Source organism: Gossypium raimondii, chromosome 12 (genome assembly GCF_025698545.1).
Source record: "Gossypium raimondii isolate GPD5lz chromosome 12, ASM2569854v1, whole genome shotgun sequence".
Classification (NCBI taxonomy): domain Eukaryota; kingdom Viridiplantae; phylum Streptophyta; class Magnoliopsida; order Malvales; family Malvaceae; genus Gossypium; species Gossypium raimondii.
Window position 1 is genome coordinate 57,097,152 of NC_068576.1, and position 119,954 is coordinate 57,217,105.

Sequence of the window (119,954 nt, forward strand, 5' to 3'; positions counted from 1 at the left end):
CATTTAATTTTTTACCTCTTTTAGCCTTGAACTTACGTTATTTGTCAAATTACCCCAAAATGGATGAAAAATTAATCTTTGTTAATTTTGTTGATGTGGTATATCGTAGATAATGTCACATCAATAATTAATTAATTTTAAATTTTTTAAAAAATATTTTATATAATTTTATACATTTTTAAAAATGTTAAATTTTTAAGATATTTTTAAATTAAAAATAATTAATTGTTGACAGGGTTTAGAGTGATTGACACGAGTTTAAAAATAAAAAGGGACGAAAAATTATAAATCATTATGCTTAAGAATAGCTCTCGTTCCGCAGCTATTTATTTGTAGAGTATAAAGCTTGAAAATACTACGCCGATCAACGTTGCATCAAAGTAAAATGGTAGCTTTCTAAATTTCTTAATTATATTTTTATTTATTAATTGTTTTATTTTTATACTATTTATTTTTAGAATTTATAAATGTTGGGATAAATTCGATTTAACAACGAACAAATAAAATATTAAAGAAATTGAAAAAATCAAACACAAATAATTTACGTGAAAAAATTCTTCCGAAGAGGATAAAAAACCACAGATAAAGATTATTTTACTATAATGGCAAAAACGAATGGTACAAAGATGGAAACAAAACTAAACCCTGAAACTCGAAAAAAGAACCCTTAAAATGTAAACACAAAATTCTCTGAAAGCTTGTGAAAGCTAATACCTAAATATGTTATGGGCTATTTTTGTAGACTAATCAGAGTTTAAGTGTGAAACTAAAAAATAAAGTTTAACTAGGAGAAGAAAAATCGAAAAATACGAGGCCACATTTCAATGAGTTTTTTTAACGGCAGTGAACTGAACCGATTAACATGATGAATAAACTAGTGACCCAACAAACCTTCTGAAATATTATATAAGAGTCAGACATTTGAAATTATTAAAAAAAATGACCAAACATTTTCGAATGTGCTAAAATAAGAGTTTTTTTTTTTTTTTTCACATTTCATCCTAATTTATTGTACAGAGCAAGTGAAAACAACATGTTTAAAATAGAACACATCACAATTAAGTTAGATATTACTTGAAATGACTTATTTGAGCACCTTCTTAAATGTTCAACACTTATTTGACTATTTTGAAAGATTTGACCATTATGCGAGCGACTTCTAAAAGGTTCAGCCCTAATTTGAGCATTTAATACAAATTAAAATATAAAGACTTGTGAGGGGAAGTCAGACTCGAACCCTCGAATACTGGAAGTATAGTGCTCAGGATGTCCATGATTAGTTTTATCCCCAGGTCTCCTAACTCATAGGAAAGCCTAATCTGGTTAATAGAGTTTAGGAAACGCATAGCCATCAAGGGCATGGGTTGAAATCTCAAATGATACAATAGAGGGACCAGAACCATAATTTAACCAAAAGACAAAACTTATAAGAAAAAGGAAAAGAGAGGCAAAAAGGTGGGTGGAGGAGAGAGGGCATAGGGGCAAGAGGTGAGAAACCCACGAAGCATTGTCGGAGAAACGGCCGACCCAACACCTGTTAGTGGGAAACAATACATCTATCAGTCCCATTTCATTACAATATACCCACCAACAATATCACCAATCAATTTTATTTTATTAATTTTAATTTTAATTTAATATTATATGGAGGTGATAAAGACAACACTTACGTTGCTTTTTCCTTTTCATTTTATTGTCCTAAATTTTTAGTGCTTTGTTTTCTTTCTCATATTTTATTATACTGTGATCATAATACTTCCTAACTCCTTTTCTGTTTTCCCACTAACTTTTCGTTTAATTCATTAATCATCGTTACAAAATCTTAGACATTTGTGTGTTATATCTTCCATTTAACGCCTCCTTTTTATTTTTTATTATTAATTACTTAATTAGCGGTAGATTTAGGGTTTAATTAAAAATTTTAAAACACTATAATTGTATAATTAAAATTTTTAAAAATTTAAGGGACCAAAAGTGCCTCTAAGGCTCAACCACTGCTTGAATCTTCAAACATAGAAATTCAACGCTCTTCTTTTTACAAACCCATGTTATTGAATGCCGACTCAATAGACCACAACTTGTTTTTTTCATATCTTTTATTGAAAAATTAAATTAAATAGGCTTCAATATTTATTGTTAAACACATTTAAAAATTGAAATAATATTTTTTAAAATTTTTAATGAAATGAACTTTTCAAACAAGCACTTAATTAGCTTCTATTTCATTTCCTTATGCTTATATTTTCATTTAACATATAGGAAAATATTCAATTTTTTTGGTATTTTTTTAATTAAATCAACTTAATCGACCATCGTCTATAAAGATTGACCTGAACGAATTAGAATTCAAAAATCGACATAATCGAACCGGTTTTAGATTGATCTATTAATTGAATTAGTTTGCTTCGTTTATTGAACTTGAATAATATATATTTATTTTATAAATTACAAATATAATTTAAATATTTTTTTTCAAACGATTCGGTTTGAAAGTTTAAAAACCAATAATCGATTGGAATAGTCAACCGGACCAAACTTAAAACCGAAAAATCACCCAAACTAAAATTGATTGGGTCAATTTAGTTAGTTTTCTCGATTTTAATCGAAAATTGCTTTTCTCTAATTCCACATGTTAATGAGACGTTAATTTAACGGTAGAATTGAAGTTTTGATTATATTTGAGTATTCAACCCAAAAAGATAAATAAGGATAAGGAAACTTTAGGTTTTGTCAAAATTTTGTGCGGGAATCATGAAAAAGCAGCTTAATTTATTCAAAACAACACCACCAATTTTCTCTAAAATATATTTTTTATGAGATAAATTAGATTAATTAATTGACTAAATGGAGTTCAATTTATTATATATACCACCATTTTTCATGGCTTTATTAACATTTTATGCCAAATTTAACCTGAATTTGCGGTCACGTTTGGCATTTGATGTGCCACACAATCATGCACCTATCATCACAAATGTGTAACTCATATATAATATACATAAAAATATTACAAAATAATACAAGTTGGCATGCAATTTTCAAAGGTTTAAATGAGAAAGTGATACTGTAAGTTATTTGAGTTTGATTGAAAAAATTAAAGAGTCGAGCTTGAGCTATTAAACAAATTGAATTTAAGCACAATAATATTTGGTTTTTCATTTTATTTTATATTATAACTACATTTTACCTTTATTATACTGGAAGATCTTACAAATGAATATGAACGAGTTTAATTGAGCTTGAGTAATTTAAATTTGGCAGCAATGAAATTCCACTCTACTCAATAACAACCTAGTTGAAAAGATCTATTAACGCAAACATAAACATGGGTATATATATTATAAAATAATAGGCATGCAAAAGGTAAAGTAATGACCAAAGAATATTCATGATGCATACATAAGTTAACGTGAATCTTATATTTAAGATGCCAATCATATATCATGCCACCCAACAAAGAATATTCATTATATGATAAGTCAAGTTGTGTTCACCAAAATACATACAATAACAGTAACAATTAATATATAATGTACATAAAATTTCACAATCTCCTGTCCTTTCCCATTCACTTAATATTGTTAAGTTGCTAAGAGCCAAACTAGATATGACCCAAAAGTTGGTAACAATGGATGAGCTTATTCATATATATATATTTCAACTCTAAAATCATTAAATAACTACTCTAAATGCAATATATTTTGTGTTGAGATAAAGTTGGCTTCCATGTAACCAAGCATTTGCTGTATATTTTCTCTTCTTTTTGTTGGAGAATTATTGTAAAGATGCCAAACACTTCATTATGAAAATGAAGAAAAGATCGTTTTTTTCTTGCTTGTCAGAATCTGATGGGTGTCTTCCAATAACCACATGCATGTTTATGTTATGGGTTTTATATAGTGATGTCATGTGAGTAAGGATTTGGTTAATGGGGAAATTTAAGGTAAAAATATTATAGTGATATTATTTTTTTGACATAATATTTAATTTATCTTCAAAAAGATGATGTATTTGTCTACACTCGAACTCCTGTCCTCTTATATTGACAATAATACTCATACCAATTAAAATAAAACTCGATCCGTAACCTATTTACGAATTCCTAAAATGTTACGTAATGTGTTTTATATCTTATCAGTAAATCATAAAATATAATGTATAAAGTAAAGATAAAGTTTGATGTGGTATCGTGGATCACTGGATTGCTTTATATTAGAAAACAACAAGCATATAATAAAAAGTTAGGGCTGCAATTGGGTGGATAAGAATGTCAAAATTGTTGATTAAATTCTTTTGACAAGGGAGTCTTGGATTGTAGTGCCTAGAATTTAGGGTATTAATTTCATAAGCCCCACTAGACTACCTTATTAAACCAGAAATTAATAGCGGTCAAATTTCATTATTAGTCCCCATACTGTGTAAGTTACAGATTTAGTAATTATACTCTAATTTGGTCAATTTAAGTCCTTGTACCTTTCGGATTTATCAAATTTAGTCTTTCTACTTTTCGAATTTTGAAATTCTAGTCATGAATCAAATGGTAGCAATTAAATCCATATGGTCAAGTTATGTTGTTAGTCCAGTACTATATGTAACGTTGTAGATTTAGTCTACGTTCTTCAATTTTGATCATTTTTATTACGTATATTTTTCAGATTTTAAAATTTTAGTCTTGACGCAAAAGATAACTACTAAGTTCATTAATTGTATTTTGTTGTGGGTGCATAATATGTGAGTAAGCTGACTTTGCATTACATATATGATAGTATGTTTGTTGCGTAAGATTTTGGAAATAGTAGAGTTTAATAATTTTAATAGCTACTGTCTGGTCAAGACTAGAATTTCAAAATTCAAAAAGTATAAGGACTAGAAATGACCAAATTTAAATACAGATATAAGCTAAACCCACAACTTATACATAATACATAATGTTATTTTCATCTATTTATCGTATGTGAATATCATGTAGTCCTCTTTAGGTGTTATTAATAATATACATTATGTAGCCATTTTGTCTAATCGAAATGTAGATGCATACTCGTATCAAATACATACTTATAATTAGAGGTGGATCGTAATGGAGGTTAATTAGGGGGCTTGGCCTCCCAGAATTTTTGAAAATTTTCATTTTCTTTTTAAAATTTATTGAAAATTTTATCATGCCTTTTAATGTTTTTGAAAATTTTAATTACGTTCTTCTGATTTTAAAAAAAATAATTAGAACCCCATTTTTAAAAAAAAAAATCTCGTTAAACTCTTAAAATTTTTAAAAATTTTAATTATGCCCCCAAAACTTAATCCCAAAAATCACCACAGCTTATAATCAACTCTCATTTCGAATTTGTGTAACTTACTCACCGGCTAATCATAAAATATTAATCGTTGGGAGAATTTTGCCTTCAACAATGAAGATGAAGTTCATGGATGCTGACAAGGATGCAATCGAAGAAGAAAAAAAATACTACATATGAATTTTCATTAACTCAATGATCACATTTTAAATTATTTTCATTTTTTTTTACTAGTTTCTGCCACAACAATGAAGATGAAGCTTGACCCATATTCAATCAAATACTACATATTCTATAGGGCAAACATTTTCATGCTGTCTGAAATTTTAGCAATGTCATTGGCAGAGTAATGTACTGACAAATTACGTGTCTTATTTACTTGCTGGGATATGTCCCCATTATAAAAAAATAGTCAATATTCGACAAATTCCTGCTTCTTTGTTCCTTTGCTTGGTCCGACATAATGTGAAAATTTGCCATTCTTTCGATTGCGTTTTCAAACTTTATTCAAACCTTAAATTCAATATGAAGATTTAAAACCCTAATCCTTTTCAACGTGATATAAACATTAAACGTTAAATCTAATATAATCCTTTACTTTGTCTAATGTAATACAACAAGTTTTTGACCCGATAATGTGAGATGTCATTTATTGATGGCTGCATAAAATTTATACACGGATGATGAATTGAATATTATTTTTTTTATCAGTAAAAGTACTGTGGAATCAAGTAAGATTGCATTTTGTCTCATTTACTCAACAAATGGGTAAATTAATCTTTATACATTAGATCAATGAGCAAATTCGTCATTTCTATTAAAAATTTCATCCATTTCTACTATTAAAAACTGACATGGTTGACAAAATAACCAGACAGTTTTGTCACGTGTACCTCATGCTAATGTATATGGACTAGTTTTTAGCAGTAAAAATGGATATAATTTTTAATAGAATGGCTAGTTTCTCTTTGATCTAATGCACAAAGATTAACTACTATGAAGAAGATAATGCGCTTCAACTTACTTAAACACACGTCCTCCTGTATTGACAATAATACTCATGTCAATCGACACTTATGATCTTTTTCTTGCATTACATGTGTATAATGAGTCAATTTGTGGGTCTACTAAATTTATTTTATTTTTAAATTTAGCTAGAAATCTATTAGCTTAATTTAGTAAATAACCCCATTGCATAATTACGTGATTCTAATTAAACTCAAAGTATTTGGTAATCAAAATTAAGGATTTAGAACCTAGAAACAGAATTTCTTAAGCTAATTAATGTTATTGACAGGAGAGATGTAGTTGGTTAGAATTTGACACTCACTAATATATTTAATATAGTCATAATATATAATTTTATAAAATTTTATAAATGTACTGTAATGGAATTATAAATTTTGAAAAGTTAAAAATATAAAACTATTATGTATTAATTTATAATTTTATTATTTTTAAGGGACTAAACATATATTTTTATTTTAAATATTTCATTCCAAAAAGTTATATGGAAATAAGAATGGCACACAAAGCACCAAAGATAAAAAGGAAAAAGTGTAAAAGATTAGAAAAGAAGAAGCAATGTATAAGAATATAAATAAATGTGTAATTAAAAGAGAAACTATAAAGAAGAAAAAGATGAGGAAACTATGGATGCGACTGATGTCTCCCAATATTCCAAAGGACTCACATAATATTATATATTATATATATACACCCTTCATCCTAGATTTATAACATCAACATAATCTTCATGGGTAAGATTTGATAATTTATATATACGCCTATTTGAAAAGGAAAAACATAGACAATATATAGTGTTAAGAGTTTAGGGAATATTATCTTTTTATACTTTAAATTAGTATATTAAGAGTTTAATTACATTTTGCTCACTTTACTAAAAAAATAGGTAAATTAATCCATATATGTTAGATTAAAGAGCAAACTAACCTTTCCCTTAATTAAAATTGTCATCAATTTCTACGGTTAAAAACTGGTATGGCTGACAAAATAGCCAAACTATTACACATGGTGCACTATGTGCATCTTATGCTGATGTATAGAGACTATGTTTGCTTTTTGATCTAATATTCAGAGACTAATTTCTCCATTTTTTGAGTAGAGGGGGTAAAACACAATCCAACTCTTAGTAAAATGGCCTCCATGGTACTTTTACCTAAATTTAAGCTATGTACAAACATAATAGATGCACGTGACATGCCACATTTAATTATCTGGTTATTCCAATAGTGTGAAAAGATTAATTTACTTAATTTTTTAAATAAAATACAACCCAATTGGTAATACAAATAACACCACAATACATTTACCAATTAATGCTTTCCTCATGTACCCATCATTTTCAACTGATATTTTCTCATTTATTTTGGGTGACTTTTCAAAGAAGAGCATAAATTCGAATAACAACTCTAAATAAAGATTAAGTAGAAAGAAAAAAGAAAAAGAGAGAGGAGAAATTGTTTTCTTATAAAATTGACTACAAATAAGATTTTACAAATTTTACTACCAAAAAAAAAGGAAAAGAAAACATTTGCAATGATACCCTCGATTTTCTTTTCTTTTTTGTGGCTTTGAATTTTCAACGAGGGGTTTTAATTTCTTCGCATCTTTGACCCTAAAAAAAGGGCCTTTCTTTGGTTGGCTTTAATTTTGAGGTGATGCCATAAATTCTTTGATACCGGTCATGCCCCCACTTCATATACCCAATAAAATGTAGTACACTAGCGTTATGGGCAAAGCTATTAGCATCCCAAAAATAACACTGCAATTAAATTAATTTAAAATAATTAATAATAATACTAAAAGAATAAAAAAAAGAATAAAATATTTAAAACACTTACGCTGTGCTGAGAATATCAGGGTGTACGTTGTATTCCTTGGCAAAGACAAAGGGGACAATTCCTTGTGGGAGAGCTGCCTGTTATTTATTTATTTTTAATAATAATAATAATAGTAATTTTTTTAAGAAAAATAGATGCAAAGCCAAAAAAAAAAAGAAAAAAAAAAGACAAGTTAAAATTTGTATAAATGTAAAATACCATTTATATCGAATTTTAGTTTTGCTTATATTTTAATTTGACATGAATTAATTATTTTAGTTTATATAATCGTTAGTTAGATGGACTAATTAAGGATATTATAAAAAATCAAATTATGTCTAATGAAAATATTGAGACTAAATTATAAAATTGAACATAGTAAAAGTACCAAAATTGAAATTTAACTTTTTTCAGAGGCAAGTACTGTGTCTAATTCAGATTTTAATTTATGAGATAGAACAATATCTAGCCCGACAACTATTTTTATCCTTTGAAAATTTTAAAATTGTATATAAAATTAAAAATTAAAAAATTAAAATTTTAGATTCTTTTAGAAACAAAAACAATCTCAGTGTGGCATATCAAATTAGGACCAAATTAAAAAAACTGTTTAAGGGATCAAGATGAGAAAAATTACTAAGTTTAGTGACTAAATATTAATTTACCCTTATTTATTTAGGCAAAGTGAAAGGAAAAAGAAAAACGAAAAAAGGAAAAAGAAAAAGGAAGTGACCTGGACAATGGCAACGTGTAAGAGAACGCCTTTAAGACCAACAGCAATGGAAGCAGCAGCCATGACAGCTGGTCCTGTAAGGAATCTCACGGCCATTGCAAAAGCTGCAACCGAATTCCCACATGCTATGATCTTTGGTTGCAATGCCATAAACAGACCTGTCATTCACATCAAACCGTGCCATGCACCCCCCAACATTAGATTTTAAAACATTTAAATGAAAAAAAACACCTTTCATCATTATTTCAACATATATATTATCATTACCAAACACTGTTTTTTCTTTGTTTTCTTTAAAAAATGATTTGTTGTTTGTAATAAGAGACACTGACCAAGACTGAACATAGCCATGCCGAGACCTGCATCTGACAGTATAGATATCGACTTTGCTATTATTGCAGGCATTTCCACATTCCACCTTCAAAAACAAAAAAGACCAGTAACAACAAAGCTTCATTACGAATGATGCACAATGAGGGAGGTGGATCTCGTAACCTCAAATAGTAAAAGTATGTTGGATTTTACATTTTGGGTTTTTATTTTTTAATTTTGAGAAGAGTTTAATGAGTTCATGGAGTGTGGAAAAATTTTGGTGAGATTTAAATGATATTAGTGAGGAAAAATACTATCAACTCGTTAAAATTTTCTCCAAGTTGAAAGATAAAAAATCGAAAATAAAATTGACCTCTACTATTTAAAGATCATTTGAGTATTCATGTAATAAAGAAGGTTTCTAGTGTCATACCTGAATGAGATTAATGACCAAGTGAGACCAATTAAGCTTGAATAAGTATTGGGGTTTCTAATAAGTTTTCTCCAAACCATAATCAATATCAGCCTTGTCATTACACTCGTTGGTGGCATGGTTTTAGGGTTAGCAATGGCAATGGCTTCCCCAACTTTGTTGTTTTCACCACTTTCTTGGACATTGTTCATTTCTCTTCTGTTCCCAAAACTGAACTCATCTCTTTCCATAAACTCCTCTTGATTATCTCTATGTCCTTCCACTGTCAACAAAACAAGCAATCATACATATATATGTTTAAAAAACCAGTTAAATGCAGTAAAAATTGTCTTTAAATTATGAATTAAATTATATTTTGTTTCACTTATTTAAAAAATAAGTAAATTAATTTTACACAATTAATATTCTCTATTAAATTTTTTATTTATTTTACTAATAAAAATTATCTAAAATTTTTAATTTACTCTTCAATCTAATAATCTCCATCTAATTTTACCATTCATGTGTAGGTATTAAAAAACCAGGTCAAAAGCTTGTACCTTTGCCAGGGGAGACAGCTAACCGAACTTCTTTCTGGTCGGTAACACCATATTCATGGCCGCCGCCGAACACATCTGATACCGGAGAAGCACTTGAACTCCAAACAAACATATGAAGATCCTTACCACCACCATCTTCAACCTTTTGATGAGCTTGTCCATTAGGTTTCTTAACACCTTTAGACCCAGTTGGTGAAAACATACCCGGATTAGGAGCCGGGTAGTGTCCCGTTACACCACTTTGTCCATGGTAATGAAACCTCGGCTTACCAGAACCATCCTCCTCGTAATTTGATGGTCTGGGTGTCGGTCCACGTGAAGCAGACATACCATAAACATCACCGGAACCAAAGTTCGAGTTCCGACCACCGGCCATCATAGAATAAAAATCAGTATGGTTAAAACTCGAACCTCTAGGTGTTGGATTCCTCGATGATTGTAAAGAGTAAATCTCAGCATTAGTTAAATTCGATGGCCGGGGGGTAGTCGAAGACAAACCTTGTGACCTTCTCGAAAAAATATCAGACCTCGAAGCATTAGATTTTCGAACCGTAACATGCAACTTACCGTCGTCTTTAATCTCAGCTTCGGTTTCTAACGGCTGCCGACCGTCGAGCGACATGATGTCGGAATCGACATGGATAGACACAATAGAACCAGCAGTGTCGGGGAATTGTTCAGAGATTAGCATCTTAGCACCACGATATTCAAACATAAATAGCATTAAAGTATACCAAATGATACATTGAAGTACAACGATTTGTACCATTAAACTCCCTGAAAATTCACCATACATACCTTTAAGTAAAGGTATACCCATAACTAAAGTATTGGGTAATGTTGAAAGTGAAAATAATGTTATGGTCCATTCTAAACAACCCCTTTTACTTACTTTGGACCAAATGGCTAACACAACTAAAACTATAATCTTTTGTAGTGTATCAGCTGCTATGAACCGGAAGTTCATGGTGTACGGATTGTTTGAAGCTATGAAATGAAATGAAAGTAATGGAACGGCGAAAAGAGCAACGAACCGGTTGATGCCGGAACATTGGTCGGGTGTGAAGATTTTCCACCATTTCACTGAACCGTAAGCTAAAATCATGGCCACGTAAAGTGGTACCATTGCGGTCATAACATGGTAAAAATCTGTTAAAGTGATCATCTTTGAAACACCCTGCTTACAAGCTTACTAATAAAAGAGACCCAAAATTTTACAAGAAGAAGAGGGTTGGTGGCGATGATGAGGGAAGAAGAGCATGTGTTTTTGGGGTTTAGAGAGGAAAGTGAGAACAAGAGAGGGGAGGGGGGGGGGGATTTTTTATACACTAAAACAGCTCTTGAGAGATGTGAGCAAGCTTTGCACTTCCAGTCCCCAATGCTTTTGAAAGGAATAAGGGAATGGGGGGTTGCTTTTTTATGGTAGATTTTGGAGTTTTTGGCTTTTGGTTTTTGTTTTGGTTAAATTTTACTTTAAGTAGTTGTATTTTTTTATAAATTTGGAATTTAGTTTTGTATTTTTATTTTTTAAAATTTAGTTTTTTATTTTAGATTTTAAAATTCAGGTCTAATCATTAATGTTGTTCAAATTATTTTGTTAAATTCAGATTTATTATAATGCTATTTTTTAGTCACATTATTTCTAAGCAATGACAAATTTAAAAAATTGCTTTAGGGCAAAGATAACTCGTAAATTTTGGGTAGAGATGAATCATTAATTTTGGCTGGTCAACGATAAATTTATCATTATACTAACTTAAAATTTTTAAATTTTGAAAAAGCAATACTGAAAATTTTACTATTTTTGAGAGTTGAAAGCCACCTCTTCCTTTTTGTCTACGACTTTACTATTAAGTAATTTTTTTCCCTCTAAATATCACATCAACAAATTTAATATAAAAAATTTAATAAGGTTAACTATTCAACTTAAATTTATATATTTTAATATTTTAATAATATTGGATTTGATAAATCTTGGTATATTTGTATTGATGAAGTATACTATCGGTGGCTCTGTCTTCAATGAACTCTCATGTCCAAACTTTAGTAGAAAATACGAAAAAAGAAAAGGCATTTTGGTTGGGAGAGGTGAGTGGGATGTGTCTCCAAGTATTTGTTTGGGGTACACAACACTTTATTTTTTATTTTCAAGCATTAAAAAGAGGACCCTCAACTTTTCCTCTGTTCTTCTTGGATTCGCTTTTCTGCTCATGGATTCTAGATGGCTTAAGGCTCTCCCCACCCCTTTTTTTATGGGTAAATACAATTTAATGTCATTAAATTATTAATAAATTTATGTTTTAATCACTCAACTTTAAAACGTTACAAAATAGTCATTGAATTATTCAAAAGTCTTCATTTTAAGTCATTAGACTATTAAAGTCGATGATGTATGGCATTCTTTATTTGCACTATCTGCATTAATCGGAAATTTTTCTTTTACTTTTCCTTTACAGTTCTTTTTTTTCATGAAACAATTTTGAACGTCATGAATCTATGAACCAAAATCTAGACAACTTTCTTCTCTGATCTCCAACATTGACTATTTGATCGATTTGGATCTAAGGTATTTTATTTTGGGTTAATTAGCCGAAAATGTTGAATTTAAAAGATAATGAAGGAATTAGGTCACTTTTTCACAAATTTAGGGAAATAGGCCAATTTTGTAGAGAAAAACAGAAAATGCTTCCACCAAGAAACATTTTAGTCGTTCCAAAAAAATTTTTTTGTTGGGTGTTGGAAATTTAGGGAGAAATGTTTATTTGTGTTTGTGTTTTAAGGAGAAATTGTGATAATTTTAAGTTATGTTTGAGTTCACGATGATGCGGTGGCGTTTGGAGACCCATACATTTCATTTCTCATGTGGGAAGTGCACCATCACCTTAGAAGATGTCGCATTGCAACTTGGGCTCCCAGTTTGCGATGGTTATACGGTTACGAGTTCAAGTATAACTCGGGTCCCCAGTTGACGATGGTTATGCGACCACGGGTTCAAGTTTCATGCCACCATAAGAGGATACTTTATAAACCCCATACATAAGTTTGAGATCATAATCATAGGAAAAAAGAGCTTACCAATATAATCAACTTATTATTTTTCTCCATCAAAGTAGTATTCTCAATCTCATTGTCTAAAACCTGTGTCAAAGGTGGGGGCAAGAAGACTTTCAGGGGGGAAGTGATAGTGACAGTGGAGAAAAGCCGAAATGTAACTTTGGGCGATTGCTGTGATTAAAGAACTACAACCACTATCGGCTCGAGTCGCATTTCAGTTTTTCTCCATTGTCACTCCCCCCTGAAAGTCTTCTTACCTTACCTCTAACATAGGTTTTGGACAATGAGGTTAATGATATTACTTTGATGGAGAAAAAGAATAAATTGATTATACTGGTGAGCCCCTTTTTTTCCTATGGTTATGATCTCAAACTTATGTATGAGGTTTATAAAGCATCCTCTTTTAATGGCATGAAACTTGAACCTGTGCGCATAACCACTGTCAATTAGGAGCTCGAGTTATACTTAAACTCGTGATCGTTAGGGGCATTTAATAGGGGATGTAAAAATGGTAGGTGGTACCATGCCTATGACTAAAGAAGAAGTATGCAACTATTGATTTTAATTTTTTATGCTTCCGTTGCTCGGCATATCTCTCGATACAATGTCACCAACATAACTAATCCCCACCTAAGTCTTCCCACTTCTTTTAAGTCGACTACTTGTAGGAGTCACCTTAGATTTCGAGTTCTATCTGGCATTAGAAGACCTCTGATCCTCGGTATGAATGCCCGCGCGTATTGTTGTCTTTCAATGGCACTAGCGGAGTTGTCAATATATGAGAAATTATCTTCTAACCATTTCATCTCTATCCGACTACCACTAAACTTGTCTGACACCTTACCTAATAATTGGTTGCAAATTGCGCTTCAATTGCCAACGTCTATTATCCCTTCACCCGACCTGATCGTCAGGTCTGAGTTACAGGTTGCTACATTTGTTGCCGGAGCAACCATAGTTAGATTCACAATAAACCTTTTAACATGAATCAACCTTTCACTTAAAGTAATGTTTGATTTGGGTTCAATATAGAAGGATAAAGCTTTTATTTAGGTATGAAAAGGAATAGGGGCTTTTTAAATAAAGTGATAAAGTTAGGGGCTTTTTAAGTATTTTAGATTAAAATATTTATTTAATGTTTAAAAATTTTTTATAGGGCTGGCATTTCATATTTTACTTAAAAAGTTTAACGTTTTAAAAAAGAAATTTTAAATATAAAAATGAATGATAAATATTCAAAAATAAAAGATGACAATTATGAATTAAATAAAATGAGACAGACATTTCTTCTTCTTCTTATTGTAGGATTTAAGAAAGAAAAAGAACAATCTTAGTTTTTTTTAAAGGAATTTGTTAAGGGATTTTTGCCTAGTTTGGCACTTGTTTGTGAAGTGTAATTTGCTTGGAGTCGATCAAATTTGTTACTGGAGTTCAAATAAAGTTTTAAAAATTTGACGGGTTAAAGTGAAAATATTTGTTTTAAGCGAATTTATATTTTGGTCACTCAACTTAGAAAAAGTTACAAAACGACTATTGAATTATTTGAAAGATTTAATGGATAGTTTATTTTTTTCATAAAACAACTTCCAACCTCACAAATTTATAAATATTTCAACAATTTAAATGAAAATTTTTAAATAATTTATTAATTATTTTATAATTCTTTAAAAATGAGTAACTCAAAATTTATTAATAGTTTAATTATTTGAGAATAGTATACCCTTCATTTTATTCTCTTTTTAACAAATTATGCTTTGTTGTATTATTATCAGAGAAGTAAATACCGATACCGGCCGCTAAAACGAAACCTTGGGTTGTACTTTCCGTTCCAGTAAATTTTCCGGCCGTACTGGCGAGTTTCGTTCGATTTCGGCTGTACCGCCCGAAATGCTGAAACTTGAATATTTTGTCGGTGGTTTGATGGTTTCTCGTATGGCTTTAAAAAAGAAATAATAAAGATGAAGTTTTGGGTTCTGAATGGAAGCAATAAGCTGAATGAAATGGGAACCTGTTTGCTGGTTTTTGTTCGCTAATCTATGAGGTAATATAATATGAGAAAAGGGAATGGTGGTAGAGGGCCAGGTTGAAGGAGCGAGAAGCTGGTTGTGATGCCTCATTTTTTGGGGTTATATGGAGGAGAAGTACTTAGCAGGTAGTAACTGGTCTTTTTGGAACAAGGATGAGGAGAAAGTCTTGTGGTTATCAACAACATACCACATAGCTGGATTTTATTCTCTTTTTACTAATTTCTATTGCTTTTATGTTGATATGATTTCTCTTAAAATACTGATGGTTGTTATGCTGGGATCTAGGTTTAGAGAAGTTAGTACTGTGATTCAAGCGAATGAAAATGAATAACTTTTTTTAGTTGTAGAGTGTGCCATCAAAGACCTTCTCAAACCTTCATGGATGATCTACATTAAAATCTTTTAATATCGATATATAGTAATACGTACATCATTACTGAGCAAGATATTTTGATAATAATTTGAAAAAGAAAAAATATATATTTGAAAATCATTTTTGGGAGAAGTGAATGAATCCACGCGCTTAAATATGCGGCGGCGGCTAAATTTGGAGCGGTGCATCACAAAAGTAAGAAGAGTATTCACGTGGACCCTAATTTGTCCTAATCCAACAATTAATATATAATATAATCCAAGTTATAAAAAAATAGTAGATTTTGTATTTTATGAATGAAAAAGAAAAGCATTAATCTTAAATTTGATGGTGGTCGTAGGGGCCACGTCAAGGGACTTAGTAGGGGTTTGTCCCTAAAATGAAAATTTTAAGTTTTAGTTAAGGGCCACGTTTAGAATTTTCTTTTTAGAAATCCAAATTAACTTGAAATTTTATAAATTTTAGAATCACTAAATCACATTTTTATATTTTTAGGCAAGTCAAAACTTTAAATTTTAGAGGGATTAAAATATAAACTATCCATTTGATGGTGTCAAAGCCCCTGTTTGCCCCCTCTAGTGTTTGCTATTGTTTTTGGTCCTTTAAAATTTATAAAGTTTTAAGTTAATATATAGTAAAATTATACTTTGACCCCACGAAATGATATCACTTTGATTTAGCTCAAAAAGTATAAGGACATAAATTATTAAAATGATAAAATTACATTTTATCTCAAAAAATGATAGAACTTAATTTCAACCCTTTTTTTTTTAGCTTCACCTCAACACAGTCCAATGTAATTATCAAATATCGAAAAGGCCTCGAATAGAAGAACATAATATAATAACAAATTAACATAACATAATTATATTATGGCATAATTTTTTTCATACCGAATCAAGTTATTTATTCGGAAAGAATGATTACATCAATAGGATTTGAATCTTGATTATTGGTGTGCAGACAAATGGCTTTAATCACTACTCCCTAGCACATAATAAGTTTAGGCTTTTTAGCAAATTGGCCCCTAAAGTATAGTTAATTCCCAAAATAATCCTCAAAGTTCTTTTAGTCAAAAGTGGACCTTAAACTATCAATTCTATCCTACCTTACACAAAAAACGATATAAACTAATAAGAACATGACATATGGCACTTTTCTATCGGATGCCACACATTTTTTGATAAAAAATTTAAGGACCACTTCTAATGAAAAGAAAACTTTTAAGAAAAAAATTTGAACATTGGGTATAATTTAGAGGTCAATTTACTAATAACGCCAAAAAATTATCACTACATCTTTCTTGCCATTCCCAATCCTTTCAATTCAATTTCCCCTTGGCTTTTTTTTATGGGATAGAGCAACCTTTAGTCTTTGAATTTGGTAAATTTTCTCAATTTGATCCTTGAGCTTTTTTTTTGTTTAAATTAGTCCCTAAATTTGGAATTTATCAAACAATCTTTTTGGGTAAAAATTGACTAAATTGTCACAATTTAACAAGTCGAGAATGACATGAACCAAGAATGGCCAAATCCACAACTTATAATATAAAAATTAATAGTAGTATTTAAGGTAAAAGTACCATGGAAACCTCTATATTGTGAGCCAGATTGTATTTTACCCCATGTACTCAAAAAATGGGCAAAATTATATTTATACATTAAATCAAATAGCAAACCTATCCTTTCTGTTAAAAACTTTCATTCATTTCTACTATAAAAACCGATGTGGCTAATGGATAAGGACCAGTTTTTAACAGTAAAAATAGATGATATTTTTAACAAATGAACCAATTTACTCTTTGATCTAACATACAGGGACTAGTTTGACCATTTTTCATGTAGATGGAACAAATACAATCTGACTCCTAATATCATAATTATGATACTTTTATCTAGTGTTGATACAGTGTACAACAATAAAGGAGTAATGAGGAGAGGAGAGTGATTGCTACGGAGGCCGATTCATCCAGTCGAGTGGAGAGCTGGAGGTTATGAAGGGTGGTGGTAAAGAGAATGTAAAGGTTGAGAGCTAAGAGTGTGTTGACGTAGTGTAGATTTAGTATTCTTGAAGGGTCGATCCTTTCTTCATCATTCCTGGAGTATCTTAAATCCGTGTGATGTTTGGTAACCCAAAGACTTTATGCTTCCAATGAAGATTAGGCCATCTGTTGTCTGGGCAATCATCTCAGGAAAGTGAGTTCACAAGTGACCTCTCGACTTGTTGATAGTAAATTTACTGTTCAAATGTCTTTTAAACTTGTCAAGTGTCCTAACACGGATAAGTTTAAAACATCTAACATTTAAACATTTAATTTTAATGAATTGCTAGATTTTCCTCCTCATTCGAGATGATATGCTCGCTTTTCATTCTTCCCATCAACATAGGAAATTAAAATCGGATTATCGATTTATTAGAGATTAGGGTTTATTGGAATTGGGATAACGTGGCTTGTTGGCTATCTCTTAAAAGAAGAAGACCATTTCTTGGTTTAAATTATTAAGTATATTTTGACCCTAATATTGATAGTAAATGGATTAAAAAATGTGGTTTTTGTTTATCAAACAAAACAATGTGCAAGAAAATTATTGAAAATAGGAATTTCTAAATCCCATCAATCATAATTAAATATGTCACATTTCCCCCAACAAAAGAAATATTTATTATATGATAATGACCTCAAATAATACCAATCTTCCTAAGTTTCAATACTTTCAACCCAGCTTCAGAATGATGGAGTGAAGAGCTTTAGCCTTTGTGGCTAAGGGAGCAAATATTAGTTGTCACCTATTTTCAACAGGATTCCAGAAATTTAGAATTACATTGTATACTTTTGCGATAATAAAAGTGAAATTTTATCATTTTAATAGTCTATATCTTTATAATTTTTAAAAGATTAAATTAATTTCTTTTCTCAATTTAAAAGAGTTAAAAGTATAATTTTACCATATACTAATTTAAAATTATAAAAAACTAAAAGTGAAATTTTTATTTTAGGGAAATTGGAGCCCCTACTAACTCTCCTTAACTCCGCTCCTTATGACTTGCTAATTATGTCTAAATACAGGTATAAAATATCTATTTTTAAAATTTTTATACTATTATACTTTACCATCTAAATATAAAATTTTAATTTAATCCTTAAAATTTAAAAAAAATATAAAATAATATTTTAACTCTAATAAGATATACATAATTTAATTTCCATCCCTTTGAAATTCTTTTTTACTTTGCTCGTCTCTAAGCCGCCACGTATGGACACCTAGCAATGGATATGTAGACCATGAAGATTAGAATCTCTGAGAAACTTTAAAAAAAAAACACTAAAATATTAAGACTCCATTTCCTAGAAACCCAGAATCTCCCAAAACTGCTAAAAACCTCTTGACGACTCCTTACACAACCACCATCCATGGCCGTAAGAATGAAGAGTAGCAAGCCAGGTTGAGAATGATAGAGCTAAGAGCTTTACCCTTTGTTGCTCACTCAGAGTCGGCCAAGAGAACAAATATTGGTTATCATCTATATAGCACAAGAGTCAACCGCCATGCAAACAAGAAGACCCTGAAAAGACTTGTTCAAGCTCACGACGCCCATCATAACTCAGTCTCTAAACCTCTATATATGGATACCTGGCTATGAACAACATTAGAATCTCTCAGAAATTAGAAAAAAAAACACTAAAATTATTGAGACTCACTTCCCCAAGAACCAGAACCTCACAAAACCTCTTAACGACTTTCCGCACTTAAATGCAATTCCCACTTGCCAAGTAAGAGGTATTCAAGGAATAAAATGTACCATTGTTTTGGTGTTACATCTCTTTGCCAACACCACTTCAATGGAAAACCTCAATTTTTTGTTGGAATCCATTTGCAGAAATTAGTGAAATGAAAGCAGAATCTTTGAAATGGTGTTTTTCCACAAAGTCATGTGAACTTTTTGGTGAAAACCAAAAAGAGGTCATTTTCAAACAACAAATGAGATATCTTTCATGTTCTTACACCTTTAGGATATATAACTTTACAACCTATGATCAACAAATTGAAGTCTCAATGATATTCCACTGCCGGCAATTTGATAAGGGGGACAAGTGGTTCCGTTTCTTCTTCTTCTTTAATGAATTCAACCTTACCATTCCTCTAAATCAAGTGCAAATCCAAATATTCTTTTAGAAAGGTCAAAATTAAATTATAAATTTATATTTTCATCATTTTTAAAAAAAATCAAATTAATTTTACTATATATATTAATTGTAATTTTCCTATTATCGAAACCACCGTCTACTCTAACAATAGAGAACTTAGGAGAATTAGCATTTATGATCATTTTGATGCCACGCCATATTAGATTTGTTGATGTCTTTTGAGGGCTACGCCTGAAAGTGGCTGGTCGGAAATGGTGATCTAGACCCGGAACCTAGGTGTCGCCCCCACAAAAGTATACATAAGTTTTAAATGTGTTCCAAGAAAAAGAGTAGAAAGGATAACCGGCATAAGAGCGGTAGCATTTGACCTATTGATGAACTCTTCAGCACATGATCATTGATTGTTTGTCTAAGTGCACTAACTTATCTAGTCAAAAATATCATGAAAACTCTTGTAATAGGAATCATATTGCATTTTACCCTTCTACACAAAATGTGGACAAACTGATCCTTACATGTTAGAATAAGGAACAAATTAATCATTCTGTTAAAAATTTCATTCATTTTTTCTGTTAAAAATCAATCATTGTACATCAATATGAGATACATATGACACATCACATATCACTGCCTGGTTATTTTATCAACTACGCCAATTTTTAACACTACAAATGGATAAAAGTTAAACAAAAAAGGACCTCTTTGTCCATTTCTTGAATAAAAGGGACAAAATACATCTTGGCTCAGTACAAGACTTCCATTATACTTTTACCTACCTATCTGACCTGCTTAGTGATCAATTTGTTATCTCTACGTCTTCGAATTAGACAATTTTTTATCCTCAATTAGTATATAAAAACAAGTAAGAAGTATAATTTCATAATCCAATATTTACAGAATCATAAAATAAGTATTGAAGAATGTTCAAAAAGGAAAAGCTTCTGACAAAGACCTTAAGCTCAGAAAATTAAATTGTACAAAAGGCAATTACTTCACTTAGGGGCGTATCGGTTGTGAAATAATTACCAATATTTTTGTTCAATCCTACATACGAGCCAAGTTCAACTGCTACTATTAGATATATTTTAACTACATATTCAAACCGTTTCAAAAAGAACAAAACCAACCTCGGCAGAAAACTCAAACGGTGCCCGGTATTAGAAGCTCCCCAAACCTGCAACAAAAAACATAACAATATGGAACGAAACAGCATTTTTATGAACACACACTTCATAATAAACCTTTAGACCCGGGAAGTTCAATCCATTGAAGTTGGATTTCCACTTCACCGCACTCCACGTTTCTCAATCGGAGGCAAATGTCTTGCACAACCTTCCCGTCGACCAAAGTGATGGCACTCTCCTCGGACAGGCAGTTGGTCCTGCAAGGTTGCACTCTGGCTATCGTGGTTCCATTCGGGATACCATCCACATCCACTTTCAAGGCTTCTATGTACGGCCTGATGTCAACCTCTGCATTTCCCATTTTGTCATCCTTGCTAAAAGTGTCATGGTCATAAACTGTCTGGAGTCGTGCAGAACAGAAAATTACTGTGAATGACACTAATGGCAGAAATGGCCTTGTACATTAAAATGACAAAAGAACAAAACATGATCATAGCACTAATAGAGAGAGCAAGAAGATTCAAGGGTAGATATAAGCCTACAAATTCACAATACTTCAAAAATAATTACAAATAAGAAATTTCTAAGCATTCCATTGGCTTTATTTGATTTTCTTGCCAGCACGAATATTAGTATCAGTAGGAAATTAGAAGTAAATGAAAAACAAGCAAATAAAAAAAAACCGGGCTAGAAGCACATTGATTTACGCTTGTTCTTTCTTGTTTTGTTTACTTTTGTTCATTAAAACCGATGCTATATGAACCGATCATGCATGCAGGCAAATATTCTATTTTTTAAGCCAATTTTGCCATCTATCATCAATGTGAAAATTGGCAGAAGGGCAACTACACAAGAAACGACTAAAACAGCAAAATGCTCATATAGTTCCTCGATGGTTAAACAACTAGAAAAATAAATTTGGTATCAGCATATGTTGACATTAATTACTGTTTTGGCAGTTTTCACTAATAACACCTCTGCAAAGAACAGACATTAACCCCCTCAAGGAAATAATAATAATGAAATAGCATTAGCATCATTAAGAAGGAAAACAGCAATTTAAGCGTATAAACAATGAGTCGATCAAAAACTTATATTAAAGATTAATAGAGAATCAGCAACTGAGATGAACCAAAAATGAGTTCCATATTTTAATGAAGTAATAGAATCAAAATCAACAGAACATGAGCTATCTTGCAATATAAAGATCAAGGTTTAACATATCTAATAGTGGAAAATGAAATACATATACACGCATTGTGCAAATTCCTAATTACTAGTTGAAACCATAAATGTTTTGCTAATATATATAGGTAACAAGCATCGTTCTGCATCGGTAAAAAATTGGTTCCAATGAAAATCTAGAAGCTATAGAACATTGGGAATGGTTATCTAGGAAAAGATGCAGCTTCAGAATCTAAGCACAGAATGTTCTCCTATATGATCCGAGTGTTGGTTTATCAAACCAGATTTCTGTTATGCACTCCATCGATATAGTAACTAGTAGTTGAAAACTTACCAGTCTTATTGGAGTACTAGGATCTGTTATGGAAAGAGTTAAATCCTCATTCCACTCAGGATTAACATCCCTCTTTATTACACGAGTCTTCAATTTCTGCAAGCAATAGTTACACACGAAAAAAATTAGAACTGAGCAAGTTGCTTGAAAATGACTCTAAAAACAAAAAACCGTGAAAAATGGGAATTACGATATCATGTTCAGGCTGCACAGTCCAAGTAAGACTAAAGGGAATTACGGTATAAAAGAAAATGAGGGCTTCTCGATTCAAGATTGTTCGATGAAAGGAATGAATACTGTGGATGATCTTCATACAATCCATAATTTTAAATGGTTAAAAAAATTATAAATTGTTACCTTCAATCTAATGAGTAACATCGAATTTTCCAAGATTATTGCTGATTTTACAGTGAGATTCAATTTGAAAGTCAACTTGGATGAACTAGGACTTTTCCAATTTTTTTTTAAATCTTTGAGATTCATCAATCAAAAGAACCCTATTTTCACCTTATTAATTTCCATACATTCAATAATCAAATTCAGCCAAAGAAGAAAAGAATCTAAACCATATAAAAACACTAAAATTCCTTTTTATTATTATTTAAATTTAAATATCTAGTTGCTTTTGAGTTCTGAATTTTGATAAAAACACAAAATTCTAAAGCTCTTAGGAGGCAATTCGTAGCAACAAAGTGATTTTCATCATAAAATAACATATAGCTTCACCCCCAAAAAAACGAATTTCCCTGCATTACGAATAAATAAAAACGGACCTGTTTATCCAATTTAACAACAACGTAAGGATCGCTGCTTCGAACATCACGAACGGCGAGGTTAACGCCCCGTTTGATCCGAACCCGAAGAAGGCCCAATAAGTTATCCATCAACGATGAGCTCTTCGTTTTTTCTGAGCCTGGAGAATCTGCCATTTGTTTTTTTCGGTCTCCACTTTGTATTTATACCCAAAAGAAAGAAGAGCTTTTTCCCCTAGTTTTAACTTTACCAAACCAAAATTCAAAATAAATAAAATATTAAATTTACATTTAAGTTGGTTTTATTATTAAAATTTAAGGGTAAACTATTTAGTTAGTCATCAAATTTCCATAGGTTTTCATTTTAGGTACTGAAAATAAAAAAGTTAAGTTTTAAGCACTGCCGTTAAAAACTATTTTTCATTTTGGTCGCCATCGTTAATTTGGGGTTAGACAATGTTATTTTATACTCATTTTAGTCACCTAAGTTTTTCCTTATAAAAATCGAGGTAATTTTATGTAAAACACGAGTTTTCCCTTTTAAATAGAAAAAACAAAAATTACTTCACAAAATAAAATAAAGGAAGTTAAAAATATAAAATGAGTGACTAAAATAAAAATTTACTAAAGTTGGGAGATTAAAATGAACATTGAATTACCAGTGGGTGACCAAAATGAAAATATTTGTTAACGATAGTGCCTAAAATATATTTTTTTTTAACTTTTGGTGCCTAAAATGAAAACTTATGAAAATTGAATGACCAAATATGGAATTTACTCTCATTTAATTTGAGTTAATTTCACGAGAAGCCAAACTTTAAATTGATTTCCAACTTCCAAATATTTCAATTGGGTTCTCAAAATATTAGTATCAAATCAATCTGGTTATTCCATTAGCTTAGTTATCATCTATGATGATAAACACCAACTCAAACCTGATGTGAATCAATTTGTAAATACGTGTAAGCCTATTGAAAAAAAATTGGGATCTCAAAGGTAAAAATTTTGTTTTAAAAGGGGCTTAAATTGAATATCTTGTAACTAAAAGAGACTAAAGTTGATAATATACCATTTAGTTAAGGGGAAAGGTCCCTTCCTGCCACTTCAACTAAAGTATATATGTATTTACAATTTAATTCACATGTTTTAAATATCTTCACATTAAATCCAAACCATTATTTAGCACATAAATTGACAACTAGGTTAATTGAAAGACCCAAATTAATACAATAACAATACTTTGAGAACTCAATTAAAATGTTTTAAAAGTTAGGGACTAATTATAAATATAAGCAAAAGTTTGGGACTAATTGAAAAAGAGAAGGTACCTGATCTGTCTTGGCTGAAAAGAAACTTTCTTAAGTTATAAGAAAAGTGTAGGACGGAAACGGGGAGAGATGCTGTGGGACCCAGCGATGGGGGTAATATCCTAGGATAGTGACCGGGAGAATCGGTAACCAGTACGGGAAATAACTGGACGTGAATTGGTCGTCGTTATAATTAGTGGAGGGTTTGACTAAGAAATTAGGGCATGAATGACGCTTTGTTTGTCGAGAAATATTGCAATTCTATTCTATTTATAAAAAAGTAAACTATATCATGTAATAAAATCATTAATTAATTAGATTAAATCATTATTTGGATTCTGAATTTCACAATTCTTTTTTATATTGGGATTTAAATATTTTTATTTAAATTAGTCCCACGAATATTTTTATATTAAAGCATGAATTTTAGAATTTTTAAAGAAAATGAAGGAAAATTTATTAGTAAACTAAGAAATATGCCGTGAATGACGCTTTGTTTGTCGAGAAATTCTGCAATTCTATATATAAAAAAGTTAACCATATCATGTAATAAAATCATTAATTAATCAGTAATTAGCAAATTAATGTTTTAATAGTTTAATTTTAAAAATTATAAAATAGTCATTAAATTATTTTAAAATTTTTATTTAAATGATTAAATTGTTAAATTTGATGCTGCATGACATCATCAAAATTATATTTGCAATTTATACGAGCTACAGACTAGGTCCAATTTAATCAAATCTTTTGTTTATACTTAATAGTTCATAATTCATTATTTGATAATAATAAAAGTATATAAAAAGAATTCAAGCTTAAACCCAAACTCGAGTATATAAATTATTTAAACGAACTTAATTGAACTAAACTCAAAAAATTCAATATCATTTCGAGTCGAGCTGGAGCTCAAATAATAGTATACATCAATGAATTTTGAGTTGAGCTACTAGATTGCATTACGTATATTTCAAACATATTTAATGGTTAAAGTACTCGGGAGGTTCTTGTGTTATAAGGACTTGGAACAAATTAGTCTCTATAATTAAATGGATTAATTTAGCACCTATATTATTAAAAATAATCAAATAAGTCCAAATTGTAACAAAATTAATATTTACCGTATAAAATTGTCTTGAAAATTATTTCTTTTTCAATTGGAGTTCAAATCTAAACAAAATATTTCATTTACAGAACCATAAAACTTTTAAAATATTAACTTTGTTAAATAATAAATGGGTAAAAAGACCTTTCCAATCCTTTTCAATTTTGAAATTGAGCAAATTGGTCTCTCTAAAAAAAATCGAAACAATTTACTCCATGTCAAATTTGAATATGAGCAACTAAGGACAATTATCTCGGCGCATATTTTGATTAGTATAATAACAATTTTAGCCCTTGGTATTTACATATCTTGTCAATTTGGCATTGGTTCTAAAAAACCAACAAATTTAACCTCAATTTTTATACATTTACACAAATGTTGCAAGTTAAATTTATTAAATCAAGACTAAATTAATAGAATGTGTAAATTTTGAGGGCTAAATTTACTATTATATCAGTCAAATTTATGCATAATTGACTAAAAACATTAACGTCGTGATAAATTGTCCTTAGTTGCTTACTTTCAAATTTGATAGGGACCATTTTGCTCAATATTGAAATTGAGAAGCACTGGACAAGTCTTTTGACCCAGTAAATGATATTTTTTAAACAGCCAATGTTAGTGTTATTCCAATTTGGGTTTATTTGATTATTTTTAATAGTACAATAGTAAATTAATCCATATAATATAATAATAGAGGGACTAATTTGATCAGTTCTCTGTAATAGAGCGCCTCTCAGCTACATTCACCCATATTTATTATTCATGCAGTTATTTATTGCATCTTCATCGATGCACTGATGCTTGCTACGCTCTTCTTCTCCGGTGATCTCCAATAAGCCTATTTCTAACATTGTCAAGCTCTCTCAGCACATCTCCGATTTTCATTCGCTCAATCGGTGAATCAGCAGAGCATGCGACTCCGATGCCAAGGACTGAGCCCAACCATTTCCCAGCGTTGCCGGTGCCACCGCCGCTGCTTTGGCCATTTTGATCGAAGGCTTCATTTTCAAAATTGAACCAAGGATCGGCTATCTCGCCCTCACGATCAGGCAGCGCCGCCTTAACGTAATCACGTAGGCTAAGCTCTCCCGTAAACATGCTGTCAGTGGGTCTTTTGCCAGTAAAAAGCTCCATTAAAACGATGCCGTAGCTGTACACATCACCGAATGTGGATACTTCCTTTCCCAGTCCATATTCTGCAATTCCAAACATCATTCACATGAATATCAAATACAAAAGGTCTAATTCTGATATTAGTTCCTCTGTTATGCTGAAATTAAGTTTTAATCTATATATATTTTAATTTAGTATAACTTAATCCTTTACAATGTCATAGTAAGTTTAAATTGATATTAAAGTGAAGTCCATTAATTTTTATTGTTATTTGATTACTTAATCAGGGTATGTAAAATTATAGTAAATCATATTTAACTAATAATATATTTTTACAAGTTCCTAATTGAATAAAATACTATTTTTATTTAGTTTATAATTAATTTTAAATTTTATGGCATTAAACTAAATGTTTTATATTTAAAATATAAAATGATTTCTCAATCATTTATTCTAACTTAATTTTTTTATAAATATTTATGGAAAAATTTTAAAATTTACCTAATAATATTCAAAATCCATAAACTACAATATATTTTATGAAAATAAAATCTAAAAATTTAAAAACCAAAATTAGTAACTGAAATAAATTATTATGAAGAACTCAAAAAAACTGACCGAATCAAACTCAGCCCTGAATCAGTTTAGGGTCAAATTAGAGTAAAAAGATTAAAATTTCAGCTTTTTACCTGGAGGAATATATCCCATGGTTCCTCTTATTCCAATGGAACTGCTTTGCTCACCAATGGAGTACTCAGCTGTCATTGTAAGAAACTTCGTTAGTCCGAAATCACTAACATAAGCAGTTAAGTCACCGTCAAGAAGAACGTTGCTCGGCTTTAAATCACAATGGACCACCGGTTTGCCGAATTGGGAATGAAGATAATCCAATGCTAAAGCAACATCAATGGCGATGTTGAGTCTCTGAGTTAGATTTAGCCTCATTGAATGGTTTAACTCAGTTGAACTCGGATGTAACCAGGTTTCTAAGCTCCCATTTGGCATGAACTCCAACACCAAAGCTTTAAAATCGTTGCCTTGAAAATCGATGCTTGAGCAAGAAGTAATGACCTTGACAAGATTACGATGTTTAAGGTTCTTAAGGACTTGGCATTCGGACTTGAAAGTCCGCTCGGCACCGCGTTGTTGGAGATCGAGTACTTTCACAGCGATGGGTTTTTGACTGTCGGAAGTTAGAGTACCTTTATAGACCGAACCATATCTTCCTTTGCCGATTAAGTTGGCTGAAGAGAAACCATCGGTCGCATGAAGGAGTTCAGCGTAGGAAAGTTTCGGGTGTTTCTTATCCAACGGGGAGGCAATGCCCTCTTTCTTTCGTGACGAGTTAGCCCGTTGTTTGATCACGAAGAGACATATCGAGAACCAAACAACAAAGAGTACGACAGCGATTGCAATTATCACCTTATGTGGGAAGTTCTTCCCTTTCGTTTCGGTTTCCCTAGGACAAACAGGCAACCGAAGCGGCTTAATTCCTCCGCATAACTTGTTGTTCCCAATAACCGAGAATGCACTTATGTTGCCAAACACTCCATTCATGGCCACTTCACCTTCGAACATATTGAAAGACAGATTAAGATCAGTGACAAGAGGGAGTTCGGTAGAAACTTCGGTATTCGCCCTGAAAAATCATTATTCGAAAGATCAAGAACTTGTATGCTTCTTAATCTTTTGAATGAAGAAGGAATGGTTCCATTAAAAGAGTTTCCTTGCAGGGAAAGCAACTCGAGCATCAAACAATTCTCGAGCGAGCTAGGAATTTCCCCATAAAGATTATTGTTTGATACATCCAACAAGATGAGATTTTTGCAGTTTCCAACCTCTGATGGTAAAGTCCCTGTTAAACCATTTGAAGCAAAGCTAACGCCTATTATGGACGAACAGAGACCAATAACTTCCTTTGGTATCGTGCCGTTTAGACGATTCTGAGATAGATCCAATTGTTCCAAGTGAATGAAGTTACCCATTGTTACAGGTATGTTTTCTTGTAACAAATTATCCTCAATGCTAAGAGCAATTAGTTGGGTCATGTTCCCTAAAGATAAAGGAATTTCCCCTGTAATTCTATTTGTGTATGCGTATAAAAATTTCAACTTGGAAATTTTTCCTATAGAATCAGGGATGGTGCTTGTGAACATGTTTTCAAACAATCCAAGGTATTCCAAGCCTACAAGGTTTCCTATCCCTTTCGGTATAGTACCAGATATGAAGTTGGTTTCGATCCGGAATTGGTTGAGATTTGTAGAGAGGTTTCCGATCGAGTCTGGCAAAACACCGGTCAGGTTATTTTTGTATAACCATAAGAGACTAAGATTGGTACAATTAGTCAATGAACTGAGGAAACTCAAATCACTGGAGCTATCAAGGAAGTTGTCGCCGAAATTCAATGCTTGTAGATTCTGAAGGCTTCCCAAGTTCGGTATCGGTCCAGACAACTCGTTTGAACCCATATCGAGTTGTATGAGCCCAGTGGCATTGGCTATTGATGTTGGAATTGGCCCTGAAAACTTGTTTTTCCCAAGGTAAATGAACCTAAGGTTAGGAAGGCTCAAGCTTATATAAGGAGGGACCTGGCCTTGTAACTGGTTATCAGCTAAACCGAAGAAAAAAATGGATGAGATATTGTATAGTTCTTTAGGAACTGTACCAGAGAACTTATTTGAAGCCAATTGAAGAAATCGCAAGTTTGACAGATGACCGAGCTCAATCGGTATGTGTCCTTCAAGCTGGTTCTGCATTAACGAAAGATATTGAAGGGAAGAGATGTTCCCTATTGAAGGTGGAATTGTCCCTGTGAAGTTATTCATGGCTAGTTGAAGCATACGGAGCTTGGACAAAGAACCGAGCTCAGCGTGTATTTCCCCTACTAGAGCGTTTTGGTTTAAGTTGACAAATTTTAGGTTTGAACAAAGAGCAAGTTGCCTTGGAAGTTCACCATGGAAAGAGTTGTTGGCAAGAACCAATTCCTCTAAACGATGCAAATTAGTAACTTCTCGAGGGATCGGACCACGGAACCTATTGTTCCCGACGTTGATCACTTTAAGGAATGTAAGATTAGCTATGTAAGGAGATAGATCGCCTACCAAATTGAGTGACGGTAGACGCAAGGCAGTCACACGTCTATGCCGTCTACCACAAGTTACTCCTGGCCAGTCGCAAAAATGTCGAGAACCATTCCAAGAAACAAAGACCTCGTAGGGATCAATGAGTATTCGTGCCTTGATTGCAAGCAACGCTTGTGTTTCGGTCTCGTTTATGGACCGAGAAGTGGCTGCACTCAGAATGGAAAAGAGGAAAAGAGAAAAACATAACAGGTTTGACATAATGGAGACTTGTTTGATCAAAAGGCAAATTTGAAGTCCCCACTTGAATTTGCTTCTTCTTTTAAAGGCTACATAATACTGTACCTCCGAATATTTCAAGGTTGGCTAAACTCATAAGTGCCAAGTCTCATCATCTACCACTTGATGTCCCCACAATGGACTGTTGTCCCATAGCTTTTATATTTGGACGTTGATTTTATAAACTATAATTATAGGTTGTTTTTTTTTTTGGGTCAATAGAATTATAATTATAGTTAGTTTCAATCTCTTTTCTTTTTCATATGAGTATTAGAGGAAGAAAATAGAGAAAATTTTATCTATTGTTGCTGTTAAAAAACGGGTTTCTATACGTCAATATGAAATATACATAGCATGTCATATGTTACTATTTGGTTATTCTGTCAGTCACATTAGTTTTAACAATACAAATGAATGAAACTTTTAATAAAAAGAACCAATTTAGTTTTTAATAAAATATAATCCGACTTTTGTGGGATTTTTATAATTTCAAGATAAACTAAAATCATAAATAATGGGAATTTTTGTCCCATAGCTTTTAGATTTGGAGGAGACGAAAATAGAACAAGTCAAGGAAAAGACAACATATCATAAAGTTGGTCTGCATTCTAATCACTAAGGTCTTTGGTCTTCCTGGAAAATAATGGGGACTAACTTGTAATAAGTTCTTAGTCTCTTGCAAGAAAGTCTGGGAGAGTTTACCCAATAAATTACTTTTATATTTTTTTTTTCTTTAACGAAATACTTTGAGTAGGTAGGGTAAAGATGTCATTGATGAAAGTGTGAACTAGGGAAATTTGAATAAGATATTTTTATATTTCATGGATGGGTCAAAGACGTCATTGGTGAAAGTGTGAACTAGGGAAGTTTGAAGAAAATTCATGAGATTTTCCAAGTAGCAAACATATATCGATTTAATGTGTAAATATATACATAAATTCTAATTGTGGTTCAAATTTTAATTTTGATTTAATCATATATATTTAAAGAAATAAATATATCAATTTATTTCTATATTCATACATGTAATATATAAACATAAAATGATGTTATATCAATAATTATGTTAATAATTTATATGAATTAGATCAAATCAAAATTTCATGTATAAAATTGCACAAAATCAAAGTTGATGTATACAATTACACATTAAACCATAGTTCATGTATAATTTTAGGATGTGTACCTTTAAAAAAAAAGTTTTTGAGCAGATCAGATTTAGAAGAAAAACTATCCTCCTTGTCTTGAGATAATTGTGAAATTGGGTATATGTTGCAACTTCTTGCAACCAAACCCATAACATGAGTATAAAGATAAACACCATTAATCAATGAACCGATAATTTAGATTTTCAATTATATTTACCTAAAAATATAAGAGATACTCAAAACTAGAGGGGTTGAACTTGTTTTATTATTTAAAAATAATAAAATAACTCAGACGAAATCGACCAGCCCATCTGAACTACCGGCCCATTAATATCTCTACTTAAAACTCAGTTAAGCAAACTCAAGAAAAAGGGGCCAGCCCAGTTTAATTCTGCTAAAATACGCGGTGGGGTGACACTGGCACTCCCACACTCCGTCTTGCAGCCCAAGGATATTAGTTTGCCTTTTTAACCATTAGAAAGAAACTCTCAAGTTCGGCGGCTCAACCCACCACCACCGCTTTGATTCGCTTGAGATTTTTTTTCTCAGTATTCTTCTGCAGAGTTGGAGTTCTTTTAAAAATGGCGGCGCCCAACTCTGAAAAAGAGTTAAAAACCGAAGTTCCAAGCTCACATGAAGCAGAACAGCCTCAAATTCAAGCTATTCGAATGCCAAGCATGGAGGAAATCCGTGCCCAAGAAGTTTGGAATAACTGTGCCGTTCGTAGTGTCGCCAGTGGAGTAATGGGTAAAGTCCCAATTCGGCTTTCATTTATTTATTTTCAATAGTTTTTGTTTTAAATAAATTCTTTTTGAATGATAATCTGTTTGGCAATAAAGAAAAAAAATGTAAATCCCAATTTGATGTCAAGTTGTTTTTATTTGGAATTATTTGAAAAAAAAAAGCAATAAAGATTTAACCTCTGCGTTATACTGCCTTCGATTTATTGTAGGGTTTAAGTGAGGTTTTAGGGTTTTAATATATATGATTATATTTGCAGGTGGCGGGCTTGGATTCATGATGGGTATGTTTTTGGGTGCATTGGATAATCCTATAATGCAAGATCAAATGAGTGGAAAGCAACAATTACTTTATAATTTGAAGCAAATGGGTTCAAGAAGCTGGAGTTCTGCAAAAACATTTGCAGTTATGGGTGTAGTGTTTTCTGCTGTTGAATGTGTTGTTGAGAAGGTAATATATAGAAACTAGAAATCAAAATCACATCACACATAGACATTGAAATCGAATTCGAAACTGAACTTCATATTCCGTTGTTTGCTTTTTAAAGGCTCGGGCGAAACATGACACCACGAATACCGTTGTTGCCGGTTGTGTAACAGGGGGAACTATGTCGGCAAAAGGTATCTACTTTCTCTTACTCTTCTTGTTATTACTTGTGATGGTCTCTATGATCTTAGTAAGGAGCTTTCTAATGTAGATTTCGTGTTGACATTATTCTATAAATTGATTGATGTGAGTGGAAATGCTGTACCTTGTTTGCTAACAAACCCGTTAATGCTAAGGCTAATATATCAGAAATGTTGAATATGAACAAGCCGACATTCTTTTATAAAGTAAATTAACATGACTAAAGAAAACTCGATTCGGATATGTTGTTTATGAATAGTATAACAGAAATGCTATTGAGACACTGTTTTATTGATTCTTTCGAGCATCTTATACCTGTCGACCTTTTTCTTCTTTTAATATCAGTATGAAATGTCTTGATAAAATAATGTTGATGTGTTCATATTTCACGTTTCTTAGTCGATCGATTTTGGCATTTTCATTAATGGTTTCATTGGTTACCAATTGATTTACCACATTCCCTTAATTTGCATTTGAAACAAATATGAACATATTACTGAATATTTGCCCTTGCATTATTCGTTATTATCATATCCTCCCTATGATTTACTACACATTGGCTAGAGCAATTTACTTCAAGCCTAATGAACTGAATTGTGTTGTTTTCTGATATGTTTTCCTGTCGGAGAATTAGTATGCCATTTCTCTCTCTTAGGCTTATGGATTCCAAGTTTAATATAGAATCATTAGTCTCTTTTCATTCGAGTGATATGCCATTGAAACTCATTTAAGTGAAACCAATAAAGGCCTTACGGAGAGCTTTCTCACTTTGCCTTTTCTTTGTGTACTTTTCACATACTTTAGAACCCTCTAAACTGGCACTTAAAAACCTTAGCGCCCTGCCCTCGGCGTTTCACATGATATTAGGCTACTAAATATGCCCTGCATTTATGAGGAAACCTTAATGCAGCTTCAATGATAGCTATTTGATGTAATGAAATTTTGAGAATGATTTTATCAAATACAATTGCTACAATTGAACATAAGAGAAAGAAAAAGAAAAACCAAAACTAGCGGGAGAAGTGTCGTTCTTCCAATAGTATCCTTGGTTAGGCAAAATTTTAGTTTAAGTAAGCTTTTTGCTCATATGAATGTTGGTTCCAACAAATACTTATTCATGTCTCATCTTCACATTGTTTTCGGTAAAATTACCGTAGAAGCCCTTGTACTAGGAGTCAAATTGTATTTTGCCCCCTCTACTCAAAAGATAGGCAAACTAGTCATTGTACTTTAAACCAAAGAGCAAATTGGTCATTTCTGTTAAAAATTTCATCCATTTGTACTATTAAAAATTAGCGTGGCTGATGGAATAACCAGACGTGTACCTTATGTATAGGGACCAGTTTTTAATAGTAGAAACGGATGGAATTTTTAACAGAATGACCAATTTGTACTTTCATCTAACATATTGGGACTAATTTGCCCATTTTCTGAGTAGATGGGGCGAAATGCAATCCGGCTCCTGGTACAGGGCCTATGCAGTTCCACTGTCAAGTGTTAATCTCCCACATTTGCACAGCTTATATGATTTTGTTCTGTTTCGGGTTTCCCCTATTTATCTTACATCGCATTTCTCTCGTGCATTGTTGATAGCTGGTCCGAAAGCTGCATGCGTCGGTTGTGTGGGTTTTGCTGCATTCTCAGTTGCGATCGAGAAGTTTTTCGATAGACACACTTGATGGTAGAATTATCCTTTTGGTCCAATTTTGCATTCATAGCTGACCTGCTGAATTTTTATCAGAAAATATTTTTGTGCAATTTTAATTGATTCAGAATAACAATTTAAAAGGTGTTGTTATGTTTTGATATTTGATTCACACTATACGTCTCTGAATCAGAGAATGCACACCCCTAATATAATGAATTGGATATTGTCTATCCTTCAACTTTATTTGGTTGGTTTTCAATTTTTAAAAGATTTTGTTGATGCAATTATCTTCATTCTTTACTGTATGTAACTTGAAACATTTCAGATATTCGGAATCGAATAATGTTTGTAATTTTAATTTAGTCATGCACATTGATTTATTTTATATATAAAATGATGTTATTTACAAGAATTAGATTGATGTTATCCCTTTTAATACTACTTAACATTCAACCCCAGAAAGTTAACCTACCCAACCTGTAGACTTACATCATCTTTTGTCGGATCCATATATTTCAAATATTTTTCAGATGGTTTCCAATTAATTTTAAATCAGAAAAACATTTTATTTATTCTACAAAACCGTGACAGATCTCAATAGAACCACCATTCGATGAATTTTAAATCCAAATATAATAACAAATTCAACCCAAAATGTTTACTTTTTATCATTTTGATCCTAATTCTCTTCTTTTATCAATCTGTCTTCAATCTTCAAATTTTAGTTAAAATGTTTCTTCTTAATTAGCAGAATTGAGTAGACTGTAAAATTTTAATAACAATTACATGGAAACTTGGCATTTCACAAAAAAATTAAAAATTTATATATATATATATATATTTAAAAAACTGTTGACATTAACAATGAAGTGTATGTAGAATATTACGCAGGTATTCACTTCAATTTCGTTAAAATTTTATTAATTTAATTACATTTTACATTAAAAAAAAAGTAATCCGACTAAAATGTAAAAGTGAAGTCAAAATGATGCAAAAAAATTAAGACCAAAGTGGCAAAGGAAGTAAATATTAGGGACTAAATTTCGTATTTTGCGCAAAGAAAAAGGGATGGAAAAAAGGCATAAGATAGGTGGACAAAGGCAAGGCAACGATAATGATGTCATTCACAATCCAAAAGCTAAAAGAAAACAACACTTTATCTATCAGTATCAGCTTCAATTAGGCCCTTCAATCACCAATCCATGTCTTTTTCTCTTATAATCCCTTAAATTCCCGTAAAAAACCCATTTTATATACCATCAGAAAATGCTAGATCCAGCCTCCGATATGCTTCCGCCGCCGTCTTCCCCCACCATCTCTTCCGTTTCCTCTTCTGATCTCGACACTGAGGTAAATTTCTTTATTACTCTTGTTTTTCATTTTTTTTTAATTGAATCCTTTGTTCATGCAATTTTTGGGGGTAAATGAAGTCGACAGGTTCATTTTTCCATGATAGAAGCACTACATTGGGTACTCTAATGGGTGTGAGTTTTCCGGCCATTACTTTCCGAGCACCGTCACGGCACAACCACCGCGAGACGCAACCCGCGAGCCCCGGTTCTTCCACGGCGAAACCCAAGAAGAGGAGGGCGTTGACGGCGGCTTTCGGGTCGGAGCGTTCAGGTAGACGGCGGAGGAAGTGGTGGCAGATTTGCCGGGATGGGGATTCAAAGCCGGCTTCTCTGGGTGAGTTTCTGGAGGTTGAGCGGAGGTTCGGCGACGGAGCGTTTTACGGTGCGACGGCGGAACTGGAAGGAGTGATGGGGACGGGTCACGATGAGAATCACGAGGCGAGGAATGGACGGTCGTTGTTTGCTGATGGAAGGGTGTTGCCTCCTCCTTCGGCGGCGGCAGCTCCTCCGGCAGGTGATGACGACGACGAGAAATCGACGGCTCTTTGTAGATTCCCGGTGTCGCTCACGGGGATATGTAGCGGAGGCGTTGGATAAAGTGTACTTTTTTGACTTTTCCACTCCTTTACCCTTTCATTTTTTATTTGTTTAATTATAATCTAATCCACCGCATTTAATTTTTATCTTTCTTTAAAAAAGACAATTTAATTTGGCTTTATTTATTCCAATCATTTATATTTTCTTCTTAACTCTGTTTTATTTTTATACGATTATTAAAAAATAGCTTAGCTAATAATCATTTAATCAAAACTATATATTTCATTTGAATTTAGGTCCCCACTTTTTATATTCATTATTTTCAATTTTAATCATTTTACTTTTAATTTCAATAATTAAAGTCTAATTCACTTATTAAAATTTTTAGTCTTTTTCTTAATAATTTCATCCATTTTACTAGTAAGAGATGATCCCTTACAGACATTGGCTTTTATTTTTATTTTTGAAAAGTTATTTACTTTTTCTTTATATGATTTTAAATTTTCCTTTTCTAAATTAGGGGAAATGATTATAATTTATAGGAATAAAAATTTAAAGTGTAAACTACAAAAATATCATTAAATTATTGCTTTAATTCTATTTTAGTTACTGAATTATTAAACTTTTCAAGTAAGATATTTTGGTTACTTACGTTAATTTTTAATAGAAATGATTAGTTTACTATTATACAGATATTATTTTATTTATTTTTGAATGAGGAGAATAAAATGTAATTAAACTACAATAAATCTAAATTTTATCTGTCAGTGTAATCATTGAGGACTAGATTCTTTACAGACATTGGCTTTTATTTTTATTTTTGAAAAGTTATTTACTTTTTCTTTATATGATTTTAAATTTTCCTTTTCTAAATTAGGGAAATGATTATAATTTATAGGAATAAAAATTTAAAGTGTAAACTACAAAATATCATTAAATTATTGCTTTAATTCTATTTTAGTTACTGAATTATTAAACTTTTCAAGTAAGATATTTTGGTTACTTAAAATGATTTGGGTTTTTATTGATCTAATAATAAATTTAGCCCTTCAATCTTTATATATTATATTAATTTTATTCAAAATATAAAATATTAAAAAATTAGCCACTAATGTTTATAAAATTTATCATTTTAGTCTGAATTTTAAAATTCAATAAATTTTAGTCCTCAATTTTACAAAATTGTCAATTTAGTATAATTCAAAAACTCAATAAAATAATTTTTGGTCCTTTACAAAATTAATAATTTAAGCTTCTTAACTGAGAAATCTTAGCTTTTAAGTTTCAAAATTTTATAATTTTATCCTACTCCAATATAAAGTTTCTAACATCGTTTTCGGCATAGACGGTCTTATACACTTATTTACCAACCCAACACATGGAAAAGAGAAAAAATGAATGAAAAGAACACCATGCAGTAACGATATTTAAAACGTTACAATTGATGAAGTAAAGTTGATTACAATTTTGTAAAGCAACCACCTTATAATAAAAACCATCACAAAACAACAAAATTCAATACTCGAAATAGAAAAAAAAGTGAGCTCAAGTTGTCATCTCCAGCTTCAAAACAGAAGATAAAATTACGATAAATGGATTGTTTAGTTATAGATAAAGTAATGTGAATTTTTAGAATTTGAACTAAAATAACAAATTTTGTAAACATTGAGGACTAAATTTGTTGAACATTGTATCTTTAGGATTAAATTGATATAATGTGTAAACATTGGAGGATAAAAAATTATTAGACCAAATAAAAGAAAACCCAAACCAATTTTGAGTCACCAAAATATATAATTTCTAAAAATTAATGACTAAACCGAAAAAATTAATAGTTTAGTAATACCCAAATTTAAAATTCCCAAAATAGAGGTATTATTTTAAATGGGACATTTTTTTTTTTTTGCATATGAAAGCCTTAAGTTCAAATTTGTATTTTCTTCTATAAAATGAACTAGCAGAACAATTTAATTGACTTTTGTTTTGTTTTTTCTTCTCATTATTTTTAAAGAGATTAAACACGTTTATTTTATTTTAGGGTCAATGTATAATTTTACCATATGTTCGAGATTTTGAGAGGACTAAAACATAAATTTTTGGAAGGCTTAGTGCTTACCCTTATTTATATTTATTAAAAGTAATTCAAACATTCACAAATCGGGTTTAAGATAATAATAAAACTACCATTGAATTATAATATTTTATATGAAAAGTTTTCTAAAATGTTAGAATATAAATATAAAATTTTCTTATCCACTTGCCACCTACTCCACACTGTACCACCTTCCACCAAATCCATGCAACATCAATGGTTGAATCCAATCCAATATGTAAAGTGTACATCATTAAATTGACTAATGAACATTGGAACGCCAAAAACAATTTTCTTCAGCTGAAACATAGTATTATATATTATCAAAATAATTAATGTGCTCAATAATGGACCATGAAGCTTGAGTGGTAGGAAAGTGAATGGGACATCCCAAGTAATCACTACACTATTTCTCGGATTTTTAGCATTTCAGAAATGTAAGGTGAAAATCAGAAATTTTATTTAATAAAATTATAAATTTTTAAGGGAGTTGAAATTAAAAAGGATTAAATTGTATTATTATTATTTCTAGAGAGGCGAGAAATGGAATTTTTCCCATTCAATTAAGGACTAAAGAAACTAAATAGCATGATTTTTTTTGCGAGCGGCCCAAGGGAAATTTCCCCTATTTAACGTTGGGGCCTTGGTCAAAACAAATAAAATTTGAGGAGCCTTGAGTAAAATTTCCAAAAAGTTTGAAAGGCATATTTAGAATTTTAAATTTATTTTAAAAGTCTAACTAAAATTTTCAAAAAATTTGGACATAGTTACAGATAATCGAGTTAATTTCATAAGAAATTATCAAATTATACTCCAAATTTAAAATCAATACTTAAACTTCAAAATGTTTTAATATATAATCAAGATTGTATCAATTAGATTTTCCATCAATCTAACAGGTAAATTAGTGGAAAGATCTTAATAATAAAATATTAGTAGTTTAAGGACTTAATCCTTATTATTATTACTAAAAAATTGTAGAGGGCATTTTCAATATAAAATCTAAATGGTAGTTCCAAATTTCTTATTCTTAAAATTTTAATTGAAAATGTTTAACTAATACACCAAGAAAATAGCAACTTCACCATCCCATAATCTGCCAACAACTCCATGCATATAACATAATGATACTATATGGTCTCTCTATTTAAAGACCATGTTTCACATAATGATGGCATGGTAATCCAAAAAAAAACCCTAACACACCAGCCATTGATATAGCACCATTCGACCCCCCAAAAAAAAAAAAAAGACACACTACAAAAATATGGTGATGAAACAATCTCCACTTTTCATTACATTACTAATTGCTACCGTCTACATGGTGAGTTGCATGGCTGCTGTAAACCCAGCAACGGCAACAGGTGAAGAACCCATTCTTGAGTTCTACATGCATGATATTTTAGGTGGTGGTAGCCCCACAGCTAGGCCAATCACTGGTTTACTTGGCAACATTTATGGTGGTCAAGTCCCTTTTGCTAAGCCAGTTGGGTTCTTACCACCCAACGGTGCCGTCCCGATCCCCAACGCAAATGGTGCTATCCCAACCGTTAATGGTGTCACTGGTCTTCCGTTGGGGACCGGTTTAGCCGGGACGGCTTTTGCGGGAAACCCTAACCAGAATGGTCAGCCTCAGTTCCCTGTAGGACCGGATGGATTGGGATTAGGGTTCGGGACGATTACCGTCATCGACGATGTGTTAACCGTTAGCCCTGACTTGGGGTCTCAAGTAATAGGGAAAGCTCAAGGGGTTTATGTGGCAAGCTCGGCTGATGGGACAACACAAATGATGGCGTTCGCGGCGATGATCGAAGGTGGTGAATATAACGATAACCTTAACTTTTACGGTGTGTACAAGATCGGGAGCACCGTGTCTCAAGTGTCGGTGATCGGCGGCACCGGGAAGTTTAAGAATGCTTGTGGTATTGCTGAGGTCCGACCACTTATACCACCTGGGCAACATGTTACTGATGGTGCTGAAACATTGTTGAGGGTCACTGTCCATCTTAAATACTAGGGTTTGCATTATTACATATACTTGTTTTGAAAATTTTATGTGTGTGATTGTGTGAAAAAAAAGTTAACATATATGGGTCTCGTTTGTGAGTTGCATTAATCTTTCAGTATGTAACTTTTACTACTAGGGTTCAAAATATTTCTTCTTTAAATTTCTCACAATTCCCCTTGTTACATTTGGTATTTGAGGTTTGTTTCAATATTCAATTTAATATCTGAATTTTTATCTCGATTTGGTACTTCAAGAAAAGAAATTATAGGTACTTATTTTGAATTAAAAACACTTAATTTTCAAATTCAACATTAAACTACTATATATGGGACATAAACAAATGGTGCTAGTCAAAGAAAAGTTAGGAGTAGCCCTCCAAAAATAAAAATGTACTTACCCAAAATTATAATTTACCCCTCTCAAAATTTTTTAAAAAAAATTGTTTAATCTCTTTAAAAATGATAAAATTATAAGCTAATACATAGAAATTTTACACTTGACCTCCCAAAATTTAAAATTTCATTCTACCCCTAAATGGATTGCCAATTTCGCCTCTCCCACTTAGACCTGTCCATGGGTCGAGCTAACCGTCTAAACCTAAAGGCTTGCTTAAAATTTGAGAGAGGTTGGGCAAAAATATTAGGCCCGAAAAATAGACTTGGGTAAAAAAATAGGCTCATTTAAAATATAGATCGGGCTTGGACTTGAGCATTCAAGGTTCGAGCCCTGCTCGACCCGTTTTAAGTTTATAATACTTTGTATTATGTTATTTTTATATATTATGTAATTTAGAACACGTTAAAAACATAAATATATACTAAATATATAATATTACTCTAATGTAAACATTAAAATAATGTTAAGATGACAATATAAAAAATGTATAAAATTATTAAATATTAATATAATATAATATATATTTTAAAATTTAAAAATAATATGGATGAGCCTAAAATGGACTTGGGTTAGTCTTTTGTAAATTTGGGTGGGTTTGGGTAAAATTTTAGGCCCAAATTTGAGCCGAGCCTGACTAAATTTGGACAAACATAAAATACAATAATATCATGCTTAAGCCCAACCCGAACCCGGCCCATGAGCACCTGTACCGCCACCTCTAGGAACAAGAGAAGAAGATGGATATACGATTCAGGTTCACAGCCTTCATTACCAATTCGAAACAGCCTATGAAATTGGTTATACGACTTAAGAGAGATGTTTGTCCATTGGTTTTGCAAGTTTTTTAAAATACAAGACATAATGTTTACCCCAAGGGCAGTGTTAGAGATGGCAGGTCGGGTCCCTTTAAAATAAAAAAATTAACTTTTTGCTTTTACAATTTATATAATTTTAAGTTAGTATATAATAAAATTACACCTTGACCTTTTAAAAATAATAAAATTTTAATTTAATTTTTAAAATTATAAAAATATATATTATTAAAATAATAAAATTAAATTTTAACTCTCATAAAAATATAAAATTTAATATATAGATTCATCGCGTCTTAAAAATTTATCTGAGGGACAACCTGTTTGAACCCATCATCAACATCATCGTAATTGGAATCATCGTCAACAAAGGTAGGATCTTAATGGCAAGGTGGAGGGCTAAAGTCGCAGTGCCATGGCCATAGGTGAAGGCTGGTTGGGTACTTCTATTCGTGTCGAGTGTGCAAGGATAGTATTAAAAAAGCTACTGTATTAATGCTTTTTTTTATACATAGTAGACAATTAGTTGGAATATGTTTTTTAAGACCAAGACTAGTTTGGTCCTAAGAAACACAAGTTGTCAAATGATAAAATCCTTAAACCATAGCTGGAAGTGGCAAATTATCAAACAGGTTAAGTGCACACCGTGAAAGCTGCTCTTTATTTGTATATAATAATATGTTAATCATGGAACCAGTGAGGCCGGGGGCTATCATACAGTCTGTCATTTCTTCCACTTTTTTGTCCATTCCAATACTTTTCGAGGACTAATTTTAAGCTAATATAAACGTAAACGATTTTTTTGGTGAGAAGTGGAATCAATAATTTTTTTAAGTGATTCTTATTGTTTCCTGTTCAAATTTTATCTTTTAACTCTGACGAGACTAGGAGAGAGTACTTGTTATTTTTAGGTAGATTCAACCGGTTTTTTATTAAATCTGACTTAATCAATCATAATCTACAAACATTGGTCTAGTTGAATTAAAGCTCAAGAGATATATAAACGAACTAACTTTAGATTGGTCGGTCCAGTCGGTTAATTGACTTTAATTATTGAGTTTGAATAATATATTTATTTTATAAATTATAAATTATAAATAATTAAAAAAATATTAAATTAAGTCAATCTTTTAGTCGGGTTGGTTTGAAAACCGATAACCGACCAAAATAACCTCTTACCCCGAACCTATAACAAAAAAAACCACCCAAACTGACTAAATCAATTCAATCGGTTTAGTCTGTCTTTACCAAAATTTGCTTTGCGATAGATGAGAGCCTAAATGCTTTAAGCATTTAAAGGGTAAATATTTGATTAACATTTTAATCAACATTTAAGGGTTTAGAAATTGTAGATTAGTACATCTAAGTAAAAAAATAGCAATTTTAAATTGGAGTTTAGCTTAGTTGATTACAAAGATAGATATTGTTATTTGATACAGTATCAGTAAAATAGATTAAAATCGTATTTATTTTTTATATTTTCAAATATCAAATAAAGACGCATATTAACTTATTAATTCGAAAAAGAAAAAAAACTCCACCGTTGGATGTATGGATGTACAAAACTAGTTGGTCTAACATTGCCTACAAGGGGGTTTCAACTTTCAACAATGGTCTCCAACGCCGGTTTCCACGATCTCTGCTTCGAAAATCTCACCACGACGGAATCTTTCGCACCGTCGTTCACGGCGTTTTGCGGCGGGGACTTAGCTTCAAACGGGAAAATGCAAAGCTCATTAAAAACAGGTAAAATCTTCCCAATATTAAAGCTCGCATGTTTCAACGCCTTATCTGCCTTACAACTGAGGCAACTCATTTCCTCTTCCGTCAGCACCGAGTAAAGCAATTCCATGGGAAGAAGGAAATAAAGTCGCCGCCGTTCCAACTCTTCATCTGCCGTCAACCCATGAACCCGAAAACCCACTTTTAAACCGCCGGAATCGCACACGAACTGACCCGGATTCTCCACCATTAGATCCGCCGCTTTGACTGATTTCGTATACATCTGAATGTTCCCATTTGGAAACACCACTTTCACTGCTCCACCGCCGGAGATGATCGACGGCGCACAAGAAACTGCATTCCCCATTTATCAATAATATATAAAAGAGAATTATAGGAATAGAGGAAGTTGCTAGGAAAATGAGAGACCCTTATGAAATTAATGATGAAGAGATGGATGATATATGTGCATGCAAAGATGGTGGTTGAGCGATAAAGGGGAGGGTACTTATTTATTTATTGGATTATGGGTTAATATTGTTTTTAGTCCTTCAATTTTGTAATTAAGCCCATTTTGGTATCTGTATTTTTTTAACTTGCAAATGTAAAATTTTGGGTTTTTTTTCTAAATAAAAATGTACAAGAAAACGCATAAAAAAAAGGGTTCAAAATTGAAAAAAAAAATCTCTAACAAGAACAATTTGTCTATTGGAGCTTCACCTCCAATTCGATTAAAAGACTCTAAACCGTCCAACATTGAAAAAAAAACGCTTAAACCAAGATTGTTTTAATTGAATCGAATCAATTAGATCGAGAACCATTCGAATTAGAAAGATTAGTCGAATTAGTGGTTTGATCAATTTGACCACCAATCTGGTTCTAAAAACTTTGGCTTAGGTACCTAAAGTTTTATTTTTGGTCAAGACTGATAGCTAAGCTATTAATTCTATCTCATTTTATCCAAAAAGTGTTCGATATCTCGTAAGAACATGTCATGTCTCATGGTATTATTGGCTCATACAAATTTCTAAGGTAAAATGAGATAAAATTAATAGCTTAAATATCACTTTTGACTAAAAAACTTTAGGAACCTAAATAAAAAATAGTACGGTTTAAGGACCAACTTTGTATTTAAACCTTTATTTGGTATACTTTTAGAGCTTCACATATCGCTATCAGACAACCAAGATGTAGGCAGATTTTCATGAATTGAGGACCTGATGGGACACTTGTCATCAACACAGTTTACTGCTTTTTGGTATATTTCTCTTTCTTTCAGGTCAAATTATAAATTTGGTCCCTATATTATACTCAAGTTTGAAATTTAATCTTGTATACTATTATTAACTAGTCCAAATAATTAACACTATTAACTAATTATGTTGAAATCTCGACATAGATTTTTGTAAAACACTCCTTCCAACAAAAAATAATGAGTTAGAACGAGTGTTAAGAAAAGAAATTTACATCAATACTTTAACCATTTAGAATAACTAATGACATTATAAAAGTAAATGGATCAAATTATGCTAAATTGAAGTATAAGAAACTTAAATTTAAGTTTAAGCAATAGTAGAAGGACCAAAACAAAATTTGACTTTTCTTTTGTTATGATTACTATTATTATTAAAGAAATCAAAGTTAAGTATAATGATTTAACTGACACAAATATATTAGAATTATCCATTAACCATACAACTTACAATGATATGATAATTAATTTCATTAGAGGAATTTTAGGTAAATCACACCCAAGTTCACTAAACTATTAGTAAGTTTACTTTTGGTCACTCAACTTCAAAAAGTTACAAAATAGTCATTGAACTATTCAAAAGTTTTCATTTAAGTGACTAAACTATTTGAATGTTTTATTTAAGTCACTAAACTAATTGAATATTTTTATTTAAGTCAATGGACTGTTAAGTTACTTTTTAAAGCCCGACTAGTAAGATCCAAGCGGCTATTTTTCCGATGGATCAATATTCATCAGCGGGTAGAAGAACATATCTTAAATTTAAGTTGATCTGACAATCAACATCGAAAATTGGTGTAGGAGGTGCGAATAGAGAATGCCACACAATAGTAAATTTAACAACCCAATGACTTAAATGAAAACTTTCGAATAGTTAAGCGATCATTTTGTAACATTTTAAAGTTGAGTGACCAGAACAAAAAGTTACTAAAAGTTCAATGATGTTGGGTGTAATTTACCCATTTTCGGGGGGTTAAATATGACAAATAAAATAGTATAAATAAAATGAAGCACATGTAGAGGGATGGAGCAAAATGCTAAATACCCAAATGTAATGGGTATTTGGGAAAACGACACTAACAACCCTTATGATTAGATATGGTAAGAAGCAATTTTTTTGGATTGCATACTCTGCGGCTCATCACCTATAATTTACTTTTAAATCATTAATCATTACAAACTAATTTGTTGGGGGGGGGGGGTTTATAAGATGACAAAAGTTCAAGAATATTTAGACAGCAAATTGATTTTCATGTCAAATCTTTTCTATTCTTTTTGCTAGCTTGCAAAATCCCTTTTATATATATATTTTTTATTTGAGATGAGGCAGTGATGGGTGTTGTTTAACATCAGATTTGAGGGATGGATAATGTTTAGGGATTGGCTCTAACACTTAATGTCAATCAAAGTCTTTTGTCATTACACCATGAGCTCAATTGACAATGGTACATAAAAATTTGGATGCGCCATTCCAACATTATATAAATCTAATACTTAAGTTCAATTCATTCATATAATCGAAGAATTGCATCAGGTGCAATAGTGGAGTCAGAAAATTTCTTTTGGGGGTCGAAATTAAATTGTATATTTTTTTCGATAGTAAAAATTTAATTTCACTATCTTTATAATTTTTAAAGGATTAAATCAAAATTTTATTATTTTTGAAGGGTTAAAATACAATTTTATTATTACTAATTTAAAATTTTATAAATTATAAAGAGCTTAAATAAAAAAAAATCAATTTTAAGAGGACAGGCTCTGCCAACCCCACCATTGATTAGGTGGGTGTAGGAAGACAATAAGACCCAATTCTATATTAAAAGCCTCCGCTAGCACCATTTTCATCTTTGGCTGTCTAGCACCGTCTGTGTTCGAGGAACAGATATCAAAACTCATATAACTATTTTTAGTGATTAATTCATTTGGTCTCAAAACTCATTACTTTTTTGTGTGTGTTTATTTTAATCTGTGACTTCATTTGGGAAAAGATGAAGAGGAAAACTTCAGTTCTTTATATGTCATATATAGATATATATATATTTCATAGTATAATATGAATCTAAACAATAGATATCCAAAAATATTTACATCCTTTTAGATATAATGATTTCCATGCATGTATTTATATTATAATTTATCTTTCCTTTATTTATACCATACTTTAAATTATAATTAAAAAGAAAAGTCTATAGCTTTCCTGCTCTATAACATATCACTCAGTTTCTTTTTCTTTCTTTTTTTTTTTATAAATTATCTTATATTTTACTTTTACCATCCATAAACTACAAAACATATTCTTTATTTTTCTTTTGCAATAATCAGTACAACCCACGAGTTCGAAAAGGTAAACCGTCGATCATGAAATGCGTTCCATTCTCATGAGCAAGAATTAAACTTCCGACCACCCAACCACATGCAATGAGATGAGCAAAGCTGAAGAGTTTGTCTATTTTGCCAAAAAAAAAAAAGGATTAACTCAAGAAACTGAAAATTTGCAACTCAAAAATCATGTCCACAAAGACAGGGCCTAATAAGAGAGGGAAATAATACGTAGTCAATCCTCACGCCACATCTTTTCGCATTTCAAGCACTGATAGAATGTTGTTGCCGGCTCATCAGCTGACCGGATCTGCACCTGTGAGAAAAGCGCCCTCCCATGGCTACAAGAAGGGCATGTTGCTGCAAGACAATAAAGAAAGAATGTTTACGAGGCAGCAACAGCAAGGGACGGCACTTAAAGTTGACTTTCTCAAACAGCAATCAACCACGAGAGTAAGAACACATAAAAGATGATTGTGGCTCAGCCTTGCAACTCTCAACTGCCAATTTTTACATAAGATTTCTCTCCCAACAAGAATGGATAATTATACGACAGTCGAAAAGAAGTTGAAGAAGTAGACGAGATCAATCCTCGTGTCCAGCACAGTGATATAGGGATATCCTCCAAACACATAGAAAATTCAAACTATCTCGAGAATCCCCCATGAGAAAAGATCATCGTAAGAATCATAACTACTACAACCAAACGTTCAATACATCAACAACATGGTTTTGACTTCAATTCAGCATGATCATGTATCTCATAGAACCAAACAAACACCGAAAATTTCACACTTCACAATTTGTAACCACAAAAGGCAATGAAGAATAAGAAGCAACATTCAGTAATAAAAATATTATATTACCATCAGTCTCAGACCCGCCCATTTTCATATCTTCTTTGTTGAAAACGGGTTCTATTTCTTTCTTAACAAGATGCTGCCTTCTCTTTATTTTAACCTATTACAAAAATCAAAATCAATCCACAAAATAAAAAATTTGACAACATTCGCGAAAATAAACTCGCATTAATTCAAAATAAATAAATAAAAAACCTTGTTCTCAAGGTGACAAACGTAAGGACAAGTCGGGCAAAAGAACCTCGAAGGCCGACCCATATGCGGCAACTCATACTGTAACATGTTCCCACAACTTGGGCAAAACTCCATTTTTTTTACCACAGTCGGAAAACCTAAGAACTTGTGTTTTTTTTTTCTCGATTCCTCTGTTTTTGGAAGTTTCAACCAATGTTCTGTTCTTCACTTCTCTCAACTGAAGGTGACCCTTTGTTTCTGTCGGCCGCCGTCTCAAGTTGGTATCGCCACCGGATAAAAGTGCAAGATGGGAGAACGACAAATCAAAGTGATGAGGGAGAGAATAGAACAAGAAGTAAAGAATAAAATTGATCAATTTATATTGGGCCATATTATATTAGGTTAAGAAGCATCATCAGGTTCAATTGGTTAGAAATGGCCTCATAATTTTTATTTTTCAAATTATATTATATTATATTATATTATATTTTTCATTTATTTTTATTTTTATTTTTAATATTGAACTGGTGGTTCGGATTGGAAATTGATAGTTTGACCGGTTCAAACATCATTCCAGTTATAAAAACATTAGTTTGCACTATAATTTATATATAAACATAATTTTGAAAAGACTTTTGAATTAATAAGAGTACCCTTTATTATTAATTATATTACTAAATTGATATTTGTATAATAATTTATTAATATTATTACGTGATAATCATAACAATGATATTATGTTATATTACAAAACTTTAGATAATAAAGTTAAAATAAACAAGATTTACAAGCTAGATGGAATTTGAAAATATATTTATTAATATTATTTTGATACGAGGATAGATAATTTTAGGGATGAAATCTAAACCCTAAACTAAGATTTCATTTTAATGATTATCTTTTATCACTACACCACAGACTCAATTGACAATATTAATTAAATATGTACAAGTCATTTGCTATTCAATCATTATATAAATCTAATACATACTTCAATTTGTTCATATAATCAATTTTAGGAAAATGATATTTAATTTATGTGAACTTAAATCTCGAATTTTGTTGTTTGTTTTCGTGATTTTATCTTTAATCTAAGACTTCATTTAGGGAAAAGATTGAAGGAAAACTTCAATTCCCTTTTGTATATTTACATATAAAAATTTATTCCATACACAGTTAACGAATGCTTTTAAACTTCACAAGCGAGCGAGTTAAGGATTTAACAAATATATTATAAAATGAAATAAAAATTAAAAATTAGTTATATAAATAAATATAACACTTGTTATCCTCTCAATCAGTCTAAAAAGACTCCACTGATTATATCAAATAATTATCCTATATATATATATATATAAATAATTCATAATATGAATATAATAAAATGTCCACTCATGTATATATATTATAGTTGTACTTTTCTCTATCCATACCACACTCTAAAGTGAAAAAGCTGAAGCATTGATTCAGTGCTTGTAAGGAAGGATGCTATTATAAGTAATATAAATTTAAGAAAAGAAAACTCAACCACCACCTTACACTATAATAGTTATGTTTTATTGTAAACTATAAAATACACTATCTGGTAATATATTATACTTATTTAACTTGATATGATCTAAATTCTACCCAAAGCACGATCTAAATCTCAATATATAACACCATATCTTTGGATATAAAAAAGTATCAACTTCTTCCAAATAATATCACATTGAGTACCCAAAAAATGTCAAATTCTATTAAAACGCTCTAAATCCCACTAAATATCACTGTAATCTTTAGGTATCAAAATGTATTGATCTCTACCAAATACAGGTATCATATTGGACCAATAAACACTCGGGTACCAAATTATAAAGGAAACCAAATTAGAAGAAGAAATGTCAAATTCAGGTACCAAATGATATATTTAATCTTTACAATACCATTAGAAAGAACCTTCCAAGCAAATACTTGTACATCTTGGGCAAACATCCAAGAGAACATACTCTTAATCAAAATATGCAGAAATTTGGCTAAACTAAATATGATGCGACTAAAAAAGTCTCAACATCCATAAATTTGATTTGCTAAATCTACACACTGTACTATACCTGTACATTTGAAATTTTTTTCACTTCTAAAAAGAATACAAATCAAAGAATACTAACACAAAGTCATGAACTTTGGCGCACACAAACACACCATGACCAACCACAAACAAAAATCCCACACAAATGAAAGCACCCAATCAAAAGAATGAAATGAATATGGAACATGAAAGAAAAAAAAACAAACACTAAAAAGACACTCATGATTTATATCTTACAAGCAATGGAGATAATGTCATCCCTAGATGGATTGCCTTCACCAATGCCACAAATTGGGATAGACTTTCTTGAGAGAACCACTTCAGTTTCCACTTCTTACTACTCATACCAGCCCTTTTTTGCGTTTTGGTCGAGGAACCGGCTTTCGATGTGCTGGACTTAATGGGTAATGTTATACAACACGTCTCTCCTTGCTTGATGACCTAAAAAGTACAAACCGGATTAACAATTACCTTCCCTAGACTCGACATCAATAGTAAGTAAAACGAAAAGGAAAATTGTGTATGTCATGGTAGATATAATCCCACTTTCTACATGGATTTTAGAAACAACAGAAAAGGAGATTTTGGGTAAAAATACCATGGAAGCCCTTGTACTAGGTATCAGATTGCATTTTGCCCCCTCTACTCAAAAAATAGGCAAATTACTCTCTGTACATTAAATCAATGAGCAAGCTGGTCCTTTCTGTTAAAAGTTCCATCCATTTCTATTATTAAATACTAGAATGGCTAACAGAAGAACCAAACAGTGACTTGTAGCGTCACGTGTACGTCAGCGGGACCAATTATTAATAGTAGAAATAGATGGAATTTTTAATAGAAGGATAGTTTCTTTTTCATCTAATGTATACGGACTAAATTGCTATTTTTTAGTAGAGGGGACAAAATGCAATCCGACTCCTAATATAAGAGCCTCTATTGGTACTTTTACCGGAGATGTTGCTGTCTATTTTGAATGTATCAAGTATAAACCAAAAAATATGGTCATCTTCTACATGCAATTTTAACCATTGGTTGCAGAATGCAAGACAAAAATACTAGAAAGGTTACCATCTCTGATATGTCTGCGATGTCACAGCTTGAATCAAGGGAGAAATATGGACTGGAACATGCATTGTTTAGGAGAGAACTAAACTGAAAGATGTCTTCAACGCAAACAAGCACATGTCCTCCGATAACAAACAATGATCTTGAAAACCACGGTTCCTCTGTCCAGTTTTCACATAAAATAAGATTAAGCATTATCAAGTCCAAGGTTTATGTGTATATGCCTTTGCATTCGCATGCAAGTGGGAGCTTAAGAATGCTAGATGAATAGTTGATAATCAAGTGTTGTCATATAATCCAAAGAATATAAACTGCTAAATATAATCATACAACTGGTAGAAGTACCATGGAGGCCCTTGTACTAGGAGTCGGATTGCATTTTGCCTCCTCTACTAAAAAAATGGGCAAATTAGTCCCTCTACATTAGATCAAAGAGTAAATTGGTCTTTATGTTAAAAATTCCATCATTTCTACTGTAAAAAATTGGTTCTAGTATGTCAAAATGAGGTATACATAGCACACCACATATAATTGTCAAGTTATTCTAATAGCAATGCCAATTTTTAATAGTAAAAATGGATGAAATTTTTAACAGAAATGATCAATTCGCTTTTTGATCTAATGTACAAGGAATAATTTGCCATTAAAGGAGGGAAAATGCAATATGACTCCTAATACAGGGGCCTCCATGGTACTTTTTAGCCCTCAGAGAAGGAAACATATGAGGCATCCTACAAATTAGTCAAGGGTTCTGGACAAACAAACACACAAACACAGACTCTGCAATATAATCTATCGGCAAATACAACCTGTTGACATCTTCCTATTGACATTTTCAAACAAACACCAAGTCAAGTCAACCAATCCCATTCATCTAAAGTTTCATCTAAAGAGCAACCAAAAGTTCATCAGGATTTGAAAGAACAGAACTTTTCAATCCTTCCCGTTCCACACAAAATTATTGGTAACATTCTAGAGATGACAAGTAAATTAAATAAAACAAATCATAACAGGATAAAATTCATTGAACATACCTTCATGGCCACCTTGCCAGAAAAGCACCATGGAATATTGGAAAATGCTTAATTTTAAACCTCCACATATTTGTTTCTCAAACAACTCAGCCTGAACCTGCTCCAAACTGCCATTTAAATTTCCAAACCTCAATCTATCATGACAAAGAAAATGTATGTTGTATGGCAGTTATTGAAGTCAAAACTAATCATTATTATAATCCACGTCCCATTTGTTGTAAGATTGTTGATCTAGAGTGGTTTTTGGAGCAGTGCATGCAACTTATCCACATCCATTGAGACATAGGTAAGGAAAAATATTTGAACACAGAGATAAATAAACCGACACTAATATGAAATCTAGGAAACACAGATATGGACACATAATATGGGTAGAACATGAGTTCTATAAAATACAAGGTTCCACTCAATGTTGATTCCATTTGAGAGGGAAAAGAAAAACTTTATCATGCAGCTAGGCATTTTATGTGCCATCACATGGCCAACATATTTTGCCACATTGGAGTGGTGTTCATGTCGGACACATGTCCGACACTTGAATACTCCTACCAGAAGTGTCGCTGCTTCATAGTATGAAATTCATTTTAGGATGGATGTCCAGAAAAGTATTTATGTCACATAAACACACAGAGACACATACAGCTGGTATTTTAAGCATTAAGTTTCATGGTTAAGTAAAAGAGTATTGAAATCACCTTCTTAAAGAACATTTATCATTTGGTGTGGATGAATCAGAAGCTTTCAACATGAAAAGTAATTGACTTGATTTCTCGATGCTCCTTGTTACGAACAAGTATGCTACACTCCCTTTGACATACACCCTATTCAACAATAGAAAATATACAATTATAGAGGAATGATTAGTTTCTTAACTTCCATTGAAGTTATAAATCACTAACCTCACAACCTGAAGACTCAGACCAACTAAAACCTCTCTTATATCTTCAACCCTATGGGAACCTAATAAATCCAAGATACTCTCTGCAACGAGATCAAAGTGCACACCATAATGAAATTTGGCAATCCGCACAAGAAATTTTGTCAACAAACACTGAAAAGACTATCAACAAATGACTACTTCATAATCCAACCTGATCCATCAAATGTGACGCCAACAAGCAGCACATATAACTTCTCCTCACTGCTCAATACTAGAGCTACTTCTCTGCAGAAACAAGGAAAGCAAGGAATTATTTAGAATTCCAAGACCTCAATTTACAAGAAAGACCTGGTTGGTGTGGGTTTATGACAAATCATAGCTAATATAGAAACACTCAAAAACCATAACAAGCAAATAAGATCAATGATTTGCACAAGTACCCAATGTAAACATTTCTATTTTACTACAGGCATACAAGAAATGACCTAGAAAAATCTAGCCTAAAACACATTAGAAAACCACGAAGATTAGCACCAAAAAGAGAGAAAATTTCCTCAGAGAAATAGGTTCACTAAAATACATGAAGGGCAAATACAAATGCAAAAAGAATATAAAATGGTAATTGATTGACACAACTTCACAAAAAATTCCTTCGTAAGACAATAATATTAGATGCTATTGTGCATTGAAACTCATTATCAAAGTAGTGTCAATCTATCGCCACTAATATGATTTTGAATTCCCTAGCAGGAGACTGGAAAGGCCTCATCACAACAAATTAAAACCCTTTTTCCTTTCTTTGGCAGCACTTACCTTTCTCCACAAAAAGGTTGGTCAACCATGCAATTGCAACGCATGTATGACCTACAAGCCTCATGAACCGTCAAATCAGCAACATTTTTATTGAAATAGTCCTCAATAAAATCGTTCTTCCCCTGAGAAGAGCACTCAGCACCAGAATATCTCACAGCATTATCAACTTGTGGTATTGAAATAGCTTTTTTAATCTGGTTTTTATCAAAACCTTTTTTATGATCACTACCATTTAAAGAGCGCTTCCCTTTCATATCTTCAATATCAACCCTACTAACCTCCAAGGTGCCATTTGATTCTTGTGGTACCTGTTGACAGCTATTCTCTTCCAACAGTGAAATCACTCTTCTTTTTGGTTTCCTTCCGCTTTTTCTCTTTTCAAACCAATCAGCCTCTTGGTTCACAAAAGAAGATATCTCTGGATAATTAGAACCTGTATCTAACTTACTGTATGGTTGCAGGGATTGGTTCATACTTACAATTTTGTTGATCCTGAGGGTTTGTTCAGTGCATGAATCAATTATGCCGATGCCATTTTGACTCCCATGTGAAGTGTTATTTCCTTTTTCATAATAAGTATGTGCAAAAGAATGCAATGGAGAATGCCCTTTAGTGCTCCCATTGGGATATTCCTGGACAGGTATCCCAGCTTCAGAGTAATCATCTTCACTGCAGCTTGTATCACTGTCAGATGATGCTGCTGAATAGGACTCTGCTGATAACTGCAGAATTTCTTCCACCAAATTATGGCGACGATGCAGAAGGTCCTTCTGATAATGAGGTGGCGATCCAGGGTTAGCAGATGAGGAATTAGACTCGGTCATAATACCAATAGTATTCAAATGTGATACTACGGCATTTTGAACCATTCTATTACTTTCATCAAGGGCAAAAATATTACGTTGAGAACTCTCAGCTAAAACGGATCCGCTACTACCCTCATCGTGCAAGTAAGATTTCTGATACTCGTGTTTTACATCCATTGTTCTCAAGCCTGGTAAAGTGAACCCACCAGTAATACCTGACGAAAAAATATGGTCAAAATATCTGTTGGCATTCACACTGCCAGACGTGTCTGCAAAAGAATTATCAGATTCCAAAATGTTCATGCTACTTTCATCTCCTGAAGCTTGAACAGAATCTGAAACATATCTAGAACTTTCACTAAGATGCCTCTCGCTTTTCCCACCTTTCTTATAATTTTCTTTCCCAGGATGTAACATAGCCGCATTAAAATTACCATCATCAGCAAAATCCTCAGAAGCATGATCCATCCAGTCCTTGAACTCTCGCAACCAAAGAATAGAACGCTCTTTCTTCAATTGTTCTACTCTTTGCATCAAATCAACTATTTCAGCCTCATCCTCAGATATGATGTTCTCTTCTCCGCTTCGCATTTCATTACCGCATGACAAAGAATCTTGATCAGAACAAATGTAAGAACTATCTTGTTCATTCTCAATCAAAGCAAGTCGAGACGCCTTTCTCTGCAAGAAATTAAAAAGATTACCACCTATTAACAATCATAAACAAGGTATAATAAATTATGAAGTACGTGAACAACCAATATTGCATCAAATGCATCCAAAAGACTAATCAGGGTGCCAAAATTTCACCACAAGGAGAGGGAGGATGGATGACTGCAAAGTTAAAAAAACATACAAATTTGAGAATTAGTAAAGCTTTACGCACCCTCTTTTTGTTGATACCCTCCTCTCCTTCTGCACCTTTTGCAGGAGAGTAGAATCCAAAGCTGGAAGGTCGCTTCTGTCTGCTGGCAACAATAATCTTCCTCTTCCAATACTCTCTGGTGCTGATTGCTTTGTCATCTAATTTCAACTAGTCAACCGTATAATAGAACAATGAATAACGGTATGATTAGACGGAAAACAAGATAGAAAATAAAAATATAAAATGTTTTACCAAAGAAGCACAGAAGTTCAACAACCAAAACATCCATCTCCAAATAGATACCTGTAAAACTTACATTTTCAGGACAACTGAAGTAGCTGAATACTTGTGCGCGATACCATCGGGCACAACATAGTGGATTCCCTTCAAGCCATAAGCTTCGAAGAGATGGGAGCCCTCCAAGGAACTCCAACTCTAAAAAATTGGAAATAATATTGTAGGAAACATCAAGCCCTTCAAGAGACTTCAAATTTTCAATCCCACGCAACGTCGTTAGAGAATTGTTCCTCAAAACAAGTTTAACAACATGACAGGAGACCTGCATTTTTCATCAACAATGATGTGTAGGTCCAAATAGAATTCCTATATCAAAATATTTGGTCAAAACATCAAGGCATACACCTTGTAATAAAAAAAAAGTTTAAGAAAGTTTTCCATACACAATTAAATGAATGTCAGACCACTGAATCTTTAAACAGACATATAATCTAAAATTGTGTATGTTTAATTACAAGGTTTCCATACACAATATTTGGTCAAAACATCAAGGCATAGACCTTGTAACCCCTTCTTTCCTTTCCTTTCCCTACCCTCCCAATAATCTAAAATTGGTGTTAAAGTAGAACTCATAATTTCCTTAATGAGTTCTTTTATGAATAATACCTAACAAGCTTCTTTCGTCAATAGCTCCACAATCTTTCAAAAATGATTAAACCAAAACAGGAAGTACTAAAATGAAACTCTGACAAAATGGATGCCATATGGGCAATTGCACAAGTAAAAACACAGCAAAAAGCAGTCTATTTAACAAAAGTACTATGTGAAAGAAACCTAGAGTCAAGGCAGTTGATAATGCCTTACCAAATACATACATCCATTTATCAATTTTTGAGCATCAAGTCAAAACCAAAGTCACAATTTCATTAGTAAATAATCCAAGTAACTTACCTCACTAAATGATGAGATGGATCGCAGTTGATTGAATCCAAGGTCCAAGTGCTTCAACTTCACACATTTCCGAAGATTATCCACCTTTGCAAACTTGTTTCGACTTAAATCAAGCGTTTCAACAGCAGGAAGAAGGTTCAAAGACTCATCCATCAGTAACAAGCCATTGCATGCACAAGAAACAAAGGACAACCGGTTCCACTGTGGAGAGCCCTTTATCTCAGCAATTCTACTAGCAAACACATGTCGCAGAGCATCCTACATAATTTTGAAAAACAAACATAACCCATGAATTGTTCTGAAATTCTAGCAGTAATTCACCTACTAATAATATTACTAAGTTGTCATTAAGAGACCAAAAGAAGGAATAGTATATTACAGTTCATAATACTATAAACTAAAATAAGGGTAATTGATTCTTAGTTCGTTGGTTTAATAAATGCAAAACATCCCAAATAAACTCACAGTTGAATTATGACAAACAATCTTTTCCAAAGTATGCCTCAATTCAAGCAACCCTTTAGCTGCTGAAGTAGACAAATCACAGCCTCTAAGTTCCAAAACCTTCAATCTCCCAAACGGCAACAAAGAGAGAGGAGTGGGATCACGCGCAGGCGGTGGCAAAGCAGACACCACCTTAAGAGTCGTCAACAGCCGCAGAATCCGACGAAGTTGTTCAAGCGCCCGGTGGTCCCCAAGGTCCGACACGTAAGCCCGTAGATAGTCAACTGGAGCTCCGGCTAAAAGCCTCTCGAGTTCCTGCAGCGCCTCGAGCCGTGACTGTACGTAGTGAAGCCCTGCCGGGTTAAGCTTCAATACCTTGGTCCCTTCGATCAAAGCCCCAGCCTGGTCATCGACAAATTTAACCAGCTTCTCAAGGTAGCGATCCCCTGTGACGATCGCCATTGGGTAAAGTAGTAGAATTAGGGTTTAGAAACAGAAGGAAATCATCCGTTGGCTCGCATCAAAGCTCACACATTCAACTCCCACACTACACAAACATGTATACATATACATGTATATATATCAGAACTCTTAAACGAATTCAAAATAAGAGATCAAAGGGAAAGAGAAATGGATTCAAAAGAGTGATGAGGTTTTTGCTTTTGTTATTAAAATCATAACATAATTATAGGAGAAGAGGTTCAAAGGAAAATTTGGGACTGGGGAGATAGACACACGGCCTTGAGATGGACAGAGATTTTCTTTTTTGGGGTTTTCTCTATTTTCAAAGGGGATTTTGAGGATGAAGATGATGATTAATTGGGTCAAATGATTGAGTTAAACTTTAAAAGACTTTGGCATTTGTGAAGAACTGGATTTTTTTTTCCTTCGAATTTCCAAAGGGATTGAAAGGAAGTTTCTTTACTGTGTAAATAAGATATTTTATGTTTGTACATTATTGGAAATAATTTTGAATGCTTCAATGTTAAGTTAAATGTAAAGGGATAAACTAATAATTAGTCCTTCAATTTAGTAACCTTTTCACTTTAGTCTTTGAACTTTTTATTCATATTAGTCCTTGATTCGTAAACTTGAATTCCATACTACGTGTGACATTATAAAATTAATTTGAATTTAGTAATTTTCTATTTTAGTCTTTAAACTTTTTTTATTCGTATTAATCTTTAAATAGCACGTGTTTTTGTGACATTATAATATTGTGCTGCCATCACCTAAAAGTTTCGAATTTTTTTATTTTTATTTTTAATTTTAAATTCATTTTAGTCCTTCAACTTTTTATCTATGAACACAACAAGTTTTTCTAACTTGATTCATAACCTTAATGATATAACAGTATAAGATTATACCGAATTTAATAATTTTTTCATTTTCATTTTTAATTTTTTATATTAATCCTTGAACACAATAAATTTTTGTATCTTAATTCATAAATTTGGATTTCATTAAAAGTATGATATGATATTGAAATTAAAATTAAATATAAAATTCTAAATTTGTTTTTATTAACTAAATAAGCCTATATAATTTTATATTTATATTGAATTAAAATCTAATCGAATTTTTAAAATAAAACTCAATCAAGCTTGAATTGAGTTTCGAGCCCCAAAATTTAAGTTAAAGTTAACTAAACTCAGTTGCATTTTTTATCGCTACTCTGTTAAAATATCTCTAGTCAGCGTTCACTTCATTTTTCTTAAACTCTTCATTAACTCAAGTTTCAGAAAACATCATATAATAGAAGTTCTAATGTCGCGTAACTTTTTTTTTACAAAGCCTCCAATGATCTTAGCGCAAACAACTTACTCTCAATCCAACATTTTACTAAAAAATATAAATAATATGTACCATTTGTGAGGACTTAATTCGAATCTATCTCAGTCTTGATAAAAACACAATCCACACCTTTGTAGTGTTATGAGGAGAGGGGGGATCCCACTTAATCAACTAAAATTATATTCTGAACTTGCTAAGCAATTGTTCTCATATTGAGGCTTATTTTCTTTTTCTTTGTCTGAGTTAATTATTGAAAACCCTATAATTCAAGTCTCAATGTGGAAACAATTGCCAACTTTAAGGCTTAACTTGAATAAAAAAAATTTATACCCCAATATAAAAAAAATTACCAAATTCAAACCCAAAAATAATTTAACCCTATAGAAAATGTCACCTTCCTTCAAAGAGGAGGGTTTTTTTTTTAAAGAACAAAACTTTTGGTGCATTATGACTATCCTTTTGTAAACATTTTATAAACTTTGTTACTAATAAATTCATTAAATTCATTTTGTGTTGGAATTTGGTAATTATTTTATAATTTTTTGTCCAAGTTAAGTAGTAAATTTGACAATTGTTCTCACATTTGGACCTAAACTAGGCAATTATTCATACATTGTGACTTGAACTTTTTTATTCAAATTAATCATTGAACTTGGTAATTGTTCCCATATATTGAAGTTTGAACTTGACATTTGTTCCCACGTTGAGCTCTTAACTTTAGGGTTTTAAAGGAAATATCATGGATAAATTTGGACAAAAAAAATTTTAAGTCCCAATATGAAAATAATTGAAGTTTAGGGTCTGGCTTATACAAAAGAAAAAATTCAAGCTCCAATACGGAAATAATTGCGAAATTTAGAGATTAACTTGAAAAAAAAAACAATTCAACCCCAATAATTACCAAAATTAAACCTAAAAAGTGATTCTACATCTTAATAAATTGAGCAATATATTTAAAAAATTTGAGATATCTTTTACCAATCTATTACCCAAATATATCTCAATTTAATATTTGATGTTACAATCACAAGAAATCACTATAAACAAAATAATTAGCTTGACACAAATTACACATTGTATGCTTAAAATTCTTAAGATTTTCTCTAGCATTAAGTCAATGCACTCATTGGTGGTTTTCAACTACTAAATGTTAAAAGGAATCAAGTTTAAAATTTTGAAGAAGTACGAGAAACTGATTTTCTTTTTGTTTGTAATGATATCTACTAATCATATTTTAATTAAATTGTCGATATTTTTCGATTTCTTCACATTTATATATATATTTCCAATATTTCATTAAAACAAACATGAAAACAATAGGTCAAAATTAAAAAGATTGATCAATAAAATTAAAATATTATTTTTTTAAAAAATAAAAAGATAAGGCCTAAATCTCAATATTACAGAAAGTTGACTCACCATAAAGGTCATTAAACTATTAATAATTTCACATGTGGATCATTCAACTTCAAAATATTGTAAAATGATTACTAAATTATTTTAAAAAATTCATTTAAATCATTACATTATTCAAAAGTTTTTATTTAAATCACTGGAATGTTAAGTTTTTTTTTATCTAAAAAAAGTCCTGTTAGTAAGCTCCAAGTAATAATTCGATGAATAGTATGGTGGATCAATACTTATTGAAAAGCAGAAGAATATATACCTTAGATCCAAGTCGGTCCAATAGCCAATGTCAAAGATCAAAGAAGAAAGTTGTTTGGATTTTGGTTCGCAAATTCAGGACATTCAAAGTTGTTCTATGAAAAAAAATGAACTATAGAAGAAAAAGAGAATGAGAGTTTTCGATTGGTGTAGATGGTGCAAATAGAGAAGACCATACAACAACGGTCTTAACAGCTTAGTAATTTAAATAAAAACTTTCGAATGGTTCAGAGACCATTTTATAACTTTTTAAAAGTGAGTGACCAAAAGTAAACTTACTAATACTAGTGACCTTGGGTGTAATTTACCCCATTATATAAGTTTTTTTTTTCTTTCAATTACTATTAAAGCATTGACGTGCACGTAATGTGATTTTAACATAAAATGATATTTAATGTGCGTACAAGATTATATATAACACAACAACAAAAGAAAAATATACAATATATATACATACATATAAACCATAAAATTAAAAGAAATTATATTACTATTGATTATTTTAGTTTTTAACAATAAATTATAAATAAACATATTTTTATTAAATAATATAAAAATAAAAACAATCATTTAATATAATCATTTAAAAGTAATTAATCGGCACATGTGAGATGACACAAAATTTAAGTATTACCTAAATAGCATAAAAAATATAAATATAAAAAATAAAACTAAAATGTATCTGATTTTATATAATAAATGTTATTTAGGTGCAAGTTTGTATTTATAATACTTTAAATGTGGTTATAGGAATACATGTGTTCATAATTTTAATTATATAACTAGTTTAAAATATATTATTTTAGTAAAAGAATCTTTTGTACTTATAGCATCGAGGGATTGAAAGAATATTCGTGTTATAGAAATTTGAGAATAACAAAATAAATGTACGGATAATTAAAATTGAGTGTGTTGAAACACATTATATTTATATTTATGGATTAAAAAAGAGTATTAAATAGTTGTAAGTATGGTGTCAAAACTGAAAGATATCAGTTAGACGATAGTGACAAAAATTTTGCTCCAACAAGAAAAGGCAGGTGTAAATTGTCGTTTTCGATTAGATGAAAATAAATAATAAGAATATAATAAAAAGTAGAAAAGCCGGGTCATGGGTTCGAGTTCAGTAACCTCTCTTACAGTGTTATCAAGAAACAAAATAAAGATGGTGAGTGGATCAAGAAAGAAGCTTATCTTCTTAATGATATATCAGGTCAAGCCATGAGAGGTGAAGTGATGGCTATTATGGGACCTAGTGGTGCTGGGAAGTCCACGTTCCTTGATGCTTTGGCTGGTCGGATTGCTAGAGGGAGTCTCCAAGGTTCTATCAGAATCGATGGCAAACCGGTTAGCACATACATACATACATATATATAGATGATATAATTATATACCCTTTTTCAAAGCATGTTACTGTATAACCTCCATTTCAGTAATTGTCCTTTTAAGACCGAGCAATGAACGTCTTGGATAGGGGTGGAGGGAGTAGCAGACAGTAGTTTTCTCCCTTCAAAAATGAAAAATTGCTATATAATATGTTTAGTAAGTTTATATAATGATAAATTTGCATTTTTTTTCAAAAAAATTTATTCCATTTTTCCCTTAAGATAATTTTCTAGTTTTGCACACTCCTCAAAGGTATCCCTAAGGAGCCCCTCAAAGGTATCCCTAAGGAGCCCCCTTGCCTCAACACTCATAAAGACCCCACCTATTAACCGTCATTTGAAATAATCATTACATCTCATTCGATATGATTGATGAAATGTCAATTTACTACCCTACCTAAGCTTATAGTGGTCAACCATTTGAGTACTTACCTCTGACCCTTCTATAGGATCTCGACACGTGGCATCTCAAAATCAGGCTAAGAGTAAATAAAATTTAAAACTGCTCAAAACCCAGAGTCTCGTATGTCCTTTCTCAACTTTTATTGCTTTTCCTTATCTCAACCACCTTGCACTAAGCGAGACGAACTGTCGATCCTCGACACCATCTTTGCATAGTTCGACCAACACATCAACAATACACAATTGATTATGGGATATATTGCTTATATTGCTTTTGGTTCAGGTAACTACAAGCTACATGAAGATGATTTTATCCTACGTAATGCAAGAGGACCAACTTTTTCCAATGCTGAAGGTTCAAGAAACCTTCATGTTTGCGGCTGAAGTGCGGTTGCCACCTTCTATTTCTAGGGCAGAGAAGAAAAAACGAGTCAATGAGCTACTCAGTCAATTAGGCTTAGAGGTAAAGTCCCCCACTCAGCCTTTTACTACACACAATGGGATAGATAATATTTACCATATTATGTAGACTGCAGCACATACATATATCGGGGATGAAGGAAGAAGAGGAGTATCAGGAGGAGAGAGGCGAAGGGTCTCGATTGGCATCGACATCATTCATAAACCACCATTGTTATTCCTCGACGAACCGACATCTGGTCTCGACTCTATGAGTGCTTATAGTGTGGTGGAAAAGATGAAGGGCATAGCTCGAGGTGGTAGCATCGTTCTCATGACCATACATCAACCTTCTTTTAGGATTCCATTGCTATTGGACCGTATCACTGTTCTAGCAAGGTACAATGCTTTAAATCATCAATCTCTTTTCATGCTAGAAAGTTTTAGAATATGATTGGTGATGAATCTATTAGATTTTACCAAGTGACAGTGACTTATAAATATACAAAATTGACTTCAAATATATTTTAAATACGTAAACATGTCGGTAAAAGTAATATGGAGGTCCTTATATTAGGAATCTGATTGCATTTTGTCCCTTCTACTAAAAAAATTGACAAATTAGACCTTATATGTTATATAAAAGAGCAAATTGGTCATTTCTTTTAAAAATTTCATCAATTTGTACTGTTAAAAATTGGGCATGGTTGGTTGAATAACCAAACACGGCACATGTACCTCAGGCTAATGTACAGGGACATGTTTTAAACAGTAGAAATGGATGGAAGTTTTAATAGAATGATTAATTTGCTCTTTAATCTAATGTACATGGACCGATTTGCCATTTTTTTAGTAGAGTGAGCAAAATGCAATCCAACTCCTAGTATAAAGACTTCCATATGGTACTTTTATTGTAAACATGTTTGTATCAAGAGGTGTGGATCTTTACAAGAGTTAGGACTTTAGACCTCCAAAATTTTGAAAAATTATCATTAAGCCCTTCAAAATTTTGAATTTTTTCTGAAATCTTTTAAAATTTTAATTGAACCCTCCATGTGTATTTAAATTGTCATATAGATACACGTATTTAAAAGTTCATCAACATGCTTTATACTATTTGAGCTCTAATGGCTAGGCTAATGAAAGCACTTATGAAACATTTTGAGGTTTAAGACCAATTTAAAATTTTGACCATAGTTTAAGGGCATCTTATGAGATTAACCCAAAATTAAAACATATATAAAGGTACTATCACTGACATTAGGTTTGAAACAAGATTAGAACCCATGAAAATGTTAACAATATAATGGATGGTAGTACCTTATTATGTACATATACACATTGTTACTAATGAACTAAGCTATCTGTATATATTTACAAAATGTTACAGGGGTAGACTAATGTATATGGGAAGCCCAGCCTCTCTCCCGGCTCACCTTTCCGGTTTTAGAAGACCAGTTCCCAACGGTGAGAACAACCTTGAATATCTCATCGACGTAATCAAAGAATACGATGAATCAACCGCCGGACTGGACACTCTCGTAGTGTACCAACTTGATAGTATCAAACCAGACCAAGTTGCACGAACATCGGTTCCAAAAACACCCAAAACACCTAAAACACCGAAGAACATGAAAACACCTGGTTCCAAACATGCTATTAGCCTACGCAGCAATACTTTCTCCGTTACAAATCAATCACAGTCCGACCGATTTGATTACAATGAAGATGAAGATGAAGAAGAAGACTTTGATTACTCTTTGGAACGGAAATCATCCCGGTGGCAACCTCAGACTCCAATGAGTACTTCACACAGTGGTGCTTACCCATGTTTGGCTTCTCAATTCTATAAAGATTTCTTCGTTTGGGTTTACCGTAGTGTCACCGGAGCTCCTCGTCGTGCACCGTCGTGGACACCGGCGATAACTCCTAGTGTAACACCGGCTACAACTCTTAGTGTATGAAGCTATGTTTCCGGCCGATAACATGCAATGGCTCAGCCCAAACACCTTCACACTGCTAGAAGACCCCGGTTGCTTACAGTCCGTCGTACGAAGAATTCGACATAGAATAAGTGTTGGACGAGCCGGAACACGGCCCCAAGTTCGCTAACCCATGGCTGAGAGAAGTTGTAGTGCTGTCGTGGAGGACGACGCTTAACGTGGTTCGTACACCGGAGCTCTTCCTTTCCCGATAAATCGTATTGACGGTCATGGTGGTGATTTTATCTTCCCTATTCCGAAACTTAAGCCATCACGATTTTCAGACGATCAACCGGCTGTTAAATTTTTACATATTCGCCATTTGTTTAGTCTTTTTCTCTTCCAACGATGCTGTCTTGACTTTCATCCAAGAACGGTTCATCTTCATCAGAGAGACCTCTCATAACGCTTATCGTGCGTCATCTTACGTCATCTCTTCCCTCATCGTCTACCTCCCGTTTTTCGCTATCCAAAGCTTTACCTTCTCCACCATTACCAAATATTGGCTTCGCCTACAAAGCAACGTCTTAAACTTCTGGTTAATCCTGTATGTAACAGCTCGATTTTGGGTCTAGTCGGAACAGTGGTTTTGGGACCACAAATCCGACGAGGAAAAAAATGTAATGGCCTAAATTTTCAGAGGTGTCGGAACGGTGATTCGAGATCACTAAATTCGACAAATGGGTAGAAAATATTATTAATTTAGTGAGTATAAGTTAAATCTAAAGTTAGGAAAATTTTTGAAATAGTGAATAGTACACTAGAAATAAATATTAAAATAATTAGAATCGAAAATGAGGTATCGAGACCTCGTGGATTTTAAACCAAGCCATAAACATTTTTATAAATATTTATGTAGTGTTAAAAAGTTAGTATTAAAGTTTCGTTAAGAAATTTAAAGTTCCGATAATTAATTGAACAAAAAGGACTAAATTGTAACAAATGCAAAATTATGGGAAATGATTAAATAACTTAAATGATAAAGGAAGAGGGCTTAAAAGGCAAATAGACCCAATGTCTATTTGGGCTGGGCGGCAAAGGCATGAAATCAGCAACAAAGTAAGGAGAATTAAGGGCAAAATTGGAATATTGCAAAATTTACTTAATAAAGTTAGGACCAATGTGGAATTATCTAGATTTCTCTTTATTTTTCTGCATTCTCATCAGAAAAAAACACCATAGAAGGGTTTCCTTAAGCTGGTTCTTCCCATTTTTACTGCAGGTAAGTTCAATTCTTGATTATTTCTTGAAAATTTTATGTTTTTGTGACTTTTACAACTAGGCCCACTTGTTGAATTCATTAGTTTTTGATCCTATGAAAGAAGTTGAAAGTTGCTATGAATATGTGCTGGAAGTATATGATGATTTAGCATGGAATTAGAGTTTTAAATTATTCATATGTTGATTTTATTGAAAGAATTGAATAGAAAGTGAATGTTTGGGACCTAATAGTAAAAGAGTTTGAAGATAGAGTTATATGTGGAAATTCTGAATTTCAATAGTTTTGTAACAACTTATAATGTCTAGGTAAAGTATTAATTGAGAAAATTAGATTAATTTAGGGGTTAATTGAAAAAGGACCGAATTGTATAAACTGTGAAATTTGGGGCAAAATGGAAACCAACATTTTGCACTAAAGCAGTTTTGGACAGCAGCAGTAGTCTAACTTTGAAAAATCACCAAAAATTGTGGGAATTGAATTAGAGGATGAATAAAATATGAAATTAAAGCTTGTTGAGTCTAGTTTCTCATAGAAAAAATAGTGTAAGTAATGAAATTGTAAATTTTGAGATATTTGAAGTTTAGTTAGACCGAGTCAGAATGAGTTTGGAATCCCCTGTTCTGACTTTGGAAAATTTTTAAAAATTGAAAAAAATAATTATGAGTTATAGTTTATATTCTTAGAACCCTTAATGAGGCCATTTTCAAAATAAAAAAAATGGAAACATCATCCGAATTCTGTATAGTGAGATAATTAATTTTTAGTGAAGAGAGGTCAGAACTGTCAGACAGCGAAATAGGGGAAACTTTAAAGAATAAAATGTACTATTTGGCTAAACCAAAAATTCTGAAATTTTTGTGATAAGAAGATATGTGAATCTAGTTTTGGGGAAAATTTACGGATCTTAATTTGGAGTTCTGTAGCTCCAGGGAAAAATAATTTGGTGACTCTAACTCAGACGGACAGCTTGAATTTTACATACAAGAAAATAGTGAAAATACGAATAATGTTATTTAAATGTGTTATACACATTAAGGATGATGAATGGAGAGGAGGTGGAGGAAAATTGGGAAATATATGAATGATGTGTGTATAATTGGTCATATGTTTGATTATAACTGATAAACGATGAAATATGAATGATGTTTATATTTGTATATTATTGGTCATGGTTTAAGCTCATGTGTGAAAATGAAGTTTCATAGTATGTGTGTATGGTATATTCGGTATATGATTTGGCATGAAATAATGTCATGAATGGTTTATCATGTGGTTAGTTCCAAAAAGAGTTATGTTTAAATACACTAGCTTGCAACTATGGTTGAATGATATGTTTATATCTTGTGTGATGTGCATAGGAACAAGTGTGGAAAGATAATGAAATAGTAAGTTCGTATGACTGAAATTTAATGATTAAATGTTAATTTCATGAATTATATAATGTATGATGAAATATATATTTATTGTTGAAATGAGAATAAAATAAAAATGAGAAAATTGAATAAATGATCAAATTGAGCGGATCGCTGGATTTGAGTACTTCTGATCAAATGACAAAGTGATAAGTGGTAGCTTAGCTACACTTATCTGATCAAGTGACAAAGTGATAAGTGGTAGCTTTAGCTACACTTATCTGATCAAGTGAAAAATTGATAAGTGGTAGTCTAGCTACACTTATCTGATCAAGTGACAAAGTGATAAGTGGTAGCTTTAGCTACATTTATCTGATCAAGTGACAAAGTGATAAGTGGTAGCCTAGCTACACTTATCTGATCAGGGACAAGTGATAAGTGATCATACGTAAGACCATAGTTATACTATGGCCAAGAGGAAGTGAAGTACTCAATTTTTCGTAACGTTCCCTAATTTGATTAAGGATGGTAAGTGACAAATGGGCCTAAAAGAATTAAAGCAAATGGATAAGTGGTTGTGTATTTATAACATGATGATGTTGTTATTTAAGCTAAAGTGATATTTTCATTGCAAAATTGAGAATTTCATAAATGTGTTATTGAATGGTATAATTGATAAACATTGAGATAAATGGTAAATACGTATTAGTGTTGAACTTAATGTCATTGAATTGTACGTGAATTAAATGGAAATTGCTAGTGATATGATTTAAATTGTGAGCATGAGAAATTGCGAATTGAATGAAATAGAAATGAAGCATTGAATTGCATGAGTATGTATCGGGTCTCGTAGGCCCTAATTATTATGATTATAATATTTTGAGGATATATTGTGAAAAGTTATAGAAGCATGTTAATTATTTTGAAAGTTTTAATTTAGATGAAATTTTATAACTCGGTTTAATACGTTTACAAGTGTATGTGTTTTGGTAATGCCTCGTACCCTATTCCGGTGTTGGATACGGGTAATGGGTGTTACACTGTACGCTTCTCTAATCACCATCAATGCTTACGTCATGCTGGTGAGTGCACTCGCCTCGAGTTACATCACTGGTTACGCCGTCGTAATCGCTACCACAGCTCTTTTCTTCCTCACCTGTGGGTTCTTTATTAAAGGTGACAAAATACCCATTTATTGGAGATGGTTACACTACATTTCCGCCATTAAATACCCTTTTGAAGCTTTGTTGGTGAATGAGTTTAAAGATAAAGAAATTTGTATTTCCGGTAACCCATCGGATCTTTCGCCGGGACCTTTAGGAGAGTTGAAACCTAGTGATTTGCACCTTAAAAATAAAGCACTTGTTGATTGCACCATGATCAGAGAAGACGTGATATCATCCATGGGGATTAAATTGGAGAATCTTTGGTATGATATCCTTATATTGCTAGCTTGGGGTGTACTTTATCGCCTGTTTTTCTACGTGGTTCTTAGATTTTATTCTAAGAACGAGAGAAAATAAAAAACAGTGTAAAAGCGTGTTTCATCTTTCTGGGATTTTTATCTCATGTTTATAACTATGAAGGCTTCAAGTTCATTGCTAATGCATGAACATATCATTGTCATTGAATTAAAGTATACTTTTTTGAGACACCATTTAGTTGGATTACTATGATTAGAGAAATTAATTATACAATAATTAATTGAATCATATGTTTGTGTCATTGTCTTTATGACAAGGAAGTCTTCTTTCCTTAACAAAAAATGGTATGCAATGTTAATTTGCATTATTATTATTATTATTATTATTATTATTATTATTATTATTATTTTACGATACTTAATCTCATCATTATCTTAACTGAAGTCATCACCTCTAGGAAAACTAATCCCATTGCATTGCATATAGTAGTGGAGGTACTTAATTATACTAGAAATCAAATTACATCTTATTCAATTTATTTAAAAATATGTAAATTAATCGATAAATTAAAATAAACTAATTATTACTATTAAAAATTGAACAATTATCTGAAAAATAATAATAAATCCAAAACATCTACTTACTTTTACCGAATCTACATATCCCTTAACGAGTTGAAGGGAATATATAAATTTGAGCGTGGCGAAATCTTATTGGGCCTTTAAGATTTAGCTGATCGTTTATCGTCACTTTACCTGAAGCCCGCGAATCTTAATATTAAAACCTTATTTTCGCTCGTGAATATATGAACATATAATTTTTTGTTTGTTCGAAATTTTCGCTCGTGAATTGTTGTTTACTCACTCAACAAATCTCATTTTACGAGATAATATATAGTAAGACATCGTGGCTTTTTAATTAACAATAATGGATTTTTAATTAATTTAAGGAGTTGAAAACAAAGTTTATACCTTATATATTTAATTATTATTATTTTTAAAACTCACATGGCTTCTACGTCTAATCTGTTAGTGTTTTTCTTTTATCTTTTTACTTCATGATTGTTTAAAATTTATGATTATTATATTATTTTATATTTAAGTTTAATTTGAATATTCAATTTTATACATATTAATTTTTTTGAAAATTTAATCATTTATATATTTATGTTGATATTTTTCTCATATTATATTACATTTTAATTATTTTTATGAAATAAAGTAATATTTATTCTCTCAATTAGATAAAATTTTCTTTTTCTTTTGAATTTTTTCGAGGTTTGATAAAATGAGAATTATCACTGCAAAGTTTCAAATTTTTTAGATTTTTATAAAAATTTTAAAATATATAAATCAGAAACTAAATTTAAAAAGTTACTGACAGATTAAAAAGTTAAATACTAATTTGAAAAGAATTACAAAATTCAAGGAAAGAAAAAAATCATGATCTTTAAAAATATTATAAAATAATAATAGTTCAGTCCACACTCCACCATGTGATTTTCATTAAAGTTAAAAAGTCAGACTCTCTCTCTCTCTTTCTCCTTCCAAGCCCTTTAATTTAATTTAATTATAATACAAAAACATATATAATATATTTATATAGTGCTTCCTCTTCTCTTTTGTTCCTTTGCTTCCCTTCTCTTCCATTCCTTTTTTTTTTCCTGCTCCAAGAAGCTAAGCATTGTCTTTTTTAAGAGAAAATTTTCCATTCGATTTTTGTTTTTATTTTTGGTAGATTTTAAATATTTTAAGCCCTTTTCTTTTGGAGATTATGGAGAGAGATTTTCTCGGTTTGAGGTCCAAAAATGCTGCAATTACAATCAAAGTAGAGCCCTCCGATGCTCAGCCTAATGATTCAGGTAATTAATTTTATTTCGGAATTTTTTAAATATTTTTTGCTGTTGAAATAGTGACGGTGTTGAATTAGGCTACGTATATTTAGTTTTTGTATTCGTTTTTCTTCTTCGTGTAATTTAATGCATTTTCTCGGGAACCAAACAAGTGGTAAGGTAGGGTAGGAAAAGTTTTGCGCCAACAAGAAAACCCACGAGTCAAATGTCCTTTTCGTTTAAATGAAAATAAATAATAACAATATAATAAACATTTTTTTAAAAAAAGCGCGTTGGGTACAACCCTTGCATTTACACAAGGTACAATTACTTTAATGCAGTCCTAGGTACTTTTAATAAAGCTTGACAATATGTCAGTGGCTGTATGTTGCTTTGAGCGTTAGATTCTTAGTTTTGGTTAGGTGTTACTCGGTATACCCTACCATTAAATATTTTTTAAAAATATATTATTTAATATATGGTATTTTTTTATATCCGCTGTCCATATTATTTAATAGATTAAAGGTAAAATTTATTAATTCTAAAAATGAAAATTAAAAATGGTTATGTGTTTTATTTATCATTTTAAATTTTAAACATTAATTATTTTATTTACCTGTTAAAATATTTAAGGATATATGTATCAAATAATTATTTAAAAAATAAGATAAATATCAAAACTGTTTTATTTTATGTAATTTTATGAATAAAATTTCAATTTGATCTAATTTTTAAAAATTATTAACACAATTATTAATATAACATCATTTTTATGTTTATATATTACGTGTACAAATAATTATATTTATCTAATATAAAAATAACTTGATGTATTTATTTTTAAATATATATAATTATACTAATCAAATTTTATGTATCAAATTACAAATTAAATAAAAATTCATATATAATTTTAAAATTTATCCTTAAAAATTTGAGAATAATGTAAGAGTAATTGTAGGAGTTTTAAACTATTAGAAAAATAAAATCGTATCTAGAAAAATCTAAAATTCTTTTGAAATTTTTGCATAATATATGTAATAATAATCTTAATTTATTTTTGTCGAAAATAATGCTATGTATGTTTAATAAAATAATAAAAATATTATTCAAGTGATGATTGATAATTGAAAATATAATTATAAATTAATATTTTATTTGCGACAAATGCTAATGTGAGCAGTCGGCGGATGGTAAACAATAACCCGGAATCATTTTTGTCTCTGTAAGCAAAAGCTTGTCCCTTTTCTTTTTACTCGATTTAAAAACGAATAAAAAGAAAGATGCGAAAAATATTTTAAATCAATTTTTAAATTTAGTTGTTGAGTACATATTAAAATGTGGCATATTGAGTTGTCGAGACTAGGGATTGTAGTGGCATATTTATTGTTTCTTAAAATATCTGAATCCATTAATAAGGGAATTCAAATAACGTAATTGACATATTTGATAGTGATACTATTTAATCTAAAGCCAATCTTCGAATTATGATGTACAATTTTTTATTAAATTAGTTTATTTTATTTTATTTATATATGAAAAAAAACAAATTTTAGTTAAGATTTTATTTTAATAAAATATTTAAATTTTATATTTAATAGTGTTATTAATATATTATAATTTTAACTTAAAATTTTTAAAAATCGATATGATTTAAAATTTAAATGTTATTATAATGATCTCAAATGCTGGTATTATAGTTTTGTACAAATTTCCTCTTTGAGTTGTGAATATTAAATATTTTAAATTATTAAATTATGTTATCATTAATTGTGCTTGGATTGGTACAAGATCATTTGAGATAAAATAAAATATAAGGCTATAAAAAGACAATTTTATTATAAAATATAACGGATAACATGGTTGCGTGTTAATAAAAATAAATAAAAATAACATGGGTGGGGTACAACATGATTAAATAATGCTCTTATCAATGACTTAAATTGTTAAGCTTTTTTTTTTTTCATAAATGTGGCATTTAGAGAGGTAATGGCATGTGATATGAACATATTTTTTATGGAAATACTCATTAAATAAATTATTTTATTTACAATGTGATGAATAATATATTTTATTCCAATGCCATAGATGATCTGACCAATGGGTTCCTTTTTCTTTTTTTTTTTTAATTTCTTTTCCAGTACTTGGCAAGGTGTTGTACTTTCTTTTTTCTATCCATCTATTAAATAAACAACATGAATTGGATTCTTCATGATATGATGTATGGTAGTTTTGGCTTCATATATATATTTTTCATATTTTTAATTTAGTCTTATTTTTTTAAATGTCAATAAATGCTTTATTTACAATTCTAATAATTGTAATAAGCAAGCTCTTTTGACCTTATTCTATTAAGTTCTATAAGGTCCCCAATCAAGAACATAAGCATTTATATATTTTTCATCTTCTTGAACCAAATAAGATTAGCTGTGTTTATGTAATAGAAAAATCATATTTTGGTTTCTGCAGTTTTGTTGAGGGGTTCAGGGATGCAGTTGTCTTTCTCAAACAAGGTATCTACAGTTCCTCAGTTCTTGTCGTTCGATGGTGCTCGAGACGATAAACTAAGAAAAGCCACGCATGACACGCTGTTGTCATCCGGTTTTATGACTATTCCAACTACTGATTCTAACAAGAAACCGCATCCTGGCTTGACTCAGGTTTGTCGATTCACATCATGAACTTCTTGGTTCAACGATTTCTTTATGCATATACCCGGTTGGCTTTTAGTTTCATTGCCAGTTTACTGATTTTTCGTCCTATGACTGGCAGAAACAAGGGGGAAACCACTATGCGGCTACCACCTATGGTCTCCAACAACTCGATGTACACCAATCCCGCCTTTCCCACGAAGCAAGGATATTTCCAAGTTCAAGTCAGCTGAATCACACGATTACGGTTTCTATGAACACTCCTCTTCTCCAAACCCACCTTGCTTCCCCCGGACAGAACATAATCGGTCATACTATAAACCCGCAACCTTTTACCGGAGTTCCAATCATGGCTGCACCTGTATCTGTTGTTCCTCCATCAAGTCCTATCATCGGTACCACTGATCTTAGGTATCTAAACTTCCATTGCAAGTTATTTATTGAATCTGAATAACAGTATGATAAATATTTAGCTTAAACTTGCAACCTTTTGTAGGAATGCTGCCAAATCTTCTAAGGCACCAGCTCAATTGACTATCTTTTATGCTGGATCTGTATGTGTGTACGATGATGTATCTCCCGACAAGGTAACCATATTGCTTCTTCGTATTTTGTTGAACTGTTGGACACAGTTAATATTTAGTTCTTTGCTTCCATTTCTAGGCCAAAGCTATTATGTTACTTGCTGGAAACGGTTCTTCTGCGACTCAAAGTAAAACGGCACCTGTGACTCAACCGCAGACACATATTCCACGACCTTGTACTTTGTCCCCTTTCTCGGGTCTTCCAAATCACCTTTCTGCAACCTCCCATGTCAGTTTACAGCCTGTTGCAGGATCTAGTGGCACCAATGAACTAACAGCTGCAACAAGGATAGGAGCTTTAGCATCCACTAATAACCAACCAGATCCTCCCAAATTGGTTAATCCTGCAGGTACTAACCTTCTTTTCAGGTAGGATTCTCCGCTACTCTGCTTTCGTTTTCTGAGATTCTCATGTTATCTTTTCTTGCAGTTGCTGTGCCTCAGGCTCGTAAAGCATCCTTGGCTCGGTTTTTAGAGAAGCGTAAAGAAAGGTATTTGCTTGTTTTATCAATTTGATGACAATCATTTGAATGTTCATTGAAACGGTACATATTAGATGCCTGTGAAAATATGTTACCATAATGTATTTCAAAAGAACTTATCTTACGTCACTTAGATATGCCTCTTGACAGCCACAATGAGGGTAAAAGTATTATGGAGACTGTTGTACTAGGAGTTAGATTGCATTTTGCCCCTTTTACTCAAAAAATGAATAAATTAGTCCTCATATATTAAATTAAAGAGGAAACCAGTCCTTTCTGTTAAAATTTTCATTTATTTTTTACTGTTAAAAACTAGCATGGTTGATGGAATAACCAGATAGTTACACATGACGTGCCATGTGTAACTCATGACAACGTACAGAGACTAGTTTTTAACTGTAAAAATGAATAAAAATTTTAATAGGACCAATTTGCTCTTTGATCTAATATAGATAAAATAATTTGCTCATTTTTTAATAGAGGGGGCAAAATGCAATCTGACTCCTAGTACAAGGACCTCCATGGTACTTTTACCCCATAATGACTTATTAGGTGAGTAAGAACTAATAGAAAGAAATGCCTCGTGTGCATGAGAACTAAGCCCGATGTACAAGAATATGGCGAAGCCTTGCTTTTGCTTTTGTTCTTCCTGTTCCTTTTGAAATGTGGTGTTCTATATGCCTCAAGCATTATTTCCAGTTTCCATCACCTTGATCCATTATTTTTACGACCACCCTTGCAGTACGGATTTTGGTGGTACCGAGAATACACACACTCACACACATCTACATATACAGTTAGAAAATGAGAATTGAACATTTATGCTGCATTGCAAATCTGAGTTTCCAAGACTTTACACGATTCCGGTTTACGTTTCAGGGTATCAAACACCTCACCGTACAACATCTGCAAAAGATCTCCTGAATCTGGCCCCTTTGCATCTGATGGCATAAGTTTTCCTGTGACTTCTGCTGGATCTAGTCCTTTACAAGCCATCAATTAAGGATCGAGCCTCGAGACTTTTTCAGACCGTGGGTCTAATAGATAATGTAAGAGCTCATTGCAGACATTTGTTTTTGTTGGTAATCAAATGAACTCGATTATTTTGATGTCAAATTTTAGGTCGAGTTATATACATACATATATATATATATGGTGGTCATATGTTTTTGGTTTTCTTGTTCTGAAATGCTTCGATTCGGAGTTTTTTTTTTGTATCAGTTTTCTTTTGGGATGACTTTTTAGAACATCATGTAACTCATATTGTTGTATGTTCTACACGTTGATTGTAGAAAGCATAATTTTGTATCCATCTGTGCTAATAATATGTTGTCGGATTTTGATATTCCAGTTGAGAATATGGGTGCTCATTTCTTGCATATCTTTGTGTTACATGTTGTATAAATATCACTGAAGCCGCGCAACTTACGGAAGTTTCTTTCCTTTGGATATTATACGTAAAGCTATGTAGAAAATAAATAGGTTAAATAAACTATTTGGAATTTCACTTGTCCAAGTTAGTCCCTAAATTTCACAATTGTTTCCACATTGGAACCTGAACTTTAGAGTTTTAAGGAAATAAGTTTGGATAAAAAAAGTTCAAGCTCCAATGTAAGAACAATTACTAAGTTCACGTACTAATTTAGACAAAAAGAAAACTTTAAAACTCAGTGTAGGGACAATTGTCAAGTTCAAGAATTAATTAGGATAAAAAAGAAATTCAAATTTCAATGTAAAAGTAGTTTACCTAATTCAACCTTAAAAAGTTGGTGAATGGACTATCGTTCATAAAAAGTCCAATAAAGGGAAAGCAGCAACAAATTCCAAACAATGAATTGTACATGCTCAAATACCATTCTATCCTAACCAATGATATTATGTATCTTATCCAATGGTAAAACAACCAGTTGGAACAAATGTTTTATCATACCCAATGGTAAACCAACCAGTTGGAACTTCTTTTCCATTGACCCAAAAAAAGTGAGTCAATCACAATGGTCCCAAGATCCAAATTCGGCATTTCAAGCCAGTTATGCTGAACTATCATAGGAGCAAAGAATTTTTTGAAATAACAACAAATTCAAGATATAAAAGATCTTTTAAAAATAAAAGATTTTTATAATCCTGGTTTATCACCAGATTTATATAATTTTATTAATGAAATATGAAAAAAAACCATCTTTCTGATCAAAGAGCAAATTTCAGAAGAGCTCTTACCAGATTTTCACAATTTTTAGTTGAAAAAACAACTAAGGAAAGTGAATTTGAAGATTTACTATTAAAATCAATTTTATACAGAGATTGGGATGAATTCCAAATGGAATTTATGGATATAAAGGAGATAAACAATCTTCTTGATAATCATATTTATGGAGAAATAATATCATAGTATTCATTGTAAGTTTTTATCTTTAATTTATAGTTATGTTTGTTTCACTGTTATTCGACTCAAAACTTATATCTGTTAGTCTGTTTTCTTGTTGCCGTTGAGTCCAGGGAGGACATTAGGTTTGAGTGAAGACGTTAAGATAACAGGCTGGTCTTAGGTACCAGAGACGAGTAAAATGGAGCAAATTGAGTGTTTATATAAAGATAAAACTTGTAATCATACTATGCATATAGATTCTAAGAATGAAAACAACGTTTCATCTCTGAGTAAGGGTATAAATAGTTTAGTAGATATGACTTCTTTTTATTTTGGTAAATTATATAATAAGGTTAGTAACATAGAACAAAAAGTAAATAATCTAGGAGAAGTTAAAATTTAGATTTGAATAGCGAATCTAAAGAAATATTATCTAGTGTTAATAATAAATTAGATCAAGTTATAAATAATAATATAAATCGGAAGTAGATTTAGGTCCTTTATATTATGGTAATGGTAATATTATATTAGCTTTATCGATGAGGATGACGATTAATCTCAAGAATCAACTTCATCTAAAAAATATAAAAATCATAAAAAGGGAAAAATTATGATTTCAAGTCTTATAAAAATTTTATAGAACATTGGAAAGATAAATTTATTAATAGTACTGATAAATTAGAAAAGGTAGAATATTTAAAGTTAATAGAAGAACTTCATGAAAAACATAAAGATCTATTTACTTTGTTTAAGTATCATTATATGCTAAATTATGATACTTTAAATAGTAGTGGTTCTAATAATTTTGAAAATATAGAACACTTAGAAGCTACTAGTTATCAATCTGATGAAGAAAAAACTTCAATAGATCAGGATGAAAACATAAAAGTCACTAGTCATAATTCTGACGAAGAAAACACTTCATCTGAAGATGAAAAAATAGATATTCCAAAACCTATGGATACTGAACCAACAAATCCTTATGAAAAAAGGAAAATAGAATCGAATATTCAAACAAATGACTATCTGATATCTTTTAATATAGAGAAAGTTCAAAATACAACCAGTATTTTGTCTAGTAAAATAAAAAATTTTACGATTAATAAAAATTCAACAAATTATTAGGATATAAAATAATACGTCCTAATACTTATTGTAAGACCCAATTTATGCCCAGCCCAAAATTACAACCCAAATTCCAAACCCAAAAAAAGAACAAGGCCCAAATGGCCCAAAATTAAAACAATTTCAACAAAAGTCAGAAACCTAGAAACCCTAGTGCGCCGCATCTTGCTACCCATGTGCCTCCAGCGCACTCGTCGCCCGAGGTCTGCCACCGCCAGCCATCTTTGCACCAAAACGGCAAATCTTTGCCTCCGTTGACCGCAGCGTCTGCAAAGGAAAGCCGAAAGGAATACATGCAAAAGAAAAAATAACAGCAAGGCAAAAAGAAAAGAGAAAAACGAAAAATGTAAAACAACGGCTATAAAAGCCGAATCAAACAAATGTAAAGAAAGAGGAGATCAATAAAAAAACTGATTATCAAAAGGTTGATTTCGACTTTGGCTTTAATTTTTGGTCTTAGTTTTTATTCGTTTTTTATTTCTAATACATATTAAATAAAAAAGGAAGAAAAGAGAAGAGGGAACTCACCGAGTCGATCCGTTTTCTCATCGTCAGAGGCTTTTTCTCCGGTGACAAAATCGGCTGTAGGGGAGCATTGAGGGCCCTTTTCCTTCGTTTTCGGTTGTTTTGAGGCCAGATCCGGATTTAGGAGGTCGGGATCTACAAAGAGGCACCTTTTTACCCTCTCCGACCACCGTGCACGGCGGCGCCGACGCCGGCGACCGGCGACCGACGGCGCGCACGGTGGACCAGTAGCCGAAGCTGGCCGGGTGCAAGGGCTGGAGGGAGAGCTTTTGGGAAAGGGCTTTTGTTTTTTTTTTTTGAGAAATGAGAGAAAAATGAACCTTTTCAAAAAAATTTCAAGTTTTATACTGCTAGCGAAACGACGTCGTTTCACCTGGGGAGCTTCAGCGCCAAAACTGCGCCGTTTTGCGCGACCCGCGTGCGACCCGACCCGCACCCTCAGGATCCGCGTGTTTTAGCGGTGAAGGGTCTATTTGCGCTGCGGGCCCCTCCGCATTTCGCTCACTTTGTGATTTAGTCCTTTTTGTTCATTTTATTCTTTTTAAATTCGACTCGTGAATTTAGCTTGTTTTTCGATTTGGCCCTAAGACCATGCCCCACTCTTGGTCGAAATGCAGCGTTTCAGTGCAAGGGAATATTTCCCAACAGGTCCCTTTCACTTTAAGTGCGTTTTATTCCGGTCCCTTATAAACCCATTTTATGTATTTGTGATTTAAACCCCGAATCTTGTTTCAATGTTTAATTTAGTCCTTTTGCTTTTGTTTATTTTTTTCTTTTTTTTTATAAAATGATATTATTACTGTTATTATTAAGTTGTTCATTTGTTTTATTTTTTTTGAATCTTTGTTATATATATGCATATATGCGTTTTCATATTATATATACATATAATATCTACACCTTTATGATCTATCTATATATATACTTACCCTTATATACTTTTCTATTTCGTAATTTTATACACCCATATACATGTCCATATATGTATTTTATTCTTATAATAAATATATATATTCTTCATACCTTTTTAAATATGTATTTTATATATGTATTTTATATTTTATATATATATATACCTATATGTATATGCTTTTCATATTTTAACTTGCATATGTATATATGTATATACCTATTTATATATTTTATATAATAATTTCAAAATATGTACATACTTATATTTTAAATATTTTTGTATTTTATAACCTATTTATATATATAAGTAAATGCTTATATTTTCATATTCTATAATTCGTATATATCTTTTATCTATTTTCTTCATTAATTTATGTACATGTCCATTATCATTATTTTTCTTGCTTTAGTTTTTATCTATTTATTATTTGTTATTGTGCCCGTAATTGTTTTATATATTAGTCTTACTCATGTATATTTTGTTTTGTGTGATTATTTTACTTATATTATCATCATCATTCCATTACACCCATTTTATTTAGATTTCAAAAGAGAAATTTTAAAAATATAAGTAATATTCGTATTTTGAATCCTCAAGAGAATCGAGCCCTAACGTATTGGGTTTCGACTTTATTCGTTGATCTTAAATAATCGATATTACTCTTTTAAAATGATAAAAAGCTCGTTATCGAGAATTCAATATGTTGTGTCCTAACGCATTGGATGTGATACGTTGTTTTCTCGAGACGATGATTTTTCGAAATAAATGCAATATTCAATGTTTAATATTTTGAGAAATTGTGTCCTAACGTATTGGGTCGCGATTTCTTCATTTGATTTAAACAATTGAATATTCTTTTAAACTTTAGTTTTAAACGATATCGGGAGTTAAAAAAGGATCGTGTCCTAACTTACTGGTCGTGACCCCTTTTTAATCCAAGATAGTTAAATATCCTTTTAAATAAGCATTTTTCATTCGCGTATCGGGAATTCAATACATTGTGTCCTAACTTACTGGATATGATTCTCTTTCTCGAATAATGTGAAATATGCCCCTTTTCCTGAAAATTTTCAACATTTTAATACAAGGATCGTGCCTCTTTAAAATTCTTCAAAATTCTCAATTTTCGACATTAAGACATTAACTAATCAACTAGGTACCAATTTTGGGCGTATCGAGGGTGCTAATCCTTCCTCGTGCGTAACCGACTCCCGAACCTGTTTTTCTGAATTTCGTGGACCAAAACCGTTGTTTTAATAAAATCAAATCATTTATTAAAAACAACCACTTTTCAAGGTGACCCAATCACACCTTATCAAAAAGGATTGGTGGCGACTCCCTTTTTTTTCGTTTTCATTTTCAAAACCCAAGTCGACCCCGTTTTTATCCAAAAAATGGTGTCAACACTTATCATATGCATAAAAAGAAAGATAAGAGATATAAATTAGTTAAATGGAAACCATGTAATAAAAAATTGACTAGTAACAAAAAATTTAGAAGAAAAACTTCTGGAAAACCTAAATGTTTTTTAGGTGTTAAGAAATGTCATATAGTCAAAAACTTTTATAACAAAAGAAAAGAGGCTAGAAAAATGATCAAAAGTCTTAAAAACAAAATTTAGAAATATGTTATAAAGAGGAAACAAATCCTAATGAAATATTATATGAATTAATAATGTAATCGAATCTAATACGATCTCGATGAATATATATATTTATGTTAGAAAATTCTAAAAACACTAGAATAGGAAAGGTACAAACAATTATTCAACAAATGAAAATTGGGAAAAATGATATTATTACATTTTCAAATTTCCAATCCAGAAATATTATACATATATAGAAATTACATTTCAGGTTTAGATACTATAAAAATATTCTTTACATACTTTATTAGATACTAGAGCTACAACCAGTAGTTGCAAAAAATGTTATTCTCAGAGAAAATGGGAACCTATGAAAATCCTATAAAAGCAATATGAATATATGGTAACGAAACCATAATTCAATATAAAGCGAAATATATCAATCTACATAAACAATGTAAGATTTGTAATACCTAAAATATTATGGTTTCTGTTATGCATGGAGATATATTATTAGGAAATAATTTTATATATCAACATCTACCATTTTCTATTGATAAAAATTTAGTTATTTTATCCGTAGAAAAATCTTCGTGGAAATACCACCGGTAGAAAATCATAAATTTGAAAAGAACAGATTAAACAACTTGAAACAAATCATTAGTTGTTTAAAATTCTAGAAGATAATTTTAGTGAAGAACCATTAAAATTATGGCAAAATAGTCATAGATATTGTGAAATAAAATTAGAAAATCCTAATAAAATCATTAGGGTTAAAACCTATGATCTATACTAAACAAGATATAGATGAATTTGATATTCAAATAAATGAATTATTAGAAAATGATTAATAGAAAAACTAATAGTCTACATTCTAGTCCCGCTTTTATAGTAAGAAATCATGCTGAGATTAAAAGAGGAAAAGCTAGAATGGTCATTAATTATAAAAGACTTAATCAAAATATTATCTTTGATGGATATTTTATTCCAAGAAAATATGTTTTGATTAATCAAGCTAAACAAGGCTAAATACTTTAGTAAATTTGATTGTAAGTCGGGATTTTGGCAAATCATGCTAACCGATGAATCTAAGCCTTTAACAGCTTTTAGTGCTCCTAATGGTCATTACCAATGGAGAGTAATGTCATTTGGATTATGTAATGCTCCTCAAATCTTCCAAAGATGGATGGATTCTATATTCAATAAATATGAAAAATTTTGTAGTATATATAGATGATATTTTAATATTTTTGATACATTAGAAAAACATAGAAAACATTTAAATACTATTTCTCAAGAATTCCTAAAACATACAATCATATTAAGTCCTAAAAAGATAGTGCTAGAGAAAACATAAATAGAATTTTTAGGTCTAAAACTATCCGCAGATGGTCTTAAACTACAAGATCATATTATTATAAAAATAAAGGAATTTCTGAAAATATTGAATATAAGAAATGACTTCAACAATTTTTAGGAATTGTTAATTATGGAAGAAGTTTCTTTCCTAACTTATCTGAAAAAATAGGTAAGTTATATGAAAAATTAAAAAGGATAAACCTTTTGACTGGTCTAAAAAGACTCGAAATTATAAAATTAAAATCAAATAAATCGAGTCCAAAAGTTTATTTACCTAAACGAGGTGATAAATTCATTCTAGAAACAGATGCATCACAAAGCTATTGGGGATGTATTTTAAAAGTTAAAACAACAAACAATGAAGAATTAATATGTGGATATAGTTCAAGAAAATTTAAACCAAATGAAATTAATTATGTTATATATGAAAAAGAATTATTAGCAATAAAAAAAGGAATAAAAATTTTCTTATATATTTAGCACTTGAAAAATTTATCATAAAATTAATAATCAGCGATTAAACAATTTCTTATTAACAAAAGTATAGAAACGGTACCTAGAAGGATTAGATGGTATAATGAATTATGTACATTTAATTTTGAAGTATTATATGTAAAAAGTTCTGATAATATTATTGCTGATTATCTTAGCAGACCTTATGGATAGAGGTAAAAAACCTCTACAAGTTGGTAAATGGACTATCGTTCAGAAAAAGCCCAATAAAGGGAAAGTAGCAACAAATTCCAAACAAGGAATTGTAACTACTCAAATACCATTCTATCCTAATTAGAGATATTATGTGTCTTATCCAATGGTAAAACAACTAGTTGGAACAAATGTTTTATCATATCCAATGGTAAACCAACCGGTTGGAACTTCTTTTCCATTGACCCCAAAAAAGGTGAGTCAATCACAATGGTCCCAAGATCCAAATTTGACATTTCAAGCCAGTTATGCTAAAACTATCAAGGGAGCAGAGAATTTATTGAAACAACAACAAATTCAAGATATAAAAGATCTTTCAAAAATAAAAGATTTTTATAATCCTAGTTTAACACCAGATTTATATAATTTTATTAATGAAATATGAAAAAACCATGTTTCTGATCAAAGAGCAAATTTCAGAAGAGCTCTTACCAGATTTTCACAATTTTAGTTGAAAACAACTAAGGAAAGTGAATTTGAAGATTTACTATTAAAATAAATTTTATACAGAGATTGGGATGAATTCCAAATGGAATTTATGGATATTAAGGAGATAAACAATCTTCTTGATATACTTCAATATTTTATTAATAAAGGAAAAACAATTCTATTATGAATAAGATATTTAGAATCATTTATAAAACAAATCTAGACAGATTTTCATATAGAAATATTTATAAAAATAAATGGAATATCTCAACCAAAGATATTCAATTTCAAAATCTTTTTGAATATTTTCTACAATCTTATGTTTTTACTAATTTTATAGGTGAAAGTTTTCCAACTATAAAATATAGATTGGATCATGAACTATTTGATATAACAAGTATTGAATGGGGTTTTGTAAGAGAAATAGTTGTACAAAACTTTTCCTTTCATCTTTTAAAAGATTTTCCGGCAATTGTCAAAACGGCATTGTCAAGCATCATAAACAATGATGACTTTTTCTACTATTTTCATATACAAATAAGCAATTTTATTGGTATAGTTGAAAAAGAAAAATTTTATCTGCCATATCAAATATGGATTATTCAGAAGATAATTGCAAGCCCTCAATGATCTGTTGTCAAAGAAAATGGAGAACACTTGGCAACAACAATTGACAGGTGTTATAATAATTTAGATTATTATCAAATCCAAGCTGGAACTGATTTTAATAGCTGAAGCCAAACATCTTCAACAAAAAGATTACAAACTCTGGACCGATGGAAGAAGAATAGCGGCATATCATTCTTTGGCATATCATTTTGAAGAAAGAGATGAAGAATCTTTGCGACTATTAAAAAAGAAAGCCGACATAGAAATTGAAGATTATCCATCTCATATTCTGGAACAAATCAGAATAACATGGGAGACTTGGAACTCACCAAGACTTCATCAGATTCATTACATTTGGATGAAATTGAAGAAATGAATCTCAACATCCAAGAAGGCTAAAAGTCAAAAAAAGGCAGCCAAAAGTGAAAAGCGTCATAAAACTTATGATGTGACAACACTAAACAAACAAACAAATAAGTTTGGCAACGTGGAAGTCTTCATCAAATCCATGAGGTGACAAGACCAAATAAGAAGCCCAGATGCAACCAACAAAGATTGCAACGTGGATCTATCATCAAAACAATGATAATGTAAGTAGTGATAGAAGCAACCATGACTGAAGTAGCCATTAACTCAAGCATGCAACGTGAAAATAACAATGATCATGCAATTAAAGAGATAACAAGACAAATGAGACGTGGAAGCAACCACATCCATTCAAGATAGAATCCTTATCAGAAACACTGTTCAAGATTCAAACAACAATTGTATAAAATTTTTGATTTCCTTTATAAATAGAGAGAAGAATTCAATTGTATAGGCATTGAGAAAAAATATAAAATTCTCTTACTTTTCCTTTTGTAAATTAAAGAATCTATAGTCTTCAACTTGTAAATCGCACTCTATCACCCTTCTTATTCTTATACCTTCCCTTATTGTTAGTTCATGATAAGTTAGTTTGGCTCAATCTTTTATTTTATATTAATTTTGAGTTCTTAATTTTTTAATAGAATGAAATTTATTTCATTACTAAAAATTAATTTTACAAATACATAAAAAACTCATTATTATTTATATTCTATTTCGGTTTCTCAGCTGTTCTAACTTAACCAATTTCCGATTTCACAACTTTCCTTTCTTAGTCATATTGCCATCCATATCGTTTTCATTTCTCTCTTCTTATTTTTTTTAAATTTGATAATTAAATCCATTTTATACCTATACTTTTTGTCATCTTTTCGATTTGAGCTTCACAATTAAATTCACTTTGATACTTTATTTCTTTTGTCCTCTTTGATATTTAATTTTGACAACCAAGTCCATTTTAATCCCTAAACTTGAATCTAATTAAGATTTGAAGACACGATTATACAATATCATTACTTTTAAAAGATCAAAATATCACATCAAATTTTAAAATTTTCAAAGTTGAGAAATCAAAATAAAACTAATTACCAAATTCAGGTAGATAAAAAGTAAAAATAATATAAACCTAGTAACCAAAGTTTAAGGACCAAAACTTGGTCATAATAATTTACAACCCTTCCTCGAAGGGATTTAATGCTTGATTTTAAATTAAAAAAAAAATGCATATCACGAAAATAAAACTGCCTTAAAAGTAATATAATAAGTGCAAACATACAAACATGGAAAAAATATATATTTGTTTAAATAGTCTAAAATTAAATTACAGCTACAAATTGCTAACATTTTCATGGGCAAGTCTTTAAATCTTAAGCAAACATTGCAAGTCCAAAAATAAAACAGTATCAAGTTGGCAAAGTACAACTGCTGATCTACCTGTTTGTTCAAATAAGCATAGACAAAGCTGGGTGTAAGCACCATACGGTATTATTTGAATCCTTAAAACAATTAAATAAAGGAGAATCATTTCATACCCTGCCACTAGGGGTGTAATCGAGCCAAGCCAAGCTCAGATACTGTCAACCTCGAGCTTGTCTCAAAATTCAAAGTTTGATATTCAACTTGAACTCGACTCGAGATATAATCAAGCTACTCGTGCTCGTGCTCGAGCTCGATTAAGCTTGTTTACTAATTTTTGAACTCAAGCTCTAGTTTGGCTCCATAATTGAACTTAGGGTTAATAATATATATTGAGGGTAATAATGTAATCCAATAATGTAAAAATATGAAAAGCTCGACAAGGCTTGCGAGCCATTCGAGTCGAGTATTACTAAGCTCAAATTCAGCTCGATCAATAGCTCGAGCTCAATTTTTTTCGAGTCGAACTCAAGCAGCTTATGAATACCAATATCTCATTTACACCCTATATTTTAGACTACACAAGCAAGATTGGAAACATGACATGTGAATGTAGAGGATAGTAAAAAAGATTAAATATATAAAAGAACGGGACAAGTCATCATTTCAATCCTATTTGTGAAGTTCATCGGCCGTGTATAAAATAATTACCCGTAAATAAAATGATAAAAGAAAGAATTCATTCAGACAGAAAATAATAAACTAGAAATTTTTAATCATAATAGGCATGTAAAGGAGGACAAAAGGGATATAGATGTAACAAACTTACTTTCAGCTGTCAATGGAACATGTCCTATAAGAAGCTCTCTATATCAAGTTCCAAGAAGGAGCATGGGTCCGGAATGTCAAAATTATTCAACACCTGCACGCCACACAACAAAAAAGAATATATATTTATATAAATTAGTCATCAAGGCACTTTAATTTGAAGTCATATAATGTTGATGCTGATCCAGTTTCAGAGTATTCATTTTAATATGTAACAAGAAAATGAAAGGGAGGGGACCAATTTGGAGCAAAAATCATCTATACGTGCAATATGGTTAGAGCAAGAACTATAAATTAGAGATTTTCAAAAGACTGAAAATGAGCCAAATTTTTTTTTAAGAAAGATGTTCTACAAATTTCCTGAAAAACTAAGGGAAGGCCATTTTAAGCCAAAATCTAAGAAAAATAAAAAATAAACTCCGATAGGATCTCTCCATTGGCAAAATAAATTAACAAAAGGTTGAGAAAAGAATCAAGGGAACACACATAACCTCCAACCACAATAGTTCTTAAATTGAGAACAATACCTCAGGGTGCACGATACCAAAGATGCCAATGCGCCCTCCTTTGTAAATGATTTTCGCTTGCCTACCTGACAGAAATTCAGGCTCCTGCAGTAAACATAAAATACCGTAAGTACACCATGATTAAAAGTAGGTGGTAAAGAACATGTCTTTTCGTTCATGCCGTTTCCCTCTCCCTCTTGCACTAAAGAAAATAGAGAACAGAAAACTAGACACTTACATTAGAAAGCTCTATAAAATATCCTGATTTATCACCAACTGGAACAAAAGGAGTCCCCATAACTTCCATGATTCTGTCCACCAGGCTATGAATCAACTGTAGACAAGAGGTACTTACTTCATTAGGTTCCATCAGAGCATAGGGAACAAACAAATAATTGTTGTGCTTTGAATGTTTCGACATTACATAACGCTTAAACTGCACAGAATAGCTAAATTGTAGCAGATAGTTGTAACCACTATGAGTTACAATAATTTTAAGGGTTAGGAGAGGTCTATGACATCATGTAATAATAATTTTAATTGGCTGATAAACAACAATGTAATGGTTGGCATTTACATAGTTGTCTTGTCCAATTAGACCAGTTGAACCATTTGGACCAGGTCACACCTCTTAAACATGTTTAATTTAAATCCAAGCTTAAAAACAGATAGAATTAAGTGCACATAATACTATTAATAAAGTGATGAAAACTTATTAGCGCATGAAGAAAATAATCATTTACATGGAACTTTATCTGGTTTGGTTTTCAAGAGTAAAGGTGAAGAGAAAAAAAACAAAAGGCCCCTTGAGAAGGAAAGACTAGAGTACCACCACTCCAAACTGGAAACTCTTAAAGGAGAGGGTAGAGGGTCTAGAGGGCATAACTTTTCGCCCTTTGTATTTCTCCAAGCTCTCATTGATTTTTGTTTTTCCCCCCTTCAGACTCGAGTACCATCTCTCAAATTTCGAAACTCGTAAGGACAGGGTAGAGGGTTTTGAAGGCATAACTTATCCCCTGTTGTACCTCTCTGAGTTCCACACCATCACAATGTCCATGTATATGCCCAGACGAAGTTCACTAATGGCTTCATTCTTAAAGCTCCTAGCTCAGTTTCTTTCCCCCTCTAATTTCTATCGGTGGGTATGATGGCTAGTTCTCAACCAAAGACCATTCAGAGAGATGCGTGGACAAGATGGAATTAGAGTTCACCAACTTAACAAGAACTGACAATTAAAGATTACAATAGTTCACATGGAGTTATCTAATTACAAAAACAAGAGGTTTACCTCAAAACCGGAGTTAGCACCACAATATAATGCACCAAGTAGGCGGCGGTTTGATGCACCAACATCTTTCTTCTCATCCAAAAGTACTACATCACCCACTTCATAAATCTGGACATGTGGAAATTTCAAAAATATAGAAAAGAAAATACAAGTGGTGAGCATAAATTAAGAATGAAGTCAAACTTGAGAAGCATAACAGTAAAACAATAATCCAAGAACTTTTAATTATAAGGGACCATCTTCCAATGAAAGATGTGTAAAAGAAATAGTTATAACACCTATTACAGAAGGTGCCATAGTTCAAAAAAGTAAAATTCTAACACTATTCTGCGAGTGTTTCAGCCTGAATTATTTAAAACCAAAACTGTACCTTGATGGGCTTCGGATGGTCTTTGTTATGTCCAACAGTCTTCAGCATGCCAGGCATGAGACTTGTGCGGACCACCTATGCAAACAGAATAAGCAATCTTCAATATTCTCTTAGAAAGAGTTCCAATAAAGGCTTCTAGGAAAAACACAGAACAGCTAATTCCTTTTTTTCCTCCCCTTTTCTCCTTTCATCCTTCAAATGGACCAAATATTTATCACTCCTCAATTGACTGTTCAATTTTGAAGTCAAGTCAAAAATAAATTTGTCACAAACATTGGCATGCATGATGTTTCAAGAAGTCTTGAGAAAATATTTTTAGGTTGACACGGAATAGTGAAAGCTACCACTCATCTCAAGCAGTCTAAAATGCAAACCTCAAAATCAGAAGAGCGCGGGTTTCCAATGATCACTGCAGTGGATTTATCATCCTTCCGGTTTAACATCTCAAAATTCTCTTTCTTAGAACATAAAATCCATGTCAACACCTCAGTAAAACCATTCATCGCAATCTAAAAAGAAAATTAGGGCATTAGAAAAAAATGTGCAATAAAAAGAAAATTCTACAGATAAAAGTAAACAAGCAGTAGCATGCTGAATAATTAAGCTTAGGCAACTGTGTGTTTAGGCACCTCATATCTAATAAGATCACTGAGCTGGTTCAAGGGAAGGGGCTTCAAAGAAGAAAGCGTTCTCTTTGGAATATTATTATAGCCATAAGCAATTGCAACATCCTGAAAAGTATCAAGAGCCTCATTAAAAGAAACCCACAAGGGATGAGCCCAACAACATTTCCCCCAAAAATGTGTCAGCCAACTACGATTCATTTGTTCATTACCTCCATGACATCACATGGATGAAGAATGTCACTTCTGGTTGGAGGTACAGACACACTGATCTTAGCTTCACCCGATCCAGCTTTTTCAGCATGCAATTGCATTCGTTTTAATAGGATTGTGACCTGTTTAGCGAAGACAATGGAAAATCATATTAGCAATAGCTAGCTACAAAGGTATGGTTATCAAATTACATCCAATAAGCAGGTTTCTAGATGATGAGCAGACTGGAAGAATAGCCCCCAGAGGTGCCTAGGAGGCATTTTAAGGCTGGTTCAAATGCCAAAGCCTTTGATTGACCACATGCCTAATGATGTGAAGCCTAGATGGGAGTTTTGAGTAAACTTTGTTAATTGCCTTTTGGGTCTAACATTTAGGTTTCTTTAGATTAAAGCAGTCCGTCCTTATTTTATTTATCTATTCTACCATTTTAACTTTAAGTGTTCAAGTTATTTTCATAAATTTCAGGTTTAACAGAAATTTCATTTTTTAGGCTAGCAGTTTGATTTTCCTTATCCTATTGGATTTTGTTTGAAGTTAAGTTTGTTAGCCTTTCTAGTTGGAGCCTACGTATTTGCTAAATGTCCCAGTTAAAAATTCCAGTTTGTTATCCTGTTGAAATATGGTTTTATATATCAAAGAATTTCCAACACTGTTGCTTTGTGATTCTGAATTTCTGATCCAATCAACTTTAAGTGCAACCCCGTAAGACCTTGGGTGTGAAGCTTAGGGGCTTCTTCTCTAACTCCATTTTCTCTCTGTTCAGTTTTCCCTATTTTCCTCGAGAAATTAGGAACATGCTATAAAACCTATTCACCCACCTTTACTAGATCATCATCACTAGAGGAACTGCAACATTAAAATGAGCAGTTTGGTGAACAAACTCAGACAAAATATACGAGTTTACAACACATAAAAAGATCAAAACAAAAACAATCAAATCAACATGAGTGGAACTCCATTAACAATTATTTTCACTATATGACGACATAAAAGATAACAAAGAAATATGAGGCAAATGAAAATGGAAGCAATACCTCATCTACCTCCAGAGGAACTCCAATGGAACCGGTAATATATGATAGTGGAACTTCCATATTATATTCTGATAAATCTGGATAAACACTTGACTTTCCATCAAATGATATCACTTCAACAGGTTCCACCTCAAATTTCCTTTTGCAGTATGTTGAAAATGTTGTTACCTGTGGAAAGAAAGAAATTTCATTCTTACCACGACTTGTATAAAGGTGAGGACAGAAGCTAACAGCACTCAATTCCTTACCATTGTATTTAAAACAATTTTGGCTTTTGTTAAATCAGTTGCAGTGCATTCAATGAAGACATTTTTTGTCTTCAAAGTGATTGCTGAGTGTGCACCATTGATAATTGGTGGTAAAGACAAAACAGTTCTGAGTAAAGACAAGAAAAACAGAAAGGTCATCCAGCTGTATTTCGGTACACGATTCAAAAGGAGTAAACGTTGGTAGAAGGTTAAGTAGCTATAGTTTAATGTGAAATCGATTGCTGTCACAAAAGCTAACATTAGTAATCAGATGCACATTACCAAAATCGCCCATACCTATTGCGGTCATAAATGACGGGGTACACACTTGAATTCTCAATAATGTGCAAGAACTTCTTCAACTTCAAATCTGACTGTTATATTAGTACTACATATTTAGTATAACCCTTCAGTGAAATAAAAGTAGTCAAATTCCATCTAAAACTAGGAGAAACAAGCGCAAAAGGTACAGACAGAAATACCAAGATACTGATAGCTTAATAAAGGAACTTCACAGGTAAGCACAACAAATAAGCTTTTATGAAAATTTACCTTGTAAAATTCCATCAGCTCATCAGCTCTGAAGTTCTTCACCTAAATTAAAAAGATCAATTCCAGGGAAATCAGTTTGCTCAGAGGACTGAGGAAAGTTTTTCAAATGAATAGAAGTGTGCAGAAGATTAACAAGAGGAATAAAGGAGTTCATGATCAACAAAGAATGCTAAAGTAAAGACTAACTGCTATCCCTGAAAATGAAGGTAGTTTAAACAGAAAAAGGCACCCTTAAGAAGCTTTGTTCCTAAAACATCAAAGCATTACGTGGCCAAGATTATAAAGCAAGGTAACAATTTCCAGAAACAGTTCTTCAATTCAAACAATACCTAAAAAACTAATAATAATCATTTTCCATCTAGTATAAGCAAAGTTCCTAATACTCGAACAAATGAAAATCAAAGTGACCAGGTACAAATAGATATTTTAGTCAATAAGAACATTGTAAATAGTATCACTCAGAAAATGGTAATACCTGTTTCAGTGGAACAAAATTTATCTCTGGAGGTGGCAACGCCTGGAATAAACATACAAATTTAAGTAGTTGCTTACAAATTAGAAGATCAAAGATCAGAGCAAACTTTACATTCGTTCAACAATTCCTTATCAAACAGTATATTCTCCGTTGATACTTTGAAAGGGTAGAGAAAAAAAGAACTCAAGGAGTTAGAGCAAACTATATGAATTGTAACAATTACACTAGCAGTTGACAAAATAGAGAGAAAAAAAATTACTAACATTGCCAACTTGACAATAGACAATCGACAGCTCAGTCGATGCAAACTAAATAAAAAATAACAAATAAACCTCTGCTAGCCAACGAAAATACTACAATGAAAAGATATCTCGTCTACTGCATAGGCTGCTTGACCAAATTAACAACAGGCACCAGATTTCAGCCTAGGGAAGGAGCAGCTGCCCTTTACCCCTCAAGGATTGACCTTCAACAAGGATCCAAAGCATGTTCAACTATTTGAATGCCCAACATTTCAACGTGCCATAAAAAATTACCAAAACAATTATATTAATAGAAAGTATTAGACTATTAGGAAACACACCTCATACGTAAAAGGCCCTTGTAATGTATCCAAGTCATGTGTCCCAATAGCAGCTAGTGTCCGTTTCCTGAACGGATAAAGTAAATGTAAGCAGTATAACTTTAAAAAAAAAATGTGAAACCTTTGTACAAAAATAATTGGATGCTTTAGTTTAGAAAGTTTTGAAGCATTAGCACTCAAGGAGTTGAAAATGAAAGAAAGAAAGTCTGAAAAGTACATAAATTTAAGGTCCCTGTAAACAAGTTCGATGATAAAAATTCAGATTTAGCCTTCATTTCTTCATTGTCGGCACTTTCAGCTTTCAACAATGTAATTTCTTTCTAAACTTATCATTTCGGATTATTGTGACAAAACAAAGAAGTCATCTTTGTCTTCATCAAAAACATTTCAAGAGTAAAGTGACTGTCAAAATTACTTTAAATTAAAATCCAGGCGCAAGAATCCTGCTCCAATTGGAAGCGAATATCAGTTTTAGTGCTGGAAAAATTCTAAATGGATGCAATTTCAAAAGACACTCATTTCAACAGCTGAATGCAGCTACCACTCCTAAAATAACTTCCCATGCAATAGAGAAATGAATTGCTCTGCATAGGGGCTAAATTAAATTTCAGTATCGTGAAGATGAAACTTATACATGTTGCTTTATACCAAATTTTGTACACAAATTTCCCCCTTTTTATTACTTTTCACCCCACCCTGTCATCCCAACAAAGGTCATGCTAATTTATTTTGCCAGTTCAAGCTAAACAAACAGAGGCTATATGGAAAATGGTAAGCAGATTCACTAGTTAGATGAGGATACCTGCAAATGTTTTGGTGCAGCTTATCCTGGAGATCAATGAAGCTGTTATAGCTTGCTTCATCAAAAGTTATGCCCCTCAAAACCGCACAGACAAGAAAAGGCCGGATTAGAGATGTCTGCAAGCCAAGGGAAATGATTAAGCTATCAGTAACTTCCAAAAGTATGTCAATACCCAAAACCAATTTTTTAACCTTCAAAACTACCTCTTTTTTCACGTGCATTTTAAGCATCGATGCCTTACTAATGTTGGCAACTGTGTATTTAGGTATCTTCTCCTTTCCATTGAAAACTAGAAGGGCTTGTGCAAGACCTTCCAAACAAAGTAAATCGTACCTGTCCGGGAATCAAAGAAAACCTTCATTGAATTTTTTTCTTTTTAATTTGCACGAATTATCAAGTTCCAAGTAATTCTCCCCAATTTTCACCTAGATTAATTTCAAGTTGGAGCTATTTTTGCAAACGAATCCAACAGTTACTAGACTAATGGTCTTAATAAGATTAAAATAAACACATAAACAACATTCGAGAAGCTACTTACATTGTTCTATCCTTTCAAAATCATTAGAACGAAATCGAAGTAACATAAAATTTCATAAAGATAAGCAGTGATAAAACCTGTTAGCAGGCACTTCAATCTTGTAAATGATTTCATCATCAGCACTAGGTTTTTCCTCTTCCAAATGTTTTTCTTTCGAAATTATTGCTTTCTCCGTTGTCTGATTCACAAGGTCAAATTCACTCCTCAAAATTTCAATACACAAACGGTTTTCATAAATACAAATCGTAAGAACACAAAAACACTGACCACATCATCAAGTTCAATCCCGAAACTGAAACACAGATCTTCAAACTCTTCTTGAGCTGAGAATTTTTATTTTTATTTTTTCACTTCCGTTAGATGCTAAAGAGAAAATTCGATTAAAAAATGAGGAAAATGAGGCTTTAGTTAATTAGAGACTCACTGTAAGATCTGCCAAGAGCTGTGAAAAGACGATCCCTCCCAACGCTGACGGTAGGCATGGCGGCAGTTGTGTTTGTTTCTCAAAGCAAACACAGTCACGAAAAGGGTTTTAGCTATCGAAACTATATTCCTATTGGGTGAATTTACCTGATAGGTACTCTATTATAGACATCTTATCAAATTAGTCCTTATACTATTAAATTTGAATTAAACGATGCCTCTCCAAATGATGGGTAGCCCGTGGGGACGACAGGCCTAATCTAATTAGGACCGAGTTTGGATAAAAAAATTTGTACTTCGAGATTTAGTTTGAATTTAAGTTAAATAATATAATATAATTAAAAATATAATATTTAATACTTTAAGCTTATTATATAAAAAAGTCCTTTAAAAATAATTTAATAATCAATTAAACACTCAACCGAATTTAAGTTAAATAATATAAATATTTGTTAAATTTAAATTTAATTAAATATATATAATATAATTAAAAATATAATATTTAATACTTTAAGCTTATTATATAAAAAAAGTCCTTTACAAATAATTTAATAATCAATTAAACACTCAACCGAAAACAAAATTCATTGAACCCTCAATCTATTAAGCCTTCATCTTTTTACACCATTAACCTTTTTGTTAACTTCACATTCGCCATGTGGCATGCTTTTTTGTTGATTTTACCTTCGCCACGTGGCATGCCAAAGTTATACCATGCAGTGAAATCTAATCATTTCTAGTATGTTTTTTTAAGAATCGTAAATATTCAAAAAAAAAATTAGATTGCTAAAATTTTTATTTTTTTTATTAGCGAAAACAATTAAGAATCAATTGAGTGTTGCTTAAATTTAATAATCAATTAAGGGGCTTCATTGATTGCTTAAAAAAAATTTGGGTTGAAATTAGGTTTAGGTCGGGCACAAGTTTGAGGTGAATCCACCCCTTAAAATATTTATAAAAATGCCCCTAAAATATGTATATGTTAAGTTATTGTTTTCAATAAATAAATATTTTAAGTTTTAAGTTTAAACTAAAACAAATTTTATTTACTTAAAAATAAAAATAAGACAATTAAATTAAATTTAGATCGTGTCGAATCAAATCTCCTATTAAATTTTGAATTTCGAGTTTAGGGTGTTTTTTTTTTCTTAAGAGCCGAAGTCAAAGGAGGCAAAAATGTTGTTATATTTATATGAGTTTGAAATTTAGTTAATTTATTTAAAGAGGAAAATTATTATAAATATGATGGCCCTTCCAAAAGGATGGTATTTTCAAACTTTGTAATCTGAGTTTGAGGGTTAATTTTATCATTTTTAGGATAAAGTAATATGTATTACTCGAATTTAGTATTTTTTAAATTGGTTACTATTTTTTTTGTTTATATTAATCTCAAAATTTAATAAATTTTAATTAAATTCATCCTTAAACTTTGATTTTACTAACGTATGATGATGTAGTATTTTGAGATTGTGCCAAGTTTTGAGATTCACATGGACCAAAAAAATATCCGTTGTCCAAGTAAGTAAAAGTTGTTAAGTTCAGAGACTAAATATTGTTTTATTTCATTTTTTTTATACAATATTAAAAATAAATGATATCATACGTTTCAAGATGTTTAAATTGATATCCTTTAAATTACAATAAAATCAATCGTACAAGGATTTAGTCCAATAATTTTATAATTATACAATAAATAAATGAAAAATCATTATTGGGATTAATTTTGTACAAAGAATGAATATATATTTTTACATACACAAAAGAATATTTTGAAAAATCAAAAGATATTTGTACATACGAGATTCTTTTGCCTACAATCTTCAAATGCATTTATGCATCTTTCTTCAACTTTATTTTTCTTCTTACTTGTGCCACCAATAGAAAGAACCCAAAAAATGGTGGACCAAGTACTTAGAATTTACACTAAACGAATCCCATGATTGCTATAAATTGTTTTTTTCCCCTTCACTTTGCAAGTTGTTTCAATTTATTTCTCATCCGTTGCCGGCTGCACATGGCGGCGGACTAACTCTTCTAAAGCTTCTTTCATCCACAAATGTGGGCATTCTTCTCTAGCTTTGGAGATGGTTACCTACAAAAACAAAATAACATTAGTCCCAAATTCCAAATCCTATCTTAAAGTATCAGTATTGTATTAATTAGGTTATTTTGTTAACCTAATCGTCAAATTGTGTGTTAAATACATGAGTGGCAATAGGGGAGAGGGCAAAAAAAGAAAAGGTTTTAGGGGCCTAAATAGATTTATAAGTTTTAAAGGACTATTTTTTTTACCATCATACTAATTTATATTTCCATGATTTTCAACAGAACATAAAAGCAATTTTACCAAAGGGGGCAACCCCCAAATAAACGTAAATTTTGTCTTTTGGCCCCTAATATAAAATTTATGACATCACCTTTGAGCTTACAAAAGTATTTATTATATGAATAGTTTAGATTTGATGTGTTAAAAACAAATAATTCATTAAAATTCAAGAAGAACGTTGCTTTCTTAACACGTCAAATTCAAGTTATTCATGAAATCAAGACAATCATATTTAAAATTTGATCAAGTATTTTAAAATTGATCCACGTCAAACTCGATTTAGTATTTAATGTCCAAATTAACAATTATTTTAAGAGAATTGACTTGATTTATATGATATTTATATATATATATATATATATATATATATATACATGCATATATATTTGATGGTTTCTTACTTACCCATTTCCTTTCTCGGATGTTTTTCTCAGGCCATAGATCTAATTCTTTCTTCACAAGCAAAGGAAACATATGGCCTTCATGGAAGATACTTTGCCTCTTGCTTTTGTATGACCATTTCCCTAATTTGCACTATAATATACATGCATTGAAATGGTAAGGTTAAAATCAAGAAATGGTAAAAAGTAATCGATGAATTAGAAGTAGAGATATTCATAGATTTAGCCCAACCAATGAACACTTCTAATCACCTGTCAAAAGGTAAAGACTTATATTTAAGTCTTCAATTAACATCCGCCTAAAATTTGACTGCTTGACAACCTTTACTTTTTACTAGGGGCATAGGTAAAGGGCAAGGTAAAGTCATTGTCCCATTAATTAATTGAAATAATAATGATTTGGTCCCTCTTAAGACAAATGAAGTTCTTTTAAAACATTTTTTTTAAATTTAATCCCTCAAAATTTTATTATTTTATTTCAATTCCTTAAATTTCTAATTTCACCCTTACCTTTATCCGTATATAAAAAAAAGGGCTTGGTTTGGTATGAAATACTAACTTCAATAATGCCAAGGACACCAGCTTCTTCTAGTGTCTCACGAATGGCAGCATCTTCCATGGATTCGTCATTTTCCCATCCACCTTTGGGGAACAACATGCCTTTACCATTTTGTGCACTGATCACAAGCACTTCAATCTCTTCTTCATTTGAACTTGCCTCTTCAAGTTTCTTGTATCTGTATGGTATACACCTGATCCAACGATTATAATATCAAGTTACAATTTTTTTTTAATCAAAATTTAAGTCTTTGTAATTTGATTTATGCCTTTAAAAACATATATCAGGTTAGATTTGAATTAACATATTTAACGCTATGTTGATGGAAAAACTTGGTTAGATTAATGTTGATTACTTTAAGGATCTCGATTAAAACATTTTGAAGTGTGTGGGATCGATTTAAATTATGAATAATAGTTTGAGGACTCTAGTGCAATGAACCCTTTTTGTATTAGACCCCACAAAGTAAAAGTACCACTAAGGCTCTTATATTAGGAGTCAAATTGCATTTTATCTCAACTAAAAAAAAGGACAAATTAGTCTCTGTAATTTTAATAGAAATGACCAGTTTACCTTTTGATCTAACGTACAATGATTAATTTGCCCTTTTTTTAGTAGTGGAGGCAAAATACAATTCGACTCTTGGTATAAGAGTCTCCATGATTAGAAATTTCATTTTAGGAAAAAAAAACTACCTAATTATAAAGTTATAAATTCCATTTAAATTCAAGGTGTTCAAAACTGGATCAATGGTCGAATTGGTTAGGCCTCCAATTCTTCAATCCTACCCGTTCATTCGGTTCGATTGAATAAACCATTAAAAAATCATAAAAATTAATATATATATATATATATATATTAAAAGTCTAGTTCAACTCCTTTTTTTTTGCCTGGTTCAACTGGTTTCTATCGGTTTTTGAATCAATCGATTCAATATCTTTCTCCAAATAGATACTTTAATCAGTTCTTAATCCAATCGGTCCGACCAACCGGTTTGGTATTGTTCAAACAACCATGAATTCCAAGAACAACAACAACAACAAAAAGAAGAAAAAGGGAAAAAAAGATTTTACCCAACAACTAAACGAAAGCCTCTGTTATCATAGCGTTGTAAATGCCTACCAGTACGAGGATAAGAAACATAAGAAACCATTTTCTCAAGAGGGATTGGTAATTTGATAGGGATTTTTTCAAGGATTGATTCGAAAAGATTGGTAAATGGGGAAAAAATTGTGAGAAATTCAGAGATTCCCCCCATTTTGTTAGAATTTTAGTGACAAAATAATTGAAAAAAAATTGGGGAAATATTTTTTTTCAAATGCTTTGGGATTGTGCTGATTATATACATCACACCCTTCAACTAAATTTAGAGTTTGAATTTGTAAATTATTTGTAACCATTTGCAACAATTCTCAAATTATTGGGGAAAATGTGGATAACAAATGAGGACCAAATTTGGTGTTTCTATTTAAACTACATAATTTAACCTCTCTCTTTTTTGCCAGCAAAACATATTCATAGAATGATTGGAAAAACACAAAACATCACCGTATCAGTGGGGAAGAACACCACAGAAACAATAGAGAAAGAAAAGTCTAACAAAGATAAACGAGCAGACATAAAATCGACTCTACCGAAGTGAGTCTGAACCTAAAACCATCGAACATGTTTTTTCATGTTCAAAAATATAAATATGTTTTGAAATGTTAGTTACAATCTTGCATAAAAGTTTCATTGGTGAGGTTTGGTTCAATGGTAAATTTGAACTTTGAGATTATATATTTTAATGATTAAATTATGTTATTAATCTTTATATTTTACGAAAATTATGGATTTAGTCACTATGCTTCAAATTGATCGTTTTTAGTCTACATACTTTTTAAATTTAAAATTTCAATCTTTATCAAATGATAACTATTAAATTTGTTAAGTTAAATTTTGGTATTTTCAAAATTTGACGTGGCAGTCTAATGTTATGTCAGCTTGTTGTTTCCGCATATTAGTTATTAAAAATCTAGTTAACGATTGTCATTTGGGTTAAGATTGAAATTTCAAATTTTGAAAAGGGTCTACAAACTTAGTACGATCCCATTGGAGAACATGAACTAAAAATTCAATCACACACATAGTACGTGATAAGTAATTTAATTTAACCAAATATATTTAATTGTTACTGTTTGGGTCAATACTAAAATTCTACAATTCGAAAAGTATATAGACTAAAATTGATCAAATAAAAAAGTATTAAGTGTTAAAATTGATCAAATTAAAATATAAGAATTAAATTCACAACTTTTATAAAGTATAAAGACTAACAGCATAATTTAATCTATTTAAGTCTTATATAAATGCGTGGGCAGGCTTTCCTCCATATTTATTCTGATTATAGTTAAGTTGTTGTTGAGTTACAATAAAAGTATCATGGAGGTTATTGCATTAAGATTCAGATTGCATTTTTGTCCATGTTACTTCTAAATTGGACAAATTAGTCTGTATACATTAGATCCAATATCAAATTGATCTTTTCTGTTAATAATTTCATCAATTTATACTGTTAAAAATGGCGCGACTGATAGAATAACCAGAAAATTATACGTTGTGTACCATGTGTACCTCATTTTGATGTACTCAGACTAATTTTTAACAATAAAAATGAATAGAACTTTTAACAGAATGTTTAGTTAGCATTACTCATTTTTAATAAAATGGGTAAAATGTAATTTAACTTTTAATATAAAATCGATCGTAATACTTTTATCATTAAATTAATTATTCGGTTTAACGAAACAAAATTGCAATAGTTATTCATAAGTTGGAATTATGTGTATACAATGAGGTGGTGGCTGTGACCAAATAAATTTATTACCATTGCCTAACAAAATAAGCTTAGTTGGTTGTGGATTTTATTCTCGTTAGGAAACACATGATGGCTACTTAATTTCATTAATTATAAGTTTAATGACAATTTTGGTCATTAATGTTTGCATGTTTTGTTAAAATAGTCTTAATTATATTTTTGAGTTTTCTCTGCCATCAACTTTTGTTTTTTTTCATATTATATTTTCTAATGATTTGATAAGAACACCGCTAAAAAGGTTAACGAGGATTATGTGGAATTTCATATGCGAAATATTTAGTGAAATGTAATTTATTACTTAGATAATTCAATAAAATAATTACATGTGGGAATAATAAAATAAATAAATAATACATGAAATTAAAAACTCTTAATTTAAAGAAAATGATTCACGGTTTCAACCTTATTTTTTCAAAAAAATTTAATCTTTTCTATATTTATTTATTGAGATATTTTTTTTAGATAATTACATTTATTCTCTTTAAATTGAGAGTTATTTTTCTAATTTAATGTATTATTTATTTTATTATTTTTCCTTGTACAATTTATCTAACTGTGTTAAAAAGGGCGCAGGAATAAAAAAATGGATTTTGGCACGTGGCAAAAAAAAGGGCGCAACTTAAGTCTAACCGCCTAAAACCGACCGTGTAAACGGCATTTGAAATTTCCAGATATAGAAAGCGCCTTTCTATTTTCAATCTAGAGAGCAGCCCATCCCCCTTTGAAATTTTGACCGTTCAACCTTCTTCGGTTCAACAGAATCTGACTTATTATTTGGAAAATTCGGTGAACTAAATTTAGCTTAGATTTATTGTTAATCCAACATGGTTTCATTTCATTCGATTCAACACCTTATATTAATATTATAATTTTATTAAGTCGCTAAATTTAAATTTAAGAATACTTGACAGATTTGTTTATCCTATTTAAGAAATAAGTAAATTAATTTCTGTATTAAAAAGTAAATCAATTTATTTTTTGATTTAACATATAATGACTAATTTACTTAATTTTTTAAGAAAAAGGGGATAAAAATACAATTTAACTTTTAATATAGAGGCCGCCATGGTAATTTTTACAATTGTTAAAACGAGGGAAGATCCAAGCAATACTTCAAGTAAGTGAATGACAGGAAACAGAAAGTGACTCATATTGATATCTTGTTTAGTTAATACGTTTTTTTGTCAATTCTAAAGGTTGAAGGTCAAATTTAACTAAATAATAATAATGATCAAATTGACAAAAGATGTAAGAGGACCGGATTTGTACCAAAAAGATTAGGGTCAAATTTTTAATAATGTAAGTTGTATATTTTATAGATGTAAACACTTTAAAAAAATGGTGAAGTTGACTAAATACGTCATGTAAGAAAATGGTAATGGGAATGGGTCCTTAGTATCTATCCATTTACTCAAATGAAATTAATGCTTTAGTTTGGCACATTTTGGGTGAACATCTCCTCCGCTTATTTTTATATTTGAATTCAACCATTCTACATTATTATACTTTCAATATAAAAAAATATTATTTGATATATGATTTAATTCTCGATTTAGCTTTTGAAATACATTCATTTTTTTATTTTGGTATTTAATTTCCTCCATTTTTGGTCCATTTTATAACAGCCATTAAAAAATTCTGTTAAGCCATCGCTAATCAAAAGTGCCAATGAAAAAATATTATGTGGTATTTAGATTTTTTAAAATAAAAATATTAAATTTAAATTAAAAATAGAAATTTATAGTACTAAATGATATTGTTGACTTTGACCGATCATTAACTTGCCATGTGACACTATTAGAATACACCATGTGTCTTTTTTAATTATTATATATATTATATTGATTAAAATGTAAAAAATCATATATATTATATAAAAATTATAAAGTTTGGTTTTTCATTAAATTATAAAATTTAAAAGTCAAAATAATATATAAAATTGAAAGTTGCTGTAAAATTTAAAAAGTATTTAGATTTCAAGTAATTGCAAAAGAAACCTTAAAATTTAAATACCTTTTAGAATTTTACAAAATAAATTATTTTAAACTCTTTAAAAAATATTTCTTTACAATTTTTATAATTTCTACATTATTTTACAATTTTTGTAATAATATTATTAATTTCAATTAATTTCTTTTCAATTATCGTATTTTCTTGTAAATTTTGTTTTATAATTTATATATTTTCTAGATCTTATATATATTTATGAATTTTTATATATTTATTTCTATTTTTCATATTTTTAATGTGTATATACATTTAATAAAAGAAAATATTTATATTTTACATAAAACTTCCACGTGGCATTTTGAGATTGACTATCATATATATATTTTTAATGTCAGTTAAAAAATGGACTAAAAAATATTACGAAAGCATACTTTAGGTACTAAATTGGGAAGTGATTGATACTTTAGGTACCAAATTGGGACAAAAAAGTTTAGGTACCAAAATGAGAATATGGATATACTTCAAGGGCCAAATCGTGAATTAAGCCTTTGATATACTGCTAATAATCAGGGGGAAACCAATTTCTTTTAGGGGCGAAACTAAATTATAAAATTTTTGAGAGATCAAAATGTAATTTTGACATGTATTAATTTATAATTCCATTATTTTTGAAGGGGTTAAACATAAATTTTTAATATTTCGAGGCCAAAGTACAAATCTACAATAAATTAACTTGTACTTTTATTATTTCTAAAGGGACTAAATTGGAAATTTTTATTTTTAGAGGGGCAAGGCCACTGCCAGCACCCTAGTTATAAGTGTAATCGAGCAAAAGCTGAGCTCGATACTTGGCTCAAGATCAATCAAATATCTATTTTTTAAGTTCTAGTTTGGCTCAAAATATAATCGAACTACTCGAAATTGATTAAGCTCGTTTATCAATTTTTGTATTCAAGCTCGAGCTCGACTTCATAATTAAGATTAACCCAATAATATATATTAAGTGCAACAATATAATTTAATAATTAAAATATATATTAAAAAAATCAATAAGTCTCTAAAGCAATTCAAACGAAGTATTACTAAGAATGGGCGAAGTCAGGAAATTTTTATGAAGGGTCAGAATTAAATTATATATTTTTTTGAAGGATTAAATGCACTTTTACCATGTACTAATTTAAAATTTCATAAGTGTTAAAAAGTTAATAAGATTTTCCATTTTAAAGCTCCGTCCCCTTAGTATGGACTCTGTTACTAAACTCAAATTCAACTCGAACAATACCTCAAACTACTCAAAGTTAAACACAACTCCATAATTACCCAATCAAATTTAATTTTTAATCAAACCCAATAATTTACAAATACAAATATTTCATTTACGTTTCTTTCTGAATGCTTTTCAACATAGTCAATGGTATTTGATCCGCAGGAAAAAAAGGAAGATATATATTCCCCCACCAAACCACTTCGATCTTTCCCTGTACTGCCCACCTACGTCTCCCCATCCCTATCCTTTTCTTCTCTCTATATAAATAATTAATATATTTATAACCATCGACATAGTTTTGAAGAAACAGAGACAGAGATTTGAAGAAACAGAGATGGAGCTAAACAACAACAACGACAAGAGTAATAATTTCAGAGGAAAAGAAGACATGGGTAGTGTTCCAATTCATAGCCAAGTTCGAAAAATAAAGCAAGAATCGGAGCATATCATTGACCGGTCGCCTGGACAGCCTGAGATGATGAAGAGACCTGTTCTTAGATATATTTCCCGACAACAGATTTCTCGGTCTCCTTTGGGGTTAAGCGACACAACAATCTCTGTTGGTCACTAGGTTTGTTGGATCTAAAGCTAATAAAACTGTGTTTAAACAATATAGGGAAGACGACTTAATCCCCTGTTTTTTTTTTCTTTCATAATACAATTTTCATAGCTCTTTTTTATTTTTTATTTTCTTTGCGTATCTTTGTATATATATATATATGCCTGGATATAAAATGGAGTTTAAATAACTTTGAATCTTTGCATATATCTAAATTAATCTTCGTATTCGTTTTTTTATGAATCAAGTGTTTTTTCTTGTGGAAGCCTCAATAATTGATGTCATCATATTCATAGGCACAAAAAAATTCAAGTAAAAGTAGGACAAGGGAGAATGCAGACAGAATGGGTTTCTAAATTTATTGGGACTCAAACTGAAAATTTACCATTTTTATAAATCTTAAAGGGACACAAACATAATTTCACCTTTTTCGGGCCAAGGGTTCCGTATTATCATCCAACCAAAATGACTCAATTTTCAAAAAATTCAGCTACAATTCCCGTATCCACGAATTTCGCTATTAATTGAATCTTAAAACTCTTAATAGTTGAGTCCAATGTGTTAGCTTGATAGTTAAAGTGTTATCCGTTTTTAAGTGTAGTTTAAGTTTAAATTACGCTAATTTTACATTATTGTTAATATTTTACCTTTTTCTTGTAATTTATTTTTTAAAATAATTAACAAATCAAGCTAAATCGGTTGATTTAGTTCAAACAAATTAACAACATGACAATCAAAACACTAAAAATATAATAACACACATTCTCTATGTTGTTCAAAGTGTTTTTGTTAATTGTTATTGAGTCCTTTCCATTAATATATAATGAGTATGTATATATATAATGATGATTAATCAATTAATTCGACTAATTAACGCTTTTCAATCGAATTGATCAATAATTGATTTTTTTTTAACTTTAACTTTGAATCAAATTAATTTCGATAACAAATTGATTAATTGAACTATGCATACCCTTAAGCCAAATTTATTGAAACCTACAATTTATCTTGGTATTCACAAAAAACAACAACAACTAAGCTACCAACAAATGGTTAGGTGCAATGGTAAAACACATTGTACTGATCTCTAATGGGAAAACGCAGGTTTAAACTTTGGAGACGATATTGTATATATTTTTCTACTCAATAACTTTACAAATTATATAGTATAGACCATACCAACTTCCACCAATGCTGCATGAGGGATGTTCAATGCCACATGAGGCTCTCTGCAATTTTTATCGAAGAAAACATACACCATTATGAGGAATCGCTTGATAAAGTTTGAGCCGTTACGTACTGCTATATGCGATTGACCCAAGAAATATGCTGTCCCACTTTCCCTCGCATCAACCAGTTCGTTTAGTTCCTCTCGCACTGACGGACACATTTTTGGGCTATTAGCCGGCAACATGAATCGTACCTTTTTCCTCTTTATTTTCGGGTTAGTATCCTCGGTTGTGTTTATGTTCGTTTGAGTTGATGCACGGGGCGAGCTTGTGGCTCCTGTATCGTGTAATGGTATCAGAGCATCCCCTTCGGGGAGTTGTTTACCTACGATAATCATTTTTCCTTCGGTTGATATCAAAGACTCGGCGTCGTGTTCTTCCAAGGAAATGAACTCTCCGATCGAGCGGATGATTTGTTCCTCGAAATCATCTGAGTCTCTAATGTGATCGTGGTATCCGTATCGTACGATGCATCGATAAATTTTATTATCTCTATTACCAACTCTGCCTATAAGGTAACGCTTAGTCGGTGAAACAAAAGGTTTCGGCAATGACTTGAATGACACAAAAATCAGCACTTGATGAAAAGCTGGTACGTTCGTGATGAAATGGGAGAAGAAAGCTGGGATTCCGGTTACTACGTTGGTGTAAACAAAGCCTATTCCAGGCACCCTGGAAACTCTCAGACCTGAGGTGGGATCCGTAAGCCATTCCATAGACACCTTGTTTTCTATATCAAACTGATATTTCTTCAATGTCCCATAATGCCATGCAACCATGGTAGTCAAGCTTAGTGCCAAAAGAACAGCAAGATACCATGCTCCTTTGTGAAAATTCAACAAGTTCGATGACAAATAAATGGCTTCAATCGACCCAAAAAACACCAAAAAGCAAGCGGACAGCAGCAGACTCTTTTCCCAGTATAGAGCAATCACAAGTGACGTTAAACAAGTTGTTACCAACATGCCAGAGATTATAGCCATGCCTGATGCATTTCCGATTCGCACGATATCATGGAAACCGATTGTAATACCGAGGCTAAGAATCATTATCATCCAGTTAAGATCCGGGATATAGACCTGGCCGTGTATCTTATCTGATGTATGAATCACTTTTACTCTCGGGAAGCAACCAAGCGCTAGGCATTGGTTTACGATCGAAAAACATGCAGTTATCGTTGCTTGGCTTCCGATTGCCGATGCAAGTAGAGATAATATCGTGAATACATAGTGAATATGATCTGAAATTGCCGAATCAATCTTCGGTTTAGTGATAAAAATGTGAAGTGTAGAATAGAAAGTAAATGAGTGAATTTACCGGGTACGGATCTATAAAAATGGTTATAATCTTCTATAGCGAAGGATGAATCCTTTATGGAGAGTGCGTGGGAGATGAATGCGGCTTGACCGGCATAACTTAAAATAAGAACCGGGTAAATCAAGCATACGAACGTCATCTGCAGGAACCAAGAAAAGTTAATATAAAGCTTGCATTTTTATTGAAGTGGCTTAGAATGTGAACTAAGATTGAGTACCTTGATCGATTTCGTCGAGAAATGACCGATATCGGCAAACATTGCTTCCGATCCTGCGACACAAAGAGTAATACTGCCCAATGATCTCCAACTACGCCAGCTTATACTTTGGAAAAACTTGTACATGTACTTCGGGGAGATTGCAAATACGATATGTGGATCGTAGTGAAAAATGTTATATATACCGACTCCGGTAATAAATAAAAGCCATAATATGACTACCGGAGCGAAGATCGACCCGATTCTATGGCTACCGTATTGTTGTAGAGTGAAAAGGCAAACCAAAATGGCACATGCAGTAGGCACAGGTACATCTGAAATAAATAAGGGGCCGAGTCATGATATATTGATATCAAAAACATCGAGTTTCGTAAAAACTTACATTTCCTTAGATCTTTCAATACCGAATCCTCTGTTTTACGGGATGACGAATCTGCAGAAACAACATAAAAAGTTTATTATCAATGGTTGAAAAACATAAACTTGTATGTTCCAATTACTTAGTTCTTACATTTGATATCCGTTAACGATCGTCGAAGACCCGATGCAGCCGATAAAACTGCCGAAAGAAAACAAAAAAACGAAACATAAACACTAGAAGGTATTAAACTACAATGTGACATCGAAAGGAGTCGATCAAACCCGAAATAGCCGGAGTAAGGACTGCATCACATATTATCATGCAAGAACCGAACAATGCTAAGAACAACATCAAGTAATGACTACTCTTATGTTTTGCGATAGCCCTTCGTGCTCTCGATTCGGCTTTGGTGCGGGAAGGACTTCCGGTCTCGTTATTTGTAACATCATCGGAAGTTTTATCGTTAGGGAGTAGACCGACTTTTGCATGCTTACACAATAGTGAGTACAAAGCAAAAGTACCACCTGCAAAGATATCATTCGAAGGTGAAATTCGGTTTTGTGATTGGCTTATAAGTTGCCGAAAGATCATCGGTACGTACCTTCTCCGTCATTGTCGGCTTTGAGTACTATGAAGGTATATTTCACTAACGATAGGACCGTTAACGTCCAGAAGATAAACGAGAAGTATTCGTACGCACTCTCATCAGATTTGAAGTCGTTTTGAGGGATCGAACCGAAGACGTATAAAGGAGCAGTACTCAATCGACCGTAAACTACTCCGATGCTTTGGAATGACAGAAGGATTGTATGCATCCAGGTTTCCTTCTATACATCATTAAACGAATTAAACACATAATCAAATCGGTAAAGACACTGCAACAAGCACCTCTGACAGACAACAAACTATCCAAACAATTTTTCATAAAAAGCAACCAAGTTCAGTAAGAACAAAATAACAACAACAAAAATCGAAGACACTTCTTAACGTCACAAATTCACACACAATTCGAATATCCCCCCAGTTTGGCCCCCTAATTTTTGGAAAATCTCATTCTGCCTTGTAATTTCAAAATTTCTCAATCTGACAAAAAATTTGAAATTTTTAACTAGATCCCAATATTTTTAAAAAAATTTTAACTTGATCCACTCACTGAATTTCCTCAAGAGATAATCAAGCACTTATTCTACTAAGGTACTGCAGATGATTCAACTGAAACTAATATATCATATATCAGATTCTTTATAAGATCCCATCACTCTAATGAATCAAATATGGGATCAAATAAAATAATACTAAAATGGGTTATTGATTAACACTAGAAACTGCATTTGGATATGATAAAAACAAAGCAAAAACTGAAACAAAACATGCAGGAAGCAAAAAAGAAGAAGAAATAAGAGGTTAAAGTATCTGTGTTTGGAAAAACAAACCTTGAAGGGATAACAGTAGGTTCCATGTCTCAATGGAGAATCCATTAACAGATAACAGTGGCTAAGTTACAGATAACCTAGAAGCTTTCATTGGGAAAAAAAAAAAAGGAGCTTAAAGACAAGATTGGGAATTAAGGAGCGGTCGAGTCTATGTAGTTTGGTTGACATAAACAAAGTGAAAGGTTGGCGGTTTTCAAGACAATTTGCTGTTTTTTGTATGGATATTTGAATGCCGAACTGACAGTGACGCCTGAGATTCTATTTCATTTATATATATGTAAAGGAACAGAACAACAACAACGACAAACAACAAGAAATGGAGTGATCACGTTTTCACATGCAGACCATGAAAACAGCTTTAAATGTAATGATTTATATCATTAGATGATTTTTGCATTTCTTTAATCTTTGGGTAAACTATATCCAATGACACTTTATTATTAATAAGTTTACGTTTTGATCGCTTAATTTTAAAAAAGTTACATCATGGTTACTAAACTATTCGAAAGTTTTCATTTAAGTCAATGAACTATTCAAAAAAATTTATTTAAGTTATTAGGATTGCATCGTTTTTTTTTTAAATTCGACTAGTGAGTTCCAAGTAACAATTCAACGATAGATCAATACATCGATAAGTAGAAAAACATATCTTAAATCCAAATCGATTTGACGACCAATATAGGAGATTGAAGAAAAAAAAACTGTATGGATTTTGATTCATAAATTCATGACGTTTAAATATGTTTGATTGGTGCAGCCAATGTGAATAGAAAAGGTTATACAACAACTATTTTAATTGTGAAAAAGTATAAATGCTAAGATATTCTTCACGTGTATATTATATAATCGGTACAAGGCTTGATCAATTAGAATATTGGATAGTAGAGGTTTATAAAAAATTGATTAATAAATAATTCATGATCTGCAACTGCTAATTTACTTAGTAATTCACATAATCCTTTATGATTTATTCCTAGTAAAATTGATAATAAAATATTTATTTCGAATTTAAAAATTTTAACTCGTCAAAATTAACCTACATAAAATGAAACAAGAAATGAGCATGGAAGGGTGGTGTTTTTTTATTTACCTTTGAAATCGATAATCAATGGACAATCACATGATCCTCGTCATCATTTCCCTTTAATTCCCAGATGTTAGTTAGGTTTAGGCCTTAGGGTTATGAAAGGTTGGGTTTGGTTATGAGTGGGGGGAAATGTGCATGTTGTTGGAGGAGGGGTAGGGTCATTGGTCTTTACGACTCGGTTTTATTGGTAAAGCATGAAAAAAGGAGAAGATGGGTGTTTTCTTTTAGAGGACAGGGTTAACTTCATGTTTCATACAAGCAGCCATTTTGAGTTTCCATTTTCGTCCCTCCTATTGGAATGATCTCCATCACTTTAAAATGGGGGTTGAGAACCACATTTTATTTAATACCACCTCCAAATGGTGAAGACAGTGGCATTGGTAATATTTCATTTTGCGCCCCCTAAAACAAATTTCATGGAAGCTTGGATTAGCATTGGGTATTTGAATTTAGAATCATCTCCTCTCAAATCTGTCTTGTATTCAGCTTCCATGTTTGATGAAACTATGTTTTCTTGAGGAATTTCAAGGGAGTGCAAAGAAAATATTAAAGAGTAGTGCAGATTTCTTTTGTAGGCTATGCCTTTAACATGAAGTCGCAGTCCGCAAATTCATACATCCAGTCTGTATAATACAAGGGGAAGGGAGGGGCACAAGAAAAGGTTTGACTCTCTTGAAATAGAAAATTATGCATTCAACCCCTAAAAGTTTTATAAAATTTTAAGTGAATAAATGATAAAATTATACTTTAATCATTCCCAAATTGATAAAAATTTCGATTTAATCTTAAAATTACAAAATTACATATTAATATAATGATGAAATTGTATTTTACCTCTCATCCCCAAAAATTTTTGGCTTCACCCCGTACACACACGTGTGTAATATTTTAATTTTGATTTAATTGTACATATTTTTAGAAAAATACCTACAATTATTTTCATATTGGATTAATATAATTGTTTCGTATGTAATATATCGACATAAAATTGTGTTAATTCACTAATATTGCTAGTAATTTATAAAAATTGAACCAAATCAAACTTTCATATATAAAATCAAAGTTGATATTTGAATCCCATTTTATTATCCATATAAGTTAAACAAATTCAAAATATACATACAAAAATGAAAAGGCAAGAAACTGTGGCAATACATGGTTGAAGATTTATTGAATATGTTTGGGGATTTTGCCTTGTTTCAAAAGAGAAAGAGAGTATTCAGCAGCATCGATGAGGTCTTCAATGTTGTGAAGCGAACGCTCTTCAGAACCCAACATAAAAATGGTGCGTGCCTCTGCTTTCTTCGCCAACCTCGCTGCTAAATTGAGTTCCAGTTTCGGAGAGTTGAGGCTCCGAAGTATTTGTCGGTACAATGAAATTACTTTTCCTCGGTTTCTCGCTAAGTCTTCTGCTGTTGCCCATATCAACCCCTTAGTCATTTCTGACAAAATTGGGAGAAAAAAATTCATGTAGACATTTCATCGAACACTTTTCGTGCAGACAGTGAATAAATGGCAATAGCAAAGCTAACAAAATAAAAATGTAGCAGCAGCCAGCAGCTAAAAACAAACAACCTCACCTCAGTACTCGACGACGGGGGGCGGAAGCTTCAGCCGGCAGCAACGAGAGGCGGCAGTAGCAGGAGAGAGACTTTCGGCCTGATAAATTTCAGTTTTTAGGGACTGGGTTTTTTGTTTTATTTTATTTATTCCTTTTAGGCTATGTTTGTACTTTTCGTTTGGGTCATTTCACTTTTTGGGCCTTATACAAATAATGGGTTGGTCCAATTTTATAATTTTTGGGCTAACAATATTTAGGTCCAATTTTATAATTTAGCCCCTACACTATTTAAAAGAACTAAATAAATTTAATTTTAATAGAGCTAACATTTACTATTTTTTTAAATGTCATTTACTATTAACAAAGTTAATATTTTGATTTTTTTATAATTTTGCGAATGAAGTCTTTCATTTAGAGTTGAACTGCAAATAAAAAATTATTTTTATGTCAGTTTTAACTATAAATATTAACTTTGTTACAATTTGATATTCTTAGATTCTTTTTAACAATACAAAGAACTAAATTGATGTATTTATTAGTAGAAGAACTAATTTGATTTAGCCCCTATAATGAAGGGACTTAATAGGCACTTTCTCCTTAAAAATTAACAAAAAAATTGTACCAGTATTATATTTGAAAGGGATAAATATCAAAACTATACATGAACTTTGATATAATATGCAATGTGAGACATAAATTTTGATTTTGTGTGATTTTATACATGAAATTTAAATTTGATTAAATTTTCACAAATCACTAACAATATTATCACATTACCATCCTTTTACATTGATATATTGTACATACAAACAATTATATTAACCCAATATGAAAATAAATGTATGTATTTATTTCTTTAAATGTGCTAATTGTATTAAAATCAAAATTTCATGTATACATATGAGTCACGATTTAAATGTCGTATGTATAATTACACGAATCAAAATTTATGTATACAGATCATCCAAAAGTATGTATAACGATGTACGAAATTTAATATTACCTAGGGTTGCTTGTATTTTTCTCAATAAACAATTTTGGTTACAATAGATTTTAACTCTTTAATTTATAAAGAGAAAATTCTCAAAATTATGCATGAACTATGGTTTAATGTGTAATTGTATACATAAATTTTGACTTCATCCAATTCTTGCAAATTATTCGCACAATTATTGATATAACATCATTTTATATTTATATATTGCATATATTTATTTAATATAAAATGAATTTATGTATTTATTTATTTAAATGTGTATGATTAAATCAAAATTAAAATTTCAAGCATACATTTAAACCATAATTAGAGTTTCATGTGTATAATCGCACCAAATTAAAGTTGATATATACAATTACACATTAAATCAATGTCCATGTATAATTTTGAGATTTATTCCGTTATAAATTCAAAATTAATTAATAAAAAACGAAAAGCCACATACATAAAAATATTTAATTAAAATATTATTGATTTTAGTATTTATCATAAAAAATAACATCAGGATTGGATGAGAACAGTGTTTGTATGATATATATTGAAAAAATGTTAAATAAAACTAAAATTTCTGAAAACATTTGGGACAGCTTTACAACTGTCATTTGTTTTTCCTCAATTCTCTAAATATGCATAATTTAAACTAATAAGTTTTTCAAAACAGGTAGGTCTTACTATTATCACATGTAATATAATATATATACACTTTATTTTAGTGGCATTTATAGTTTGATTGGTTGATTTGCTTAAAATTTTAAGAAATTCAATTAATTTAATTAAGAATAATACAACTATTAGAAAATGTGAATTGAGTTTAAAATATTTTAAAATTTATTTGTGTAGAAATTTCAATAATTCCAAGAAATACGCGAAGCCAGGATGTTAATTTTGGGGGCCAAGCTAAAATTAGACGTGTTACGTAATGATCGATTTAAACATATAACCAATCCAGCATAACAACCCTTTTGTTTTTATCAAGAATAATTATTTTTAATACTATAAAATTAATGGAGGGGCCAACTTATATTTTTGGGAGGGCCATAGTATATCTACAAAGGGCTAAATTGTAAAATATTTAAATATTAGGGGGCCATGGCCCCCCTCGGCCTCTACTAGGCTCCACCTATTTATGGGATTATGATAGATCAAAATGTACATATAGAGAAGTTTATGTATTTCAGTTTTTCTACATTTGCGAGATTTTGTCCAGAAAGATAATCCACTTGTACAAACACAAATCGATTTAGCAACCTATCACTTTTGCAGCTAAAGATTTACATCATTCTCCTTTAAACTTTCCCCTTTAAAACTAAGATGTTAAACCAACACACTTTGTTTACACTCAAAATGCACTCACAATGATAGAAGTCATAATGAACAAGCAAATGCTAAAATTCTCGATACATAACCTATACAAGTGTTAGGTATAAATACCTTTTTTGTCTTACTAATATACTTAAATCAAATACAATCGCTCTCTCCGATAAAATAGTAGCTAAAAAAGCCTATACAATATATATTACTTCAAGCTATTATTAAGATATCCAATATATATCTTCAAGTTAATTCAATCCAACCGAGAGATTTGATTGCACGATTCAATTTGATGATATATTATTACATGAATCAATAAGTTAGCACACATTCAAAATATGAATAGAGATTACAATCCAATTATTTTATTTTAATTAAAGTAATAATTAATTTTTTTTTATCACGAATACCAAACAATTAATTATAAAATATATTTGATTCTCGGGGATTTTAAGAGTGGATCTTATACATGTGAAAAGGGTTTTCAAAGAAAGGTATCCCTGATATGGGACACCAATTGAACTAAACAGGACCCCATTTATGCAACCTGCCAAAACCATTCAAGTACTATCCCTTCATCAAACAGTACATTTTGCTCATCTCATACTCGTCCTCTCCACTTGTCTGTATCATAAACATTCTATTTAATAATATATATATATGTATTGCAGTGGTAGACATCGAATTGTCAATGAATAGTGAATGAACAAGTTTTTTTTTTGTAGGAACAAGCCAGGAGGTGATGATGAAAGGGTACCCTAATAAACAGTAATCTAATTTGGATTTTTTCGGTACGAAAAGTTAAGAGGCAAAGAATTGAGCAGTGGAAATGTCAAATAAACACAGTGTAGCTCTACAGGATTAAGAAAAGAAAAGAAAACAAAAAAAAGTAAATATGTCAATTTAGTTTTGATTTCATAAAATAAATCCTCAACATTTATATATTGTGTAATTTGGTCTCTCTTTTTTGTACAATTTTACTTTTATTTGAGACATTGAATGTTAATTTTAAAATAACGAGAAAAGATGAAAATTATTATATTGAATTTTTGGTTGTTTCATTTTTATATATTTCGATGAAATTTAGTTATAGATTTTTCTTTTGAAAAACTTTTTAATTGAAAAGGTCATAAAGAAAATTGAAATTGAAAAAAAGGACCAAATTATACCATGTATAAACGTTGAAGGTTAATTTTTTCTAAATCAAGATTAAATTAACACAATGTATAAATATTAAGATTAAATAATAAAGGCAAAGAAAAGGAGTTGGCAAGACCAGAAATTTACTGCTTTTTGTCCCTCAAAATTCATAAAATTTTACATATATAGTAAAATTATAATTTACTCCCGAAATGTTAAAATTTTAATTTATTCATTTTAAAACCACAAAGATATGATTCAATAAAATAAAATTATATTTTACTTCTCATAAAAATATATACTTTAATCTCGACTCTCCTAAAATAATTTTAACTTTATCCTTAAAAGTTAAAATTATTATTATCAACATATAATTTTTCCGTAAGTTACTGAATGGTTGGTGATAAAAAAAATTAAAAATTATTTTATAATTGAAAAATGTAAAAAAACAATAGTTAAGCAATTAAAAAAAAAGTGTACGATCAGGTTTTCCCATTACTCGAGAAAGCTCTACTTTGAAATGTTCCTTTCGTTTGCGCAGGCGAAAGGGAAAGTGAAAACCTACTTTTTCAACGAGTGTGTTTCTGTGTAAAATATATCTGACTGATAAGTGATAACACCCTTTGATTTATTATTATTATTATTATCAGCATATAGGCATGCATGGGTCATTCCAAAAATGGGGACTATCTTTGTTACCAGATAGTACCTACAGTGACCTTCTCTCTCTCTCTCTCTCTCACTTCACTTCACTTTTTTTGGTTTACAAATATGGCAAAACTATTTAGTTGTTGTAGGCTCTGCAAAAGAAAGTGGAAAAATGGAGGCTAATAAGAACAATAATGTTGGAGTAAATCATCATCATCATCACAAGGAAGAAGAAGATGATGATGAGCTTCTCAAGACCAGGATTTCAAGCCATCCTTTGTATGAGAGGCTCGTTGAGAATCACCTCAATTGCTTAAAGGTTCTTTTGATCTCTCTCACAACCCTTTAATGGCTTTAAACTATGGATGTAGCCAGTTTTGCATTGCTTGTTGTAGGATATCCTAAGTACTCATTGTTAATTTTTATGATAAAATTGGGATTTGGGGTTTCAGAACTTTACACATGCTTAAGTAATGATGGTACCCAGTTCTCCAACCCTTAAATCGCAGTCACTTTCACACTCACGTCTTTGTTGTTGTAACAGCAATGGTAATAGTGTTAACTTTTAGGGCAAATCAATGTGAAAGTTATATATTTGAAAGAGTAGTGCATATTTTTAGGGTATGCTTTAACATACATTATTCTTATAAAGTGGAATATGTATATTGTTTATCTATATATAGAAGTCGGCAAGTTGAGTAAATTTTTATTGATTTGGTCAGGTTGGAGGCATTGGAGATAGAGGCAGAAATAATAGCAAGAGCAACCAAAGGAAAGCTGAGCATAGTATTAGTACTAAGATTAATCCATGTTGTAGCAGCATGCAGCTGAATCAATCAGAGTTAGACCTCTTTATGGTACATATATACATATTATAAGTTTGCTTGGTCACCTAAATATATTGATTACAAGAAAAAGGATTGATTTTGATATAGGTTTTCAAGCCTTTTGTTTAAGTTTTTATGTTTTAAGTGGTGGTAAAAGATTTTTTTAAAATTTAATTAAAATTGCGTTTAAATCCACATCTTTTTAATTGTTGTAATAGCATCCTTATAAAAAAATGTTAGAAAAATGTTGGAGTTAAGTAAATTTTAAAGTTTGAATTTTAATATATACATACAAAACATAACTCGATTAATTTATACAATATTTGATAAGTTTGATATCATAATTTGTCTAAAAAAATGCTACCCTAGCTAGACATAAAGGATATAATATTTAATCTTTATATCAATTTAGTTATTATTGGTATAACCATTGCTAATTTAGCATATATATATTTAAGAACCCTAACTTGAAGAATATTTGCTATATGAATGATGATAGCGTCTTAAATTTCTATTTTTAGGTAGTTTGCCATAAATTTTAAGCTATGAAATCAATTTAGATTTTTTTTTTTGACACTAAAGGGTGGGTTTGGATGGACGATTGTGTGCGGTGCGTTTAGCTTACTTTTTGTCTTACGCTACAGTATCGTTACGGTATCTAATCTCACCGCCACTGCTGTTTTTACACTAACCGCAGGTGAACGCAACGCCCATCCAAAACTCGCCCTAAGATATCTTTTGTAACTGTTTTACGTTGACATGACATGCATACAGGAAGGATATTGCTCGGCACTGAGCAAGCTAAAGGAAGCCATGGAAGAACCTCAGCAGCAAACAATAGCTTTCATCAACGGCATGCATTCTCAACTCAGGGACCTCGCTAGGCCCACTCACCTCTCACCTGATGTTTTTCTTGTATGTTGTTACCATAATAATTTAAACAAAATACCCATATGGAAGATAATTAATGATTGTTAACAAAAATTAAATTAAATTACTAAAAGTTTACCATCTTATTTGGAACTTGTGCAGCAAGAAACAGCCAGGAATAATTCAAAGTACGTGGATTAATGCTGCAAAAGTTGTGACAATTGGGTACCTGAAAAATGACTAAACTTGAAGAAGCCATTGCAGCCAACCAAACCCCTCCTGCTTCAACAATCCCTCTCTAACATCATTATCCAAAACTTTGTAACCTAAGCTTATTATTTATATATGTGATGCTTGAGTTCTTATTTCCTTGATATATGTTATGTTGCATTGGAAGATAGTTAAGCGTATATATAAATCGATGTGCTGGCGGTGCAACTACAATCTATAGCACTTTTCATATCTATCTAGTCTAGTAATGGTTCTGGTTGTTAAGGTTGGTGCGTATCATTTCAATAATAAATCGGTGTAATTAGTTCTTTCTTTTGTACTAGTTACATTGATATGTTCTGCCCGATTTTGATCTCATCGTTATATTGTGTATTAGTTCGCATATGAATATTTTATATATGAAATTGATTTAATATCATAAATTTAATATTTTTTAAGTATTTATATATACATATATTAAAAGACCATCTCAAGCCAACGCTTCTTGATCACACCAACAATTGGAGATGAATTCCATTGTAAATGAAAATCCAAAACATTATTAGGAAATACCCAAATAAGGTTCCACCAAAGAGACCAACACATTGGGCAAACAACAAATTATTACAACATTAAAAATGGGCAAGGTTGAGGATCTGAATGTTGGGAGCTTAATACTCGTCAGATCCAATGAGATCCCTCCCAATTTTTTTTGGGTAAACTACATCCATGGCCACTTTTGTTTACCTTAGGTTACGTTTTAGTTACTTATGTTTGAAATGTTACGTTTTAGTCATTTACGTTATCATGTTGTAACATTTTAGTCACTGAGCCATTAATCGTCGTTAATGGTGTAACAGTAAGCTGACGTGGCACGTTAAATCATCATTTCAAACAAAATTTTAGGTTAAATTATACAATTGATCCCCATATTTTTTTCGTTTTAAGTAATTTAATTTTTTTCTTTTATGTTCTTTAAACTTTCCTCTTTTTTTCCATTCTCTTTTGTTTCTCCCTCTGTTTTCATACCTTTCCCATTTCTTTTAACATATTAGGAAGTCGAATTGGCAATGAAAAAAGAAGTAGGAAGTCAACTGTCATCATTTACCTATAACCAAAACCCATAAACCCATACCATGCTTCTTTCTTCACTACCAATTCAACTTCCTAGTATGTTAAAAGAAATAAAGAAGGTAGAAAAACAGAGGGAGAAGCAGAAGAGAATGGAAAAAAAAGAAAGAAAGTTAAAAGAACATAAAAGAATTAAATTGCTCAAAACGAAAAATTATGGGGACCAATTGTATAATTTAACCTAAAGTTTTTGTTTGAAATGATGATTTAACGTGCCACATCAGCTTACCATTACACCATTAACGTCAATTAACGGCTCAGTGACTAAAATGTTACAAGACGATAACGTAAGTGACTAAAACGTAACATTTCAAACATAAGTGACTGAAATGTAACCTAAGGTAAACAAAAGTGACCATGGGTGTAATTTACCCTTTTTTTTTAAATTTCTTTTTAGACCCTTAAAATTTTTAGTTAGACCCCAAAAAAGATTTTTGGCAATTCTCCTTAAGCTTTTTAAATTTTCTAAAAATTTTAATATAACCTACCAAAACTTTTAAACATTCTCATTAAATCTTTTAATTTTTAAAATTTTTAGTTAAATCCTCTAAATCTTAACGTAACGATCTGCCTTTGATCTCAATATATATTATAAACAAACATTTTTTTATTTAAGCCCATTAATTGTTTGGGTCTAATATTTTGGCTAAATCATATTTAATCTCGAACTAAACTTGAACATGAACGAATAATTTAACTCTTAAATAAATTCAATTGTACGATATTTTTATTTTATTTTTAAAATACCGACGCTTTCTATAAGTAACAAAAAAAATTCAAATGGATAAGTATCGAAGATATGCATTGATACGCCAATTGTTTGATTGTGGACTTAACTAATAAGTTATGAAAATGACCCTCTTTAAAAAGGAGGAAAAGAGTGCAACATGAAGGGTTAAAATTTCCTATTAGTCCCTATATTCTATATAAGTTATAGATTTCATTTTATACTTTGATTTCATCATTTTAGTATTATGGTTGCTCCTTGTTTTCACATAATATTAACATATAACTCATGTTATTTTAGCTACTAGATTTAATCATTATTATTGAAGTCAATATTAAATTTTTAAAATTCCAAAAATATAAAAACTAAAAAATATCAAAATAAAGAACATGACCTAATGAATTTAATGGATATCGTTTAGTTGGAGATTGGAATATTAGATTTTCAACTAAAATTGACATTCAAAAATTAATAACAAAATTAAACCAAAAATAAAACATGACGTAAGGTGGGACGTCATTGATTGAACAAATGAGTGACGAGTGTAGATGGGTTCGGCTTGCCTTCCAAGTTGCCAACTAAATTTAATTGGGTAAGTTGGTACACTACTATCACTAATAGCTCGGCTTGGCTTGCAGCTGGTGCATGCATCTTTCCGGCTTTCTTTTCAATTTCTTTGCATTATGTGAACCTCTCAAGAAACATCCATTTTTAAGTCATTGTCATATTTATTTATTTATTTATTTTTATATTTTACTTTTATTAATTTTAAATTCAAATGGCAACGCTCCACTTTGCCCCTGTCACTATCATTCTACATGTTTTTCTGTTTATCACTTACTTGGAAATGGGAATCTCCAACCCACCATCCTTTATTTCTTTTGGTTTAATTATAATTTTAGTCCTTTTACTATGTTACAATTTAAAATCAATCTATTTACTTTGATTTAGGTACAGTATCGTAGCCTTGTTGTTTTTATAATGTTATTAGTAGGTATGATTTGATAAAATCGTCAATTGTTGCTCTTAAAGTGATGGCGTGAAACTTTTTTTAAATGACAATCTCGTGTGTTTGGTTACAATGTAAAATT

General features: G+C 31.3%; 18 protein-coding genes across 24 annotated transcripts; 6 read left to right on the plus strand and 12 right to left on the minus strand.

Moving 5' to 3' along the window:
- Positions 1 to 7,760: 7,760 nt before the first annotated feature.
- Positions 7,761 to 11,532, minus strand: LOC105765670 (probable auxin efflux carrier component 1c). The gene is made up of 6 exons (XM_012584874.2): positions 10,152 to 11,532; positions 9,613 to 9,874; positions 9,200 to 9,285; positions 8,868 to 9,025; positions 8,156 to 8,232; positions 7,761 to 8,076 (listed from the first exon to the last, which is right to left on the minus strand). The coding sequence occupies exons 1-6, from the start codon at positions 11,314 to 11,316 to the stop codon at positions 8,010 to 8,012; spliced, it is 1,815 nt and encodes a 604-aa protein (XP_012440328.1). The 5' UTR covers positions 11,317 to 11,532; the 3' UTR covers positions 7,761 to 8,009.
- Positions 11,533 to 20,603: 9,071 nt separating this feature from the next.
- Positions 20,604 to 23,365, minus strand: LOC105765671 (protein C2-DOMAIN ABA-RELATED 4). Its single transcript, XM_012584875.2, has 3 exons — positions 23,169 to 23,365; positions 22,396 to 22,491; positions 20,604 to 21,276 (listed from the first exon to the last, which is right to left on the minus strand). The coding sequence occupies exons 1-3, from the start codon at positions 23,322 to 23,324 to the stop codon at positions 20,983 to 20,985; spliced, it is 546 nt and encodes a 181-aa protein (XP_012440329.1). The 5' UTR covers positions 23,325 to 23,365; the 3' UTR covers positions 20,604 to 20,982.
- A 2,832-nt stretch (positions 23,366 to 26,197) lies between these two features.
- On the minus strand, positions 26,198 to 30,022 carry LOC105765672 (probable LRR receptor-like serine/threonine-protein kinase At3g47570). The gene is made up of 2 exons (XM_052625048.1): positions 27,362 to 30,022; positions 26,198 to 26,755 (listed from the first exon to the last, which is right to left on the minus strand). Exons 1-2 carry the CDS (start codon positions 28,248 to 28,250, stop codon positions 26,364 to 26,366), a joined length of 1,281 nt encoding a protein of 426 aa, XP_052481008.1. The 5' UTR covers positions 28,251 to 30,022; the 3' UTR covers positions 26,198 to 26,363.
- Positions 28,386 to 30,185, minus strand: LOC128035538 (putative receptor-like protein kinase At3g47110). The gene is made up of 3 exons (XM_052625324.1): positions 30,152 to 30,185; positions 28,511 to 29,961; positions 28,386 to 28,442 (listed from the first exon to the last, which is right to left on the minus strand). Exons 1-3 carry the CDS (start codon positions 30,183 to 30,185, stop codon positions 28,386 to 28,388), a joined length of 1,542 nt encoding a protein of 513 aa, XP_052481284.1.
- A 1,420-nt stretch (positions 30,186 to 31,605) lies between these two features.
- Positions 31,606 to 34,438, plus strand: LOC105765673 (mitochondrial import inner membrane translocase subunit TIM22-4). The gene is made up of 4 exons (XM_012584876.2): positions 31,606 to 31,926; positions 32,180 to 32,370; positions 32,468 to 32,540; positions 34,141 to 34,438. The coding sequence occupies exons 1-4, from the start codon at positions 31,761 to 31,763 to the stop codon at positions 34,224 to 34,226; spliced, it is 516 nt and encodes a 171-aa protein (XP_012440330.1). The 5' UTR covers positions 31,606 to 31,760; the 3' UTR covers positions 34,227 to 34,438.
- Positions 34,439 to 35,304: 866 nt separating this feature from the next.
- LOC105765675 (uncharacterized protein At3g17950) lies at positions 35,305 to 36,296 on the plus strand. Its single transcript, XM_012584877.2, has 2 exons — positions 35,305 to 35,545; positions 35,626 to 36,296. The coding sequence occupies exons 1-2, from the start codon at positions 35,462 to 35,464 to the stop codon at positions 36,142 to 36,144; spliced, it is 603 nt and encodes a 200-aa protein (XP_012440331.1). The 5' UTR covers positions 35,305 to 35,461; the 3' UTR covers positions 36,145 to 36,296.
- Positions 36,297 to 39,407: 3,111 nt separating this feature from the next.
- LOC105765685 (dirigent protein 16) lies at positions 39,408 to 40,366 on the plus strand. The gene has a single exon (XM_012584888.2). The coding sequence runs from the start codon at positions 39,444 to 39,446 to the stop codon at positions 40,191 to 40,193; it is 750 nt and encodes a 249-aa protein (XP_012440342.1). The 5' UTR covers positions 39,408 to 39,443; the 3' UTR covers positions 40,194 to 40,366.
- A 2,407-nt stretch (positions 40,367 to 42,773) lies between these two features.
- Positions 42,774 to 43,555, minus strand: LOC105765687 (uncharacterized). Its single transcript, XM_012584891.2, has one exon. It carries the CDS (start codon positions 43,479 to 43,481, stop codon positions 42,990 to 42,992), a length of 492 nt encoding a protein of 163 aa, XP_012440345.1. The 5' UTR covers positions 43,482 to 43,555; the 3' UTR covers positions 42,774 to 42,989.
- A 3,094-nt stretch (positions 43,556 to 46,649) lies between these two features.
- On the minus strand, positions 46,650 to 48,085 carry LOC105765689 (DNA-directed RNA polymerase III subunit RPC10). 2 transcript variants are annotated; one of them, XM_012584893.2, is made up of 4 exons: positions 47,741 to 48,085; positions 47,552 to 47,645; positions 46,917 to 47,045; positions 46,650 to 46,812 (listed from the first exon to the last, which is right to left on the minus strand). In XM_012584893.2, the coding sequence occupies exons 1-3, from the start codon at positions 47,852 to 47,854 to the stop codon at positions 46,921 to 46,923; spliced, it is 333 nt and encodes a 110-aa protein (XP_012440347.1). In that variant the 5' UTR covers positions 47,855 to 48,085; the 3' UTR covers positions 46,650 to 46,812; positions 46,917 to 46,920. The 2 variants fall into 2 exon arrangements, with proteins under 2 accessions (XP_012440347.1, XP_052480895.1); XM_052624935.1 differs by having other exon boundaries at positions 46,650 to 47,045; positions 47,741 to 48,083.
- Positions 48,086 to 49,749: 1,664 nt separating this feature from the next.
- LOC105765676 (uncharacterized) lies at positions 49,750 to 57,812 on the minus strand. Of its 5 annotated transcripts, XM_052625069.1 has the most exons (12): positions 56,907 to 57,809; positions 56,442 to 56,699; positions 55,570 to 55,812; positions 55,275 to 55,421; positions 54,062 to 55,069; positions 53,583 to 53,974; positions 52,981 to 53,054; positions 52,789 to 52,870; positions 52,585 to 52,710; positions 51,890 to 51,996; positions 50,859 to 51,016; positions 49,750 to 50,231 (listed from the first exon to the last, which is right to left on the minus strand). In XM_052625069.1, the coding sequence occupies exons 1-12, from the start codon at positions 57,345 to 57,347 to the stop codon at positions 50,010 to 50,012; spliced, it is 3,258 nt and encodes a 1,085-aa protein (XP_052481029.1). In that variant the 5' UTR covers positions 57,348 to 57,809; the 3' UTR covers positions 49,750 to 50,009. The 5 variants fall into 5 exon arrangements, 3 of the variants coding, with proteins under 3 accessions (XP_052481029.1, XP_012440332.1, XP_012440333.1); XM_012584878.2 differs by having other exon boundaries at positions 53,583 to 55,069; XM_012584879.2 differs by lacking the exon at positions 50,859 to 51,016 and having other exon boundaries at positions 50,048 to 50,231; positions 53,583 to 55,069; positions 56,907 to 57,811.
- Positions 57,813 to 61,314: 3,502 nt separating this feature from the next.
- On the plus strand, positions 61,315 to 75,403 carry LOC105765684 (ABC transporter G family member STR). Its single transcript, XM_012584887.2, is given in 14 exon segments — positions 61,315 to 61,339; positions 61,444 to 61,691; positions 62,415 to 62,594; positions 62,661 to 62,929; positions 63,921 to 64,531; positions 64,534 to 65,056; positions 68,126 to 68,573; positions 70,248 to 70,371; positions 72,811 to 73,001; positions 73,114 to 73,403; positions 73,489 to 73,579; positions 73,656 to 73,926; positions 74,007 to 74,067; positions 74,938 to 75,403. Coding segments are annotated over 14 exon segments (3,456 nt in total). The 3' UTR covers positions 75,062 to 75,403.
- Positions 75,404 to 77,432: 2,029 nt separating this feature from the next.
- Positions 77,433 to 79,372, minus strand: LOC105765691 (uncharacterized). Its single transcript, XM_052625325.1, has 3 exons — positions 79,365 to 79,372; positions 78,077 to 78,510; positions 77,433 to 77,906 (listed from the first exon to the last, which is right to left on the minus strand). Exons 1-3 carry the CDS (start codon positions 79,370 to 79,372, stop codon positions 77,608 to 77,610), a joined length of 741 nt encoding a protein of 246 aa, XP_052481285.1. The 3' UTR covers positions 77,433 to 77,607.
- Positions 79,373 to 85,266: 5,894 nt separating this feature from the next.
- Positions 85,267 to 94,026, minus strand: LOC105765679 (phenylalanine--tRNA ligase beta subunit, cytoplasmic). Its single transcript, XM_012584883.2, has 20 exons — positions 93,880 to 94,026; positions 93,723 to 93,778; positions 93,533 to 93,633; positions 93,121 to 93,250; positions 92,918 to 93,033; positions 92,116 to 92,182; positions 91,533 to 91,574; positions 91,058 to 91,099; positions 90,803 to 90,879; positions 90,506 to 90,632; positions 90,258 to 90,425; positions 89,223 to 89,345; positions 89,017 to 89,118; positions 88,762 to 88,896; positions 88,388 to 88,462; positions 88,018 to 88,125; positions 86,968 to 87,063; positions 86,751 to 86,834; positions 86,225 to 86,317; positions 85,267 to 85,473 (listed from the first exon to the last, which is right to left on the minus strand). Exons 1-19 carry the CDS (start codon positions 93,935 to 93,937, stop codon positions 86,249 to 86,251), a joined length of 1,776 nt encoding a protein of 591 aa, XP_012440337.1. The 5' UTR covers positions 93,938 to 94,026; the 3' UTR covers positions 85,267 to 85,473; positions 86,225 to 86,248.
- Positions 94,027 to 95,678: 1,652 nt separating this feature from the next.
- LOC105765686 (nudix hydrolase 4) lies at positions 95,679 to 98,444 on the minus strand. The gene is made up of 4 exons (XM_012584889.2): positions 98,238 to 98,444; positions 97,165 to 97,357; positions 96,610 to 96,738; positions 95,679 to 95,970 (listed from the first exon to the last, which is right to left on the minus strand). Exons 1-4 carry the CDS (start codon positions 98,420 to 98,422, stop codon positions 95,866 to 95,868), a joined length of 612 nt encoding a protein of 203 aa, XP_012440343.1. The 5' UTR covers positions 98,423 to 98,444; the 3' UTR covers positions 95,679 to 95,865.
- A 4,990-nt stretch (positions 98,445 to 103,434) lies between these two features.
- LOC128035381 (uncharacterized) lies at positions 103,435 to 103,925 on the plus strand. Its single transcript, XM_052624916.1, has one exon. The coding sequence runs from the start codon at positions 103,573 to 103,575 to the stop codon at positions 103,807 to 103,809; it is 237 nt and encodes a 78-aa protein (XP_052480876.1). The 5' UTR covers positions 103,435 to 103,572; the 3' UTR covers positions 103,810 to 103,925.
- A 925-nt stretch (positions 103,926 to 104,850) lies between these two features.
- Positions 104,851 to 108,511, minus strand: LOC105765678 (potassium transporter 6). The gene is made up of 8 exons (XM_012584881.2): positions 108,355 to 108,511; positions 107,523 to 107,748; positions 107,203 to 107,445; positions 107,072 to 107,119; positions 106,943 to 106,993; positions 106,561 to 106,874; positions 106,344 to 106,482; positions 104,851 to 106,266 (listed from the first exon to the last, which is right to left on the minus strand). The coding sequence occupies exons 1-8, from the start codon at positions 108,397 to 108,399 to the stop codon at positions 104,957 to 104,959; spliced, it is 2,376 nt and encodes a 791-aa protein (XP_012440335.1). The 5' UTR covers positions 108,400 to 108,511; the 3' UTR covers positions 104,851 to 104,956.
- Positions 108,512 to 110,504: 1,993 nt separating this feature from the next.
- Positions 110,505 to 111,153, minus strand: LOC105765690 (uncharacterized). Of its 2 annotated transcripts, none has more exons than XM_012584895.2 (2): positions 111,022 to 111,153; positions 110,505 to 110,883 (listed from the first exon to the last, which is right to left on the minus strand). In XM_012584895.2, exon 2 carries the CDS (start codon positions 110,879 to 110,881, stop codon positions 110,609 to 110,611), a length of 273 nt encoding a protein of 90 aa, XP_012440349.1. In that variant the 5' UTR covers positions 110,882 to 110,883; positions 111,022 to 111,153; the 3' UTR covers positions 110,505 to 110,608. The 2 variants fall into 2 exon arrangements, with proteins under 2 accessions (XP_012440349.1, XP_052481664.1); XM_052625704.1 differs by having other exon boundaries at positions 111,017 to 111,126.
- Positions 111,154 to 115,194: 4,041 nt separating this feature from the next.
- On the plus strand, positions 115,195 to 117,171 carry LOC105765688 (homeobox protein knotted-1-like 1). The gene is made up of 4 exons (XM_012584892.2): positions 115,195 to 115,417; positions 115,821 to 115,955; positions 116,700 to 116,840; positions 116,958 to 117,171. Exons 1-4 carry the CDS (start codon positions 115,271 to 115,273, stop codon positions 116,994 to 116,996), a joined length of 462 nt encoding a protein of 153 aa, XP_012440346.1. The 5' UTR covers positions 115,195 to 115,270; the 3' UTR covers positions 116,997 to 117,171.
- Positions 117,172 to 119,954: the final 2,783 nt, after the last annotated feature.

Bases quoted from the DNA above. Each gene is read 5' to 3' on its own strand.
- LOC105765670 (XM_012584874.2), bottom strand. From the start codon at position 11,316: ATGATCACTTTAACAGATTTTTACCATGTTATGACCGCAATGGTACCA. The intron at 9,875-10,151 runs GTACAAGCTTTT...TTTTGTTGACAG, and splicing joins AGCTGTCTCCCCTGGCAAAG to TGGAAGGACATAGAGATAAT. The intron at 9,286-9,612 runs GTATGACACTAG...TTGTTTTTGAAG, and splicing joins TGGTCATTAATCTCATTCAG to GTGGAATGTGGAAATGCCTG.
- LOC105765671 (XM_012584875.2), bottom strand. From the start codon at position 23,324: ATGGCAGATTCTCCAGGCTCAGAAAAAACGAAGAGCTCATCGTTGATG. The intron at 22,492-23,168 runs GTCCGTTTTTAT...TATTGCTTGCAG, and splicing joins TTGTTAAATTGGATAAACAG to AAATTGAAGACTCGTGTAAT. The intron at 21,277-22,395 runs GTAAGTTTTCAA...GCACGACTCCAG, and splicing joins CTAGTACTCCAATAAGACTG to ACAGTTTATGACCATGACAC.
- LOC105765672 (XM_052625048.1), bottom strand. From the start codon at position 28,250: ATGTTCGAAGGTGAAGTGGCCATGAATGGAGTGTTTGGCAACATAAGT. The intron at 26,756-27,361 runs GTAAAAAGCTGA...TTGGAATTGCAG, and splicing joins CATGGGATATATTCCTCCAG to AATATGGACTGGGAAAGGAA.
- LOC128035538 (XM_052625324.1), bottom strand. From the start codon at position 30,185: ATGGGACAACAGTCCATTGTGGGGACATCAAGTG. The intron at 29,962-30,151 runs GTAGATGATGAG...TTCTGAGTGCAG, and splicing joins CATTGTGGGGACATCAAGTG to CCACTTCTCGGTCCATAAAC. The intron at 28,443-28,510 runs GTTGGAAACTGC...GGAAATTCCTAG, and splicing joins CAGGGACTTTACCATCAGAG to CTCGCTCGAGAATTGTTTGA.
- LOC105765673 (XM_012584876.2), top strand. From the start codon at position 31,761: ATGGCGGCGCCCAACTCTGAAAAAGAGTTAAAAACCGAAGTTCCAAGC. The intron at 32,371-32,467 runs GTAATATATAGA...TGCTTTTTAAAG, and splicing joins TTGAATGTGTTGTTGAGAAG to GCTCGGGCGAAACATGACAC. The intron at 32,541-34,140 runs GTATCTACTTTC...CATTGTTGATAG, and splicing joins GGGAACTATGTCGGCAAAAG to CTGGTCCGAAAGCTGCATGC.
- LOC105765675 (XM_012584877.2), top strand. From the start codon at position 35,462: ATGCTAGATCCAGCCTCCGATATGCTTCCGCCGCCGTCTTCCCCCACC. The intron at 35,546-35,625 runs GTAAATTTCTTT...GGGTAAATGAAG, and splicing joins CTTCTGATCTCGACACTGAG to TCGACAGGTTCATTTTTCCA.
- LOC105765685 (XM_012584888.2), top strand. From the start codon at position 39,444: ATGGTGATGAAACAATCTCCACTTTTCATTACATTACTAATTGCTACC.
- LOC105765687 (XM_012584891.2), bottom strand. From the start codon at position 43,481: ATGGGGAATGCAGTTTCTTGTGCGCCGTCGATCATCTCCGGCGGTGGA.
- LOC105765689 (XM_012584893.2), bottom strand. From the start codon at position 47,854: ATGGAGTTTTGCCCAAGTTGTGGGAACATGTTACAGTATGAGTTGCCG. The intron at 47,646-47,740 runs GTTTTTTATTTA...TTTTTGTAATAG, and splicing joins TTTGTCACCTTGAGAACAAG to GTTAAAATAAAGAGAAGGCA. The intron at 47,046-47,551 runs GTAATATAATAT...ATTGTCTTGCAG, and splicing joins GGGCGGGTCTGAGACTGATG to CAACATGCCCTTCTTGTAGC.
- LOC105765676 (XM_012584878.2), bottom strand. From the start codon at position 57,347: ATGGCGATCGTCACAGGGGATCGCTACCTTGAGAAGCTGGTTAAATTT. The intron at 51,017-51,889 runs GTATGTTCAATG...AAAACTGGACAG, and splicing joins CTGGCAAGGTGGCCATGAAG to AGGAACCGTGGTTTTCAAGA. The intron at 50,232-50,858 runs GTAACCTTTCTA...TGTACTTTTTAG, and splicing joins TCGCAGACATATCAGAGATG to GTCATCAAGCAAGGAGAGAC.
- LOC105765691 (XM_052625325.1), bottom strand. The intron at 77,907-78,076 runs GTGAGTTCCCTC...CGGCTTTTATAG, and splicing joins TGAGAAAACGGATCGACTCG to CCGTTGTTTTACATTTTTCG.
- LOC105765679 (XM_012584883.2), bottom strand. From the start codon at position 93,937: ATGCCTACCGTCAGCGTTGGGAGGGATCGTCTTTTCACAGCTCTTGGC. The intron at 91,100-91,532 runs GTATTACCATTT...TTTTTAATTTAG, and splicing joins ATTTTGTTCCACTGAAACAG to GTGAAGAACTTCAGAGCTGA. The intron at 90,880-91,057 runs GTAAATTTTCAT...CTAATATAACAG, and splicing joins AGCTGATGGAATTTTACAAG to TCAGATTTGAAGTTGAAGAA.
- LOC105765686 (XM_012584889.2), bottom strand. From the start codon at position 98,422: ATGGGGGGAATCTCTGAATTTCTCACAATTTTTTCCCCATTTACCAAT. The intron at 96,739-97,164 runs GTTAGTATTTCA...TGTATATTATAG, and splicing joins GTGTCCTTGGCATTATTGAA to TGCAAATTAGGGAAATGGTC. The intron at 95,971-96,609 runs GTAAGTAAGAAA...TTGTTTTTGTAG, and splicing joins ACATCCGAGAAAGGAAATGG to GTAACCATCTCCAAAGCTAG.
- LOC128035381 (XM_052624916.1), top strand. From the start codon at position 103,573: ATGGAGCTAAACAACAACAACGACAAGAGTAATAATTTCAGAGGAAAA.
- LOC105765678 (XM_012584881.2), bottom strand. From the start codon at position 108,399: ATGGATTCTCCATTGAGACATGGAACCTACTGTTATCCCTTCAAG. The intron at 106,994-107,071 runs GTAAGAACTAAG...TTGTTTCTGCAG, and splicing joins ATCGTTAACGGATATCAAAT to ATTCGTCATCCCGTAAAACA. The intron at 106,875-106,942 runs GTAAGTTTTTAC...TATTTATTTCAG, and splicing joins ATTGAAAGATCTAAGGAAAT to ATGTACCTGTGCCTACTGCA.
- LOC105765690 (XM_012584895.2), bottom strand. From the start codon at position 110,881: ATGACTAAGGGGTTGATATGGGCAACAGCAGAAGACTTAGCGAGAAAC.
- LOC105765688 (XM_012584892.2), top strand. From the start codon at position 115,271: ATGGAGGCTAATAAGAACAATAATGTTGGAGTAAATCATCATCATCAT. The intron at 115,418-115,820 runs GTTCTTTTGATC...TGATTTGGTCAG, and splicing joins ATCACCTCAATTGCTTAAAG to GTTGGAGGCATTGGAGATAG. The intron at 116,841-116,957 runs GTATGTTGTTAC...GAACTTGTGCAG, and splicing joins TCTCACCTGATGTTTTTCTT to CAAGAAACAGCCAGGAATAA.